General features: G+C 45.8%; 2 protein-coding genes across 2 annotated transcripts; both read right to left on the bottom strand.

Moving 5' to 3' along the window:
* Positions 1–10671: 10671 nt before the first annotated feature.
* On the bottom strand, positions 10672–90108 carry PHF6 (PHD finger protein 6). Its single transcript, XM_082264638.1, has 10 exons — positions 89977–90108; positions 85035–85201; positions 75716–75817; positions 66539–66672; positions 56466–56509; positions 55254–55423; positions 50274–50417; positions 48606–48710; positions 32872–33005; positions 10672–10801 (listed from the first exon to the last, which is right to left on the bottom strand). The coding sequence occupies exons 2-10, from the start codon at positions 85170–85172 to the stop codon at positions 10675–10677; spliced, it is 1098 nt and encodes a 365-aa protein (XP_082120764.1). The 5' UTR covers positions 85173–85201; positions 89977–90108; the 3' UTR covers positions 10672–10674.
* An 18992-nt stretch (positions 90109–109100) lies between these two features.
* On the bottom strand, positions 109101–109971 carry CCDC160 (coiled-coil domain containing 160; the record flags this gene model as incomplete). The annotated part of the gene is made up of 1 exon (XM_082264161.1): positions 109101–109971. The coding sequence occupies exon 1, from the start codon at positions 109968–109970 to the stop codon at positions 109101–109103; it is 870 nt and encodes a 289-aa protein (XP_082120287.1). The 5' UTR covers position 109971.
* Positions 109972–121896: the final 11925 nt, after the last annotated feature.

The following is a 121896-nucleotide window of genomic DNA, read 5'->3' as shown; positions in this document are numbered from 1 at the left end:
AAGAGGATTGGGAGAATGTCATATGGTCAGATGAAACCAAAGTAGAGCTTTTTGGTAAAAACTCAACTCGTCGTGTTTGGAGGAGAAAGAATGCCGAGTTACATCCAAAGAACACCATACCTAATGTGAAGCATGGGGTGGAAACCCCATGCTTTGGGGCTGTTTTTCTGCAAAGGGACCAGGAGGACTTATCCGTGCAAAGGAAAGAATGAATGGGGCCATGTATTGCGACCTTTTGAGTGAAAACCTCCTTCCATCAGCAAGGGCATTGAAGATGAAATGTGGCTAGGTCTTTCAGCAATACAATGATTCCAAACACCGCCCAGGCAACGAAGGAGTGGCTTCGTAAGAAGCATTTCAAGGTCCTGGAGTGGCCTAGCCAGTCTCTAGATCTTAACCCCCATAGAAACCTTTGGAGGGAGTTTAAAGTCCATGTTGTCCAGCAACAGCCCAAAACATCACTGTTCTAGAGGAGATCTGCATGGAGGAATGGGCCAAAATACCAGCAACAGTGTGTGAAAACCTTGTGAAGAAAAACAGGAAACATTTGACCTCCATCATTGCCAACAAAGGGTATATAACAAAGTATTGAGATTAACTTTTGTTATTGACCAAATACTTATTTTCCACCATAATTTGCAAATAAATTCTTTAAAAATCAGACAATATGATTTTCTGGATTTTTTTCCCTCATTCTGTATCTCATAGTTGAAGTATACCTATGATGAAAATTACAGGCCTCTCTCATTTTTAAGTGGGAGAACTTGCACAATTGGTGGCTGACTAAATACTTATTTGCCCAACTGTAATAGAGGGGCTGCCAGTGATTTACATCTTTGTGGTAACAACCACTTTAACATTTTCTTATGATGTGGGTTTAGTGACACTTTAAGGACGCCCATTTAAATTTTATAGATTTGTTTCAACTTTGTCATGGCAACACTGGTCACTGGAACAGAAAATAAGATCGAGTCGCCAAAAAAAAAAAAAAAAGACAGAGACCACAACAAAAAGTTCTACCCAGAACTCAAGAAAAAAAAAAAAAAAAAAGTTTTGCCTGGAGTTGAACACTATTGAACACTATGTTACAATATGTAAACCGTTTCATAGTAATAACCCTTCTAGATTTTGATTACCATCTACCCATATCCATATACAAAACACATGTACCTTTAAGGCTCCATTCACACTACCGCGACTTGTCAGGCGACTTGTCAGCTTGACAAGTCGCGTTCCCTTGCGGTGCATTGACTGCTACAGGACCAGTTCTAATAGGAGCAACACAAGTCGCTCCGACTTAGAAAAAGGATCCTGTACTACTTCGGGGCGACCTCGGAGTGACTTGCATAGACATTCATTATATGAAGTAGGTGCAAGTTGCACCGAAGTCGCGGTGCACGGGACTTTTACAGGTCGCCCCCGAAGTCTTGCCGCGTTAGTGTGAACCGGCACTAAAGGTTATGCTAAAACAGGTTATGTCTTAAGACTTAAAGGTGCTACTTAATATTGTTAGAACAATCTTCTTACCTTAAAAGATACACGGTACATGCACTAGTAAAACACCTCAAAACAAAATAAACAGTGAAGGTTTTTGGAGGCAGAGCACCTAGCAGCAGTGTAATTGAGTACTTGCCTTAGGTAGGACTAACAATCTCCCAATATTGATTCAAATATACTCTGAGGAGTCACATTTGGAGTCTTTAGAAGTATTAGGAGTGAAGAAACACATGATCACTTAAGGGTCTCATGACTCAAACATCTAAAGGAGAAACATGCATGCCATGCATTGCTCAAGAACTTAGTTAACCTCTAAAAAGTTCAATATGATCTTCTGCATTATTAACTGGCACTGCAAATCAGTTTGAAAGTCTTTCATACTGGTTTTCATCTCTGGAAATGTGCTGTAAGCCTAGAAATGTAGTTCTAGGAGGTCAGAAGATTTAATTACCATCTGGCTCAGTAAAGGTTCCTTGGACACCAGTAAGAATTTTTCACAGGAAAAAAAAAAAAAAGAGAAAATCAACCTTTATGCCAAGGCCATGAAGTCACGGGAGAAGAGCAAAAAAAAAAAAAAAAATCTGGATTGAGATATCTGTCCACGCAAACTGGAAACCCCACATCCCCACAGATGAATGTGACTCGTGTGTTTTGAGGTTTATTAATCACTTAAAATGATCAGATTCTCATATACAGAATCTTCCAGCATGTCACAAACTCTACACATGGTTACTTTTACCAATCCTTGCTCTAATTTAATGCTGTTAAACACTACATGCCTTGACTGTTGCAAATAGAATTTTCATACTGACCATAAAATGCTTATCTTAGAGTCCACTGAGGGTAAAAGGAAGACTTAAAACCTTCAAGTTATAATGCCACTTACAGGATTAGACCCCGTCAAAAAAAAACAAAAAAACAAAAGACACACACACACACACACACTAGGTCAGCCTAGATGAATCCCCTTTACTAATAGCATGCTTCTGCTTTAAAAGCAAATCAGTACTGAAGGAATGATCATTAAAGAGTTGGGACCCCTGTCCCTCATTGAACTTGAAAAAAAATTGTTTTTGTAAGAACTTACCGTAAAATTATTTTCTCTGAGTCCTCTGACAGACAGCTCTGGAAGTTTCTTCACTAATGGGTTATGTGCGCCCTCTTCAGGAGTAGCTAGGCAGTGAAAGCTTTCACTAGGCACGACTTTTGGGGGCCGTCCTTTCCACATTACCCCAGACACCTGCTCATAGAATCAGTTTCGTAGCAAAGCAGTGAAGGAGAACACAACCAACCCCAATATAGAGGGGCAAGAGCTGTGTCTATCAGAGGACTCAGAGAAAATAATTAAAAAAAAAAAAAAAAAAAAAATGTTTTTCTCTTACGTCCTCTGACAGACACCGCTCTGGAAGTTTCTTCACTAATGGTACGTACCATAGCCGTGTAGGCATGAGGGGTGGGAAGAACGCAACCAACTATCAACGTTTCAACAAGGCTAAAAAACGTAGCCAACAGGGCAACAGAAGCTCAACCATTCCAACAGGAGCTTACCCCAAAACAAAAAAAATTCACCCCCGAAAGAGAATACTCAGTCTCTTCGTCAAACAGCAGCCTGCAAAACTTTGCAGCCACAGAAAGCATCCGAGGATGCCATCAAATCAATCTTGTAAAATTTTGTAAAGGTGTGTACAGACGACCAGATCGCCGCTTTACACACCTGAGCCACAGAAGCTTGATGGCGAAAAGCCCAAGAGGCACTTGGCGCTCTAGTATAACGCGCCCTCACAGGGAAAGGAGGAACCTGACCAATAGTCTGTCTGATCCATTTTCATATGGTTGCAGCAGACGCGGCCGAACCCTTACGAGATCCCTCAGGAAGGACAAACAGGGAATCAAACATTCAAAAGGATTCCGTGCCCGACAGGTAAACCCTGATTGCCCAAACCACATCCAGCCAATGTAGGGCAAATGCTCTAGGATGCTTGGGCTTCGCACAGAGCGAAGGCAACACAATATCCTCATTGAGGTGGAAAGCCGACATCACCTTGGGGCGAAAAGATTGGTTAGGTCTTAGAACAACCTTATCCCTATGAACAACCAGATAAGGCGAACGGCAGGACAGAGCCACCAATTCAGACACCCTGCGAGCAGAGGTGATAGCTACCAGAAAGGACAACAAAGGTAGAGAAATTTTTCTCATATTTTCAAAGGGAGGTCATTGTAGAATGGACAAAACCAAGTTCAGATCCCACGGAGGTAAAGGGGACCTCCTTGGCGGAGCTAGGTGACACACCCCCTGAATAAAGGTGCGAATCAAGGAGTTAGTCGCCAAGGGATGTTGGAAATAAATGGCTAAGGCCGACACCTGACTTTTTCATGCCTAGAGCCAAATGTTGCTCCACTCCTTTCTGCAAGAAAGCAAAGACCCTCGCCACCGAAAAGGAACGAGGATGCAACCCTTGCGACTCACACCCAGGCAATATACATCTTCCAAGTACGATGATAAATTTTTCCTGGAATTAGCCTTCCTAGCTCTCAAGGTAGGAATCACAGCATCAGAGAGACCTCAACACCTGGCCTTCAACCTCCAAGCCGTTAAAGCCAACGACTGAAGCAGGATGGAAGATCGGTCCTTGACACAGCAGCTCTCCTCTCAGAGGCAGCCACCATGGAGACAGCCTCACCACCTCGGCGTACCAAGACCGGCGAGGCCAGTCTGGCGCTACCAATATCACCTGCACTGTCTCCACCGTCAACCTGCGGAGGAACCAAGACAACAGTTGTAGCGGAGGAAAGGCATAGATCAGCCAATAATGGCTCCAAGGCACCACCAGTGCGTCCGCGGAATCGGCCAGAGGATCTCGAGCCCTGGCCACAAACCGATCTACTTTTCTGTTTTGACGAGATGCAAAACAAATAGATCCACCTCTGGGAGTTCCCCATCGAGCACACAGGAGGCGAAAGACCTCCGAATGCAGGAACCATTCCCCCGATCCAGAGTCTGACGACTCAGGTAATCCGCCTGCCAGTTCTCCACCCCTGGGATGTGAACTGCAAAAGAGCCGGAACGTGTGCCTCGGCCCAGGCCAGAATCTCGGCCACTTCCTTGGCCGCCCGAGCAATCTTGGTGCCCCCTTGGTGATTGATGCAAGCCACAGCCGTGGCATTGTTGGTTTGAACTTGAAACCGGGAGACCCTGTAACCGAGGCGTCCAATGGAGCAGGCAGAGCTTGATCGCCCTGAGCTCCAGTACATTGATCGGTAGAGATGACACCATCGTCGACCATGTTCCTTGGAGGCAAAATGTGTCCAGTATTCCACCCCAGCCCATCAGGCTGGCATCCGTGGTGATCACTATCCACAATAGCGGCAGAAAGATCCTGCCCTGGCTCAGAACAGGCGACAGAAGCCACCATAAGAGCTCTGACCCCATGAGACAGCTCAGACAAATCATGTCCAAAGACTGCGGATTCTTGTTCCACTTGGCAAGAATCTCTAGTTGCAGAGGTCTCATATGAAATTGGGCAAACAGGACCGTCTCGAAGGCTGACACCATCAGCCCCAGAGCCCTCATACAGATCTGCAGAGAGGAGAAATAGTTGCCCTTCAGGATTCTGATCTCGCCCTGCAAGGTCTGGCGCTTTTCCTCCGGGAGAAAAACCCTCGCTTCAGCGGAGTCTAAGGCTGGCCATACATGATCCAATTTTCTTACAATTTTCTGTCCAATGTTCTTGAAATTTACCTTCAAGTATGTAGTACGAAGGCCTGCCTAATTAGATACAAGTGAATGTGTTGTTTAGCTTTGACCTCACATTATGTGGTTTGTGGTAGATCTAACAGAAAATTGTACAACAAATGTTGAACATGTATGGTCAGCCTTAGATCATGCCCAGATAACTGTCACAGATTTCAGGAAGTTGATGGTCCACTCGAACTCCTGAAGCGTCTGAACTGTGAATGCCAGATCGCCTGACAGGGTGACACAAGAGCTCGCCCTTAACAGGAGATCGTCCAGATAACAGAGGACTGCAATCCCCTTCTTGCGGAGCAAAGCCCACACCGGGGCAAAAAACCTTGGTGAAGACTCTGGGAGCGGAAGCTAGACCAAAGGGTAATAATGCCACACATGGATAATGCTCCTCCGCCACTGTGAAACGGAGATACCATTGGTGGCCCTCGTAAATAGGGATGTGCAGAGACGCCACCACCAACCGGATGGATTCCATCCAAAACTTCTGTAACCACACAAAGTGGTTCAGCGATTTGAGGTCCAGAATTGGACCACCTTGCCCTCCTTCCTGGGCACCGTGAACCAGTTTGAGTAAAAACCCCGAAACCTGTCTGGCTGAAAAACCGGGACAATAACGCTCTGTGTAAGGAGATCCTGCACTGCCTACCTGAGATCGGCCAAACGATCCAGAGACAGACGGAGATTTGATGGGAAGAACCTGTCTGCTGGGCGAGACCGGAATTCAATCTTATACCCTGTACAAATTAATTAGTGAACCCATTTGTCTGGAATCATGTCTCGAAAATGACGCAGATGTCATCCCACCCCTGAACCAGGTGAAGGCGTCCCTTCGTTGCAGAGGAGGACTTGTCCGTCGAACTGGACTGACCGGCCTTGGGCTTACCCGACCAAGACTTCTTGTTTCCTCCGGAGGCTCCGAATGGTTTGCCTTTTTCCTGTGCCCCCGAGGCACAAAAAAGCCCCCGGTGAGCCTTGAAGAAAGGTCCCAGCTTACTGCGAGGCGCTTTACCTTTTGAGGATTGGGAAAGAAGAGTACTTTTGCGTTCACCCAAAAAGGGAAGGTCAGCCACGGCCTTCTTTAGAAGCCTGGTCCGCCGACCAGCTCTTCAGCCACACCATGCGGCGTAATGCGACCCCTACCGCAGACACTCTAGCAACCAGAGGGGCCTCGTCCAGGACGGCATCACACAGGTACACCATGGCCTGGGCCATCTGATCCATGAGTTCAATTGGAGTCGGAGGAACCGACTCAGCCTGCAGAGTTGCTCTTAAGCACCTTGATCCATTCCGCAACCATCTGAGAAACTAAGACGGAGGCGAACGCGGGTTTGAGCAGCGAACCTGCCACCAAGCTTAAGGTGCGGGAAAGTGCCTCTGTACGCCTGTCCACCCGGTCCTTAAACACCTGGGAATCTTCCACGGGTACCACAGTTGATTTATTCAACGGGAAACAGTGTGATCCCCCTTAGGTGACACTGTCCAACGAGTGGAAACCAAGTCCAAAAAAGGATAACAGTGCAGAAAGTGCATGGGCACCACCAGCATGTGCTTAATGCGCCGTCATTGCTCATTCACGATTTTGTGAAAATCCTCAGGACAAGGAAAAACCTGCCCGACTTCTGGGCTTTGCGCGAGCCGAAGACAACCTGCTTTCCTGACTGTGTGGGCTCATCATCCAGTTGTAAGGTTTCCCTCACTGAACGAATCAGTGCTTCTACCAGAGCGCCTTCCCGTGCTGCGGCTGAGGACTCCTCAGCCTCCCCATTATCTGACTGAGGACAGGGATCCCTCAGGGGGAGCATTGTCCGTTGGCAACCATATAAGGCTCTGAATCAGAGGACTGAGAGGGCATAGGCCCCTTTTTGAGTAGCAAATTCTTCATTACAAGGTCCACTTTGTCTGCAGCCTTAGAAACTCTGGTGTCCAGAGACCCCAGAGAAAGTGAACCGGATGGGCCGGCTGCACAAATAAATTCAGAGGGGAAATTTCCACTTTGGGACTCCATTTTAAGCAATGCCAAAATTGAGTACACTGGCCCTTTAAATGTTACGCTCGCAGTCTGCACCGCTATACCGCGCTATAGCCAGAGTCCCCCTTTAAGGTTAGCTGGCATTCTGACAGGAGCCAAGTGTGTCTAAGGAATGTTAAAAGGAGTACAAAAACCCCTTACTACTAGCCAACCTGGAGAAGTAAACTGCTCTGTCCGTCTGTCAGGAGCAAGTGAAAACTCCATACAAAAGAATAGGAAACACCCCATACAGCACGGTTGCCCACACTTAAGATGGCGCCCGAAAACGGCGCCAAACACACAGGGAAACCAAGAAAATGGCTGCTTCCCTTACCTATATGCCCACACATAAAATGGCACCCTAAAATGGCGCCAGCGGTCCGGACGACAGACAATGAGGCCTTCACGGAGACCCACTACAGGGGACCCCCCAGAACAATGTAACAGTGTCACACCCCTTCCCCCAGGAGGTAGTCGCCACTATAGCTCCCCCAGCGGGAACAGGGAGGGCAAGACCTGTCCTGACAGATGAGGGGGATATTTTAGGAAACTCAGCCCTTTTGATCCCCAGGAGTGGGCCCAAAGCTCCCCCACAGGCATCTGTCCCAGCGACACGGGGGGCTTGTTACACTCACAATACCATGGACCGTGGGGCTCTGCTCCGATACAGCTCGCCTCTCACCCTGAGTGGGGGTATTGCCAGCCAAGAGGGGTACACTGCAACACAGGGCTTTCAAGGTTGAGGCGTCCCAGCGAAAGCATCTGTTCGCAGGCTCGTCCCCATCCGTGGGGGCTCCGTCGTTGCAAAGCCTGGGCAGACCACAGCCTGCTCACGCTTGTTGGCCAGGCTGGGAGACTAAGGATCTAGATTATATACTGCGAAACCTCAGCCCGGCTGTCGCTTGTAGTTCACCAGGAGGATCCCCCTGACACTAGCTAGCAATAGGGAGTAAAGTAAAGATAAACAAACATTCTCAAAAGAAAATAAAAACTGAGACCGAAGTCCCAGCAGGGAACCTAGGTCCTACTCCTAAGCTAGGTAGCAAGAAACTGTTTCTATGCGCAGGTGTGTCTGGGGTCATGTGGATAGGACGGCCCCCAAAAGGCATGCCTAGTGAAAGCTTTCACTGCCTAGCTACTCCTGAAGAGGGCGCACATAACCCATTAGTGAAGAAACATCCAGAGCTGCATTTGCCAGAGGACGTAAGAGAAAATATTTTTACACCGAGTACAAAAATTCCACTTTCCACTGAGGGACACAAAATCTTTAACATTTATGATGTACAAAAGCAGTACATCTAAGGGGTGGGTAAATGCAGCAAACGCCAACAAGCTCAAGAGAGCAACTGAGAACTGCCTGCAGTTCAAAGGAGCTACCTTAAAGAAATATATGCCCCAAGCATCAGGTGAGGGCACAACATACACCCAGAGACCATGTGAACAGGTGGCAGATTTGCAAATCTGAGAAATGTTACCCGATGCCCAAAAGCCAAAAAGCACTCACAAATCTGGTAGAGTGCATTTTGACAGGAAAGGGCGAAACCTGAGTTAATGAGCTTGGATGATGGTCTGTTTAAGCCACCTAAAAATGGAACAACGAGAAGCTGATGCAAGCCTATGGAATCCATCTGGGATTACAAAAATAATCTGTCTGTCTTTCTGAAAGAAGCAGTGAGAGAGCGAGAGAGAGACTCACAGCCCCCTCAGGATTAGGACAATGGGATATTTCCTAATTTCTCTTTGATGAACTGGAGACAGACACAAGAATGATGTTCTGGTTGCGGTGAAAGAAACTACATTGAGCCCCACATGAGGCCCCTTACTGACCCATCTAAAATGGTAGGCTTACACACAGGGTGCAACTTTATAAAGGCAGGCAGTGAGGGAATGCAGACTGCTCTGGACCTAAAAAGAGTTTAGCCAGTTTACTAGAACACAGTCTGGAAAGAGCCCAATGAGGAACCCAGTGCTGGAGAGCTGCAATCAAAAGAGACCAGCTCTAGTAGGGTGTAGGAAAAATGTCTAGATAGGAAAGGAAAAAAAATGTTTTTGAAAAATAAATGGTGCTAGCAATAAATCAGTCATTTACATTTACATAAGATGTCTATTCTTTTAGGACACAAGCAAAGAAACTGAGGCACACGGTAGTATGAGGGAGTCTCCTGTGCTTGCGTGTCCAGTCCTCCATAAGCTGCAGTATAACCTGAAGGTGAAATACTTCCTGAGTCCCTTAATGGACAAGAAAAATGTAGCTATACAGCTTGCTTTTTTTTTTTTTTACAAAAAGGTCAACCCAAGCAGTGGTATGACTCATTTCCAACCTTACTGTAACGAAAATAAAAAGGTCATAGTCAAAATTAATTAAATTCACCACTGCAGTTACAGATATATTGATGAATAAGGATTTGACTGTGCAGTGTAAGTCATATGTAGCAACTCCTTTATAGCTTAACTTGTATACCATTCAGTGAGAGATCAGAGGACCATTTCACTGGAGCAGGATCATACCACCCAAGCCCTTATAAGTTCTGAATGTGTAAATGCTGCAAGTCAACTGCAGCACTCTCTCTACACCCTTATGATCGCTTAGATCAGTGGTCCTCAAACCCTGGCCTACAGGGCCCACTAACAGGCCAGATTTTCAAGATAACTGAAATACATCCCAGGTGATATCATTTGCTGCTCAGTAATTGCAGTACTCTAGTCTGCATCTCCCCAAGGTAATACCTAAAATCTGGCCTGTTAGTGGGCCCTGTAGGCCAGGGTTGAGGACCACTGGCTTAGATGACACCATCACACACAAACAAAAACTCAACATTTCAGGATTTATTCTTCCCAGAACAAGAAAAGAGTGAAAAGCCCTAGGCTCTGTCACAATATATGATCTTAGAGTTGTGTAGTCATAAACATGTACAATATTGCTGTACCAGACAATAAGGGGAACCAAATTCAATGACTGTCTCAAACAAATACCTACATTTTACAATTATTTCAACAATGTGAAATCATGTAGGGGAAAAAACAAAAAAAAAAAAAAAAAAAAACACAGGTAAACGAGTTTATGAGACTGGCAATACCTGTTGTGGGTCAGAAAAAGGAACCCTGCCACTAAGTGGAAAGTAAACAGGTCAACCAAATTTTTTTTTTTCTGGGTTCAAGAATATTAAAAGAATTGTCTATTTAAAAGCAACTATTAAAAATATGAAAATTAGCATGGAGAAATAAAATATGGAAAAGAAAAGCCCCAAAACAAGTTTGTGTGGATTGATGAATTCAGATCATCTTAAAACCAATTGCAGCTTTTTTCCATGTAGAAAAATGCTTGGTGAAAAAAAAATATCTTTCCCATTTTTCCCCACAGTCCTTTCTACAACTGTAGATAAAAGCGTCCATGGATGGTATGTTCCCAGGAACCCCCCCTTCAGTTTCCATTGACTTGCTGTGGAGTGTTGTCATGTCCACCTGTCGTGTTCCCTTTACTCCTGCTCTCACGTTCTTCATCTTCCTCATCTCTTTCATCATTGCCACTGTGATTCTTACAATATAGCCTGTTAAAGAAAAAAAGAAAACATTTAAAACAATTACGGCTTTTAAAAGAATAAATGGATGTGCCCAAAATATTTTTCCCCTAAAATTGTTAATGTTTATAACATTCGTTTTTTTTCTTTTTACACTGTTCAATGGTCAATTTTTATAATAGCTCAGATGATTTTGAAGTGGCACTTAGGCCCCCTACTCCCTTTGTACATGCCCATCACTATGACCATTTTAGGAGGGCTGCATGAGAGTCAGATATGATAAGCAAGGTGTTCTAAAAAACTGATGAAAGGAAAAAAAGGCGCTGCAGGGAAAACTAAATGGACACAAATTGGCTCAACTCACTAAGCTATAAAAACACGCAATTTGCGTAGAAATTATTAATTTTCTGACACGGGACTAATTTGTAGCTCCCACTAACTCCAATTGTTGATCATAATGGTAACTACAGCAAAATTAGGTTTAAAGCTTTCTGAATCAAGTCTGGGAGTCAGGGCCGGTACAAGGGGTGGGCGGGAGGGACAGCTGCCCTGGGTGGAGTGTGGAAGGGGGCGCCAAAACAATCAAGCATCACCTTTTTTCTAAGCTTCTGTGTTCCTAAAGCATGTCCAAAAGCAGAGTCAATAATGCGCCCATACCTTCTGCAGGCTTCCCGCCCCTTGCTGGAAAGGAGAGAAACCCTCTCCCGGGCACAGGTTTCCTATGGCTGGCTGGATCGGAGCAGTGAGAGCTCCAGTATAGGTGGGCAGTGCAAGCAGACAGCACTACACTGCAGCCTCGATCACTGCTTTCTGCCCAGCAGACATCGGAGACTGAAGATAAGAGACAGATAGACTGCATTTTCTCCTCCTGCGAATCCGGACCTGTCCTGTTTTACACTGTGCAATGCTGTGCTGTAAGCCTGTATTGACCCTTGCAGTGCAGATTTACTAAAGAGAAAGTAAAATGTTTTAAATAGGTTAGGAATATACTGGGACTTTTCAGGCTCCACATACTGTAGATGTATTCCACATAAACACTATATCTTAATAAAAATCATGCCTTTTAATAAGATATAGTGTGTATGTGGAATACATCTACAGTATGTAGAGCCTGAAAAGTCCCAGTATATTCCTAACCTATTCAAAGATTTGACCATAAACAAGTGATATGTTGCAGCCCAACTCCAGCAAAGTGAAACAGTCCACCCTTGCAGTGCTGGGAGAAATAGCCTCATGTATACTTTCTCCAGCCAGCTGCAGCGCTCTCATCTTCCACCCAAAATCTCAGCATATACCATACAGGAACATTAAAGTGGTTGTAAACCCTCTCTTTTAACTGTACCTATAGGTAAGCCTTTAATAAGTCTTACCTATAGGTGCTATAAATATTTCCTAAGCTTGCACCATTTAGGAGATATTTACTCGTAATTCAGCCGATCACGTTATCGGCGCATGCGCTTTGAAGGAACAGCCACCCATGCTGTTCCTTCAGAGCCCTGTGCCGTGATGTTATCGCACCTCCGGCCAATCAGATGGCCAGAGGACACGAACCAGGACGGCCGAAACATGGTCTGCCATCCTGTCGCTGAGCGGGCGGCACTACGGGGGCTTCGTTTTAAGGTATTTCATAATGAGCTAGTATGCGATGCACACTAGCTCTTTAGGCCTTTGTCTTACAGGGTTTTTTTTTTTTTTTCCCCCATTTTTGTGAGACGAGTTCACTTCCTCTTTAACCCTGTATGGTATGATGAGGCTGGAGTGTGACCACAGCCAGTCACAGTTTACCCCGGAGCTCCCGAAGACCAATCACAGCACTGGAGAGAGCCTACTGCAGCAAGGAGTAAGGCCCCTTTCACACAGGCGGACCGTTCAGACTCGCCTGTCTGTTTTTATGGCGGATCTGAAAGGTCACCCCATGTTTTTATGGCGGATCTGAACGGTCACCCCATGTACTGTATGTCTATGGGGCATCAGATGTCAGCGAAGACATGTCCGCTGACATCCGATCCGTTAAATCTGGACGGATGGAAGCCCTATTTTCCATCCGTCCAGCGGATCGGATGAGAACGGACAGACGCTCCATTCCCATGTGATTCCCCCATAGAGATGTATGGGGACATGACAGCTGTGTGTCTGCACACAGCGCAGAGAACAGCTGTCATCCTCCTGCTCAGCGGGGGATTGGCGGATCGATCCCCCGCTGACATAAACGGAGTCTGTTTGACGGACTATATGTGTGAAAGAGCCCTTAGGTAAAGCTGGGTACACATGGATCAAAATTAGTTCGGTTCAGCAGGGACTAGCTGAATTTTGATCTTTGTGTGGCCTTGCCTGTTAGACAGAAGCCGCCTGTTAGATCAGCTTCTAGAATGGGAGCCTGCTGGAAAACCTTATTCGATCAGCAGCTTGCAGCCAATCAGCTGCAATGCTGATCAGTGTATTCTGACAGGGAAGAGTCCCCACTGTCAGAATATGTCTCGTGGAGGGGATTTCTGCATCCACCTCTCGTGTGGATGGATGAATCTAAGTATTTTTTTTCAATACAGCCAACTGGCTGAACCAAAAAAAAACCTATGCATGTGTGCCAGTTTAAGTGCCAGATCACACTATTGCGATGCCAGACATTGCTTGTGATTTGCACCGCATTGTCGTGCAGATCACATGCGATGTCTGTGCAATGTGATTTCAGCCATACAAACTTTAGCTGAAATTGCATCGCATTTGCACAAAAATGGTGCAGGGCCCTTTTTTTGGGTCGCACTGGAATCGGATTGCATGAGTGTTCACACCTATGCGATCCAATTCCTGCACCATTTCACAGTTGGCACTACGATCTGCGAACCAATCTGGAGGGGTCATTAACTTTACATTGACACCCCCCAGAGATTTGCAAATATCAGTGCAAAGCGAGAACTGGTACTGAATAGCAGGGTTTCCCGCATCACACCAGTGTGAACAAGGATAAAGTGGTTTTACCCTAATCCTCTGCTTCTAGAATAAAAAAGTCCCATGCACACAATGAGAATATCAAACCATTTTTTTTTTTACATGCTAGTGTTCGGAATATACTGGGACTTTTCAAGCCCCATTGCAAGGGCTGATGTGTTTTTTTCCTGAAGTTGGGATTTAAACCTTTAGAGTGTTAGTATGTATGTATGCATGCATGCATATATGAAATGCCTCATAGGGGTAAATTATTCAGTCCTGACCTTTGCACTCTATACATAGGTGTAATTATCAAGTGTGGTTATCAGGCATGGGTAAGATGACTGGTCATGCACAACCCGGGGGGGGGGGGGGGGGGGGCGCAGTTTGGCATGTTCGCCCTGGGCGCTGGATGACCTTGTCCCAGCACTGCTGGGAGTAATCGGGAGACAAATCTCACATCTTCTAAAGGTTGTAGCTCCAGCTTCGATAAAGGCTCGTACACATGAGAAAAATTCGGGCAAGATTTTATGATAGAGTGCGCACAACTTTCTACGGCCAATTCCAACCGGCGAAAAGGGACAAACTCCAAAATAATTTTTCATACGGGAGGAGAACAAATTATTTTCACTTAAGGTGTACTGTTTTCATATGCGAAAATCAGAAAATTAATGACTGCACATGATCAGAAACCAACCCCCCCCCCCCCCCGCCCCAAAAAAAAAAAAAAAAAAAAAAGCCATGTTGTACGAGAGTTTTCGTACGAATTTTCTTTCATTGTTTCCGATCTGCTGAGAAAAAGCGGATGATCATTCCCCCGATTTTCTTATAAGGTGTATCCCACTTAAGTGTGTAACTGCTTTGTCTAAGCAACATTAAAAAGGAGAAGTTCACTTTTTGGAAAAAAATAAATGCACATTTTTTGCAGGCAAAAACTTAATTTTTGTAAAATCTTACCGTAAAATTCCTTTCTCTGAGTCCGACAGTCGCCACCCACTCATACAGTCTTCACCAATGGGGTATTGCTTCCTCACCGCAGGAGTATCTAGGCATAAGACTTGTTAAGAACAAATCATCTACATAGTCAAACCCATGGGGGCTGTCCCACTGGTCCAATACCCCCCTGCAATAGCCATCCCAACTCAGTTTGGCCGCAAGCAGTTAAGTGTAGAAAAACCCCAAAAGAGGGCCGGGGGCGGCGACTGTCGGAGGACTCAGAGAAAGGAATTTTACGGTAGAGATTTTACAAAAATTCAGTTTTCTCTTACGTCCGCCGACAATCGCCACCCACTCATACAGTCTTCACCAATGGGGATGTCCCAAAGCAGTGTAGACATGAGGGGTGGGCAACGCAACCGTCAGAAAGGCAACGCAGTACCCACATCAGAGAAAGGAACCTTACCATAACAGCAAGGGAACCTTCTGGGCAACAAAAAGCTCAACAGGAGCAACAACCCAGGAAAGCAAAAAAAAAAACAAGGGGTAAACAACCCCAACAGCCAGGGACCCGCACAAAACCAGGGTCCCCTACGGTACTGACTCACAGAGAACTTTGTGGCCAAAGGAGGCATCAGCTGACGACCAAGTCGCAGCCTTGCACACCTGGGCCACCGAGGCCTGATGCCAGAAGGCCCAGGACGTACTCACCGATCTGGTAGAGTGCGCCTTGACAGGGAAGGGCGGTACCCGTCCCTTCAACGAATAGGCCTGAACAATTGTATGTCTGATCCATTTTGCAATGGTAGCCGCAGACGCAGCCATACCCTTCCGAGGTCCCTCAGGAAGGACAAAGAGAATCTGATTTCTGAAAGGATTCGGTCGACGACAGGTAAACCCTGATCACCCTAACATCCAAGGAATGCAGCGCAACCTCCTTAGGATGCTTAGGATTCGCACAGAGCGAAGGTAAAACAATGTCCTCATTGAGGTGAAAATCCGAAACCACCTCCGGAAGAAAGAATGGATTAGGTCGCAAGACCACCTTATACCTATGAACCACCAGGTAAGGGGAGCGACTAGACAACGCCACCAACTCCGACACTCTGCGAGCAGAAGTGATCGCCACCAGAAAGGCAACCTTTTTAGACAGCAGAGGTAACGAAATTTCCCTGATGTTTTCAAACGGGGAACGTTGTAATACGGACAGAACCAAGTTCAAGTCCCATGGAGACAAGGGCTCTCTCCTAGGAGGGGCCAAGTGACGCACACCTTGAATAAAGGTGCGAATCAAAAAATGAGATGCCATAGGGCGCTGGAAAAGAACAGCCAGAGCAGATACCTGGCCCTTAATCGTGGCAAACGCAAGGCATTGGTCCACGCCAGACTGGAAGAAAGCCAAGACTATCGCCACCGAGTATGAACGAGGAGAGAAACCCCTGGACTCACACCAGGCAAAATGAGCTTTCCATGTACGGTAATAAATCTTACCAGACAAGGCTTATCTAGCCTTGATTAAAGTAGGAATGACCTCTGAGGAGAGACCCCTGTCTCTCAGGACCTGGCTTCAACAGCCATGCTGTTAAAGCCAGCTACTGTAAAGCAGGATGGAAGATCGGTCCTTGAGACAGTAGATCTTCTCGCATTGGCAGCCGCCACAGAGGCTCGACGGCCAGGTGAACGATGTCCACGTACCAGGACCGGCGTGGCCAGTCCGGCGCCACCAGAATCACCACTGTTGGTTCCGAGACCAACCTGCAAAGGAACCTGGACAACAACTGAATCGAAGGAAAGGCATACATCAGACGATACTGATGCCAAGGCACCACTAGCGCATCCGCGCCGTCTGCCAGAGGATTGCGCGTTCTTGCCACTAACCTTTCCACCTTGTGGTTTAGCCGAGACGCGAACAGATCCACATCCGGGGACCCCCACTTGGCACACAGCATTTGAAATACCTCCGGATGCAGGGGCCATTCCCCCTGGTCCAGGGTCTGGCGGCTCAGATAATCGGCCTGCCAGTTCTCTACACCCGGAATATGAACTGCCGATATCGCCGGGACATGAGTCTCAGCCCAAGACAGAATACTGGTTACTTCCTGGGCCGCCCGGGCACTCCTGGTGCCCCCTTGGTGGTTGATGTAAGCCACCACAGTGGCATTGTCCGTCTGCACCCGTACAGGACGGCCTTGAAGACGATCCGACCAGTGGAGCAGGCACAGCCTGATCGCTCTCAATTCCAAAATGTTTATCCGAAGGGAGGATTCCTCCACCGACCAAGTGCCCTGGGCAGACAGATTGCCCAGAACGCCACCCCAGCCCGACAGGCTGGCATCCGTGGTCATCACTGTCCACAGAATTGGTCGGAAGGATTTTCTGTCCGACACAGCCGGGGACTGATGCCACCACAAGAGATCCATTCTGGTCTGGCGACTCAGAGACACTCTCAGGTCCAAGGACTGAGGTAGTCTGTCCCACCTGGTTAGGATCTCCGCTTGGAGAGATCGCGTGTGAAACTGTGCAAATGGTATCGCCTCGAAGGCCGACACCATCAATCCCAGGGACCGCATACAGGTCCTGATTGACGAGGATTCGTTGTCCCTGAGGGACCTGACCTCGTCCTGTAGGGTCCGGAGCTTGTCCTCCGGTAAGAACACCTTTGCTCGAGCAGAGTCCAGAACCATCCCCAAATATGGGAAACGAACCGAAGGAGACAAGGTCGACTTCTGAGCGTTGATGGTCCAACCGAACTCCTGGAGTGTCTGGACCGTAGTGGACAGATAGCGCAGCAGGGTCTGACTGGCACTCGACCTTTAGCAGGAGATCGTCCAGATATTCCAAGACCGTAATGCCCTGTGCCCGCAACAGGCCCAGAACAGGAGCCAACACTTTTGTAAAGACCCTTGGAGCTGAAGTGAGACCGAAAGGTAACGCCACAAACTGGTAATGATCCTCCGCGATAGCGAATCGGAGGTACCTCTGATGACCCTCGAAAATGGGGATGTACAGATACGCATCCTTCAGGTCCTTAGAGGCCAGGAATTCTCCCGGATTCAGGGAGGCTACCACCGAGCGAAGAGATTCCATGCGGAATTTTTGAACGCGTACGAAGCGGTTCAGAGCTTTTAATTTCAGAATCGGACGCACTTTGCCCTCCTTTCTGGGCAGTGAACAGATTTGAATAAAACCCCCGAAACCTGTCCCGATGAGGCACCGGGACGATAACCCTCTGGGTGAGGAGATCCTGTACCGCTTGATGCAGGTCTTGTAACCGCCCTGGGGTCAAATGAAGATTTGAGGGAAAGAATCTGTCTGCCGGCCGTGAAAGAAATTCGATCTTGTACCCTGACCGAATGATTTCCTGAACCCACTTGTCCGTGATTCAGAGCAGCTAAGGTTGGAGGAAACCATGCAAACGTCTCCCCACCCCTGAAACGGATGAGGGCGCCCCTTCAGGCAGAGGCGGACTGAGCCGCCGCCCCAGCTTGGCCGGATTTTTGTTTGTCTTGAAGGCACGAAAGGACCCCCGATTAGGTTTAAAGGAGGGGCCCCGCTTGCCTCGGAAAAACTTGCCCTTAGGATTCTGGGGCAGCAGAGTGCTCTTGCCCCCAGTGACTCCTTTAACCAATTCATCCAGGGAGTCTCCAAAAAGGCGAGACCCCGCATAGGAAATATCAGCCACCGTCTTCCTGGATTTCTGGTCAGCCAACCAGCTTTTCAACCAGATCAGACGACGGTTAATCACCGTGACACTGGACAGGCGCGCAGCTAAAGGGGCCTCATTTAAGGCCGCATCGCACAAATACATGAACCCTTGATAAATCTGGTCCACCATCTCCACGGTAGTGGGGGGGGGGGGGCGGCAGAATCAGCCACGAGTGGGCGTCTGAGCACCTTGGTCCAATCCGCCACAGCCTGAGCCACCATAACAGAGGCAGAAATAGGTTTTAGCATGGAACCTGCCACCATGTGGGAATGTCGGGCAAGAGATTCCAGCCTCCTATCAGTGGGATCCCTAAATACCAGAGAGTCTTCAGCAGGAACCAGAGTAGCCTTGTTCAATCTGGCTACAGTGTGATCCACTTGAGGAGCCACACACCAGCATGCAACCGTAGTAGACGCAAAAGGGTAAAGAAGTTGAAACTTTAGGCACCACGAAGGTGTGTTTCAAATTGCGCCATAGCTCATTCACCGTGTGATGAAACTCTGCGGGGCAAGGAAAAACCTGCGCCATCTTGCGGGTCCTGTGTGTACCAAAAGAGGACAAAATGCCCGGAGGATTGGGCTCATCCTCTAAATGTAGTGTTTCTTTGATGGCAAGAATCAGCGCATCCATAGCTGCGCGTTCCTCTGGCGTCCCAGGGGGGGAATCATCCACCCCTGCAACCTCCGTCTCCCCCTATGACTCTTGCGGGTCCTGAGAAGAGCGAGACCCTGAAAGGGGCACGCTACCTAGAGCAACCATGTCACATTCAGAATCAGAAGAAAAAGAAATCCTAGGCCTTTTTCTAGCAGCACGTTCAGTCATCAGCACATCCATTTTGAACACCAAAGTCGCCACTACAGCAGCCAAATTAGTTAGGGTAGAGGATTCAGAGGAACCTGAATTCCCCCACCAAAGCTGGAGGGAATTTGCTGTCCTGGGATTCCATTGCAAAGAAAATAAGTTTTTTTTTTTTTTTAATATGGTACTGGCCCTTTAAGAGCGCCGCAGACCCCCGCAGCACACCGCTACAATGACTGTAACCACAGACCCCCCCCCCCCCGCAGGGACAAACTGAAGCCAGGAAGATTGCACAAGGTAGGAAAATAAAATTCTCGGTCGCTCCTGAGAGAAAGAAGGAAGTGATGTCACCGCCGGAGGCTGAACTGAGGCTGTAGGCCAAGGAAAAATGGATGCCTATTGAAAGTAATGGGAGGCTTCGGTAAAATGGCCGCCGACATGTGCTCGGAACGATCATTTGCCACACACAAGATGGCGCCGCAAGGCGCCAAAATACACTACATATCATGCTGTATAAGCGCCCATAGTGAAGCCAGACATGCTGCCCACACCTAAAATGGCAGACCGGCGGTTTTTAACCTTGCATCGGTCGCCGCACGTGTCTGTACCTCCAAGCACCCTAAAGTGACAGTAGGAGAGGGACCCCCAAAACCCCACACAGCGCTGGCTGTGGGAATAAACCCCCGCAGGGACCAGGACCAGGGAGCCCAAAACGCACAGACATACGGGACACCACAGATACACAGGACTGCCGGCCCCAGACAGAGGCCCCACACAGAGTTTACTTACCTGTACCCGATGGCGTGGGGTGCCTCATACCAAACGGGAAACCGCCCACCCTCAGATGGCAGGGGAGTGCCGTCCGCAAAAAAAAAAAAAAAAGACGCAGGACACTAGTAGTGCACGGACGAACCGTTGCTGTGTCCAGTGAGGTAGCCACCTCACAGGCTGCATCCCTGAGGACAGGGATGGGTCGTTGCGAGGCCAGGGCGAACATATAGCCTGCTAAACGCTCGATGGCAGGCTGGGATTCAATCTGACCCTCTGTCCTGGAGAATCAGGAAGATCAGTCCGATTGCCAGCTCCGCAAACGCCGTCGTCATCCGAAGATCCGACTAACTATCGCTGACAAAATAAACAGCTAGCAATGCAAAGAAAAAAAAATGAAATTTTCAGAAAATAAACCATAAAAGAAAAGAAGAAGGCTGAGACTGTAGCCCCAGCACAGGGAAACCCATCTACTCCTAAGCTAGGCAGAAGACAGACTGAGTTGGGATGGCTATTGCAGGGGGGGTATTGGACCAGTGGGACAGCCCCCATGGGTTTGACTATGTAGATGATTTGTTCTTAACAAGTCTTATGCCTAGATACTCTTGCGGAGAGGAAGCAATACCCCATTGGTGAAGACTGTATGAGTGGGCGGCGACTGTCGGAGGACGTAAGAGAAAAAGGCTTTTTGTGAGCCTGTAAAAAACAGGAGTTTTTAACCATGGCCCTCCAGTTGTTCAGCAACTACAATTTCCAACATGCCTAGTCATGTCTGTGAATGTCAGAGTTTTACAATGCCTCATGGGATGTGTATTTCTGCAACAGCTGGAGGGCCGTAGTTTGAAGATCCCTGCTGTAAAGCATTGCACCAGCGATTAGCAGGTCTCCAGCAGATCTGCCAGTGTATTTGCTTGCCCGTGAATCTTGTACAGGTAAGCAGATACACTAACAGGAAGCATGAATCAACTACTACAGCGCTGTGGTAGTTCATTGAAAGCTCAAAGCCGACAGCCGCAAAGGCCGATTAACCTTGTAGTTTTCCAAGCACAGAGCTCTATCAATTTGTAAAGCGTCTGGGTGGGCAGAGCCCCGCCCAGCCACATTTTTTTTTTTTTTAAATGGTGACAGCTAGCTGGGAGGAAGAAGAACCCAGCTAGTGGTCACAGCAGGGATCAGAGAGGTGTGGGGGCCAGTCCGTTCGTAACATGTTACACCCTGAATATGGTCTAAAGTGGTTTTTCAGTCACTTAAAAAAAAAATCACCAGCTACAATTACTGCAACTGCTGACCTAATAAGACACTTACAGTGGGTACGGAAAGTATTCAGACCCCCTTAAATTTTTCACTCTTATCACATGGTCCTAAGTATTCAGACCCTTTGCTGTGACACTCATTTAACTCAGGTGCTTTCCATTTCTTCTGATCATCCTTGAGATGGTTCTACACCTTCATTTGAGTCCAGCTGTGTTTGATTATACTGATTTGACTTGATTAGGAAAGCCACACACCTGTCTATACAAGACCTTCCAGATCACAATGCATGTCAGAGCAAATGAGAATCATGAGGTCAAAAGGAACTGCCTGAAGAGCTCAGAGACAGAATTGTGGCAAGGCACAGATCTGGCCAAGGTTACAAAAAGATTTCTGCTGCACTTAAGGTTCCTAAGAGCACAGTGGCCTCCATAATCCTCAAATGGAAGACGTTTGGGACGACCAGAACCCTTCCTAGAGCTGGCCGTCCAGCCAAACTGAGCTATCGGGGGAGAAGAACCTTGGTGAGAGAGGTAAAGAAGAACCCAAAGATCACTGTGGCTGAGCTCCAGAGATGCAGTCAGGAGATGGGAGAAAGCTGTAGAAAGTCAACCATCACTGCAGCCCTCCACCAGTCGGGGCTTTATGGCAGAGTGGCCCGACGGAAGCCTCTCCTCAGTGTAAGACACATGAAAGCCCGCATGGAGTTTGCTAAAAAACACCTGAAGGACTCCAAGATGGTGAGAAATAAGATTCTCTGGTCTGATGAGACCAAAATAGAACTTTTTGGCCTTAATTCTAAGCGGTATGTGTGGAGAAAACCAGGCACTGCTCATCACCTGTCCAATACAGTCCCAACAGTGAAGCATGGTGGTGGCAGCATCATGCTGTGGGGGTGTTTTTCAGCTGCAGGGACAGGACAACTGGTTGCAATCGAGGGAAAGATGAATGCGGCCAAGTACAGGGATATCCTGGACAAAAACCTTCTCCAGAGTGCTCTGGACCTCAGACTGGGCCGAAGGTTTACCTTCCAACAAGACAATGACCCTAAGCACACAGCTAAAATAACGAAGGAGTGGCTTCACAACAACTCCGTGACTGTTCTTGAATGGCCCAGCCAGAGCCCTGACTTAAACCCAATTGAGCATCTCTGGAGAGACCTAAAAATGGCAGTCCACCAACGTTTACCATCCAACCTGACAGAACTGGAGAGGATCTGCAAGGAGGAATGGCAGAGGATCCCCAAATCCAGGTGTGAAAGACTTGTTGCATCTTTCCCAAAAAGACTCCTGGCTGTATTAGATTAAAAGGGGGCTTCTACTAAATACTGAGCAAAGGGTCTGAATACTTAGGACCATGTGATATTTCAGTTTTTCTTTTTTAATAAATCTGCAACAATGTCAACAATTCTGTGTTTTTCTGTCAGTATGGGGTGCTATGTGTACATTCATGAGGAAGAAGAATGAACTTAAATGATTTTAGCAAATGGCTGCAATATAACAAAGAGTGTAAAATTTAAGGGGGTCTGAATACTTTCCGTACCCACTGTACCTCTCCAAAGATCCAGCGTTGCGTACTCACCCGGGCTGTTTTTTTATCACTGGTCATCGGGTCTCTGGCACCGCCATGCTGAGTGTGGGAAGCCTTGTTGCCCACTCCCAATGCACGAGCCGCACTCCGCTGTGTGAATGATACCACAACGTTCTGGGACCTGCAAATTTGTCCCAGAAGGTTGCGGGGAGGGGGTAAACTTTTGGTGGAATTGTCTAGGCTGGCCATTTCAGTGAAAGTATGGAGTGGATCTTTTATTAGGGTTGCAACGATCACGGTTTTCACTGACGAGTACAAGTACTGATACTTTCGGTCAAGTACTCGCCAACACAGAGTACCGATACCTTTACAGTGCGATTTAAGCCCATACAATATGAATGGGCTCAAATCGCACTGCAAAGAATCGCATGCGATTTGAACAGGAATGCAGTGTGATTCCTGATTGAATTGCATGTGGTTTCCTGCACCACTCCTGTGTAAACTCAGGCTGAAGTCACAATGGCTGATGATTGATGAGGCATAAACACAATACAATAATTTTTGTTCAAATATAAACAATGTGTCCAGTAAAGATACCAAACATGTCATGATTTTAAAAAAATTGTACACGCCTCTGGAATGGCAACTACGGTACCCAAGATCAGCATCATTATCTTGATCATCATCTTTGTGTTATTTCAAGGTTTTTAACTTTTTAATTTTAGACCCGATTCCACCTCGGACCTCCAAGGCAGCACTGAAACTGCCACGAAGATAGGGGAACAGATTTTCCTTCATCCCTTCTGCGGGCAGCTGACCTGACTGCTTACAAACAGCAGCGGTCAGTTGAGGAAGGGGTGGAGCTGTCCTTCCAAAACCCTGCAAAATTGGGTTGCTGTCAAGCCTCTTGATCACTCATCAGTTTTAGACCAAGCTGGTTTAAACAAACTATTACCGTCACTAATCCATATACCCACTGTGAGCAGCAGCATGACTATGATTCCCATTCTTTTCCCAGAACAAAATTGAGTTAAGTGCTGCTCAGCCATTCACAGGAAACTCATTTTCGAAGTATGCTGATATGCTGATTGGCTGGGGTGGAGATCATAACCTCATTTACATATCCCTCCACCTCAACTAAACAGAGTCCCTGTCGTGCTGTATACCATATGTAGCAGATACTGCATACATCGCTCACAACAGGAGCAGGGCCATTTTTTATGCCGAGCAAAAGGGGCAGCTGCCCTGGATTCCATCCTTGTGGGGCCCAAATCGGCAGCTGTCCTGGGTCCCATCCTTGCGGGACCAAAACGAAGCTGCCCTTTGAACCCATGCTGCCTGAAAATAGGGGGCCCCCATGATGGCACTGAGAGCGACGCCTACACACAGGAGGCAGGCTTGGCAGTGCGGTATCGTACCGGTTATTCCCTAGCCAGGAGCTCCAGTGATGCCCAATGCAGCTTGTATGCTCGAGACTTGGAGGTGGCGGTGTGGGAACTGGAGTGGGAGCTGCAGCTGAGCCGACAGTGCTGAGAGTCTGCCTGCGAAAGTGGCTGTGAGAATGGTGAGCCCAGATGGCCAGCAATGTTGGCACCACTGGGCTTGGGATGTACGGAGTGATGCTTCCTCTTCCACACCTCCTTTTGCCTGTATTACCCGATTGGTACATAGGATAGTCCTTGTCAAAATTCTGGAGGTGTACACAGCCAAAACGCTCACATGCACTGTATTGGCATTAGAAAAGGGGGTACTATATGGATGGGATAATTGTGCTGGGGGATAACAATGTATGGGGGGAAAACAGTGCCGAGGAGGAATCTAGGGTGAATAGAGAATAGAAAGCTTGGGTGGCTATAGTGCTAGAGGTATCAGGAATGTAGCGAGGTCTTGGTGCAGGGAGGATCAGGGCTGTAGAAAGGTCACAGTGCAAGGGATATCAAGATGTAGAGGGGTCCCACAGTGTAGGTAATGTCAGGGATATAGAGAGTTCACAGTGTAGGGAGCATCTGGGATGTAGAGAGGTCACAATACAAGGGATATCTTCTAGAGTACACAGGAGGGGATATCTAGGGTACAGAGAGATCAGAGTGCTGGAGGGACATCTGGGGGGTGCAGCAGGGACATCTGGGGGGTGCAGCGGGGGTAACAGGAAACTGGTGCTAGGGGGAAATCTGGTGTGTGCATTAGTGAAGATGAAAGTTTGGAGTTAGGCTTTAAGCTGTTGCTATAACCGTTGCCCCAGGCTGTTTCTGGGTGCTTCCTTTCTCTTGCAGCATTCTGTGGAGCCACCTTTACTTTTAGGGACTGCAGCTTTGGCGCTCTACACGGCGTGCATCAAAAAAAAAAAAAAAAAAAAACACACCCAAAGCCCTTAAGCCTAAGATAGCAAGGTACTCCCTTAGGCCCCTTGCACACATGCAAACCATACATTTAATCAGTTTCAGTCACGTCAAAATGGATGAAGTACTCATCAGTTTATCAATTTTTTTTTTACATCCACTACCAATGCAAAAACAGATGACAAACTGACCATTTTCCAATTTACATCCGTTTTTCGTCCAATCTGTTTTTTTTAACTGAAGAAAAATGGAGCTTTGATCAATTTAAAAAAATGAATGACTACGAATTCAGATGTAAACTAATGTAAATAGATCGATCCTCTTTTCATAGAAATGCATTGATGTCAGTTTTTCATCCGTCAACGGATGGATGAAAAAAAACGGACAAACGGGCATGTGTGAAAGGGGCCTTACTCCCATCAACTCCTCTCCTTAACAAAAACAATTCTCGCTGCTGGGCTTGACCAAAGAAGAGCAGCGTTACACAACACCTCCTTTGATACTGTTAAGTGAGGGCTGGAATACAAGCTTTAGTTATACCTTAGTCTTGGCCAGGGAAAGCAGTGCTTGTACTGAACGTAGGTAATCCTATGTGCCCAGGGCACATCTTTTCTATGGTCAGGCTCTATTTAGACGCGAGGAAGAAATATGATGACGCAGTCCAAAGCCCCACAAAAAGTTAAAAACTACATATTTTGAAACGCCACTTTGTCTACATCATAGTTCTGTAATTCCAATTACAAAATTTGATCAGGAGGGTGGTGGGATACAGGCTTTTGAATATAACTGTAGCTCCATTTTTAACACTATGAAATATCACTAAGGAGCGTTAACAATTGTCTGTACATGCCAGAGTACTGCACATGTCCCATGGAAGTCAGTTTAGGCTTAATTCACTACTCTTGTTATTTGCCAATTTTCAGCCATGTGACTGCTATTTTACACTATAGTAGCTGAAAATGTTTTAGTGCAAACGTGTTTTTAGTTTAATAAATTGAGCCTTTGTAGGCAAAACACTTTAGAGACCCTCAGACTAAATTTGCCAATAAGTGCTCTTAAAGAGAATGTCACTTAGGCTCCATGTACACAGGACGCTGGAAATGGCCGTTTAGGAGCAGTTGGGCGTTTTTTTCAGAAGCCCCTGAACGCAGTTCCAGGTTATCTTATCTGTCCATGTACACATGGTCGTTTACAGTCATTTGCAGGCAGTTGCGTTCAGGGATGTTTTTTAGAACGCAATTATTTGCGTTCGAACATGTGTTTCCCGGCGTTTCAAACGCAAAAACGCGACCGAACGCGATGACCCGCGTTTAGCGTTCGCGGTTTTCCATTTTAAAGGGGAATAACGGAATTTTTGTAAAATCTTACCTGTAAAATTCCTTTCTCTGAGTCCTCCGACAGTCGCCGCCTCTTCATATTCGTCACATATGGGGTATTAGACTTTGCTCCGAAGGAGTAGCTAGGCAACAGAATATGTTAACATTAAAGCTTTTAACATATCCCACCCTCAAGGGGTGGTCCCCTCAGTCAATACCCTCCTACTTCCTGCAACCATATCTCAGTTTTAGTGGAATAGCAGTAGAGTATACAACCAAACCCCAAAAGAGGGGCGGGGGCGGCGACTGTCGGAGGACTCAGAGAAAGGAATTTTACAGGTAAGATTTTACAAAAATTCCGTTTTCTCTTACGTCCTCCGACAGTCGCCGCCTCTTCATATTCGTCACATATGGGGACGTCCCAAAGCAGTGCAAACATGAGGGGTGGGAAACGCATCCGCGCCAAAAGGCAACGCAGTCTCCGCATCAAAGAAAGGAACCTTACCAAAGGAAGGAAACCAGCTGGGCTACAGGAAAAATAATTGATCAACAGGAGCAACAACCCAGGAAAAGACAAATAACCAGGGGATAAAAAACTTATCCCAACAGCCAGAGGTCCCCAACAAGGGACCCTAGGGAATCGCCGCACTAAGAACCTTGCGGCCAAAGGAAGCATCCGCCGATGCCTGAACATCTACTTTGTAGAATTTTGTGAAAGTGTGCACGGTCGACCAAGTCGCCGCCTTACACACCTGGGCTACAGAAGCCCCATGCCGACAGGCCCAAGACGTACTCAGAGATCTAGTAGAGTGCGAATTCACAGGCACAGGGGGAACCTTCCCCTGCAAAGCATAGGCCTGTTCAATGGTCTGCCTGATCCATTTTGCGATGGTAGAGGCCGACGCCGCCATGCCCTTCCGAGGACCCTCTGGAAGAACAAACAAGGAATCCGTCTTTCGAAAAGACTCAGTCGATTTAAGGTAAACCCTTATCGCCCGAACAACATCCAGAGAATGTAATCTCACCTCCTTTGGATGTTTAGGCTTCGCGCACAGCGAAGGCAAGACAATATCCTCATTAAGATGGAATTCCGAAACTCGCTTCGGAAGAAAAGAAGGATTAGGTCGCAAGACCACCTTATCCAAATGAACAACCAGATACGGAGACTTGCAGGACAAAGCTGCCAGCTCCGACACTCTGCGAGCCGAAGTGATCGCCACCAAAAAGGCGACCTTTTTGGACAACATAGACAACGAGCTCTCCCTGATCTGTTCAAAAGGAGCACGTTGCAACACAGACAGAACGAGATTCAAGTCCCAAGGGGGCAGAGGATCCCTCCTAGGAGGAACCAGATGCCGCACACCCTGAACAAAAGTGCCAACCAAGGAGTTGGAAGCCACGGGACGTTGAAACAGAACGGCCAGCGCAGACACCTGACCCTTTATCGTAGCCAGCGCCAAACGCTGATCGACACCCGTTTGAAGGAAGGACAGCACTCGGGAAACAGAGTACGTGCGGGGTGAAAACCCCCTGGACTCACACCAGGCAAAATAGGCCTTCCAAGTACGGTAATAAACCTTCCCCGAGGAAGACTTCCTCGCGTTGATCAAAGTATGAACGACCTCTGGGGAGAGACCCTTCTCCTTCAGGACCTCGGTCTCAACAGCCAGGCCGTCAAAGCCAGAGACTGTAAAGCAGGATGGTATATCGGTCCTTGAGACAGGAGATCGTCTCGAAGAGGCAGACGCCACGGGGCGTCGACCGCCAGATTCACGAGGTCTGCGTACCAGGACCAGCGAGGCCAGTCCGGTGCCACAAGAATCACCTTGCTGCGTTCCGAGTGTAACCTGCGAAGGAACCTGGACAGCAACTGAATCGGTGGAAACGCGTACATCAGCCTGTACTGATGCCACGGGGCCACTAACGCGTCCGACGCGTCTGCCCGAGGGTCGCGCGTCCGTGCCACGAACCTGCTCACCTTGTTTGAGACGAGACGCGAACAGGTCCACATCTGGAAAACCCCACTTCGCGCACAACATCTGGAAGACAGTCGGGTGGAGAGACCATTCCCCCTGATCCAGGGCCTGGCGACTCAGATAGTCCGCCTGCCAGTTCTCCACCACCGGAATGTGAACCGCCGTTATCGCCGGGACATGAGTCTCGGCCCAAGATAGAATGTCGGCCACTTCCCGAGCCGCTCGGGCACTCCTGGTGCCCCCTTGGTGGTTGATGTAGGCCACCGCTGTGGCATTGTCCGTCTGCACCCGAACCGGGCAGCCCTGCAGCCGGTCCGTCCAGCGACGAAGACAGAGACTTATCGCACGCAATTCCAGAATGTTGATCGGAAGGGAAGACTCCCCCTCCGACCAAGTTCCCTGGGCGGACAGAACGCCCAGAACACCACCCCAGCCCGACAGGCTGGCATCCGTGGTGATCACCGTCCATGAGATAGGACGAAACGACTTGCCCCCGGACACCATCGGGGACTGGAGCCACCACAGAAGGTCTCTTCTGGTGCGATGACTCAACGAGATTTGAAGATCCAGAGATTGAGGTCGCCCGTCCCACCTGGACAGGATCTCCGCTTGGAGACCCCGCGTGTGAAACTGGGCGAAGGGAATCGCCTCGAAGGCCGAGACCATCAATCCCAGACATCTCATGCACGTCCGCAGAGACGAGTGCGGAACGTCCCTGAGGGACTTGACTTCCTCCTGAAGAGTTCTGAGTTTGTCTTCCGGCAGGAAGACCTTCGCCTGCACCGAGTCCAGGATCATTCCCAGGTAGGGAAGACGAACCGACGGACTCAGTGTCTACTTTGGAAAATTTATTGTCCAACCAAACTCCTGCAGAGTTTGCATCGTGACAGACAGGTCCTTCTCCAGACCCCGGCTGGTCGCAGACCGAACCAGAATGTCGTCCAGATACCCCAGGACAGAAATGCCCTGGGCCCTCAACAATGCCAGAACCGGTGCAAGCACCTTGGTGAATACCCGCGGAGCCGAGGCGAGACCAAAAGGCAACGCCACGAACTGGTAGTGATCCTCCGCAATGGCAAATCGAAGGAACCTCTGGTGACCCTCGAAAATGGGGATGTGAAGGTACGCATCCTTCAAATCGATGGAGGCCATGAATTCCCCCGGAACCAGGGCAGCCACCACCGACCGCAGGGATTCCATGCGGAACGTGCGAACCCGCACAGAGCGGTTCAGAGCCTTCAAGTCCAGAATTGGACGAACCTTGCCCTCCTTTCTGGGCACGGTGAACAGATTGGAATAAAACCCCCGAAATCTGTCCCGATGAGGCACCGGAACTACCACTCCCTGAGCCCTCAGGTCCCGCACCGCCAGGTGCAGGTCCCGTAAACGCTCTGGAGACAGTTGAAGATTTGAGGGAAAAAATCTGCTCTCCGGCCGAGAGAGAAACTCGATCTTGTACCCAGATCGAACGATCTCCTGAACCCATATGTCCCGCACGCGGGTCAACCAGGGCTGAAGAAAACCGAGCATGCGTCCCCCCACCCCAAAACTGGGTGAGGGCGCCCCTTCAGGCCGCACTGTTATGGGCTGCGGATCCGGATTGACCGGACTTCTGTTTTCCAGACCAGGGCTTCTTCTGAGAGCCTTGACCTTTGAACGGTTTGCCCTTGTAGTGCGACCGAAAGGCACGAAAGGACCCCTGAGGGGGCCAAAAATTAGCATGCTTCTTCCCAGAAGCCCCCTTAGCCTTGGGGAAATGGGGCAAGAGAGTGCTCTTACCACCGGTGATCCCCTTAATCAACACATCCAAGGACTCCCCAAAAAGGCGAGACCCATCATAAGGCAGATTGGCTAAGGTCTTACGTGAAGACTGGTCCACCGACCAACATTTCAACCAAACCAGGCGGCGAGACAACACCGCCACGCTGTGCACACGTGCAGCCAACGGGACTAGGTCCAAGTCCGCATCACACAGATACATGACACCCTGGTGGATTTGATCCACCATATCCAGGGTCGCCGGCGAGGCCGAATCGGCCACTAGGACGCGCCTAAGCATCTGCGTCCAACTTGCGACCGCCTGGGCCGCCATGAGAGAGGCAAACAGAGCCTTAAGCATAGAACCCGTAACAGAATAAGTATGACGGGCAAGAGACTCCAATCTCCTATCCGTGGCATCACGGAACACAGGGGAATCCTCTGCAGGAATCGCAGTGGATTTGTTTAAAACCGCAATTGCGTGATCCACTGGGGGTGGCACACACCACCTTTCATCAGTGGAAGGCGAGAAAGGATAACGCAGCTTGAACCTACTTGGTACAGCAAAAGGTTTGCGTAGATTGCGCCATTGTTCCTTAACAGCGCGCTGAAAATCATCATTGCAGGGAAAAACCTGCGGCGTCCTGCGTTTTCTCTGCGTCCCATAAGCCGCCAAGGCAGCGGGGGGACACACTTCATCCTGCAAACGCAGCGTTTGTTTTATGGAAGCAATCAATTCATCCATGATTGCAAGCTCTTCAGGCGAGCCAGGGGTAGAATTATCAACCCCTTCAACTTCAGCCTCCACCTCGGACCCCACTAAATCCAGGGAGGAGCGGGACCCCGATAAGGAGGCCCCCGCCATAACAACCCCATCACCTTCACCCTCAGAATCAGAGGAAAGAGCAACTCTGGGTCTTTTAGTAGATTGAGCAGCCACCAGCATCTGCACCTGAGCAGCAAGGCCAGCCACAATAGTGGCTAAATCCCCCCCTGGGGGGGAAACAGCGGTCCCCTGGCTTTCCACCAAGGCGGTAGGAAATTTGCCCTCCTGAGAATCCATTGCCCCTATAACAAATGCCGGATAATAAAGGGTTAACTGCCCCTTTAACACGCGTGGCGAGCGCAGCCCACCGCAAGCACAATGAGACCCCCACAGGGACAATAAAACTGACACAGGCAATGGACAGGAAGGATATAACCTGAGGAGACCCTCGCCGCTGCTGCTGCCTCGATCGGTGTTCCTGGAGAAGAGGAAGTGATGCTGCCAGGGCGCTCTATGAAAGCCTATGGGAGGCTACAAGAAAATGGCCGCCATGCATGTAGAACATGCGGCCGGAGCGAGTGTAAGCAAAATGGTGTCGTTTGGCGCCGAAACTGCCGCTCCACAGTACAGTAATGCACACATGTCTGTATATAAAAAAACATGTCAGATCGCCGCAGCGATCGCTGTATAATGCCCAAACATGCCACAAAACATGCCCCACAGCACACAGCTTCTCACACTGACAAGGCTGACACACACAATGTCACACAGCTCCCCCCCCCCCCCTTGCAGCCCACAGCATGCAGCCGAGAGATAGGGAGACAAACAGTGTGAATAGAGGCAGGTTACACAGTCCCAGACTGACACCCCCCCAGACAGACAGGTCCCCACATAAATACACTTACCTCACAGTGGCGTGGGGGACCCGCACAGGCAAACAAGCCGCTGCACATGAGGCAGGGAGAGTCGGAATACAAGACGCACAGAATGGGGGTTAAGAAACCGCACAGCGTCCAGTGAGGTAGCCACCTCACCAATCATCCCTGCACCGAACAGGGATGGGTCGTTCACTGTGCCAGGAGCGTTACCTGGCTGAACGCTCGATGGCAGGCTGGGAAGCCACTGACCCACGACCTGCGACCAGGGGGATCAGCCCGAGACCCAGCCCGCATGATCCTCTTCATCCGAAGAACTAACTAATGCTGACAAAAAGAACAGCTAAGTAAAGGTAGAGAGAAAACTCAAACAAAAAAAATCAAAAAAGAAGAAAGAGTCTGGGGCACAAAGCCTCAGCACAGAGAGAGCCAGCCACTCCTGACAAGCTAGACATTAAAACTGAGATATGGTTGCAGGAAGTAGGAGGGTATTGACTGAGGGGACCACCCCTTGAGGGTGGGATATGTTAAAAGCTTTAATGTTAACATATTCTGTTGCCTAGCTACTCCTTCGGAGCAAAGTCTAATACCCCATATGTGACGAATATGAAGAGGCGGCGACTGTCGGAGGACGTAAGAGAAAACTTTTTTTGACCTCTAGGAACGGTTCTAAAACGCAAACGCCCACAAAACGCGGGTACAAACGCGACCGAACGGACGTTTCAAACGTCTTAAAAATTCCAGCATTCAAAGGGACATTTAACAACGTCCCGTGTACATGGAGCCTTAGCCTTTATTGAGCTCTGTTGTAAGCTCACCGTCCTATCAAAGTGATTTCAACTCTGCTGTGCTTGCCTGCCACACAGTGTCAGAAACCTCAATGATTCTGGGTATTGAGGATCAAGTGACCCTCTGTTTCTCCTAGTGAGTAGTGTTAGGACCTAAGAATATAAATCACTATGCCAGAACACGGTCATTTGGGAGAGAAAGAGGTGGTCATTAACTCTTGTTAGCTGAGAATAGAGCTGCAGGTAAAGTATAAGTGGGTGCATGAGGTGAGACAAGAGAACCTGTTAAGTGCCAAAATCACAGATTCTCCAACTGATGTGATGTGATAATTCTAATATTGGTATTATAGGATCATCATATATCTTACTTGTAAATGCCTCGTGACATGTTTTCAATGTATTTAGCCTTGTCTTCTACTCCACAGTGATAATGATACGTCTTCACACAGGCCTTGATTTCACATCCAATGGTAGCACCTAGTAGGCCACATAATGTACACTTCTGAATGGGAAAAGAAGGCAAAAAATGCTCATTACAAAAAACAGTCTCCACCGATTTAAATAACTGGCAAAAAAAACAAAAAAAAAAAACAAACAAAAACCTGAGAGATCGCTGTAAATGATGTTAGTGCAGCGATTTCTCCCGCTGTGCCTTTGTGTTCTGACAGGGAGACCTCCCTCCCCACCAGAACACAACAATAAGCACTAACAGCCACTGGCTGTGAGCGCTGATCCGATGCTGGGTTTCCAGCATGTCCCTTTAACCACTTCTGGACCAGAAGGTTTTACCCCCTTGACGAGGCCATTTATTGCGAGACAGCACTATGTTATTTTAACTGAAAATTGCGCAGTCGTGCAGCTCTGTACCCAAATAAAATGTATGTCTTTTCCCCACAAATACACCTTTCTTTTGATGGTATTTGATCACCTCTGTGGTTATTTTTTGTGTTATAAAACAAAAAAAAAAAACAAACACACACAACCAACAACATTTTTTAATTTAGGCCAATATGTATCCCAATAGATGTATATCGATTGGTTTGTGCAAAAGTTCTAGCGTCTACAAACGATGAAATGTTTGTATAGCCCATTTATTTTCAATGTTTATATAGCCCATTTCTTTTCTTTTTTTCTACTAGTTATGGCGGCGATCTGAGATTTTTATCAGGACTGCGACCTTGCATCGGACGTCAGACACTTGGAGACCAGTAATATCACAGTGATCAGTGCAATTAAAAAAAAAGAAAAAAAAAAGAAAAAAAAAAATGCACTGTCACTGCACTAATGGCACTGGCAGGGAAGGGGTTATCAGGGGCGATTAAAGGGTTAAGTGTGTCCCTAGGGGGTGCTTGCCAAACCGTGTGGGGGTTGCTGACTGGAGGAAGACAAACATCCGTGTACCTGCTTAGCAGGAACACAAGATCTTGGTGTTCCTCCATGTCAGAACGGCGATCTGCCGTGTTTACATAAGCAGATTACGGTTCTGCCTCTCCCAGGAGAGATCGCAGGTCTCAATGTCGGTCAGGCCCTTTGATTGACATCCCCGTTAGCCAATCACAGAGCGAACGCACCATCTAGTGGCTATTGACCAAAGCTGGTACTTGGACTGTGTGTCAAAAGGACAGATGTACACTTACTCGGAATGTTGGCCAGTTCCTGCTGAACCAGCCGATAGTTGGGTCGTGTGTAACCAGCTTAAGTTGGGACTACATTTCAGTGAATACACTATCCATAAAAAAAAAAAAAAAAAAAAAAAAGGATTTTTGACTTCCTGTAAAACCGGTTTCTCTGATGATCATTGACGGACACAGCTCTTCATCTTCATAACAGTAGGGTTATGCTGCTCCCTATAGGAGTAGGACACTAGGCAGAGAAAGGCTTGAGCAGGCCTATAGGCCAGTCCCTGGGGGTATACTCTCACTTCCTGCTATAGGTATTCAGTTTTGTAACAATTCGTGTCAGAAGAAGAAAAAAAAAAAAAAAAAAAAAAAAACCCCAACTCCAAAGAGGGGCGAGTGCTGTGTCTGTCAATGAACATCAGAGAAATTGATTTTACGTTAAGTCAAAAATCCCATTTTCTCTTTCGTTCATTGACAGACACAGCTCTTCATCTTCATGAACATAGGGGCATCCCAAAGCAGTGTCAAACATGAGGGGTGGGAACAGCAGAAAGACAAAACTTCCCAAAGGCTAAACATAACCAACCAGGTAACACTGAGCTCAACTGAGAACTGGAGCTCACCTGAAAAAAAAAAATAAAAATAAAAAAAAAAAAAAAAAAAAAAACACACCCCCAAAGAGGACAAATCTCTCAACAGCAGCCTGCAAAACTGCAGCCAAAAGAAGCATCCGCAGATGCCAACAAATCCACTTTATAAAAAAACGTTTTGAATGTGTGCACAGATGACCAGTGGCCGCTTTTCAAACTTGCGCTACTGACGCCTTTTGACAGAAGGCCCCAGGAGGCACTAAGCGCCTAAATAGAATGCGCCCTGACAGGGAAAGGAGGAACCAGATCCTTAATAGAATAAGCCTGAACCACAGTCTGCCTGATCCATCTGGAAATGGTCACAGCAGAATCAGCCAGCCCGTTGCAAGGTCCATCCGGGATTTTTGAAACTACTCTGTAGCTGCCAGGTACACCCTGATTGACCGAACCACATCCAGGGAATGCAAAAGCATTTTCCTTAGGATGTTTAGGCTTAGGACACAGAGAAGGCAAGACAAGGTCTTAACTTTAGACGAAAATCAGAGACGACCTTTGAAAGGAACGATTAGACATGGTCGAAGAACCACCTTATCGCTTAACAACTGAATAAAGTAAACGGAATGACAGCGCTGCCAGCTCAGACACCCTGCGTGCCGAAATCATAGCCACCAAAAAGGCCACCTTCTGGGACAAGGTAAGCAGGGGAATCTCCTAAATATTTTCAAAAAGGGAGGTTTCTGAAGAACTGACAACACCAAATTGAGGTCCCACGGCAACAATGGAGACTGCACCAGGGGGAGCCAAGTGTCTCAAACCTCTTAACCTTCCTGTTGAGGCGAGAGGCCAACAGGTCCACCTCGGGAATCCCCCACCGGAGACACAACTGACTGATTTTCCTTGAAGTGCCGGAGAGCGAAGCCACCAAACCAGGAATCCCCCTTGTTCTCCGGCTCAACATGATCAGATTGTCCAGAGACTGAGGAGCCTTGTTCCACTTCATCAGAATCTCCTTTTTCAGAGATCTTGTGTGAAACTGCAAACTGAACCGATGCAAAAAAGGTAGACACCATCAGGCCCAGCACCCGCATGCAAGTCCAAAGAGATGACTGTCTGCTGGGCAGCAGAAGCCAAATTGCCTCCTACAACCTGAAGTTTTGCCAGAGGGAGAAACACTGGCCGAGGCTGAGTCCAGAGTCCGTCCCAAATATTTCAGACCCATGGGCGGAACCAGAGCAGACTTCTAAAGATTCAGAATCCAACCAAACTCCCACAGCATATGCAGAGTGATCTCCAAGTTGGTCAACAGGGCAGTCAAAGACTCTGCCTGCAAAAGCAGATCGTCCAGGTACCCTAGTATTGTGATCCACCGCTGACAAATTAACGCTCGAACCGGGATCAACACTTTTGTGAAGACCTAGGGAGCGGAGGCGAGACCAAAGGGTAACGCCACAAATTGATAATGCTCCTCGCCCACGGTAAAGTGGAGGAAGCGCAGAAGGGCAATACAAATGTAATGTAAAGGTAAGCGTCCTTGATGTCAATGGATGCAAGAAAGTCCCCTCGTTGTAGGGATGCTACCTCCGTGCGAATGGACTCCATTTGAAACTTCTATATGCGCACAAAGCAGTTCAGCACCTCAAGGTCCAGAATTGGATGCACCTTGCCCTCCTTCCTGGGAACCGTAAGCAGGTTTGAATGGAAACCTTGAAAGAGTTCCAACATCGGAATCAGGAAAATCACTCCTTGAGATAAGTCTTGCACTGCCCCATAGAGAGCCTCTAGGTGATCTGGGGATAAGTGCAGATTGGAAGGAAAGAACCTTGCCGGCGATTATGATCGAAACGACTTTGTGCAACCCATTTGTCCTGAATGAGAAAGGTCCACGGAAAACAGCAAAGACATCCCCCTCCACCGCTGGGTGGGGGGGCCCCTTTATGCAGAGGAGTTTTTGTCCACAGGCCTGGCAGACCCTGCTCTCGGGTTCGCCCGACCAAGACTTCTTGGAACTCCCATAAGAGACCTTGAAGGGTTTTGATCCCTTGTCTCGAGAGCCGATTTAGTCATAGCTTGTGACACCAGAGTGATGGCAAACACCGGCCTAAGAGCAGACCCAGCCACAGTGAACATATGGCGGGTCAAGGCCTCCGACCTACTATCAGTCGTATCAGAGAAGACAGGAGACTATTCTACCGGTATAACCGTGGCTTTAGTCAACTACAGGAGGTACCGTCCCATTTTTTGAGGGACTCCTCATAAGGGTATCGCATTGCCAACCGCTTAGGGATTGCAAAGGTGTGTTTTAGGGACCCCCACTGTTTTTAACCAATATAAGCAAAGAAGGTGGAAAAGGGGAAAACCCTTGCCGCTTTGGAGGACTTGTGGGTGCCAAAGGTGACCCGTGCCTCCGACGTTGCATCAGTCGCATCTTCCAAATATAAGGTTTCCCGCACCGATACAATCAGTGCATCCACTAGCGCCTTTTATTGTGTAGCTAGAGGAACAGAGGAATCATCCTTACTGAGCACAGGGAGTGCGTGGATGCAGACCCTGAAGGGTAACTGGCATTTCTGGCGTCCGATTCAGACCCTGGATCTGAAGAGAGGAAGCAGGTGAAGGCGGGGGAACGCTTTTTGGTATCCTGTTTGCCCAGGACGAAATCCACTTTGGACACCAAGGACTCCAGGAAAACTGTCAGTGCAGCCAGTTGTGGGGCCCCGCATCCTGAGAGTGGGATCAGATGGTAAAATTTGTTTTAGGGACTCCACTATTGAGAGGGAAAACTGCACCACAAGTGTAAAAGCACTGTAAGGGACACCCCAAGCACAGCACTACTGTTGTATAGCAGCAAGAGGGAGAGGGAGACCCAGGCACTCCTCACCAGACAGTTCACAGGAAGATTCTGCACATCGAGCGGCGATCAGTAAAATATATATGTCTGGGTATTCGCACTGAAGCCTGAGGACTCCCCACTGCTAAATCACCGCCCAATTAAGCTCAAAAAAAAAAAAAAAAAAATTGCCACCGCTATTTTCAAAACTATACAAATATGGCCGCCGATTAGCAGCTTACCAGGCTACAAGAAAATGGCAGCACCACATGGCACTCAAGGCTGGAAAACAGGTCCCAACAGGGAAGGGGGCCCTAAACTGCACCCCCATCAGGCCCATCCCTCTCAAGGGTTCCATTTTGGGCACCGGAGGCGCTTTCCGCCCCAACCCCATGCACCTCAAAAAATGGATTTTTGTAAAATCTTACCGTAAAATCCTTTTCTCTTAGCTCATCGACAGACGTAGTCCTCGGTGATACACCACCTTCGGGTTATGTTACCTCCGCAGGAGCAGGACTAGACAGGAAATTAAAAAGCTCTGGCCACACCCTAGGGGCAGTCCCAGAGGGTATATCCTCTCTCTCTCTGCCTCAGCAAATCAGTTATGTGAAAAAGCAGTGCTTAGAGAATTTAACCCAACCCAACTCCAACACAGAGGGGCGGGGCCTACGTCTGTCGATGAGCTAAGAGAAAAGGATTTTACGGTAAGATTTTACAAAAATCCATTTTTCTCTAGCGCTCATCGACAGACGTAGTCCTCGGTGATACACCACCTTCGGGACGTCCCAGAGCAGTATCACAACTGAGGGGTGGGAAAATGGAAATCAAATCCCAATCTAGAAGGCCCAACCGGTGCCAACTAGAAGTTTACAATGCTCATCCTTAATGATGAGACTCAACAAAAAAATTTTCAAACAGAAAAAAACCCTCGAGGTAGACCACCGGTCTCCTCAAATTGCGGCCTGCAAAACCTTGCGGCCAAATGAGGCATCCGCCGATGCCGTCACATCAATTTTATAGAATTTAGTAAAGGTATGTACCGACGACCAAGTGGCCGCCTTACATACCTGGACCACTGACGCCTGATGGCGAAAGGCCCAGGAAGTACTGAGCGCTCGAGTGGAGTGCGCCCTAACAGGGAACGGAGGACTCTGACCCTTAATAGAATAAGCCTGTACCACCGTTTGTCTAATCCATTTGGCAATGGTCGCGGCAGATGCAGGCAAACCCTTTCTGGGGCCATCCGTGATCACAAAAAGTGAATCCGTCTTACGGAATGATTCCGTAGCTTCAGGTATACCCTGATTGCCCGAACCACATCCAAGGAATGCAACGCATGTTCCCGATGATGCTTGGGCTGAGGACACAAGGAAGGTAGTACAATATCTTCATTCAGATGAAAATCTGAAACCACCTTGGGAAGAAAAGATGGCTTAGGATGAAGTACTACCTTATCCCTATGAATCACTAGGTATGGGGACTGGCATGATAATGCAGCCAGTTCTGACACCCTGCGAGCAGAAGTAATAGCCACCAAGAAGACCACCTTCTGGGATAAAGTAAGCAAGGGAATCTCCCTGATGTTTTCAAAGGGAGGTTTCTGTAGAACCGACAAAACCAAATTAAGATCCCAGGGCGGTAAGGGCGCGCGGACTGGAGGAGCCAGGTGCCGCACCCCCTGGATGAAATTCCGCACCAAGGATTTGGTAGCTAAAGGTTTCTGAAAGAAGATTGATAATGCTGAAACTTGACCCTTGATGGTGCTCAAGGCTAGCTTCTGCTCAACCCCTTGTTGCAAAAAGGCCAATATTCGAGACACCGAATAGGTACGTGGAGGAAATCCTAAAGATTCGCACCACGCAATATAAGTCTTCCATGTGTGATAATAGAATTTGCTGGAAGTCGCTTTCCTTGCTTTGATAAGGGTAGGAATGACTGAAGTAGACAAACCTCTGTCCTTCAGTACTTGGGTCTCAATGGCCAGGCCATTAAAACCAGCGACTGTAAAGCACGAAGGTAAATAGGTCCTTGAGACTACAGACACTCCCTGAGACGAAGTTCCCACGGAACGTCTGCGACTAACCTGTCCAAGTCGGCCAGGCCGGCTTGAAGAGGCCAGCCTAGAATTTCTAGGACCACTGGCGCTGATTGGATCTGAACCAGGCGTCCCTAGAGCTATCTGGCCCCGACCATCCGAGAAAGTCTGGTCGTTTTCTGTTCCCACACATTTATCAGATACCTGATAGTTATCAGGCAAGGTGATCTTTTCTGGTTGAACCTCAGGGACCGAAGTCACCCGACTAGAGGCTACTTGGCCTATCTGGTCAATCAGATCCGATTCCTGTGAGGTATCGGGACTAATCTTAGGAAAAGGTAAAGGAAAAGATCTATACAGGGAACGGTAACTACCGCTTCCTGTACTTAAATGTTGGAAGGGAAGAATCGCACCGGTAGTAGTGGTTGATGCTCGATCTAATGTCCTGAATACCGGTGAAAACGTCCCCCCACCCTGAAATTGGGTGGGGGCGCACCTTCAGGCTGTGTACTCCTTTACTTCGGGTTTGGCTGGGTTGGTCCTCTGCTTGTCCGACCAGCCCTTCTTGAACCCTCCTGGAGGAGTCTTGCCTTTCCCGGAAGTACCAGCCGGGCGTCCTTTATGGGCGGTAAAGAAAGGTCCTCGCTTGTTGCGAGGTTCCTTAGCTTTTGCAGCCTGTGGCAAAAAAGTACTCTTGCCCCCGGTGGCATCCTTAATGATTTCATCTAGGTTGGCTCCAAATAGACGATTCCCCTGGAAAGGGAGATTGGTCAAAGTCTTTTTGGAACCTAGGTCAGCTGACCAGCATTTTAACCACAGCACACGTCTGAGGATCACTGCTAACTTAGATGCATGCCCTAACAAGGGAGTAGTGTCCAAGGCTGCGTCACAGATAAACCGTAGCCCTTGTATGATCTGTTCCATCAAATCAGATGTCTCCTGGGGAATATCTTTTCCCCTAAGATCTTGGCGTACCATCTTCGCCCATTCTGTAAGTGTCTGGGAAACTAGACCAATAACAATTACTGGTCTAAATGCTGACCCTATCAGAGAAAAGATAGTGCGGGACTCCGCTTCTATCTTTCGATCCACCGGATCCTTAAAGGACGAAGTGTCCTCCACTGGAATAACCGTGGCTTTATTCAGCCTGGAAATAGGCGGATCCACGACTGGTGGTACCGTCCATTTCTTAATGATGGATTCCTCAAACGGATAGCGTCTAGCAATACGCTTGGAAATAGTAAAGGTACGTTTAGAATGTTCCCATTCTCCTTTAATCTGATTTCCAAAACATTTAGGTACAGGAAAAGCCTTCGCCGTCTTGATGGGCTTATTAGTCCCAAAAGGCCTCTCTGTTTCAGTTGCCTCTGCCGGTAAAGCCTCAAGTTTTAAGGTTTCTTGCACTGCCACAACTAGTGCGTCCACCAATGCTTCTTCCTGAATTATAGCAGGAGAAGAAGCGTCCTCCTCACTGTCTGAGGGGGCTTTACCTGGGATAGCAGCCCTTGCAGAGGAACCTGCAACTGCAGTGACCATCTCTGAATCAGAGTCAGAGGTGTCAGATAGTATAGGGGTAGGCGGGGGTCGCTTCCTTGACCCCCGTCCCTGACAGGCCGCCTCCACCCGAGCCACCATAGACTCCAAAATTGCTGTAAATGACTCTATACTCTGTACACCGGCGGGTCCCGAGGCCCCCTCGAGGGAAACAGGTGGGGGAATCTGTGTGGCAGGGTCCATAATAACTCCAGTTACTTCCTGGATGATATAATTCAAAGTAAAGAAAAAACTTTTTTTTTTTTTTTGACCCTCAGCGCCACAAAAAACCCCTTAGTGTTACCTGCTAGGGATCCCTATCGATCGAGAGAGAGAGAGATAGACCCCCAGGCTCACCACTTGATGTTCAGAGTAGAACTGCAACAGCTTACAGCGCTGTCTTAGACAAACAGGAAGTCTTTTGGCTGGCTGCCCAGGAAGAAAGGAGGCGGCTCCGCCCCTCTGTACGCCTTCCGGCGCCTCCCCCAAGCTCCACGAGGTGTAGAATCACCTAAAACATGGCCGCCCCCATGCTGGAGACACGAGGCTACGCCAAAATGGCGGCTCGTGCGATCCAGCAAAAAAAATGGCGGCGGCCTGTGCTGACTAGCGGTGTGCTGCAGGCACACAACACTCTCTCTGCATGGGGATATGGCGTGTTTGGCGGTACCGGCCCTGGCGGACCGCATGGCCATTCGGGAGGCCTGCTATTAGCTGGAGATCTGACTTGGAAGGCAGTCTACATGTCCATGGCTTCTGACTGGTAGGTAGCTTATACTTAACCCATAAGATTCCCAGAATGCCACAGATTACATCTTTAAAAACATGTATACAATAGATTGTTAGCTCCCAAACCAAGCCTCCTGGCTTTTTGCACACATAAAATCACACTCAAAGTAGGAGGATTTGTGACATGTTATAGGATAGAAAGAACTCTTTCTTACCATACAGAGAGGGGCCCGCGTTCACCACAAAACCCGTCAGGGAAAAAGGGGAACATACTACTCACCATACCGGAACCAGGCGGGCACCAACTCCTGACAGTACCCCTCTCCACCGGGGCGGGAGGGCTGTCGACCGATACGGACGCCGTGACTCATGGTCTTTGGCGTTTCAGCGAGACGTTTAACTCGCGGGTTCAGTCCTTTTAACGGGACTTTGTCGCGGCCGACCCAGCGCGGAGCTATGGCCTGCACGCGCTCGTAGGCTGAACTGGGGTGACCACCGGATCTCAACATCCAGCCCGTCGCCCAGTTCAGCTTTCTTGCTTGAAGATCTCACAGGAACACTGGAGAAAAAAAGCTGTCCAAAAATCCTTTTAGAAAAAAATTCTTGCCAGGACCTAAGATCCCAGCAAGGTATCTAGGTCCTTACTCCTAACTAGACAGAAAATAACTGATTTGCTGAGGCAGAGAGAGAGAGGATATACCCTCTGGGACTGCCCCTAGGGTGTGGCCAGAGCTTTTTAATTTCCTGTCTAGTCCTGCTCCTGCGGAGGTAACATAACCCGAAGGTGGTGTATCACCGAGGACTACGTCTGTCGATGAGCGCTAGAGAAAAAAAGGTATGTCCGCCCGTGTGGATGAGCAGATGGATGCCACAGGCCACCGAGCGTGGGGGGGGGGGGGGGGGGGGGGGGAGAAAGACGCGATTGGGAAGGAGGGGAATCCAGGGGTCCGGCCATCCTAGGGAGGAGCCCATGCTTGCCCGAAAACCCGCCAGGGGTAGAGGGAGGGACAGCTACTTAACACAACAAGAACAGGGTGGGCACCGCTCCATCGTAATGTGGGTGCTGTCGGCCAGGAGGAAACGCTGTGACTCGGGTCTAAGCTAGTTTGTATGCGCCCTCGCAAGACATTTACTTGGCAGACCAGGCCCCGTCCAGTGGGGCTAGGTCACAGCCGACTTTGCGCGGAGCTGCGGTCTGCATGCGCTTGCTGGCTGGACTGGGGGGACCCCAAGGATCTAGATTATCCAGTGTGTCACCCAGTCCAGCAGTTGATAGCTTCTCACAGGAACAAAATAATAAAAAAGGGAAAAATGAATTCAATTTAAAAAGAAAAAATAGCTAGGATCAGAGATCCCAACAAGGAACTAGGTCCTTACTCCCGACTAGGAAGAAAAAACGAAATACCTATAGCAGGAAGTGGCAGTATACCCCCAGGGACTGCTCCATAGGCGTGCTCAAGCTTTTCTCCGCCTAGTGTCCTACTCCTATAGGGGGCAGTATAACCCTACGGTCACAAAGATGAAGAGCTGTGTCCGTCAATGAATGAAAGGGAAGGACCACTTGTAACTTAAAGGCTGCATTGCAGATTTTGAACGAGGTTTAGCAGCACCAGCAAATTCATCTACAACATCACATAATGTAATGCACGGTAAAAACCACTACCACATATTAGACATGCATTAACACTGGATGGCAATTTGTATGTTTTGCATTGTTCAAAAATGAAAATTTACAATGATACAACTAAAAATGGGTAAGTGCTGCTGACCATGACTAGTAGAAGAAGAAAAAAAACAGCCAGCAAGTACTAAAGATGCAAGTTTCTTGAATTTATGAAAACTATGTAGCCTGGAGAAAAAGTGCGCAACAGGAAAATTCAAGATAGGAAAAAAATGTCAATTGCTAGATTGACTGAAAATGTTAAACTTTTATTTAGCTGTATTTGGTCCTGAGCTAAAGTCAGAGGTAAGAGTCAGTCGGTTGCAGCCTAAGAATATATAGATAACAAGTTCACATCCTACCCAATTACCGCTATGTGCAATCAGGAGATATTCAGCACAACTGTTAAGGCAAACACTAGGATAAGAAAACAGCCACGTTTCTTGTCAGCAGAGTCCAATGACATTTAAAAATTACAGGTACATGGCTGAAAATAAAGATTTATTGTTGCGTTAAGCTTAGTGAACTAAGCCTTTCATATGATAAAATCGGACGATATTCCTGTTTAAAACATTTTCTAAATAAAGAATGCATAAAAAAAAAAAAAAAAAGTTTTGTGAAGTCTAATGGTGTGTCAGACATAGGGTACATGAGCCTTTTTAGGCCCCATTCACACTGGGGCGACGCTACTTGCCGGGGCGACCTCATAGGTCACGGCGCGCTGCTCGCACCGCGACCTCGGAGCGGACGGCACGGACTTCATAACACTGAAGTCTATGCAGGTCGCTCCAAAGAAGCTCCGGACCCTTTTTCTAAGTCGGAGCGACTTGTGTCGCTCCTATTAGAACGGGTCCGCAGCTTCTCTATGGAAGGCGACCTATATACATTTTTTACGGTCAATATTAGAGCAAGAAGTCCTGTAGGACTCTTGGGATGTCAGAACTTGCACAGTTCTAAGTCTAATCTCAGTATTTCAAGTACATGTTTAGGTAAACTCTCACTTCTCCACTCACAGGGTCTAAAGCTATTCTTAGACAATTGTACGAAAAACTGGATTTTTTACTTACTGTAAAACCCTTTCCCTGAAGTTCATTGACAGATGCAACTTCATATCTTCTTGACCATTGGGTTATACTGCCCCCTACAGGAGTAGGACACTAGGCACGAAAAAGCTTTACGCCTATGGGGCTGTCCCTGCAGGCATAACCCCACACACTCTGCTATAGACCTCAGTTTTGTAGCAAGCAGTGTTTATACGAATTTACAGTAAGTAAAAAATCCAGTTTTCTCTATCATTCATTGACAGAAGCAGCTTTATATCTTCTTGACCATTGGGACGTCCCAAAGCAGTATTTGCATGAGGTGTGGGGGGAAAAAAAAAAAAAAAAAAAAAAACGCAAAAAAGAACATAATCTCCCAAGGCTAAACGTAGTCAACCAGGTAACAGGAGCTCAACCAGGAACAACTGGAGCTCACCCAGAAAACATACACCCTTAAAGACAAAAAGGTTTCCCTTTTAAACAGCAGCCTGCAAAACCATGCAGCCAAAAGAGGAATTTGAAAATGCCAACACCTCAACTTTGTAGAATTTTGTGAACGTGTGCACTGACGACCAAGTTGCTGCCTTGCAGCACTGACGCTTGATGGCGAAAAGCCCAGGAAGCACGCCTTCACAGGGAAAGGAGGAATCTGACCCTTCAGCAAATAAGGCTGAACTACCGTCTGTCTGATCCATCTAGATATGGTCGCAGCAGATGCAGCCAATCCTTTACGAGATCCTTCGGTAAGGACAAATCAAGCATCTGGTTTTCTTAACAACTCAGTAGCCGCCAGGTAGACTAATTGCTTGCACGGCATCCAAAGAATGCAATGCAATTTCCTTGGAATGCAATGCAATTTCCTTGGATTCACTTTGGAGGACAAAAGCGAAGGCAGCACAATGTCTTCATTCAAATGAAAATCAGAAACCACCTTCGAAAGAAAAAGACTGATTAGGTCAGAGTACCACCAGATAGGGTGAACGGCAGCAGAATAATGCCGCCAACTCCGATACTCTGTGGGCAGAAGTGATAGCCATTAAAAAGGCAACCTTCTGAGACAAGGTACGCAGAGGAATCTCCCCAAGGATCTCAAATGGAGGTTTTTTGGAAGAACAGATAGTACCAAAATTCAGATCCCACGGAGGTAGCAGGGATCGCCTCAGGGGAGCCATGTGGCGAAACCCCTGAATAAAGTGCCAATCAGGGCATGCATAGCTAAAGGGCGTTGGAAAAACACAGCAAAGGCCAACACTTGGCCTATGATAGTGCCCAAGGCCAACCTGCCAAAGCCGGCAGAATATTAGCATGCATAAAGAAAGGAATGTATTCCAGAGATAAAACTATAATCCTACCACTTTATAAAACTCTGGTCCGACCGTATCTGGAGTATTCTGTCCAGTTCTGGTCGCCAGTCCTCAGGAGGGATGTGTTGGAGCTGGAGAGAGTCCAGAGAAGGGCAACTAAACAAATTAGGGGATTGGAGGACCATAATTATGAAGAGCATCTACAAATCGCTTAATTTATTCTACCTGGAGAAGAGTCGCCTGAGAGGGGACATGATAGCAATTTATAAATACCTCAAAGGTGATCTCCGCATAGAAAAAAAGCTATTCAGTCGCAAGGATTGCATGGGGACTCGAGGACATACAATGAGATGAGATTAGAGGAGAAGCGTTTTAACCTCAGTCAAAGCAGAAGGTTCTTTACTGTTAGGGCTACAAGATTGTGGAATTCTCTACCACAAGAGGTAGTTTCCGCAGGAAGTATGGCTACTTTCAGAAGACTCTTGGACATACATCTCAAGGATCAGAACATTAAAGGGGTATGAGAGATGATTAAGGCCACACGCACCTACACAGGTTGAACTGGATAGACTATTGTCTTTATTCAAGCTCAACTACTACGTAACCGTTGTTCAACACCTTTTTAAAAAAAAAAAAAAAAAGCCAAAAAACCCTAGCCACTGTGAACAAGCGAAGGTGCACCTTCAAAGATTCACACCAGGAGGAAATGTACGATTTTCCCATATGATAAATCTTCCTGGAAGCAGACTTCCTGGCCTTCAGCAGTGTAGGAATCACTGAAACAGAAAGACCTCCATCCTTCAATACCTGGCTTTCAAAAGCCACGCCGTTAAAGCCAGCGACTAAAGCAGGGTGGAAGATTCAGTCCTTGGGATAGCAGATTTTCCCTGAGAGGGAGTCGCCAGGGAGAATCCGCGACCAACCTTATAAAATCTGCATACCAAGACCGGCGAGACCAGTCTGGGGGCCATCAGAATCCCTTCCACTTCTACCCTGCGAAGAAGTCGCAGTAGAAGTAGGAGCGGAGGGAATGCATAAATCAGCCGATACGGACTGCAAGGAGCCACCAGGCGTCTGTGGAGTCGACGTCGGGTGTCCCCCACCGGACACAAAGGAGGAGATGAAACCCCTCCGAATGTAGGGACCACTCCCCCTGATCCAACACCTGACAACTCGGGTAATCCACCTGCCAGTTCTCCACACCTGGGATGTGCACAGCAGAAAGGGCTGGAACAAACTTTTCTGCCCAATCCAGGATGTCTGCCACCTCCCGAGCCACCAGGACACTTTTCGTGCCCCCTTGGTGGTTGACGTAAGCCACTGCCGTGGCATTGTCCGATTGTATCCGGACTGGGCAATCCTGCAGACAGGGCCGTCTTTAATATTGATTGGACACTGGGCAAACATTTTCATGGGCCCAATCTGGTTAGCACCTTCCAATACAATGGAAGGAAAGACTTGCCCTGGCATAGTGCTAACGAGCGAAGCCACCATAGAAGAGCAGCCTTCGTGTTGTGACTCAACCGAAGTAGGCTGTCCAAAGACTTTGGATCTTTGTTCCATTTGACAAGAATCTCCCTTTGTAAGGGTCTCATGTGGAGCTGAGCAAATGGACCCGCCTCGAAGGTTGACACCGTCAGACCCAAGGCCCGCATGCAAGTCAGCAGAGAGGACCAACTGTTTTCCAACAGCAAACAGATCGCCCCCCGCAACTTGTGCAGCTTGTCTGAAGGAGGAAAAGACCCTCGCCAAAGTGGAATCCAGAGTCAGACCCAGATAATCCAGTCTTAATGCAGCCATCCGCTGACATCCGATTTTCCTCCTTTCAGTTCTGTTCCGTTTTTTTGTAACGGAACGGAACAGAACCCTATTTTTGTTCCGTTCAAAAAACGGAAAGGAAGGAAAATCGGATGTCAGCGGTGTAATCCGCTGACATCCGCAATGTCCATAGACTTACATTATGTCCGCATATCATCCACAAACGGATGGGATGATATGCGGAGACATGGAGCGGATGACAGAAATGTCATCCGCTCCGTGAAAAAAAAAAAAGTCCCGCAGCGGAGCTTTCACACGGAGCAGCCGTGTGAAAGAGCCCTTAAGCTGCAGGTTACGTTATCTCATATGCCATAGTAACTTTCTGATTAAAAAACAGTTTAAAGAGGTTCTTTTCTTCACTATAGATAGAAAAATAACCACTTGTCCTTCATTTTTGTCAACAGTACAGGAAGTAAATGCCACTCCCACTCAACTGGGCAAAATTAAAAAATGTATCACTTCGTTTGGTTATATATACTGGAACGTAAAGGAAGGGGGAAATATACATTTTAAATGGACAAGCTATAATACATTTCAGAAAAAGCTTTTAAATTCTACCATTCCAACCTTGATCGTGATTGTACTTTAAAGTTACAATTTTGTAGAGGAGTTTTTATATATTTTTTCTTAAGCAGAAGTCTGTTTTATAAAAAGTGCTAACAGGCAGGCTTTTTTTTTTAATGACCAGAGAGAGACTGTGCAAGTCTCTTCTGTCAGAGGTTTCTACATTTCTGTGTGTACACTGAGCCGTTTATGCACAGCTTAGTGTACAGTCTCAGCACAGATGATGATGTAACTAGCGTGCACATGTGTGGGTATTACATAATCTAGGCCCAGCCAATCAAGTGGCTGAAGATTCTGAACTCAAAAAAGGAAATAAAAATTGCCAGTGACAGGAGTGCTGTACATACAATAAAGCTTCCAAATATAAATACACAAATAATTACCATACGTTTGCCTCGCTTCATTTCTTGTATCACAGTTTTGATATCAAAGTCACCAACTTCAGCCCTTGACGTTGTGGTTAGCTGGACTGTACCAGAAGAGAAAAGCTGCAGAAATAAAAATGTTGCATCATTTTGTACGCTAGAAACGAACTGGGCGGTATTTTTTTTCATCCCTACTGGGCACAACATGTTAAGGCCCAACTAAAAGGTAAGGCTGGGTTCACATATGTGAATTGGATGCGGGTTTCCCCACATCCAATTTGCATGACAGACAAGTGACTGGCTTTCAAAGGTCCGGGGCGGCCAAAGTCCACATTTAAACAGTCCACTGCATCTATGGGTCCGATTTCGGTAAAAATTCAGGCAAAAAAAATAAAAAAAATCAGACCCAATTTGCACCTGAACCAGTGAACAGGGACGCACCGGGCCCCATATGAGTGAACCAGGCCTAAGTCTGCCCAGGAATGTATACAAGGGTTGTTTAACCACTTGAAGACCTGGCACCTTTTGTATACATGTGAAAACCTTTTTTTTGCTAGAAAAATTACCCCAAACATTATATATTTTTTGAAAGCAGAGGCCCTAGAGAATAAAAAAAAGAGACTCCAAACATGTCACGCTTTAAAATTGAGTACGTCCGCAAAGCGGCGACAAATATTGTAAATTTTACTATCCATGGGCGACGGTTTAAAAGCCTTTACAGGTTACCACTTTATATCTACAGGGGAGAATTAATGCCCAAAGAAGCTAGCAGATGACTATAGTCTGGCCCTGCTCGACATGTTTAGTCATCTGCTAGCTGCTTTATGTGAAATGATTTATTGTACACGATATTGTCATTGTAATTGCAATTGGAACACATACATTTTATATATATATAATTTTTTTTTTTTTTTTTTTTTTTTTTTATATACTATACATGTATTAAGAAATATTTTATATAAAATTATATTCTAGTTCTTATGGTACCCACATAATCCCCCTGGCCCCCTGTCTTTCTGTTTGGTTTCTGCTTTTTCTTCTCCCCCTTCTTTTCCTACTTTATGGACATTTAGGGAATTTGTTCCCCTCTTCCTTTCATCAATTTAACTGGGATGAAGGTACCCCTTTCTTGAATCTCGCATATATAAAAAAAACACAATCGCTTTGTCAATATTTACTGTGTTTAACACTTTGCTCATTCTAACATCAATGTCTTCTATACTGGTGCCATTTTGCATGGACAATCTAGTTATATAGATGGAAGAGGTTTAGGGGAGCTTTCATACTTCAACTTGATCTGATAACAGGTAGGCTTATTGAAATAGAGGTGAGGCAACAATTCAAGTATAGGACCAATGATATGGAGCTTGCACTAGGGTCAACTCCTGGAGCTGCAGGGGAGGATAGAAAACGTGCGTATAAGTTTGTTGGAAGGTTGGCTAAATTATCTGTAGGCCCCCTAGAAGTATGGTCAAATGGCCTACAAGACAGACAAAGCAAATGAATAATTTACAAAGCTGAACAGTTTAAAATCTACCGGGGTCCACCACATGCATAGGCTATTTTCTGGAAACTGAATTTTAAAAAGACCATCACTTCACTGTAAAGGACTTGTTAAAATAAATTTTTACAACCAGATTTTATTCACAGGTCTTGGTTCAGATACTGACATTTAAACAAACATACCATACATTTGTAGTGAGCGGCAGCCTTTTTTGCATTAAACACATGCAGTTTGCCCCGCGTCTCATTCTCCTCATCTCCTGCATGACAGAAGCCGCACTTTGGTCTAGTGTCACTTGGACTGCTTCTGTGGGGTGATCTGTCTCTCTGAAAAGCAAGAACCAACAATGCAAAACTACTGACAAATTTAAATTAACAAATATTTAAATAAATGCTACTGCTGGCTGATGTAGGTAGAACACTGAGTATTTAGACGGTTGGAGGGGTTTGTTCAACTCTGTGGTGTCTGTCCGTATACAATATTGTGCAGAGTTCAAGTACAATGACAAAAAATTAAGTATGGCGTTTGCGAAAATCCAATGTGTTAACATTTTGAATATTTCATTCTGTGAAATCCCTTTCTCTGAGTTTATTTATGGACCCCTGATCAGCAATAGTGGATTCAATACTGAATTTAGTTAGTAGCCAGCAGTTTTAAGACGACTGGGTGGGTGCTGTGTCTTTCAATGAAAGTCATAGAAAAGTATTTTATGGCGAGAAAAAAAAAATTATCTTGATCGTTTATTGAAGGACACAGCTTCACTTCTTTGCGAATGGGATGCCCCAAAGTAGTGCCAGAAAGAAAGAAGGGGTGGACCCACAACAGAACAAGGAACCGACCTCCGGTGGAACGCAAACCGTCCCCTGCAAGACCTTCCGGCCAAAGCTAGCATTTTCCAAGGAAGCCATGTCAATGTACAATAACTTGGTAAACGTGAACCAATGACCAAGTAGCCACCTTGCAAACCTCAACCACAGAAGTAAACGGATGAAAAGCCCAGGATGCCTCAAGCACCCTTGTAGAATGTGCAATCATTGGAAAGGGGGGGGGGGAGCTAAGAGCTTGGACACTGGATAAGCAGAAGTGTGTCATTGAGGCGGCAACCTTTTCCAAAAAGATCAAGAGAAGAATATCCTGCAGCTTAATAGGTAAGCTACAATGGGTGGACTGAAAAGTGTGTTGGGAGCATGGCCTGGCAGGGGTCCAGGCTAAGACTGACACTTGTCTACACACAGCAGGTCTGTTCTGATGTGGAGCTCCCGTATCTTCAGCTCCTGCCATTGTCTGGAATGTGAGCGGGCTCCTTCCCAGCCAGCCCTAATGGCAGCAGAGGCAGGACTACACTTCCTAGCAGCCTGAGCGGCTCACAAACATACCATTGTCTGGCTGCACCCAGATTGGGAAACACTCTGGAAGAGTTTTCCAATTTAAAAGGTTTCAGAATATTGATGGGAAGGCTGAACTCCCTCTTGAGACCAGAGACACTGAAGTGATAAGTGCTCCATTATGCACTAAAGAAGAGGGGGGGGAAGAGCGGGAGAAAAAGACCCTGGGCACGGACGTGTCCATCAAGAGCCGAAGGTATTCCAGGTGTAGAAAGGGAATCCTGAACTGATTTACACAGATTAAAGAACCATCCAAGATACTCCAGGGTTCTGATTGCAGTTGGCCCAAGGCTTGCAGCGCAAACCATTAGGCTTGCAGGAGCAAATCCTCCAGGTAACTGACGAATGACACCCCTGAAAGTGCAGAAGGGCCAATACAGGGGCAAGACTTTCGTGAAGACCTGTAGAGCAGAAGGCAGAGCGAAAGGGAGAGCTACAAGCTGGAAATGCTACTCCCCCCCCCCCCCCCTGGAAAAATTTGGACATGAAGATAACCTCATCCTTGAGGTTGATGAGGTTGTCCCTGGAGTAAGGGGGCTACAACTGAGCGTATTAACTCCATGCAAAACGTATGCACCTAATGGAAGGAATTCAGGTCCAGAATTGTTCCTTCTTCAGGACAACAAAAGACGTTGGACTAGAACACCTTGACCCATTTGGAGGATGGAACTGGTTGTAGGACTCCCTGATCCAGGAGTCCCTGGACCACTGAACACAGATCCCCTAGATGCTGGGAAGAGAGATGACAGGAAAGAAGTGGTCTGGTGGCAAGGACTGATATCTTGCAGCTGGAAGAAATAAACGTATAAGACGCATCTGTCCAGGATGCGAGCAAACAAGCTATGTATGTATGTATGTATGTGTATATATATATATATATATATATATATATATATATATATATATATATATATATATATATATATATATATATATATATATATATATATATATATATATATATTTACATACATACACACACACCACACAAAGATGTCCCAGCCACCTTGAGTTGTTGAGGTGACCGCACCCTTTCATGTGAAAGTTGGCTCCTCAGAAGGCTTGGGGTTTTTAAGACTGCCAAGAACATTTGATGGCAGGGGAGGCAGAAGATTTGTTGGCCTTGGAGGAGCCATGGCCACAAAAAACAATTGTGAGCTGAAATAGGGCGCTGTGCTATGGAGGGGGCAGCTCAGGCTCTCAGCAGATCGATGAGAGGCTGAGCCAGGTGCCAGTTCGGACTTTTGGGTGGATCAAGACCATATGGCCTTAAGAGCCTAAAACTGCTCTGTGAAATCGGCTGTTGGCTGAAAATGGCTCACAGGAGAGCAGAACAGATTGCACGTCTGTGATCCATAGGAGAGGTATAGCCAAAAAATCTTTGGCCATACTTTTCCTTTACGCCAGAGGAAGCGCAGTAGGACCACCACAGAGTACACCCCAACTTCTTGTCTGTAGGGTCCCAAAAAGGAAGGGGGGCTTTATCAGAAGGAAAAACATGGTAGCTTTGTTCAGGCGGAAAATAAAGGCCCACAACAGGGAGCCCTGACTACATCTAAGTGATGGAGATCCAGTTCTCTTGGATGAGAAGGATGAAGTTGCAGAAGATAAAGAGAGGTCTTAATTAAAATGAAAAGCCACTACCTCCACCTACAATAGAAAGGACAGCCAAAGCCACAGTACCACCTTATTCTTGTGTAGCACCAAAATGGCTGCTTAAAAAAGCTAGGATGCGAGCAATCAAAAACATGCAAGGATGCAACCCCAGAGAATCATAGTATGTGCAGTAGGCCCTCCAGGTGTGATAATAGATGAAACTATAAGTGAACCTCTGGGCTCACCGCATCAAAATGACAGCCAGATAAGACACTCATCTTCCAGCACCTGGCTATCAACAGCATTGCCACTAAAGCCAGCAACTGTAAAGCAGGGTGGATGACTGAACCTTGGGAAAGAAGATCTGATCAGAGCAGAAGGCACCATAGTGCATCGGCAACCAACCGAACATCATCCACAAACCAGACCCTGCATGGACTGTTTAGAGCCTCAACTCTGGAAGCTTTCAATTGAGACTATATGTGAAGATCAAGGTCTTGAGTGCCAAAATCCAAAAACTTAGACTTCAGGCAAGGTAGGGACATCAAGTTCTACCCAACTGAGAATCTGACACCTCCAGGGCCATAGCTGAGCTCCTGGTACAGCCCTTGTGAATAATCAAAGCAATTGTGGTGGACTGCCTGACTGGACCCTGGAAAATAAAAACTCTTAAACATGGTCTCTCTTCATGATTGGATGACTGACTCTTAGAGCTCCAGAAGTTGTTGGGGAGTCTTTCTGTACCCTTGTCCGCAGGCCTGGCGGAAACGGACTTCTGTTTCCCAGACCAGGGACGCTTGGAACCACCCAAGGGTGCCTTTCAGGGCTTTGCCTCATCGGCTGCCCTCGAGGAACGAAAATACTTTGGGAGCCGAAAAGGATGAACCTGCCTATGGCGAGGGTCCCTACCCTTGGAAGCCTGCAGGAGAAAGGTACTCTCACCCCCCCCCCCCAATAAGACCCTTAATAATGTCGTCCAGGGTAGCCCCAGACAGACAGTCCCCCCTGAAAGGGGAGTTCCATCACGGCCTTCTTTGAAGCCTGATTCGCAGACCAGCACTTCAGCCAGAGCATACGCCTCATGATCACCTATGAAAAAGACACAGGCAACCCAACAGGGAAGCAGTGTCCAGCGTGGCATCGCAAGCAAATTGCAGCCCCTGCACAATCTGGTCCAACAGTTCCCCAAAGGCAGGAGGGACAGGCTTGCCCTCCACATCACAGCGTTGCAGCTTCAGGGGACAGTTGAGATCCGGAGGCCTCCATGAGGGGGTCAGGTGGCGACACATGGTCATGGTCTGAGGGGTCCATGTTGCACTAATAGAACCCGCCGGCAAACTTGAGAAAATGAGAGAAAAAGAAAAAGTTTAGTTTTTGCCAGAAAAACTTCACCACAGCGCTACAGCATCCCCAGAGGTCAGGCACACGCTAAGGAACCCCCCACAGAGAGAGCAATATGCCCCCAGCAACTCAGGGTCCCTAGATAACAGCACTTTGTATTAGGAAGGTCTGCAAGTGTCAGCTCAGTAAAAGGGAAGTGAGCCAGGAAACTGCCCGAGGTAAAGGGCCCCCCCACCATACCAGGTACACAGGCGGGCGCCATCTATCTGTCGGCCAAATAGGAACGCTGCGAAATAAGCCTAGACTCCGTCGTGTGTGTCCTGGCGAGACGTTTAACTCGCAGGGCCAGTCCCTGTCCAGTGGGACTATGCCGTGGCCAAACCCAGTGCGGAGCTAAGGCCTGCATGCGCTCGCTGGCCAGACTGGGGTGACGACTGGATATAGGTATCCAGCCCGGCATAGTTGCTTGAAGATCTCACAGGAAAAAAAATCCCAGAGAAGAAGCTAGCTTAAAAAACAAATTCTACATAAAAAAATCATTTTTATGCCAGGACCAAAGATCCCAGCAAGGAACTAGGTTCCTACTCTTGACTAGGCAGATTAAAAAAGGACATCCTATGCAGGAAGAGAGAGGGTATACCCCCAGGGACTGCCCATAGGCGTAGCCATAAATTCTTTCTGCCTAGTGTCCTACTCCTGTAGGGGGCGGTATTGACCTACTGATATGCATCAGAGGACTGCGTCCATCAATGAATTATAGAGAAAAGTGTTTGATAGAGAATAGTGTTTAACAAGGCATTTAAACCAACCCAGAAAACACCCTTAAAAGTAACTATTTACACTGGAGCTGCTTTCTGTCTCTTCTGTACAGTGTGAAGATGGGAGTTTGCTCTCCTCTGACTGCCCTCTGGAATTTGTGGTTCTGGACTTTCCGCGGGATCCTCTCCCTCTACCACGAAGGCGAGGGGATGGACTCAAATCTCTGTGACCAAGCCCTTCTTCTAACTCATCTAAAGAAAAAAAAAAAACAACATTGAACAGGTAAATTTATCAAATACATTCATTAATGCTTTTGCTTTATAATGTTTAAAAGTTTGTAAATGCAGGGGGGAAATAGCATACTCCCCTAGATGGCTGCAGCACTGATCCTAACAGCTACCGTCCCCCACTTATACATGGAGAACTGAGGGATCAAACACCTCCTCCACAAATCTCCCCCCTCCGCTCTGAGCAGAGCGCAGTGACTGTCAGGCACCAGCTCTCTGTTCTGCCCCTCCCGTGCTGAGTGAAGGGTTTTAGAACTGGTGGCTCAGGCTCTTAGGGGCATGCTGAGAGGCTGAGACAGCTGCCAATCCAGGCATCTTGGTGAATCAAGACTGTAAAACTGGATCTTTCCCAAGCTTGGAATGGCTAAGTGACGTCACTGGACAGTGGGCTTTAGCCCGCTGTATGCTGAAAATGGGTCAAAAGGAGTGCAGAACTAACTGCAGTCCTACAAACCATAGACGTATAGCCAAAAATGCATTGGCTATACTTTTAAAGTGGAACTTGAACCAAAAGGGGGCATTTTACTTTTCCACCTCCTACCCTCTCCTGTATCACTTTTGGATACATTCATTTTTTTGACAGGTACCCGCTGCCACTTCAGCTCGTATCGCCCAGCCAATCTGAGCAGAAGGTTGCCCCGCCTTAGCCCGCAGCCTTCTGTGACATGTCATAGGTCCCAGAAGGCTGCAGGGCTCTTCACAAAGAGTAGCGCGGCTCCCCGCAAGCAGAGTGGGAAGCCGGCTGTGAAGCAGCAAAGAGTCACAGCTGGCTTCCCTTCGAAAACACGCTAATGAGGGGGACCAAAAGACCAGTCAAGAGCCAGCCCAGGTGAGGACAGCGCTGGATCCTTGGACAGGCAAGTTTCCTTTTATTAAAAGGTCAGCTACAGTCAGCCTGAAGATCCTCTTAAAAGGGATAACAAGGTACCTGCTATGATGACATACAGTACATGAGAGAGCTCTAAAAAAACCTCAAGCCAAAGTTTTTTTAAATGTGAATATATACCTTCTGAGTTATGCAGCTGTTCCTTGTGTTTTCTGCAATAAATCCTACAATTAGAAAGAACTATAGATTAAAATACAGCAAAAAAGTATTTTAAAATATTTACATCATTCAGCTTTCCTCAGGATTACAGACACTTAAAGCAGTATTAAACCCAAAACAAAAATAAAATTGCATCCTACCCATCAGATGTGGTTGCATTCGTTTTTTTTTTTTTTAGGTTCCATGTACACTGGACTTTCTTTCTCAGTTCGACGAACACAGCACTCCATAAATAATAACTAGTGGATTATATTGCCTCCTCCAGGAGTAGGACTAGGCAGAACAAACACCTGGCTATGCCCATGGGCTATCCGCAGCTGGTATATAACCTCCCCCCTCTGCTCTAAGTAATCAGTTTAGTACCAAACAGTATTACAAGTATCAAAACACTATAGAGGGGTGGGAGCTGTGTCCAAACTCCCGAGAAATGGATTTTACGGCAAGTATAAAAATCCCATTTTCTTTCGTTCATAGATGGACACTGAGCTCCATTAATCATAACTAGTGGAACGTCCAAAAGCAGAGCCAAAAAAGGAAAATGAGGGATGGGGAAAATAACCAAAAGGATAAAAATAAGAGCCCTTAACCAGGACACAGAAGCCTTAAAATCGGGTCACAGGAGCCCAGTCTGAAAAGTAAAATGTTTAAAGAATAAAACACCCCTCAAGGAGGGTACAGCCCCTTTTAAACAGCAGCCTGCAAAGCTTTGCAGCCAGAAGAAGCATCCGCAGATGTCAAAGTACTGTATCTACCTTATAGAATTTTGTGAAGGTACGCAAGGGTGACCCGAGTGGCCGCCTTACAAACTTGAGATATTGAAGCCTGATGACGGAAGGCCCATGAAGCACTCAGCGCCCGAGTAGAATACGCTGTGACAGGGAAAGGTGGAACCCGACCTTTAATGGAATAGGCCTGAGCCACAGTCTGATCCATCTGGAGATTGTAGCCGAAGAATTGGCCAGACCTTTTCTTGGTCCGTATGTATACTAACAAAAAAAAAAAAAAAAAAAAAAGCAAGTGACCTTCGAAAGGACTTAGTAGCTGCCACCCGAATCGCACAAACCACATCAATAGTATGCAAGGCATATTCCTTGGGATGAAAACGGCTTGGGACACAAGGAAGACAACACAATGTCCTCATTCAAACGGAAGGCAGATAACTTTGGGCAGAAATGGACAGGGACAAAGAACCACTTTATCCCTATGGAGCATCAAATGGGGACTGCAACAGGATGCTGCCAACTGCTATACCCTGTAGGCCGAGGAAAATCGCCTACCAAGAACTTAGGCAAGGGAATCTCCCGAATATTTAGATGAAGGTTTCTGGAGAACCGAAAGCACTATATTTAAATCTCATGGTAGCAAAAAAGACCATACAGGTGGAGTCACATGTCAAACCCCCCTGGATGAAGATACGAACTAAAGAGGGCATGGGTGGTGGTGGGGGGGGGGGGGGTCACTAAAAGAAGATTGCCAAGGCAGATTCACACCAAGAAAATGTACGCTTTCCACGTACAATGGTATATCTTGCTGGAAGACTACTTCCTCGCCTTCACCATAGTAGGGATCACTGATCCAGACGAACCTCTATCCCCAAGTTAAAACCAGCCACTGTAAAGCAGGATGGTAAATCAGCCTTTGGGGCAACTTGTCTTCTCTGAGAGGAAGCCCCCATGGGACCTTTACAGCCACCAGGATGATTGAAAGATCCTCGCTGTTAAATATTCGCAGGAACTGCGGAAGAAGCCTGAGCCGAGGATGATGCTGGCCTTATGTTCCTTGGATGCCTGCGGCATCTGTCAGAGGACTCTAATCATGCCACGAACTACAGTAGCCTCCTGTTGGGCCTAACCTGCTAAAAAGGAGCTGCATGTAGGACTGTGCAAACCAAACTGTCTTGAAGGTGGATACCACCAGACTCAGAACTGTGTGCAAAATCGGGAGAGAGAACTGTCTTCTGTGACAGCAGCCGGTAAATCACGGCCTGTGGTTCCTGAAATGTGTGTAGAGGAAGGACAACCCTGGTCAGAATTAAAATCAGACCTAGGCAATTCAATTCCCTGGATAGGGGGAACCTTAGGTAGTTCGGACATCACCTGAACCTTCGCAGGAATTAAATCCGCACAAGGAGATTCAGGACCTAAAAACCCTGGGAAGGACAAAAAAAAACGTTGCCCCCCTTTCTGGGTAGCCCCAAAAACAAAACCTTTTGCGGATCTCTTTGACACTCAAAGTAGTCCACGGGGCCAGAAACCAGCAAAGATGTCCACCCACCCCAATAATGGGTGAGGGCAGACCTTCATGCTGAAGGGGTCTTGTCTGCAGGTCTGGTCTGGAGAAGCTAGCTCCAGGCTTACTAGATCAAGGTTGCTTGGAACCTCCCAGGAAAGATGTGAAAGATCCATTTCCCTTAGTCTCCATCCCAGAAGCACAAAATCATTTTCTATGTGCTGAGGAGGAGGGCCCCCGTCCGCGACGAGGCTCCTTCCCTTTCATGGATTTTGGAAGGAAGGTACTCTTTCCCCCCCATGAAACCCTTGATACCATTCAGGGTAGCCCTAAACAGGCAATCACATTGAAAGGGCAGATCAATGAGAGCTTTCTTAGAGGCATGGTCTGCAGACCCATTCTTAAGCCACAGCAAGCACCTTATCACCACCGCTGAAACAAAGTTGTGACAGCACAGGAGCTGTATCCAAAGCTGCATCACACAAACTGGAGCCCATGGACCAACTGGTCTGCTAAATCAACATAAGCAGTGGGGACCTGCTCACCCCCAGGCATTGGCGCAAAAGCTTGGCCCATTCAGTTCGGGTTAGACACCAGGCCTGAGGCAAAGACTGGCCGCAATGCCGAACCAGCCATAGTAAGCGTGCCGCTGCCTCCGCTTTGTCAGCCGGGTTCTTAACCACTTAAGCCCCGGAGGATTTGGCTGCTAAACGACCAGGGGGTATTTTGCGATTCGGCACTGCGTGACTTTAACGGACAATTGCGCGGTCGTGCGACGCTGTACCTAAACGAATTTGGCGTCCTTTTTTTCCCACAAACAGAGCTTTCTTTTGGCGGTATTTGATCACCTGTGCAATTTTTTGATCACGCGCTATAAACAAAAAAAAGAGCGTCAATTTTGCAAAAATAGCAATATTTTTCCCCTTTTTTTATATGAAATTCCCCCCCCCAAAAAAATGTAAAAATCTAAATTTTTTAACATTTTCGGCCAATTTGTTTTATGCTACCTATGTTTGGGGAAAAACAAAAAAAAAAAAGAAAAAAAAAAACGCAAAAAGCGTATTTTGATTGGTTTGCGCAAAAGTTATTGCGTTTACTAACTAAGGGAAAGATTGTCATTTTTGTTGTAACGCGTAATGGCGGCGATCTGCGATTTTTTTTGCGGTACTGCGACATTGCGGCGGACAGATCGGACCCTTGACTGACATTTTTTACACTTTTGGGGTTACCAGTGACATTTCTACAGTAATCAGTGCTATATATATATATGCACTGTTACTGTAAAAATACACTGGTAGTGAAGGGGTTAACTTTGAGAGGGAGGGGCTGTGTGTGTCCCTAGGGGCGTGATTCTAACTGTGATTGGCTGTGGCTTCAGCTGTATGCAGAGTGATCAACGGATCTACATAGTAGATCCATATGATCAGCTCTCATACAGAGGGGAGAATGACAGGCAGCTTGTTTACACAAGCTGCCTGACTTTCTCCCTCTCCCCCGCCGATCGCAGAGTGGCCGGCGGACATCGGGTCCGCCAGTCACACGCGCGCGGGGGGGGGGGGGGGGGGGGGGGGGTCCGTGACCACGCGGGAGCGCGCCTCCGGCGGCGCGCGCTCCCTAGACCCTCACAAGCTAGTGACGTAGCCCTACGTCACTTTGCCTGTGAGGGGCTGACCGCCGACGTAGATAGTCGTGCGGCGGTCGGCAAGTGGTTAAAGGACAGGGATTCCTCTACTGGGATCATGGTTTGCTTTATTCAACCTGGAAACAGGAGGGTCCACCACCGGTTGACTAGCTCACTTTACAATCGACTCCTCAAGAGGGTAACGTACAGCAAAACGTTTGGGGACCACAAAGGGTAGTTTTGGTTGTTGCCATTCCTTACAGGAAAACCAGTAAAATAAGGCACATTGGAGTGCGATGCGACGTATGCGTACCTAAACGACACAGCCACATCTGTGGCTACATCAGCTGCATCCTCCATATTTAGCCTCACGCTCTGCAGTAACAAATAAGTGCGTCTACCAGCGACTTTTCATTCACTGCTGCAACCATGGAGGAATCATCCTCACCATCGGATGGATTTGGGGGCATGATATTAAGCCCCCCTGGACGGGCCGCGTCCATGGCGGCATCAGGCTCAGATGAGACCGACTGAGCAGGGGAAGTAGAGGGATGCTTCCTCCTAGGCCACTTCCATCCGGAACACGGACTGCAGGACCGCCGTCAGTGCAACTATGGGAGGCTGGGGTTTCCGAGGGACCTGCCACCTTCATGAGGAGGTCACTGGAGGAGATATGACCCTGAGGTTCCATAAGGAAGACCTTGCAGTACAAAAACTATCTTTTTGGCACCACTAAAGGATTCCCACAGGGCACCTATCAGCAGAGAGACACAGACAGGGACCCACCAAAGATTGACCCTACCGACCAGTGGAGCGCCGAGAATTCAAACCCAGGACCATCATGGACGCTATACCTGTTCACATGTCCCAGGCACAGGAAGAGGAAACTAAGGCGGAAGAGAGGAGGAGGAGGAGGAGGAGGAGCTTTGGTATCTCGAGGCCTCAGGACTCCAGCATCCCTGTGACATCCGCTACACAAACATGGCTTCCAACCAGAGACCAGCTAGACCAAGGGAAAAATGACCCCCCATCAGCTACACTGAAGCATGCTGCCAGGATCCTTCCTGCAGCCTCTGCAATGCTGCAGCCTCTGCAAGCGGACAGTTCGGTTTGACTAGGCCATTCTAACACATTTACATGTTTCCCCTTAAACCAATCAAGTGTTGTTTTAGCAGTGTGTTTGGGTCATTGGCCTGCTGGAAGGTGAACCTCCATCCTAGCATCAAATAATGCACAGAGTGGTACAGGTTTTGCTCAAGAATATCCTTGTATTTAGCACCATCCATCTTTCCCTCAACTCTGACTAGTTTTCCAGTCTCGGCTGCTAAAAAACATCCGCACAGCATGATGCGGCCACCATGTTTTACTGTGGGGATAGTGTTCTTTGGGTGATGTGTTGGGTTTGCGCCAGACACAGCGTTTTCTTTGATGGCCGAACAGTTCAATTTTAGTCTCATCAGACCAGAGCACCTTCCTCCATACATTTTGGAAGTCTCCCACGTGCCTTGTCGCAAACTCAAAAAACGTGCCATTTTGGTTTTTGCTGAAAGTAATGGCTTTATGGCAACTCTGCTGTAAAGCCCAACTCAATGGAGCGTACGGCTTATTATCCCAAGTACTGATACTCCAGTTTCTGCTGTGGAACTCTGCAGCTCCTCCAGGGTTACTTTAGGTCTCTGTGCTGCCTCTGAATAATGCCCTCCTTGCCTGGTCCGTGAGTTTTGGTGGGTTGCCGTCTCTTGGTAGGTTCACGGTTGTGCCATGTTCTTTCCATTTGGTTATGATAGATTTGATTGTGCTTTTGGGGGATCAAAGATTTGTTTTTCATTTTTTTTTTTAAATAACCTAACCCTGACTTGTAATTTTCAACAACATTGTCCCTTACTTGTTTGGAGAGTTCCTTGGTCTTCATGGCAGTGTTTGGTTAGTGGTGCCTCTTGCTTAGGTGTTGCAGCCTCTGGGGCCTTTCAAAAAAGGTGTGTATATGTAATGACAGATCACGTGACCCTTCGATTGCACACAGGTGGACATCATTTCACTAATTATGTGACTTATGAAGGTACAGTGCCTTGCGAAAGTATTTGGCCCCCTTGAACTTTGCGACCTTTAGCCACATTTCAGGATCCAAACAAAGATATAAAACTGTAATTTCTTGTGAAGAATCAACAAGTGGGACACAATCATGAAGTGGAACGAAATTTATTGGATATTTCAAACTTAAATAAAAAACTGAAAAATTGGGCGTGCAAAATTATTCAGCCCCTTTACTTTCAGTGCAGCAAACTCTCTCCCAGAAGTTCAGTGAGGATCTCTGAATGATCCAATGTTGACCTAAATGACTAATGATGATAAATAGAATCCACCTGTGTGTAATCAAGTCTCCGTATAAATGAACCTGCACAGTGATAGTCTCAGAGGTCCGTTTAAAGCACAGAGAGCATCATGAAGAACAAGGAACACACCAGGCAGGTCCGAGATACTGTTGTGGAGAAGTTTAAAGCTGGATTTGGATACAAAAAGATTTCCCAAGCTTTAAACATCCCAGGAGCACTGTGCAAGCGATATTGAAATGGGAGTATCAGACCACTGCAAATCTACGAAGACCTGGCTGTCCCTCTAAACCTTCAGCTCATACAAGGAGAAGACTGATCAGAGATGCAGCCAAGAGGCCCATGATCACTCTGGATGAACTGCAGAGATCTACAGCTGAGGTGGGAGACTCTGTCCATAGGACAACAATCAGTCGTATACTGCACAAATCTGGCCTTTATGGAAGAGTGGCAAGAAGAAAGCCATTTCTTAAAGATATCCATAAAAAGTGTTGTTTAAAGTTTGCCACAAGCCACCTGGGAGACACAAACATGTGGAAGAAGGTGCTCTGGTCAGATGAAACCAAAATCAAACTTTTTGGCAACAATGCAAAACGTTATGTTTGGCGTAAAAGCAACACAGCTCATCACCCTGAACACACCATCCCCACTGTCAAACATGGTGGCGGCAGCATCATGGTTTGGGCCTGCTTTTCTTCAGCAGGGACAGGGAAGATGGATAAAATTGATGGAGCCAAATAAAAGGACCATTCTGGAAGAAAACCTGATGGAGTCTGCAAAAGACCCGAGACTGGGACAGAGATTTGTCTTCCAACAAGACAATGATCCAAAACAAAGCAAAATCTACAATGGAATGGTTCATAAACAAACATATCCAGGTGTTAGAATGGCCAAGTCAAAGTCCAGACCTGAATCCAATTGAGAATCTGTGGAAAGAACTGAAAACTGCTGTTCACAAACGCTCTCCATCCAACCTCACTGAGCTCGAGCTGTTTTGCAAGGAGGAATGGGCAAAAATTTCAGTCTCTCGAAGTGCAAAACTGATAGAGACATACCCCAAGCAACTTACAGCTGTAATCGCAGCAAAAGGTGGCTCTAAAAGTATTAACTTAAGGGGGCTGAATCATTTTGCACGCCCAATTTTTCAGTTTTTTATTGTTTAAAAAGTTTGAAACATCCAATAAATTTGTTCCACTAAATGATTGTGTCCTACTTGTTGTTGATTCTTCACAAAAAAATTAGTTTTATATTGAAGCCTGAAATGTGGCAAAAGGTTGAAAAGTTCAAGGGGGCCGAATTCGCAATGCACTGTATCTTGGCCCTTTTTCAAATATTGGTGCCACGTTGGCTTTTCTCCAATCAGCTGGTCCTTAAGGACCCTCAGTTGTAAGCCATCTGATCCTGGTGACTACCTTTGTTAAGTTTTTCAAGTCTAGTTCTGAGTCAGTCTTCTGTTAACCATGAGGGTGCTTCCTGTGACGTGTTATTAACAATATTACAGTCTAGGTCACTGTATCCCCCCCCCCCCCCCCCCCAATTCGTTTGTGAAGACTAAAGAGAAGAATTTAGAACCTTTGCCTTCCCTCTGTCCTTTATAGTCAGATTCCCTTCATCATCCTTTATAGGGCCAATATGTTCTGGCCTCACTTTCCTACTATTTATATACCACTTAAAGAACTTCTTGGTTGTTTTTTTTTTTTTAACTCTTCCACTGTGCCTTTTGTGTTCTATCTTACCTACCTTGATTGCGCACTTACATTTCTTATTGCATTCTTTGTAATCTTGGAATGCTGCCAATGACCCCTCAGCCTTGTATTTTTTGGAGGACTTTCATTTTTACGTTGAGTTTAGCCATCCATGTTGTCACATGAAAAGATATAATAAAATATTTACAAAAATGTGAGGGGGTGTACTCACTTTTGTGAATATATATTACAAAAGTTAGTACACCTCTCACATTTTTGTAAATATATATCTTTTCATGTGACAACACTGAAGAAATGACACTTTGTTACAATGTAAAGTAGTGAGTGTACAGCTTGTTCAACAGTGTATATTTGCTGTCCCCTCAAAATAACTCAACACAGCAATTAATGTCTAAATCGGTGGCAAGAAAAAAGGGCACCCCTAGTAAAAATGTCCAAATTGGGCCCAATAGCCATTTTCCCTCCCCGGTATCATGTGACTCGTTAGTGTTACAAGGTCTCAGGTGGGAATGGGGAGCACGTGTGTTAAATTTGGCGTTATTGCTCACTCTCTCATACTGGACATTGGAAGTTCAACATGGCACCTCATGGCAAAGAACTCTGAGGATCTGAAAAAAGAAGTTCTACATAAAGATGGCCTAGGCTATAAGAAGATTGCCAGGACCCTGAAACAGAGCAGCAGCCCGGTGGCCAAGATCATACAGCGGTTTAATAGGACAGGTTCCACTTAGTACAGGCCTCGCCATGGTCAACCAAAGAAGTTGAGTGCACATGCTCGTGTCCTATTCAGAGGTTGTCTTTAAGAATTAAACGTATGAGTGCTGCCAGCATTGCTGCAGAGGTTGAAGGGGGGGGGGGGTCAGCCTATCAGTGCTCGGACCATACGCCGCACACTGCATCAAATTGGTCTGCATGGCTGTCGTCCCAGAAGGAAGCCTCCTACACAGATGATTCACAAGAAAGCCCACAGCAGTTTGCTGAAGACAAGCCGACTAAGGACATGGATTACTGGAACCATGTCCTGTGGTCTGATGAGACCAAAATAAGCCTATTTGGTTCAGATGGCGTCGAGCGTGTGTGGTGGCAACCAGGTGAAGCGTACAAAGACAAGCGTGTCAAGCATGGTGGTGGGAGTGTTATGGTCTCAGGCTGCATGAGTGCTGCCGGCACTGGGGAGCTACAGTTCATTGAGGGAACCATGAATACCAACATGTACTGTGACATATGAGCATGATCCCCTCCCATCTTGGACTGGGCCGCAAGGCAGTATTCTAACATAATGACCCCAAACACACCTCCAAGAAGATCACTGCGTTGCTACAGAAGCAGAGAGTAAAGGTGATGGACTGGCCAAGCATGTCTCCAGACCTAAACCCTATTGAGCATCTGTGGGGAATCCTCAAAAATGGAAGGTGGAGGAGCGCAAGGTCTCCAACATCCACCAGCTCCGTGATGTCATCATGGAGTGGAAGAGGACTCCAGTGGCAACCTGTGAAGCTCTGGTGAACTCCATGCCCAAGAGGGTTAAAACAGTGCTGGAAAATATTAGTGGCCACACAAAATATTGACACTTTGGGCCCAATTTGGACATTTTCACTTAGGGGTGTACTCCCTTTGGTTTCCAGCAGTTTAGACATTATTGGCTGTGTGTTGAGTTATTTTGAGGGGACAGCAAATATACAGAGTTGTACAAGCCGTACACTCACTACTTTTCATTGTAGCAAAGTGTCACAAAAGATAATAAAATATTTACAAACATGTGAGGGGTGTACTAACTTTTGTGAGATACTGTATACAGTATATAAAAAACGTTTCTGCCCAGAAGTCTACAGGATTAAAAAGCAGATACTGTTTGACAGTGGAAAGAAAAAAAATCACAACCAGGTTTGGGTGAAGTGCATGACCCACCAGACAAAACAAAGTTCTAGAATGGGGCTTCCAACAGCTTATCAGTTGGATCCTTGAAGAACAGAAAAGGGGATTGTTAATAAACATTGGGTCAACTTATGACAAATGCCAGTGGACATAAGAATCATGCAATCCCCCTTTAAAAAAGTGTGTTGTCAAAAAATATTGATCGAATCTTGTGGTTTATACTTTTTTTTTTTTTTTTTTACTTCAGACAATCAAAGCTCACATTATACCTACAGGTATATTCCTTGTGATGGTTTTTCTTGCATTTGGGATTTATCATGCAAAGCGCAGTGATAATGGTAAGTCCTGCGGCATGTCTTTACTTCACAACCAATAGTTGCTCCAGGACAATGACACAGCGTACACATCTAGAAAAGAGAAGAAAGGGTTACCACCAAAATTGAAAAAAAAAAAAAAAAAACCCACACCAAACACTAAAATGTTTTTATTTCAGTCCGGGTGGGGAGACAGTTTAGAATATAGATCGTTGACAAAGTTTATAACATAGGAACAATAGTAAAACACTGGGTATAGAAAAGAACTCACAGGTCAGTCATAACTTTATGACCACCCACCTAATACTGAGTAGGTCCTCTTGGCTGCCAAAACAGCCCTGACCCATCAAGGCATGGAAGCCACTAGACCTCAAGGTATGCGGTTGTATCTGGAACCAAGTCGTCAGTATCAAATCCTTTAAGTTTGGCAAGTTGCGAGGTGGGCCCTCCCATGGATCACACATTTTTTTCCCCCAGCACATCCCACAGATGCACGATCAGGATTGAGATCTGAAGTCAATACCTCAAACTCTGTGACAGGGCACATTATCCTCCTGAAATAGGACACTGCAATCAGGAAACACTGCTTCCATGAAGGGGTGCACTTGGTCAGCAACAATGTTTAGGTAGGTTTCAAGTAACCTCTACATGAATGTCAGAACACTGCCTCTAATGGCTTGCCTTCTTTCCATACTGCATTCTAGGGATGCACAAGCACCCAGCTATCCATACGATTCAAAAGAAAAACATAATTCACCAGACCAGGCCACCTTCTACCATTGCTCAGTGTTCATTCGGATACTCACATGCCCATTGTAGGAGAATTTGGCTGTTGACCCAGCTTAGCATTGGGACCCTCTGTGGCTACGCAGACCCAAACAAATCATGATGCCCCCTTTTTTTGTACTTTAACACAGCAACTTCAGGGACAGGTTTTACTTGCTATTTATAGGTAAGGATAATCTGTGAAAGTCCTCTTTCAGGGTTTTGTATTCACTGTGTTGGGGGTTTAGGTGGGGGAAGAGAGCAGGTTTGATGTGTGTGCGTGTTACCACCTTTGTTACTTGGGTCCTGTATGAAAACAGTTGGTTTTTGAGCTCAAAACGAGGCACTGTGCCCTGTGAATTCTATGCAAAACACAGAAATAAACACCATTTCTAAATACTTTCGATTAGATTTAAAGTGTATGTAAAACCTTTACATTTTTGGATAGTGTAAAAAATGGTTATGATCCCCGTCTTTTTGGCCATTTGCGCACTGTCAGGGAGACCTTCCAGTCCCAGAAACACAGAATAGAGCAAGGGGATATTCCTTAAAAAAAGGGTCAACAAATGTGCCCTCATTGGATGTTTTTTTCCCCTTGCCCTCTGTTCCGATAACATGAATTTAAATTTCTCATCACTATCTGTACTGGAGTCTATGGTGACCATGACAGAGTGCAGGTGAATCTCCCACACAAACCCCAATAAAAATAATGACAGACAAGACAGAGGGGGGTCTAGTACTTCCCCAATTATTTGGTTACCATCAGGCAGCACCAAATGGCCCAGGTGCCAACGGTATATGCTCAAATGGAAAAGTCTGATTGGATAGCTATTGAAAGAAGGGCAGTTAACCACTTGCCGACTGCCTAACTCCGATCTACGTCGGCAGTCAGCCCCTCACAGGCAAAGTGACGTAGGGCTACGTCACTAGCTTGTGAGGGTCTAGGGAGCAAGCGCGCGCCCCCGGAGGCGCGCTCCCGCGTGGTCACGGACCCCCCGCGCGTGTGACCGGCGGACCCGATGTCCGCCGGTCACTCGGCGATCGGCGGGGGAGAGGGAGAATGTCAGGCAGCTTGTGTAAACAAGCCACCTGTCATTCTCCTTGCTGTTAGGATACTGATCACTCGGATCTAGTATGTAGATCCGTTGATCAGTGTCCATACAGCTCAAGCCCCAGCCAATCACAGTAGAAAGCACGCCCCTAGGGATACACACAGCCCCTCCCTCCCAAATAAAGTTAACCCCTTCACTACCAGTGTATTTTTACAGTAACAGTGCATATATATAGCACTGATTACTGTAGAAATGTCACTGGTAACCCCAAAAGTGTCAAAAATGTCAGTCAAGGGTCCGATCTGTCCGCCCCAATGTCGCAGTACCGCAAAAAAAAAAAAAAAAAAAAAAAAAAAAAAAAAAAAAAAATCGCAGATCGCCGCCATTACACGTTAAAAAAACAAAAATGACAGAAATCTTTCCCTTTGTTAGTAAACGCGATAACTTTTGCGCAAACCAATCAAAATACGCTTTTTGCGATTTTTTTTACCAAACATAGGTAGCATAAAACAAATTGGCCAAAAAAGTAAAAAAATTTTGATTTTTAAATTTTTTTTTTGGGGAATTTCATATAAAAAAAATGTGAAAAATATTGCTATTTTTGCAAAATTGACGCTCTTTTTGTTTATAGCGCATGATAAAAAAAAAAAAAAAAAAAAAAAAAAATCGCAGAGGTGATCAAATACCACCAAAAGAAAGCTCTGTTTGTGCGAAAAAAAGGACGCCAAATTCGTTTAGGTACAGCGTCGCACGACCGCGCAATTGTCCGTTAAAGTCACGCAGTGCCGAATCGCAAAATACCCCCTGGTCGGAATGGGGGTAAAATCTTCCGGGGCTTAAGTGGTTAATGGAGTCTCATTGGCTTTTATTAAATGGCAGTCAGCAAAGTGTAAGTTACCTGTACTGGCCCCCTCCCTATCCAATTCTTTAGTCGTCTGGGATTGAGTGCGAAATAAGAGGTTAGTTTCACCCTGCCATCCCCAAAACCATCTGTTTAATATTCCAGCCTTTCTCCCTGGTCGGGAACCTAAGGCCTTTAGTTGGTGGTTGAATAAAGGCCTTTACAGAATCTGACTTTTCCTGACCCCTCGTGGCCCATTTACACTGTCGGTCAAAACCGGAAGATACCTTAATCTGAACTTTTTCGCTTTTACTAAATTACTAATTTTCTACACCCTTTAGGCCAGTCTGTGCTTGAGGACCCGAAGGTCACCCCTTAGGAGTCCTGGTGTTCCCAGGAAGGAGGTGGAAGGGGAAGTAAATTTAAAACTCCAGGTGACACGACCCTTCACCAACAGTAACACACTGCTCTCACCACATCCACAGACCCCTGTGTTAGCAGTGGGTTATAAATGCTTTTCCCCTGTACTGGAAATCACAGTGTATACAGCAGCGGTAACTGCAAAGTCCTGTCCATTGGATAAGGGTACACGGGACCTCCTACGTAGCCACTTGTGCACTCGTGCATGTAAAAACATAAACATCTAAGCGCTCTCTGCTTTTTCAACGTAAACACATTTGTATAAAACTAACACAAAATTCCTCTTGATACACAGCATGTAGAAGATATCACAATGCTGATATCCTGGCCGAGCAGGATAGCAGCGGGCGACTCCTCCTCCTGTATGCGTTACGTCCTACGGGACTTAATCAGCAGCGCCCCACCATTTATAGGCTGCTCGACTCCTTGGATAAATTCCCTTATAGGCGGGCGTGGGGTTTAGATTTGGCCTCTGAGGGCGATGTGGAACGTTGGCATTCATCCTTCCATCGAGCATACAACTGTATAATGAAGGTTTCCCTAGTGGAGGCTAACGTCAAGGTTATGACTCGATGGTATGGTTCCTCTGTCTCTCAAGACATTACCCATCTTCCTCACCCCTGTGCTCCTGAGGTTGCCATTAGCTTGGCACCATGTTTCATATCTGGTGAGTACCCAAGGTAGCAGGGTTTCTGGAACAAGGTTTTTGCCCCAATATGAAAAATTTCGGATACCCCGATCCTCCAGCAGCCCCGCACTGCTCTACTGAACGAGCTGGTGGAGAACCTACCTCGTACTAAGCAACGACAGATCTTTTTTATGCTTCTAGCAGCTAAGCCTACTATAGCTCAATCTTGGAAAAAGCCCTCTGTGTGCATGTCATATCAAGGAAAAATTTCCTGGATTAGGTTTAACAAAAAAAAAAAAAAAAAAAAATTGCCAGTGTGAAAAATGGCACCACTAAGCGCTTGAAAGTAACCTGGAGCTCCTGGGCTGATTATGTGCATGTGAGCCTGTAGGGGACCTGGCCTTTTCAGGCTAGTCTGAGTACTTCCATTTCATGGTCCTCTCTCCGGTCTCGCTCTTATTCCATTTTCCTTTCCCTCTTTTTTTTTTCTTTTAGGTCTTCTTTGCGGGTCCCAATACCTGGGTTACCTACCATGTTTCCCCGAAAAAAAGACTTATTTTCGGGAAGGGCTGCAACATAAGCCCTACCCCAAAAAATATCCCTAGTTTAGTATATGGAAAATCCTAGAATCCACTTTACTATTGTTTTATATAATGTCCAGTGTGTGCTTTTGTAATCTAATCGTGTGAAATACCTTCGGTACTCGGCACTTAGCCGATTCCCCCCTCTGCTCTTCTCCTCTCATAGCTGTCAGAGGGGGATCTCAGCCCTTACCCTCAGCAGTGTAAAGAGCAGGTCACAGAAGCGCCTAGCATTAGATAAGAATTGTGGGAAATACCTTGCTTACATCACCGCTCTGCGCTTCCGTGACCCCCAGCTGTCAGCGGAGGGAGAAGAAGAGGAGAACAGAGCGGCGGATCAGCAGAGTGTGGAGCAGCACTGTAACAAAGGGTACTGTATTTCACACAATTCTAATCCAATACTCGGCGCTTCTGTGAACACTGCAAAGGGGAGGGGCTGAGATTCCCCTCCCGACAGCTATGAGAGGAGGAATCCAGCAGAGCGGGAGATCAGCTAAGCGCCAAACCAAAGGTATTTTGCACTATTACAGAAACACACATTGGACAGTATATAAAAAAACACAAATAAAAGTGGATTCTAGGATTTTACATACACTAAACTAGGTACACACACAGGGGATTCTTGACAGGCAGGGAGAGAAGAGAAGACAGCACACTACAGCTAAGACATACCCCCAAAATAAGCCCTACTGTGTCTTTTGGTGCCAAAATTAATATAAGACCAGGGATTATTTTCAGGGAAACATGGTATGTTAGGTTTTGCTTCAGACAGAGTTTAAAATATTCCCGCCTAGTAAATTTACAACAGTGTGACACATAACTCAGTTTGTTGCTCCCCTCACAAGGTAGGTAACTTTATCCCATGGTTCTTCTTTTGGCTCATTGGCCAGTATTGTGTTGAGCCTAATTAAGTGTTGTTCTATTGTTCTAATACTTGGTATGTATTTTCTGTCTCCGTAAGTTGCGCCTGAACTCTGGGTGTTGTAACGATTGCTATGCACCTAGGTCTCTCAGTGTATTACTGAATAAAGTTGATTGAAAGTAAAAAAACCCATGACAGAAGTCCAAACATCACCACATTTTATCCAAATCAAACCTAATAAAAAAAGGGTTGGCTTTACATACACGAATATGAACTAATGCATTAATTCTGAAACCACTTAAGCTATTGTATGCAAATTACCCTTTAAAACTGGGATACAATGTGTAACTCCCCTTCAATATGAGAGAGAAAAAAAAAAAAAAAAAAACACACACCACATACAATATACACAATTGTGACACAAAAACACACTACACAATATATACAATTGTGGCACAAAACAGGGATTTAAATGTTTAATTACCTATCCTTTTCAATATGTAGCGCCTGTGCGTTCCACGCTGGTAAGCGGAAATTACAAAATTACAATTGGCCGGCTGAGGGACGTCATCAGTAGGCGCCGAAAGCTCATGGTTCCGGCCTCAAAGCGGCGCAGAAAGCAGGAAATTGGGCTGCTGGTGCCAGAGTGTGAACCAGCAAGGCTGTAATAAAATGCTTGGGAAGCAGCATGGACACCCCTGTTCTCCGACAAGCAGGATAATCTGCTGCTGCAGGCACCAGCTCCTCTCAGGTAAGCTGGGGATTGGGTCCCTTTGGCTTGTAACTGGGAGAGTTTATTTTACTGTCCTATGAGCTATAGGGATAGTCTCAGCAGTCAGTGGCATGCTTTGGTTGTTTAAGCTGCACAGTGGTGTTTTTGGAATAGGGCCTGGTCTCAAATGCTGTTTAGATCTCCTGTCTTAACATAGGTTAAAGCCCAGAATAAGACCGATTTGGCAGCCCCCAAGAGGAAATGTTCAGTTTGTGCGGCTAAGCATTGCGTGGGGAACAGCCCTTATGCTGTAGTTGTGTGATAGTCTGGTAAAAGACCAATCAGTTACCATGTCACAAAATTATGTAAAAGAATGAAATTGCTTAAAACCTTTAAAATCATTTAAAGAGGTTTGATACAGAAAATGCAGGGTCCCTCGGTACCAGTATATCTGTCCCCACCCGGGAGGACCCAGAGGAGGATCCCAAGCCGATTTGGCTTCAGAGGAGGACTCCTCCAGAGGCTCAAAATACAAATTGACTCTTGATGTAGACGATCTACTTAAAAAAGGTACAGCTGTCGAAGCATGACCTAAAGTATGAGACCCCATGGACAAGAAGGGCAATGGGCCTGGGTCTCTACCTCCATCAGCCTAAAACCAGCCTTAGCATCAACTTGCATTGCAAGAAAATTGGAGTGTTGGCTTTCCCAGCTTCAGTCAAGCCTGTTGGCCCGGGACCTCAAGAGACAGATTTTTAAAATCATTCCCTCAGCTTTTCAAACTGGTAGGTTATTCAGGGGATGCCTCAGCAGAGTCAGTCAAGTTGGCAGCAATATCCGCTGCATTGGACGAACCCTGTGGCAAAAAAAAAAAAAAAAAAAAAAAAAAAAAAATATATGGACAGGGACTCTGGGTTTAAACTACGCCTTTGCAGTTTACCTTTTTCAGGGGGGATCATCCTTTTGGATCAGGCCTAGAGGAAGTGCTAGAAAAAGCATTGGACTGGGCACAAGGGCAGAGGGATACTATTCAACCCGCCAAACCTCAATCACTCCTGTCTCCCGGTGGAAGGTTGGGGAACTTTCTCCCACAATGGGCAGCCATTTCCTCCAGCGGGTACATTTTGGATCTAATTCAGAATGGTGACAGGCTGGAGTTTGAATCAGTTCCCTCCACAAGACTGTTAGTGACAAGCCTACCCAGAGATCTGGAAAAGGCTGATGCAGTTTGTCCCCTAAAAAGGAGGAGATCTGTTGGACCAAAAAGTCCTCAGCCAAGTTTACCGGGAAGAGCAAGGGCAGGGATTTTATTCCCCTCTGTGGTGAAAAGGCCATCAGGCAAGTTTCACCTGATCCGCAATGTCCGGCCCCTGAATCACTCTCTTAACCTCCCTGGCGGTATGATTATGTCAGGAATTATATACCAAAAGCGGTACAATTTTTTTCATGGAAATTTGGCGTTATGTATTATAGGCCTACAATTCTTAGTGACTGACTTGCTGACTTAAACCTGACCAAAACAAGAGTCTAGTAGACATCCCAGATGTGATAAATTTGAAACACAAACGCATGAATTATAATCGAATCAATAATATAATTAGATCAGATGGATCAGATGAGCTATTGCTAAATGTTATAGCTGGCAGGGGGCCCCGCCTCCATTTATTAACGCACACTCAGCCTTGTTGAGAGCTGGTGCTTTGCCAAAGCAAATATGCAAAGCTGCTACATGGTCCAGCTACTCTATCTTTGCGAAGCATTATCGCCTGGATCTGCTTACAAGCAAAGATCATGCATTTGGACGCAAGGTCCTCCAGGCGGTGGTCCCGCCCTAAGTGGTAAGTTCTTGTGGAAGACGACTGGAGAAAACCTGAGTTAGACCGGTAACTCACTTTCTAGGAAGTCTTCCAGGACAGCCAGGTTTTCCCACCCTATGTGTTTTTTCTGGGGTTCCATAATCATGCTGTGATGAGTGTGTTTTTTCTTCCAGTGCCTTCCTATGGCCCTTGGTGATACCGGAGGTGTGGGCCTGGATAACCGCCTTTTATTTTGATTGGGGTACATTTTTTCTGTCCGGAGGGAGGATCCCTAGGTCTCAGAGGCTGTCCTGGAAGTCTTCCTAGAAAATGAGCTACCGGTAAGTCTAACTCAAGTTTTCTTCACCGATGTGCAGTGACTAAGAAGGTGGCACTGATGATCAGTGCCCCAATTATCAGTGTAAATGTCCCTTGTCACAGGATAGCCTGTTATCAGCATTCCTCATCTCACGCTGTGACAGTGCCGAGGAAAGGAAATGCTAAAACAAAAAAAAAAAAAAAAAAAAAAAAAAAATCGGCATGTGTATACATTAGACACAGCAGATCATATGGTGGAGGGCCTGCTGTGATTGGCCCTTTATCTCGATCTGATCAGCTGTGTCCCAAAGGGAAGGGTTCTGAGAGATTTTCAGACTCCCTTCCCAGGACTGGACAACCGCACGGTAGCCATCTTTCGACTATAGCTCAGCCGGCAAGTGAGAGGTGGGTGGCTGACAAAAGCACTGGCGCCAGGACACAATTTCTAGTCACCATGGCGACCTGGCGTCTGGGATTTGTCGAGCCCTGAAATAAGGAAACTAAGCCTCAGCATTCAATGAGTAAATATGGCTACCCCATGTACATATGCATTTAAAAACCAGTGTATTTAGACACACTGATAAAATTTATATTCCGATTCTTTTTAGATTAAATATTTCATGTACAAAGATAAAGTAGCGCTACAACCTCATTGAATAAAAACAAACATGAACTAAAAAGGTCTAAAACAGCAATAATAAAAAAAGTGAAGCATGAATAAAAAAAAATAAAAAAAAAATAAAATTAATCAAAGTTCACCATAGACTGAAAAGAAAATCTCCACCAAACAGATAAGAAACCCCCAAATGTAAAATGCGTAACGATATATAAAAATAGATGATGATGTGCAGTGATCGCCGGCCAAAAAGAGTTTATTGCAGTTGCTTACTGGACAATATTGACCACTGTATTACAGGTGGTCAAATAGCACATAGGGGATTAAAGTCTAGGCTTTTTCCTTCATTTTAGGAATATAAAAAAAAAAAAAAAAAAACAACGCACTATGGATAACGCGCAAATGTTACCTTTTACAAATAACAATTTCAAAACAAAATGATTTGCTGGCTGTATTTCACTTATAATTTAGATTGCATTTTGGAGGTACTGTACAATAGGTACAAATGCTCCCACAGACAATATCCCATAATATCTGACACTTACCAATTTTTTGCCCCTCCTTAATTCCTTCTGGATATCATCTATGGAGAAACCACCAAGGTTTTCACTTTCAGACTGAGAAGATACCAGTGCTGACGAAAACAGCTAAGAAAAAATAAAATAAATTAGTATGATTATGAATGAGACATCTCTATCTTAATGCATGTAACAAAGAAGCAATAAAACAAGGATTGAATGTCTGAAAATAATTGCTGTTGTAATATGCAATTAAAAAAAAAAAAAAAAAAAGAATTTAACATTCTAACAAATTTCAGGCTGGAGAGTTGGTCAAAACATACACTTCATGAATACCACGTTCCATAAAAAAAAAAAAAAAAAAAAAAAAAAACTATTCCTTTTTTTTTTTTTTTTTTTTTTTTTTTTTACACAAAGTTGTCATTGAAATGATATATTGCTCACACATGCCATGGGTATACGTGGAATTTCATCCCAAAAATAGAAAGAATTTGACTGCTTCTCCCGAGTATGGGGCTACCCTATGTGTGAGACTTTGGCAGTCCAGCCGCACACAGTACTCCAAAAACCAAATACCCGACTTCAGGGTTTCTAAGGGTGTAAATTGTTGATTTCACTCCTTACTACCCATCACAGTTTCGGTGGCCACAAAATGCCAAGATAACATAATATCCCCCTAAATTACCCCTTTTCGAAGGTAGACACCCTAAGCAATTTGCTGAGAGGTATGTTGAGTATTTTGCCAATCTTTTTGTCAAAGTTTTGCAAAATAAAAAAAAAAAAAAAAAAAAACAGCAATAAACATTTCCCAAAAGGGCTAAAACGTACCTAACCAGGAACAACTGGAGCATACCTACCAATAAAAATACACCCTCAAGAGGCAAGAGTCTCTGCAACAGCAGCCTGCAAAACTTTGTGGCCAAAAGCAGCATCCGCAGATGCGAGTACATCCACCGTTTAAAACTTTGTGAATGTGTGCACAGACGACCAGGTGGCCGCCTGCAAACCTGGACCAATGACGCCTGATGACGGAAGGCCCAGGAGGCACTAAGTGCCCTCCTAGAAAACGAAAGGAGTGAAGGGAGAGGAGGAACCTGACCCTTGATGGAATAGGCCTGCACCACCGTCTGCCTGATCCATCTGGAAATGGTCGGAGCAGATGCAGCTTGCCCACTACGAGAGCCATCCGTAAAGACAAACAAGTAATCTGATTTTGGAATCAACGTAGTTGCCGCCGCCAGCTACACCCGATTGCCCAAACCACATCCAGGGAATGCAGGTCAATTTCTATAGGATGTTTCGTCTTCGGGCAAAAAGAAAGGCAACGCAATGTTTTCATTTGAGTGGAAACTCGAGACGTCCTTAGGAAGGAAAGACTGGCAGAGACGTAGCACCACTTTGTCCCTGTGAACTACAGGACAACGCAGCCAACTCGGACACCCTGCGTGCAGAAGTCAAACACCAAAAAAAAAAAAAAAAAAAAAAAAAAAAACACCTTCTGTGATAAAGTAAGCAGAGGAAGTATTGGGGTCCCACAGAGAACCCCCCCCCCCCCCCCCCCAAGTCATGAACGCCCTCCAAACTCAAATCTTCCTAGAAGTAGTTTCCTAGCTTTGAACAGTGTAGAAATTACCAAGTCCGACATGCCTCTGTCCCTCAGTACCCGGCTTTCAATAGCCAGGCCGTTAAAGCCAGCAACCATAAAGCAGGATGGAAGAGCGGTCCTTGAGACAAAAGATCTTCTCTGAGAGTGAGTCTCCAAGGGGCATGGGTTACCAGTCTTACTAGGCCTGCGTACCAACAACGGTGAGGCCAGTCTGGGGCAACCAGAATGACTGGAATCCCTTCTGCCTCTATTCTGTGCAGAAGTTGCGATGGAGGAAAGGCATACAAATAAGACGATACCGACCCCAAGGTGCCACCAGAGCGTCCGAAGTGTCGGCCAAAGGACCTTGCCACAAACCTCTGACAGTCCCTCACCACCTGAACAGACTATCATCTGTGGAAATCACTCTCCAATACAGGGGAAGAAATTACCCCCCCCCCCCCCCAGGCGAAGGAGGCCAAAAAATCCTCTTGATAAAGGAATGCCACTACCGTGTGAACTGACTCCATCCAAAATTTATGAACCCGCACAAAGTGGTTCAGAGCCTTGGAGGTCAAAGATCAGGCTGACCTTGCCTTCCTTCCTGGGAACAGTAAACAGATTTGAATAAAAGCCTTGAAAACGTTCCGACTCTGGAACCGGCACAATGACTCCTTGTGCTAACAGGTCCTGCATTGCCCCATGAAGACCTTGCAGCCGATCCTGGGACAGGCGTTGTTGGAAGAAAATAAGCTTGCCTGACCGAAACTCAATCCCGTAACCGGACCAAATTAACTCCTGGACCCATTTGTCCTGAAAGAAACTAAGAGGTCCCCCCACCCCAGATATGGGTGAGGGCGTCCCTTTAGGCTGAGGAAGGCTTGTCTGCGGAACAAAAAAGGACCCGCTTTTGACTTACCATTCTAGGGTCTCTTGGAGCCACCCGCGAAAGTACAGGTGGGTCTTGAACCCCCTTTCCTGCGATCAAGTGGGACTAAAGGGCCGCTTGTGAGGCAAGAGAAAAAAAAAAAAAAAAGGCACCACCCTATCAACCTGTGGAAGTAAAGTACTCTTACCTCCCGTAAGGTCCTTAATAACCTCCTCCACAGAAGCACAGAGCAAATGGTCACCTACAAAAGGTAGCTCAGTCAGCACCTTTTTAGAAGCCTGGTCAGTCGACCAGTACTTCAACCAAATCATGCGGCGAAGGATCACCGCTGTCACAGATACTCTGCCAGCTAAAGGGGCCGCATTCAAATATGCAGCACAAATATACTGTAGCCCCTGGATCAACTGATCCACCAGCTCTGTAGGATGTGGATCCCCTTCCAGATTCTGGAGTAAAATTTTTGCCCATTCAGTTGTCTGGGATTACCAATGGGATAGCAAACAACGGCCTCAATTGAACCCGCTTCCTGAAAAAAGGTATCAAACCAGAGCCTCAGCTCACTTGTCCACAGGGTCCTTAATAGATGGAAAATCCACTGGTAAAAGTGTGACCTTATATAACCTGGAAACCCGAGAGTCAAGACGGTGGAACCGCCAGGTTCTTCAAGAGAGACTCCCCAAAAGGATATCTCCTAGCGAAATGCTTCGGTATTCCAACCATGTGTTTTCCCCACTGACTAGCGAACAATCCCATCAAAATAGGCAGGAAAGAGGAACACCTTAGTCACCTTGAAAGATCTGCAGGTGCCAAATTGCACCGGCAATGCCGATTCAGCAGCAGCTGAGTCCTCTGACTTTAAAGTTTCCCGCACTCACACAATCAATGCCTCCACCAGCGCCTTTTCATGCGCGGCTGCAGCGGAAGAGAATTCATCCTCACAGTTAGAGCACTTAGGGTGGGTGGATGCAGACCCAGTGGGTTGACTCGCGTCCGCAGGGGCCATCTCCACCTCAGACTCTGAAGAGGTGGGGATGCAGGTGCTAGGCAGCCTTTGCAGGGCCATATCAACCTTTGACACAAGTGACTGCAGAGCTGGCAACATGGCTGCCAGGGCAGACCGAGACCCAGAGGGTCCCGCTGCTTCAGAGATTGGACAGAGGGCGCACCAGCCTAGCGCATTATCTTCAAAACAATTGTAAACATACATACACATTATAATCACAAGACAATAGTGAAAACATGGGCAAGCGTAACCAGAGGCTCTGATGAAGGGGGAACACCCCGAAACGCGTACGCGTTTTTTCGGAGGTCCACATCCTTCCACGGCCTGCGGCAGCAGAGGATGCCCAGTGGAGACCCTCGGTGGTCCCATATTGCTTACACTTGCCCATGTTTTCACTATTGTCTTGTGAGTATAATGTGTACGTATGTTTACAATAAATGGTTTTAAAGATAATGCGCTAGGCTGGTGCGCCCTCTGTCTATTCCTTTTGCAGAACCTGTTTGGGTTACCACGACCAGGTGAGAGTGGCAGCACAGCTGGAACTTCAATCAGACCTAAATCACATTTTTTTGGGATACTAGCCACAAGGCTACCCTCTAAAGCGCAGGAGTCAATCGGTCTTTGTACGCTTCAGAGAGTGGGTCAGGTGGCGATACACATTCCAGGGCTCCATGGTTACAAAAATATATATTTTTTTTGTTTTGCAAGAAAACCCTGCCTGCATACTGCTACCTCTGAGGTACCAGAAGGGTCCACACACCAGCAGCGCAGTCTATAGCAGAGGGGGGACTGTATACCTATAGGGACTCCCCATCATGCATCCAGAGCACCAAACTGCCTCCACGCTGCGATCAGAAAGGAAGAGGAAGCCCAAACACGGTCACTAGAGGCCCCTGCTGCCCGTCACCCCACTTCAAGAAAATAGCCGCCGCGTAGACTACAATGGGAAACCCCAAAAACGTGGCCGCCCATGGACTGAACGAAAAAAAAAAAAAAAAGCAATAACAGATTCCTCCATTCACATCGATCGGTGTGGATGAAGAAATCTCTGGCAAAGAAAAGGGTTAAAAATTTATGGCGAAGCATAGGAGACATCCGCCTGTGTCCATTCCATACGCTTTGCCGTATTTGTTTTTAAGCTGCGGTAGTGAAATCACCTCCTACAGCGCTGCAATGATTGATTTTATGTATATAGGTTGAGGACAAATGTTGTTGCTGTCGGGATAAACAAATCAATGCTGCAGCTGATGGGGGGGGGGGCTTTGAGTACCAAGGGGAGTAAAATTGTCTGTTTCCACCTGAATTCCAGGTTGGCCAGGGAAAGAGGGGGGGGGGGGGTTAATACGGGCGCTACAGAAATGGTGGTCCCCCAATCAGGATTTGCAAGCACATCAGGAAGTACGATATGGGCCTGTCTTCGAATTGTTAGTGGCTGGGGGACACTGCTTGTGCTAGCCACCACACCAGCTTGAACTGCACTCGCCACGTCACTAAGTGTTACCGCAGTTCTGGTTTGTCTACGACCAGGATGTACTAGGCCACTAGTGCTTGCTACTTCACCAGAAGGTTGAGCGTTACTAGTGCCAACACCCTGCTGCATACAAGAACCATGCGATTGTTGCATCTGAGCAACAGAAGAACGGGGTCGGGATGCCTGATCTTAACAGGGACCACTACTCAGTCATCAGAGCTATTGTCCAGGTGCTATTGTCCACTGCTCTCTACAGGTTCGAAGACTAAGCCCAATTCTGACAGCGAGGCTTCCCATTGCTCATCTGTAATGCTTAGCATCGTCTACGCCTCTTCACTAGTGTACCTGTTTGGCCAATAAATGTATAGGTACCTAGTGTGAGCCACAGGTAAAAAAGCACCTGGTTGCCAAGGATTGTTTTACCAAAACATATAACTGCTAGCACTAGCAGAGATCAGACCTGACTCTGCTAACACTGCGGTTTTGTATCATCTAGGACAGACCCTAACTATCACTGCCACCACCAGTGACACTAATACAGTGATCAATAAATTATCTGTACACTGTATATAGTGACACTAACAGGGAGTGAAAGGGTTAACTAGGGGGTGACAAATGGGCCTATGTGTACTAATGTCAGTGTAGTACTTGTGTTCTCACGATAGATGCTCTCTCCTCTCACGCTGGAACCAAAAAAGGGGTCCCGGGGAGGGGACGGCATAATTTCCTGTGCCTGTGTTTACATTACACCGGCACAGGACGTTCTGTGATTCGTCAGAACCGATCAGCAGGTCACAAATCATTGGCCTGGACCCGACGAGTGATCAGTTCTGGAGCAAATCCGATCACCGCAGGGCGTGTTACCCCCCCCCCCCGCGACCTAGGTACAGGTACGTCGATTCGCGCAACCAAGCCACCTTGCCGCAGTAAGACTGTGGCGGGTGTTTGGCAACTAGTTAATTATCTTCCAATAAAACTTTAAGCTTTGAATATAGTGGGGGAAAGGCTTAGAACCCATTAGGGTGTTAATGCTGTGTCCGCTTTGGGGCACTCTCTCTTCGGTCACTGTCCATTTGTCGCAGCAGGACAGAGAGCTGCACAAATAATCGTTAAAAATAAATAAAAAGATGTGATCTCGATTCAACCCCCCTCACAATCTAAATCTGACATTTTCACGATTCAGTGCAGAGCCGTTCCCTGCTCACAGCTGAAAAAAAAAAAAAAAAAAAAAAAGGCAGCCAAAAAATTTATCACAACACTTCTCGGTGTGGAGAGATCAAATTAAACAATGTATCATTTGGTTCTTTTAGATCAAAGGTATGAACTTTGGTCTGTAAATAAGTGCAGTTCAACTACTTAAAGCGTAGTTCTGGCCATGGAAAAAAGAAATTCAATAAAAATACCCCCGGGACAGTCAGGGCTAGTACATTCCACAATGGATAGCCTCTGTACTGTCCTGGGTCGCACTTACCTGCAAGAAGAAATACTCACCTTTAAAATTTCTTCTCCAGCGTTGCCATCTCGGATGTGGGCAGTTGAAGCAAGCGATCCTCTTCCGTGTCCTCTTCTCCCAGAATGCGCCTGCACCGGCCCCGCTCGTCACTTCCGGTGCGGCGCCGCATTCCCTGCTAAACAGCTTCTGGGCATGCCCAGAAGCTGTGGAGGAATGCAGCGCCGCACCGGAAGTGACGAGTGGGGCCGGTGTAGTGATTCCTGGGAGCGATGAAGTTCAGCTCCCAGGAATCATTGCAAACCGGAAGTGACGGCGTGGACCAACGAGGGAGGAAGTGGAAGAAAGGCGAGTATATTTTTCTACAATAACAAGTAAAAAAAAAATCGTAACTATCCATTTCTTTTTCAGGTGACAAAAAGCAAGCGGATGGCCACAAAATCGATTACGTCGATTTTGTGGCTGAAACTCCGCTTTAAAGACCAAGTCTTTTTCTGACACTTGCTGCTTACAAGTTAAAAATCAGTACTTTTTTTTTTTTTTTTTTTTTTTTTAGCAGAGACCCTGGAGAATAAAATGGCAGTCATTGCAATATTTTAAGGTCACACTGTATTTGCGCAGCAGGCTCTCAAAAGCTTTTTTTTTTGGGGAAAAATACACTTTATTTTTTTTAATTTAACAGTAAAATCCCAATTTTTTTGTATAATGTGAAAGATATTACGGCAAGAATCTTAAGTGGATCGTGATCTTTATTCTAAGCAGAAAAAACTAATTGTAATTCTCATTTTATCCAGAATCGTGCAGCTCTAACAGATAGCGAGGAAAGCCTTCAACATAGTATTTGATACTATAATGCGCTCAGAAGCTGGGAGACAATCTGCAAGTTAAGGCAGTTGCAAGGAAAGCAAATGTCAAGATTTCAGAGGAACATTTCCTGACTCAAGCCGAAGAAAAACGAAGATGTTTCAACACGCTTGCACATTTAAATCACTTCAGATTAAACATTCACATCCTTGTAAAAGCTCAGTTGACACTCTGTTGCACAAAGTTTCATTCAGATAGCAGCAAAGACCTGTTTCTCTGTGCAGGTCATGTTTATGAGCCCCCGGAATGCCAGGGAAGGCACAAAATCTGCAATCAGAGATGTCCCTGTACAGTTTTAAACACTGGCGAGCGTGTGTTAAAAATAATACAGTCACTGTCTCTCTCCAGCCGACCTTAAATTTTTTTGTATATAGTTTTCTATAATGTCTGTTAATGAAGCATAGTGGCTTGTACATCGGCTCCTTTAAAATTGTGTCAGCCATTTTAGTTTTTGCAATCATTCTCAATAATGGGAGTCGAGTTAATTTGTAGGTGGACCCCTTGTTATTTTAGCCACTATATACTTCAAAGTTTGTTTTATTGTAGTTATGATTAAAGTCATGTAGGCTGAAACGCGTTAACTCACTGTATTTGCCTATTGTACACTGTGGATTCCAGAATCAAGCAAGATTTTAGAGAAACAACGGTTGTGTAGATAATCTTCATGGATCAAATTTGGCCATACATGCTACTATGACTCAGCCAACTGACCAAGCTATAAATCTGAATCATCAAGATCATAGAGAGCAATAAAAAGAAAAGAGAAGGCGCCTGGCCCTTTAAATAAAAGATTGTTGAACCTGCTGCCCTTTTAATTGTAATAAAACAATAAATAGGTATATATCATAGGTAAAAAGGCGCTGGTAATCTTAATATATCACGTGTTATAAAAATTAATAGGTGATTTAAAGTGTAATATATGTGATTAAAAATTGCTACAAATATATATATGATCTACTATTGGTGCAATTAGCAAAGAAAAGTGCATACCAGTGCAATTTCAATTCAGAAGTGTTTGTGCTTCTCAAAGTAAATTAATCCACAAAGGTGTGGATCAGTGAACCAATAAATAGATATATAAAGAATTCCATACAAAAATCACATAAGAATATATAAAAATATAAATATATAAATGTGCTCCAAGTAGTGTTTAAAAGTCCAGGCAATAGCATGCAATCAAAATTGTGCTTGGTGGATTCTTATTAATCCCTTCACAGTGCTCCAGGTGCTGGGATGTGACAACCGTCAATTAAGAAGTGCTTGTGCTTCTCAAAGTAAATTAATCCACAAAGGTGTGGATCAGTGAACCAATAAATAAATATATAAAGAATTCCATACAAAAATCACATAAGGATATATAAAAAAATCACATAAGAATATATAAAAAAGTATAAATATATAAATGTGCTCCAAGTAGTGTTTAAAAGTCCAAGCAATAGCATGCAATCAAAATTGTGCTTGGTGAATTCTTATTAATAAGAATTCACCAAGCACAATTTTGATTGCATGCTATTGCTTGGACTTTTAAACACTACTTGGAGCACATTTATATATTTATACTTTTTTATATATTCTTATGTGATTTTTGTATGGAATTCTTTATATATCTATTTATTGGTTCACTGATCCACACCTTTGTGGATTAATTTACTTTGAGAAGCACAAACACTTCTGAATTGAAATTGCACTGGTATGCACTTTTCTTTGCTAATTGCACCAATAGTAGATCATATATATATTTGTAGCAATTTTTAATCACATATATTACACTTTAAATCACCTATTAATTTTTATAACACGTGATATATTAAGATTACCAGCGCCTTTTTACCTAAGATCATAGAGAGCATGATGATCCTTTAAGTTTTATACAGTGGCACAGCTGAAGTTTTCATATGACTGATTCTCGCCATTTGCATCTGATCACTGCACAACCGGGACAACTATGGTTAATATATATATATATATATATATATATATATATATATATATACACACACACACACACACACACACACACATACACACACACATACAAGTCTTTATATACCCCATAAGTGACACCTTTACGAATAGATACTAACCAAGCATCTGTGATGAGCTGCCACCTTCTGATTGTTGGAAACCAGTAACTGTCCACACTCCTTCTCCCTGTTGGATCTGCAGAAACCACATTTTCGCTGCCGTAAGGATCCTTTCTTCTGTGCAGCAGAGCCTGACATGATTTGCTGCTTGCAAACTTTGCCTTGGACTGTAGGGGGGGGGGGGGGGGGAGAAAAATATTACAATTAGCCTTTATTCAGTAGCAATCAACTAACCTAAAAGCTATTTTTGTTCCTCCAATAGGAAATCAAGGATATGCATATAGAAAATATCATCACGGTAAGGATCACAGCATCACAGTAAGGATCTCCTATTTAAACTAAGTCATTATGTGCGATGCCATACCGGATTTTCTTTGGATCACGCATTTTTGGTCCCATAGACTTATTTGAGCTTCAGGTGTTGGAACTGCAGGCACCTGAATGCTCAAAGGAGAAGTCTATGGGAATGCAAAGTCCACTGGAAGCAGGTCAAATTCTGCTCATTAGAAGTTCAACTACATCTTTCAAAGAATTCTAAACACATAAGAACTGCCAAAGTAATACCTTCAGCACATGTCCAAAGACCATGGACACAGGTCCTTATGGTAGTTATGCCATAAGCTGGCATACTTTACCCAAGAAATAAAAAATATAATAATCTTTTGGGCTTGAGCCAAGTCACCAACTACAGAGGAAAACCAATATTGAAAACAGTTAGGTTACTTGATACTGTTTCACTCTCAGATTTCAAAGACAGTATGAAATCAGGCAGTTGATAGGAATCCCCAGGACCCAAACAGAAGGGCCACAACCTATTAAGAATGACAGTATTTCTCCATCGGGGGGGGGGGGGGGGGGTCACAGGTTTTTGCTTTCAGGGCCTGTGTCTGCATCTAGATGTGTACATCCAGGCTGTTGGGCACAAGGAGATGACCCGAAAAGTGGATGTGGGTACCTGTCAAAAGCAGGTACCCGCTCCCACCCAAAAAGTGCCAAATGTGCGGGGAGGCAGATAAGCAGAGCTTCCTCTTTTGGGTGGAGCTCCGCTTTAAGCTGTCCACTGATAAAAAAATTTAGCCTGTTCAGTAGGGACCAGCTGTATTTCTTTCAGTGTTTAGCAGTTTCCCCTCAAAAGAAGTAAATGGTTTGATTAAGTTCTATTGAAAGACATGTCGGAAAATTGTATTAATCAAGAGCTGCAGTTGCTAAATACAGTGTCCCAGTGGGGAGACCTTGTGTGGATTTGGTGTTGGAGGAATCCATTTCTTAACGTTGCTAAGAAAACAAAACAAACAAAAAGAAAAAAAAGACCAGTGTATAAAGTCACTGTCATTTAGTCCCCTCTGTAGGGTTTGTTGGTGGTCAATGGTGTGTGCCCCCTTAAAGCGATACTACAGTTTATCTTCTTAGAAGAAAAAGAAAAAAAAGTTTATACTTACCTCCTCCTTGCAACGATATTGCAGAAAATTGATCCCTTACCTCTTCTTTAGCAGTCCCCCCCCCCCCAGCACTGTCCACATGTTCCGTCACCCCGTCCCAGCCTATCAAAACGGTCCAAGACTGGCACCTTGAAGAAGCCAGAGAGAAGAAACTGATGATGGGGAGGGACTTTGCAGGCTTTAGACTGTTTAAACTAAAGTATGCCTTTAGTTCCATTTAAGATTGGCCATACACAGAGCGACTTGACTGGAACCCAATGAAACGGCTGAAAAAGCAAGGCTACCAGGCAGAAAATTGGCAGCAGCTGCATCTAATTAAATGAAGGCACCATCCTCCGGGTTTGGAAGGTGGCTAGAATGCGGTTTCTCCAACCTAACACTTGGTCCCCATATCAGCCCTTGTGGGGTAACCCATCCCTCCCTCATTTGCGGATGCTTCCCGACCCGCAGGTGTGGGCCGATTGCGGCGTCCGCAGACTGAGGGACATCATGCCAGTTGGCACACTGCGCACGATCCCGGACTTGCGTGGCTCTTTTGCCCTCCCCCGCTGGATAGGTTTCCACTACCTCCAACTGCGCCATGCGATTCGTGCCCAGTTTCCGACCACCCCTGTCCTTCAGACTGACCGTCTGGAGGAGGTCCTCGCGCAGGCCGAGCTCCCCAAGCCACTGTTTGCCTATACGCCACCCTGCTTGTTGCGGACTCTCCTGCCCTGGAGCGTTTATGGCATCGATGGTCTTCGGATCTGCTTAATCTGGATAGAGAGGACTGCCTGGGTCGGATTCGGTTATTGCCTCTAGAGATAAGCTTATTTACACAAAATTTCTGCACAGAGTTTATTTCACTCCATTGAGACTGCACAGAATGTACCCTGCGCGATCGGCTGACTGTCCTAAATGTCTGGTGGCTGAGGGCTCCTACCTACATATGTTCTGGACTTGCCCGCCGGTGGCGGAGTTTTGGGGCGCGGTGTTTGACCTACTGAACACTCATCTCAACCTCACTGTCACGTGTACCCCGGAGCTGGCACTCCTGGATATCCCGGATCAAGTTAGACGCTCTAAGTATTCGAGACTGCTGATTTCTTTGTTACTGTATTATGCTAGGAAGGAGATCATACTGCGTTGGGGTTCCCCCTCCCCCCCCCCACGCTGGCGGCGTGGATGGCCCTGGTGAATGGGGCTCTTCCCATGTATAAACTCACCTACATTAATAGAAATTGTCCCCACAAGTACGAAAAGATTTGGCAGCCCTGGGTGGATGATGTGCCTTAATTTCCCTTCCTTTGGATATGCTTTTGTTTACTGGTCTGCTGGCTTTCTCCTGGTTTCTTTTGGTTTATATATTTGTCATAGTATTTTTGCACTGTGTTCCCACCGTACTTACATGTGCATTGTTAATCGCTATTGTATCTCTTTTTGTGTTTTCCTCGACTGCTTCTCATGGTGGCCATTGGCTACATGTTTGTTGCATACTATATTTCCTCGGTTTTACTTCAATAAAGCGCAACCTTGTTTGTAAAAAAAAATAAAAATATGAAGGCACCATTTTGGAATTTTGACAGCTGGTGGAGCAGGCTGTCACTAAACAATAGCCGAAGCAATAGATTCCTCCATCCATGCTATGCAACCTCCACTGAAGAATCTGTTAGTGTTTCTAGATTGGAATCTATGGGCATCTTCAGCCCAGACATCAGGAAGAGAAGTTTGACAGGACCAGTCTATAGGCTCACGTAGGCAGACACTGTTTTTAAATCCCGCCTTTAGCATTCAAATGCAGTGCTATTTAAAAGTAAGGGCTCATTTACATTTGCTTAAAAAAGTGGCATTTAATACACTTTTTTTTTTAAAGCGTTCTGAATGCTAATCAAAGCACCTGTCACTAAATAAAATGGGTTTACAGTCGAGTTCAAACTGCCAAGTTTGCTTAACAAAATTATACCCCATGTCGCTTTAAAGCATCTCCAAACCCTGCACTGAAGTCTATGACAACACTCGCTAACAGCACCTGCAGCTTCTGAGGGTCTTTTATTCAGAATCAGCAGCAGAGGCTCATTGACCACAGGGGTGGTCAATGAGTTGGAGATCTGCTGAAAAGGAGTATTAAAAGAGGAGTACAGCCAAACCTCGTGACTGAGTGATCAGTGGTGTTTGATCGCTCGGTTCTCAGTCTTAGAGCCAGCAGGGGACAGATGAAGCATTCGACTTATGATGCATACACCTAGGAAAGTACGATTCTACACAAAAATAAAAAATTCCCATACTTCTCTTAAAGAGCTAGGGAGCCGCCCAACAGGGGGAGCCAACACGCCAAAGATCTGGGTTCTACTGGGCCTCCTTTAAAACAAATAAAAAAAATTAGCAAAACTTAAAGTCTCAAAAAGCATCACAGAATGCGTTTTAAAGTTAAGGCAAGCGTGACTGAACAAACCCTAACCATGTCACCAGCTTAGTCAGCACCGTAGACGCCTCCCATGGACCCACCGCATCCAGATCACATTCCACATTATCGCAGCAAACAATCTGTAATGCTGTGATAGACAAGTATGTGACTAACACAGGATTCCAAGCTGGGATGGTTCTCTAACAACACACCTGACAGTGTCCCCAGTGCCTGACAAATGTCAGGCTGCCTGCACACAGCCCAGATGGCGCTCCGAGGAAAATTTATGGTGGCGTATCGAAAACCTAAAAAGTGTTACTAAACCCAGGACTCTGCATTCACTAGATCTGGTCTCCCACAGTGCATGGAAATGCAATCATTTAGTAAATATAAACTGCTAAATACCTTTCCTCTCCAGCAGTATATAGCAGTCTCGTGACTTCTATCAGTGTCTGGTTAAAGCTTGTAGGAGTTTTCATTCTACTCCGACTGTACTATGAGGCTGCAGGAACCCTGACCCTCCGTATGGACAATGCGGACTGGCCCTGTGCTGATCACATGCACCCTCCCAAGAGAAAAAAAAAACTCTAGCAAAATAGACCAATGTGCAGAGTGACCCCAAGGCTCTATTCTATTAAGAGATGTAATGGGGGACAATGAAAGAAGGGGAGGATCAGAGAAGATAATATCAAACAGGCTTTTTACACAATGCACAGATGAAACGCTCAGGTTCCTCGGTGAGTATAACAAGCATGCATTACTGCATATACACTGACTTTACTGCTGTGTGTTTAGTAACACTTTAATCCAAATCTCAGAAGTGTGTGTCTCTACAAGTATTGTGGAATAATTCTCATAAAAACATGTCTAGCACCGATCAGAGGTATGTCCTGTCACAGCCTGAACTCCCCCCTAAACAGCTCAGCCCTCCCCCACACTGTACTCGTAGTGTCCCCGGTCCCCTCATTCATCATCCCCCCCAATCCATTCACTACAATGGGCTCCGGCGGGAGGTTCAGGCTGCTCGGCCTCCCGCGCCTGAACAGGAGGTGGAGTCAGGGGCCCCTCACACTGCGCCTCGCTGAACATGCTGGGGGCCCCTGTCCCTGGCAGCACTCACCCGCAGCCCCCTCTATTCCCTCCCGGCGCCGCCGCAGCCGCTGTCACTCTTCTTCCACAAACAGCCGTAATCTCTAATGTTTGTTTCCTTTCATTCCACCACGTACGACGTCGTGACGTCACGCCAGCGGCGGGAAGCGCCGTCATCCGCCCCCTGAACGACGCCACGTGTTAACCCCTGGAGGCCCGCGGGCGGCCTAGAGAATGTGATGGCAATGGCTGCTGACTGTGTTCTGAGAGGGGTGAGGAGAGGAATACAGGGATATCCGCGTCTTCTGGGATAGTGAGCTAGTGCTGTCTAATGCCTAAGGATATACAGCTAAAGATGTGTGATGCCCATTCACATCAAGAGATTAAAGAGGAGCAACAGTCTGGAAAAAAAAATAAACTAAAAGTCAGCAGCTGGCTTTTAATAAAAGAACACTTACCAGTCCAGGGATCTTCTGATGTAGGCACCCCAAGCCAATTCGCCAACTGGCATTGGGTGCAGGCGCTGGCATTGTAAGTAAGGGAAACTGGCTGTGAAGTCTTCAGTCTTCACAGCCGGTTTCTTACTGCGCATGTACGAGTAACTGAGTTCTTTCTGAAGGAACCCGCCATCTTCTGAGACCTATGTGTGTCCCAGAAATTAGCGGGGACCGGAAATGCACATAAATCGGCAATCTACCCGGAAGTGGGAGCGGGTACCTGTCAAAAAAAAGTGCCAAATGTGGCAGTGTAGAGGGGGAGGGTGTGAACATGCAGAGCTTACTCTTTTGGCTGGAGCTCAGCTTTAAAAAGGAAGTAAACCACTGCATTTTTACTTTGCATGCAAAGTAAATGCATAATGTGCTAGTATGCATCACATACTAGCACATTATGTGAAACTTGCCTGCAAGTGAAGCCCTCATTGTCACCGCTGGAGGCCGCATCCATCTTCACCTGTCTTCCTTCTGGGCCCGCGGACGCCAGCTGTGTGACTGGCCAGAGCCTCCATTGGTCACGGCACAGAGCTCTGAAGAAACAGCACAGATGGCGGTTCCTTCAGAGCGCATGAGCCGATTATGTAATCGGCTGCAAATACAGTAAATATCTCTTAACCACTCTGCAACCGCTCACAGTAATACTACTGCGGCAGAGTGGTTCGTTATCGTCCAGCCACGTAGTATTAACGTGACTGGACACTCCCCCTTCTGGGCGGCGCTTGCGCGCCGCCGGAGGCTCGCTCCCGCTGTTTTCATTCACAGCGGGAGTCGGGCCAGGGGAGGAGCAGCGGCGATCGCCGCTGCTCTTACCCGATCGCCGGGGATCGAGTCTGGAGATCCGCCCGCTGTGTGTAAACACAGCGGGCGGATCTCCATAGTGACAGGGAGTGACAGATCGGACTGTTCAGCATAGCTGGACATCCGATCTGTCCATGAATCACATAGTCACCTCCCCGCCTACACGTCAGTAAGCACCAGGCATACATTAACCCCTCCCTCTCCAATAAAATTAACCCCTTCCCTGCCAGTGTCATTTTTACAGTAACAGTGCATATATATAGCACTGATTACTGCAGTAATGTCACTGGTACCCCCAAAAGTGTCAAAAATGTCAGTCAGGGGTCCGGTCTGTCCCCTGCAATGTCGCAGTCCCGCAAAAAAAATCGCAGATCGCCGCCATTACGCGTTAAAAAAAAAACACCAAAAATGACAGAAATCTTTCCCTTTGTTAGTAAACGCAATAACTTTTGCGCAAACCAATCAAAATACGCTTATTGCGATTTTTTTTACCAAACATATGTAGCATAAAACAAATTGGCCAAAAACTTTTAAAAAAATTGGTTTTTACATCTTTTTTGGGGGGAATTTCATATAAAAAAATGTGAAAAATATTGTTATTTTTTCAAAATAAACGCTCTTTTTTTGTTTATAGCGCAAAAAGTAAAAATCGCACAGGTGATCAAATACCACCAAAAGAAAGCTCTGTTTGTGGGAAAAAAAGGACGTAAATTTCGTTTGGGTACGGCGTCGCACGACCGCGCAATTGTCAGTTGAAGTCGCACAGCGCCGAATCGCAAAAAGTGGCCTGGACGGAAGACAGCAAAATCCTCCGGTTGTAAAGTGGTTAAACTGTGCAAGTTTAAGAGATATTTACAGTACCTATAGGTAAGCCTTATTATAGCCTTACCTATTGGTGCAAACATTAGAGGGAAGTTTACTTCCTCTTTAATGTGCACCTGCTGGTGTGCATTGTTTGGGGTGATGTGATGCTTTGTTATACATGCATGTAGGGGAGATTTCCCTTTATTTCCAGTCCCATAGCCAAAACAGGAAGTGGGAGGAATTCCCTCCCAGGTGATTAAATTCCAGGGTGTCACAAGAACTAATGTCCACATCAGAATATTTTCCCTCTATTACAGTTCTGGTGTCAACCCACAATTTGGGATTTTCTTTTACTTTCAGTGATAATGGTAAATAGGACAAATAGAGAGGGTCAGACTGGCCTCTGTGAGAAATTGAGGGAGAAAATTATACAATTTTCTCACTCAATTTCCTTTAGATTTACCTTCAACTATGTAGTGAAAGGGCCTGCCTGATTGCATATGAATTGAAAGTGTTTAGGTTTGACCTCATATTATATGGTTTTGGTAAATCTAAAGGAAAACTATAGAAGGAAATTGTATAATGTATGGCCAGCCTAAGTCATCTAACGGGGCACAGACAGCAATATAAACTGTTCTAATCCCACTCCCAAAAAAAAAAAAGTTTTGCCTTTAGTTACACTTTATTGCACACAAAATGATGGGTTTAAAGTGTAACTCCACTTTTGTGGTGAAAAAAAACAATCCCCTCTGGGTGATCACATACACAGACGATGCATATGTGTAGCAGCAAGACAGCTGAGCTTTAAAGCAGAACTAAACCCATCTATTTAACCACTTTACCACCGGAGGATTTTGCTGTCTTACGTCCAGGCCTCTTTTTGCGATTCGGCGCTGTCTGACTTTAACTGACAATTGCGCGGGACTGCGACATTGCGGCGGACAGATCGGACCCTTGACTGACATTTTTGGGGTTACCAGTGACATTACTGCAGTAATCAGTGCTATATATATGCACTGTTACTGTAAAAATGACATTGACAGGGAAGGGGTTAATTTTATTGGAGAGGGAGGGGTTAATGTATGCCTGGTGCTTACTGACGTGTGGGGGGGGGGAGGTGACTGAGTGACACAAGGACAGATCGGATGTTCAGCTATGCTGAACACTGCGATCTGTCACTCCCTGTCACTGAGGAGATCCGCCCGCTCTGTTTACACAGGCGGGCGGATCTCTAAACTAGATTCCCCGACGATCGGGGAAGAGCAGCGGCGATCGCCGCTGCTCCTCCCCTGGCCCGACTCCCGCTGTGAATGAAAACAGCGGGAGCGCGCCTCCGGCGGCGTGCGAGCGCCACCTACAGGGGGAGGAGTCCAGCGACGTAGTACTACGTCGCTGGACGATAACGAACCACTTTGCCGCAGTACGGTCAATGTGACCAGTCGGCAAGTGGTTAAAGTGTAACTTTAGTTTAAAAAAAAAAAAAAAATGAAGTCCTGCTAGATCTTTTCAGGATGGCCACTTTTGCAGGTATAGCTATGTAAAACATTAAAAATAAATGCCATACCATTTAAAATTCAGTAATATACGGTCTCACCCTGCTCTGCTCATGCTCAGTTGCTCTCTATTTTTAGGCACTGCTGAATCTGCTGAATTTGTAGAGGCCAATCTGCTAACAGCTTTAGGGCCAGTTCACACCACATGCATCAAAAACACATGGAAATTAGGTCATATGGTTTCCAATGGCATAGTTCACAGCAGTGTGGTGAGTTCCAGGGGGTTCCAGTTCCAGAAGAAAAAGTAGAACATGCTGCATTTTTCCTGCACTTGACTGTACTGTGTCCTGAATCAAACTGTCAAACAATGACATGTGCAATTCTATGGCCATTTCAGATCAAACATGGGTGGGTTAAGATGGCAGCTTCCTTGGCTGAATAGGACAGGAGGGTTTGGTTCTACTTTTACACCTGCATGTTGCCCATAGGTTGCAGCACAGTGGCTAAGTGGTTAGCACTTCCTCTAACCTGTCTGGAGTTTGCATGTTACAGATAAGATCTTGCACAGTGGGTTTCCTCCCACACACCAAAGACATGCTGGAATGTTAATTGGCTCCTGTCTAAATTGGCTCTAGTATGTGAGTTATGCCCCATACACACGTGCAGATTATCTGCAGACTTTTGTCTGCAGACTTACCTTTTCTATGTAGTGCAAGGGCCTGCCGGATTGCATACAAATTGAAAGTGTTTAGGTTTGACCTCATATTATATGGTTTTGGTAAGTCTGCAGACAAAAGTCTGCAGATAATCTGCACGTGTGTATGGGGCATTAGGGATCTTAGATTGTAAGCTCTTTGAGGGCAGGGACTAATGTGAATGTACAATATATACAGTAGGGCTCAAAATTTAAAGTCCTGAGCTACTAGCCAGGCCTTAAGGGTTACTCGCCACCAGTTGCCCCACCCAACTCCTACCCTGCCCCGCCCATAATCCCGCCCCTAAACACGCCCTCATAAATTATCTCATAAAATTACACTGTTAAATGTTTTTGCATTAATGCAGAAGTTACAAAAATAAATATTAATAACGTTTCCAGTGCCCATCAGTGCAGCCTCATCAGTGCCCATCAAGGGTCTGGAGGGTGGGGGCTGAAGAGGACTGGGGAGGGGCTGGAGGGGGGGCTGAAGAGCACTGGGGAGGGCTGGAGGGGGGGCTGAAGAGCACGGGGGGGGGGCTGAAGAGCACTGAGGGGCTGGAGGGGTGGCTGAAGAGCACTGGGGAGGGCTGGAGGGGGGGGCTGAAGAGCACTGGAGGGGGGGGTGAAGAGCACTGGGGGGGCTGGAGGGGGGGGGGTGAATAGCACTGGGAGGGCTGAAGAGGGGGGGCTTAAGAGCACTAAGGGGCTGGAGAGGGGGGGCTGTACAGCACTAGGGGGGCCAGCAAAAAAAAAGAAGTTGGATAGGAGGGGGATGGGGCGGCTGCATATAGAGGAATTGATCTTTGCATATTCCTCCTGCAAGCGCTGAATGCCTGCAGAGAGGAGAATCAGGCATCCAGGCCAGCGGCTTCAGGAGGAGTATGGAAAGATCAATTCCTCTATATGCAGCCACCCCACCGCTCCTTCTATGCAGTCACACAGGGAGGCTGCTCAATCCTCGGGCACTCACCTTCTTCCAGCCCCCGGGAGCAGCGCAGCACAGACGGAGGGAGCAAGCTGCCTTAACCGGAAGAGATGATCGGCGTGAGTACCGGTGTAGCATGAAGATAACACCCATTGGTATGCCACTGCTGGCCAGATAGTGTCAGAGCGCGGATCATCCAACTGTAACAGCTTGTAATTGCTGGGCGCTCGGTGACACACACAGTCCCGCCTCCTAGCCCGCCTTCTTTGATAGACGTCACACGTTCTGGTTGACCAGGTGTTCTGTCCATCAAAGAAGCCGGGCCGGCAATTACAATTAAAGCTGTTACAGTTAGATAATCTGCGCTCTGACATTATTCAGTCCGTCAGGTGGCCGGCTTTCATCTCCTCTCACTCCCGGAGCTCGCCCTACATAATTTTTCACTCGCAAAATGCGAGCAGGCGAGTGGAAAATATGAGGGCTGATATACAGTATATGTAAAGTGCTGCATAAATTGACGGCACTATATAAGTACCTGTAATAAATAAATATTAATCCATGGACAGCAGTTTCTGTGCTGAGAGCACACTGCCAAGGACAACTCCCTGTCTCTAGTAATGATTGACTACATGAGGGATTAGCTCCTGATCATGTGACCACTATGAGAGCCAATCAAAGGGGTCATGTGATCAGGAGGATCTTCCTGCCACTGAGCATAATAGCTAACATAATGGGACATTAGGGAAGGGGTTAATAAAGTTTGTTGCAGGCTCCTCTTTTTCCTTGGTAGAAATACCTGTTCACATTGGTCACTATGTCTTTTGATTACTGATTCTGAATGGGAAGTACTGGTGCAATATAAAACCACCTGGGGCACTCTGTGATCTGACGAGACAAGCTGCAGCGTCTGCATCCCTTTAGAAGTACTTGTAGAGTACCTCACCAAAACTAACAATTTTTTGGCTAGGGGTGCCTAAAGTTTACTTTGTATCTTAGTGCAGACGTCCGAGAAAAATCAGCCCGCGCCCCCCTGTCAGAACACAATAGAATGGCAGGGTAGATAACAGTACTAACGTCGGATTGTTAGTACAGTGGCTCCCCCTGCTGGGTTGAACAAAGAAAAACTACTAGTGTGTACGAGGCTTTAGGTCACTAATATTTGCCTTTGTACATCTCACAGTACTATAAACAAAATGTAGACTATACCACACCTGGAGCTGATTAATGTCAATATTTTCCCAAACTAATATAATTTTTCTAAATTCTTTTTATTTTTTGGTAGGCGACAGAACAATCAAAGATAGTTGACACTATGTAGAGCACAACATGAAACAGATATAGCTATAAGGCATTTCAGATTTTATTTATTTTTTAATCCAAGGTGCGCTGAAAACGAAAAACTGTTAGGTGTACAAAAAACATACATGTGAACACATATAAAGTGCACTTAGGGTTGGGACCTTTTCCCTGAACCCCCAAGGCGCAATGCTCCTACCAGGAATAAGGTTACGAACTAGGTTCACCTAGCCAGAAGGCCTGGCAGACCTCTCCTCGTGGCCAGACTAAGACGACCACCGAGTACTAGGTCAAGGGGCTCCCTCGAAGAGAGACCCCCCCCAGGTTCAGGGGAGGAAGGAACCTGATGGCCTCACCCTAGACTTCAGGGCAAGCCCAAGGACTCACATCCTCCATCTAGTGAATAAAAACCACACACAAAAGCGAAAGGTAAAAAACGCAAGAAGAAAAATAAATAAATATAAAGTGGCCATGCAATGTACACTGGCTAGGCCCTGAGGCCTAGTAACAAACATTGCCCTGGACTTAGCCAGAAGGCCTAGCTCACAGAGCAACAACGCAGAAAAAGTTTTCAGTGCCTTTTCACACCGTGGGGTCAAACACCCAAGTGTTACTAAGAGCACCCCTAGGGCGATCACTCCCAGGGGGCACAGACACCCCGGACTCTCTGCCTTTCCTGCCCATAGCCAGACAAGGTAGATCCATTTAAACCAGGAGGAACTAGGCCCATTCAGTTTTCCCAGGGGAATTATTCCCGTGCTCCAACTGCCTGTGGGCGCCCCGGTTTCTGTTCCAGCCAGTAGTAGCCTTCAGAACCCCCATCATACCAGCAGGGATACTATATAGCCAGCTATTCCTGCCCCTATTAAGGCTAGAATGAGGGCATAGCACCCCTACTGAACACTATAAGAGCAGATACTACACTTGATCCTAGCCAAAAGGCTCAGAAGTGATGTCAGATATGTAGGGTATATGTTTTTTTTCCTATTTTGAATAGAGTAGGGAAGGGTTAAAATGCTTGTCCTTTTTTTTTGGCATGTAGTGTTTGTTCTATTAAGTAGATACTATAGAAGCTATTGAGTGTTTTTTTTTCCTGCCCCTAGAAGCAAATAGTGTTATCCTCTGTGTCCATGCACACATTGTAAGCTAGAAGCAATTTTCAAGCCTCAACTTCCTTCTAGAAGCAGAACAAAAAGCTTTTTGGGGAGAGATTTGCCAGCAGAAAAAAACCGACAGCTCCTAGAAGCTCCTTAATGCTGTTAACTGCTACTAAGCACTGTTTTTTTTTTTTTTTTGCCAGCCACCCGCTGGCGTCCTTAACAACGAATGACACATCAGCAGGGTTCCCGTTGTTTTAAGGGAAACCCATTGCCAGAATTTAAACAATATGGCGTAGGGTCCCCCCAAAATCCATACCAGACACTTATCTGAGCATGCAGCCTGGCAGACCAGGAAAGGGGGCGGCGAAGGGACAAGCAAGTGCCCCCCCAAAACCATGCCCTCAGTATTAGTGGGTCCTTTGGGTGACTTATCCGAGTCTCCCCCAAAGCACCTTGTCCCCATGTTAATGAGTACAAGGGCCTCTTTCCCACAACCCTGGCATGATGGTTGTGGGGGTGCAGGGGGTGACTTATCGGAATTTGGAAGCCCCCTTTAGCCTTCATCGGGTGCTGACCTTTTTTTTTTCTCAGGTAAGCATTCATCGTGATTGTCAATGGATCTACACCGGGGGACATTGTTTTTTAGTTTTTTCCTAATAAAGAACTCGACAAAAACTGTGTTTTTTTTTACTTTTTGGTTGATGAGTAGGGATACACACTCACTGGCCACTTTATTAGGTACACCTTGTTGGTACCAGGTTGGCCCCCTTTTGCCCTCAGAACTGCCCTAATTCTTCATGGCATAGATTTATCAAGATGTTGGTAACATTCCTCAGAGATTTTGGTCCATATTGACATGGGAGCATTATGCAGTTGCTACAAATTTCTCGGCTGCACATCCATAATGCAAACCTCCCGTTCCACCACATCCCATATTGGATTGAGATCTGGTGACTGTGAAGGCCCTTAGAGTAGTGAAGTAATTGTCATGATTTGAGCTTTGTGACATGGTGCATTATCCAACTGGAATTAGCCATCAGAAGATGGGTACACTGTAGTCATAAAGGGATGGACATGGTCAGCCAGAATACTCAGGTAGGCCTTGGTGTTTAAACAATGCTCAATTGGTACTAAGGGGCTCAAAGTGTGCCAATAAAATATCCCCCACATCAATAAACCACTGCCACCAGCCTGAACCGTTGATACAAGGCAGGATGGATCGATGCATTTTATGTTGTTTATGCCAAATTCTGACCCTACCATCTGAATGTCGCAGATGACATTGAGACTCATCAGACCAGGCAATGTTTTTCTAATCTTCTATTGTCCAATTTTGGTGAGCCTGTGCAAATTGTAGCCTCCGTTTCCTGTTCTTTGCTGGCAGGAGTGGCACCTGGTGTAGTCTTCTGCTGCTTCAAGGTTCAATGTGTTGTGCATTCAGACATGGTATTCTGCATACCTTGGTTGTAACGAGTGGTTATTTGAGTTTCTGTTGCCTTTCTGTCATCTCAAACCAGTCTGACCATTCTCCTCTGACATCAACAAGGCATTTTTGTCCACACAACTGCCACTCACTCTCTTTTTCAGACCATTCTCTGTAAATCCTAGAGATGGTTGTGCGTGAAAATCCCAGTAGATCAGCAGTTTCTTAAATACTCAGACCAGCCCGCCTGGCACCAACAACCATGCCCTGTTCAAAGTCACTTATATGCCCTTTCTTTCCTATTCTGCTGCTTGGTTTGAACTTCAGCAAGTCGTCTTCACCAGGTCAAGATGCCTAAATGCTTTGAGTTGCTGTCATGTAATTGGCTGATTAGCAATTTGTGTTACAAAGCAATTGACCAGGTGTACCTAATAAAGTGGCCAGGGAGTGTATGTACCCCATACTAAGTCACCCTCCGCACCCCCACAACCACCGGGCCAGGGTTGTGGGGAAGAGGCCCTCCTTAAGGGGGAGCACCCCTCATCATGTTGAGGGCAAGTGACTTGGAATAGTTCAAAGGGGGGGGGGGCTGCTAGCCTGTCCCACCCCTTTCCTGATCTGCCAGTCTGCATGCTTGGAAAAGGGTCTGGTATGGATTTTGGGGAGGACCCCACTCTATTTTTTTGAATTTTTGCATGGGATTCCCCTTAAAATCCATACCAGACCCAAAGGTCCCGGTATGTATTGTTTTTTTCCTAATTTTTTATTGCCGGCATTTATTTAGTTTACAATTAGCTGGCAGCGGGGAATCCCACTGACAGCTAATAAGTCATCCGTTGTTAAGGACGTGGCTCCTTGACAAAAACTCTACCACTCCTTAATGTTTTAAAATAATGCTCCTAATTTATACTTAAGGAACTAGTGTTCATGTAGCCCTCAAGAGTGAATCTTTTTAATAGGGGATACAACTATTAAAACATGAAAGTGTTTCTAATCCCTCACCACTCCATCCAAATCTAAAAAAAACATTTTCACGTTAGTTATACTTTATATCCAGAACTAGAAGCCTTTTTACTTACTGATGACCCACATTATAATAACTCATTTTGCTCAAAGTGTTTTTAATAGCACCCACTTTCACCAGCATACTAAAAGCACCAATCAGCTTAGAGCTCTCCTAACTGATGCAACTTCAGCTCTCCACCCCCTCCTTTTCAGAGATGAGAGATCCTGTGTAATTTCTGTACTTTGAATGGATGTAGGGCAGTGGTGTCCAAACTTTTTTCAAAGGGGGGCCAGATTTGATGAAGTGAACATGCGTGAGGGCCGACCATTTTGCCTGACATTTGAACCATTAAAATTAAATACACACACACACACACACACACACACAAAATAATAAGCATCAGTACTTTATGAATAAAATCACACTTACTGAAACAGGCAGTAGGATTGTAGAAGTGACACCTCCTCGGTCAGCTCCATACTTACATACACACATACACAAACATACATACACACACATATATCACACTTACAGAAACAGGCAGTAGGTTTGTAGAAGTGACATTTCCTCGGTCAACTCCACAGGATCCTTGGTCGGCTTCTACAGGTTGCTGTGTGCGGCGAAGGAGAGAAGGCATTCTGCACTCCCGCGCAGTCGTGGGCGGCGCTGGGCAGATAGAGCCGAGCCGGGGGGCGGAGCGTGACTCGGGAGCAGCTGAGCTGCCGAGGGAGGCCAGAGGCCCCGCCCCCGAGCCATCGCATCGGCATCGGGGCGGGGATGTGAGGAGGCATTGACAAAAGTCAGCAGTGTCTCAGGGGGCCGTACAAAACTAAAGGACGGGCCGCAACTGGCCCGCGGGCCGGACTTTGGACATGACTGATGTAGGGGAAAGTAGATAAAGAGGTGCAACTTATGTAGGAGCATTTGTTTCATCCCTGTGTAGCACCTGAAGCTAGTCACTTCACTGGTTATATATGAGAGTTTACAACCACTTTAAGAGATCCTGCAACAAAAGATTGGGAAACTATTGTCTTTAGTCAGCATCAGATAAAGCTAATTCACTACATTCCTAATTTGTATCTAAAGCACTGCAACAGTAATTTGGAAAGTAACTGGCGTTGATTAGCACCAGGCATAGCCTAGTGTACATTCACTATACAGGACAGGTGGTAAAGTGAAATTTCTTGAATGTGACACAGCAGGGAAAAAAAAAGCCTACTACATTCATATGGACATTTGTATCTGACAGCAGCTAAACGCCAGTAATCTGCACTTGAAAAAGTTGAAATATTTCCTGCAGATATTTGCAGTTTGTAAATGAGTTTAACTACAGATAACTGCGTCTGCATATTCAGGTTTTTTTTTTGCTCAGAACACAATTTTTGGGGAGATGTTATACCCCAAGCACCCCTTCTTCCACTTTGTTGGTAGTTTTCTAAACAAGGAGATAGAGCTCAAATGAACTGCAGAGCAAAGCTGGTGCTTACCATTGTGTGCCTGCTTGAGAGGAGGAGAAGATTGAGGGCCGGTTTATACACACCGCTCTACTTTTAAAAATAGACCGCACCAAACTGCATGGCACTACGATACCTTATGATTTGACGCCTGCAAACGCACAGCATTGGGATCTGCTTTCGGAGTACTGTTAACAAATTATTGGCATCCAAATGCAGATCACAAGGGCAGTGGGAAATGTGCACAGATCGCGCCTTTCTCATTCTGCGTTCTGGTGTGTACCGGCCCTAAGGTAGATAGAGGTAAATTAAGCCAAGATGGGTACATCCCTTAACACCCCAGTATCTAACTAGGGGGTATTTTGTCCTGATGTGTGAGGAAATCACAACCTATCCTGATACATTTTGCAATTTTATCAGTATGTCAGTGTCCACCTTTGACTGCTTACTAACTATTGTTAGACCATGTCTGCAAAGAATGAGAATCAACATGAGAAGAAATACCAACATTTCAGGAATAAAAGGGGAAGTATGACATTTTCTACTCCTAAACACACTGCAGCTAAACGCATTGCAGGTTTAGCTGCAGACATCTGCAGTCAGTCGACCCGTGATGCAGCACTTTGCTTCTTTTCCTAAATATAGCTAAACTGCCTGCAACAAAACGTTGTTAATCGTTGTGTATGAATAATTGAATTTTTGTAAGAACTTACCGTAAAATTCTCTTCTCTGAAGTTCATCGACAGACGCTGCTCCATATCTTTATTAACATTGGGCAATTTTCTCTATCGACAGACACAGCTCCATATATATCTTCATTACTATTGGGATGTCCCAAAGCAGTATAGACATGAGGGGTGAAGAACGTAATTTCCCAAAGGCTAAACTCAGCCAACCAGGTTAAAAGGGGCTCAACCAGGAAAAAACTGGAGCTCACCCAGAAAATACATACACCCTCAAAGAGAACAAAAAAGATTCTCTTTAAATAGCAGCCTGCAAAACCTTGCGGCCAAAAGAGGCATCTGAATATGCCAACACATCTACTTTGTAGAACTTTGTAAACGTATGCACGGATGACCAAGTTACCGCCTTGCAAACTTGCATCACAGACGCTTGATGGCGAAAAGCCCAAGAAGCACTCAACGCCCTGGTAGAATGCATCTTCACAGGGAAAGGAGGAACCTGACCCTTCAGCGAAAAAGTCTAAACCCCTGTCTGCCTGATCCATCTGGATATGTTTGCAGCAGACACAGCCAATCCTTTACGAGGTCCCTCGGAAAGGGCAAAAGGAACATCTGATTTTCTAAAAGACTCAGTGGCCTCCAGGTAAACCCTGATCGCCCAACCCACATCCAAAGAATGCAAAGCAATTTCCTTAGAATGCTTAGGCTTGGGACAGAGTGAAGGCAACACAATGTCTTCATTCAAATGAAAATCAGAAACCACCTAAAGGCTCGTACACACTTGATGAAAATCGGACGAAATATCCTCAGATTTTTCTCTCTCTTGCTCAGCGTTCATTACCGTTTTTAGTTGACAGTGCATAATGTTCACAAAATTTCTCGTACGATTTTCTTTTTTTTTGGGGATGTTTGTTTGTAGTGTGATGTAAGTACGTATACAGCTGCAAGAAAAAGTATGTGAACTCTTTGGAATGATATGGATTTCTGCACAAATTTGTCATAAAATGTGATCTGATCATCATCTAAGTCACAACAATAGACAATCACAGTCTGCTTAAACTAATAACACACAAAGAATGAAATGTTGCCATATTTTTTATTGAACACACCATGTAAACATTCACAGTGCAGGTGGAAAAAGTATGTGAACCCTTAGACTAATGACATCTCCAAGAGCTAATTGGAGTGAGATGTCAGCCAACTGGAGCCCAATCAATGAGATGAGATTGGAGGTGTTGGTTACAGCTGCCCTGCCCTATAAAAAACACACACCAGTTCTGGGTTTGCTTTTCACAAGAAGCATTGCCTGATGTGAATGATGCCTCGCACAAAAAAGCTCTCAGAAGACCTACGATTAAGAATTGTTGACTTGCATAAAGCTGGAAAGGGTTATAAAAGTATCTTCAAAAGCCTTGCTGTTCATCAGTCCACGGTAAGACAAATTGTCTATAAATGGAGAAAGTTCAGCACTCCTGCTACTCTCCCTAGGAGTGGTCGTCCTGTAAAAATGACTGCAAGAGCACAGCGCAGACTGCTCAATGAGGTGAAGAGTGTCAGCTAAAGACTTACAAAAGTCACTGGCAAATGCTAACATCCCTGTTAGCGAATCTTCAATACGTTAAACACTAAACAAGAATGGATTTCATGGCAGGATACGCCGAGGAAGCCACTGCTGTCCAAACAAAACATTGCTGCACGTTTACAGTTTGCACAAGAGCACCTGGATGTTCCACAGCAGTACTGGCAAAATATTCTGTGGACAGATGAAACCAAAGTTGAGTTGTTTGGAAGAAACACACAACACTGTGTGGCGAAAAAAAGGCACAGCACACCAACATCAAAACCTCATCCGAACTGTGAAGTATGGTGGTGGGGGCATCATGGTTTGGGGCTGCTCTGCTGCATCAGGGCCTGGACGGATTGCTATCATTGAAGGAAAAATTAATTCCCAAGTTTATCAAGACATTTTGCAGGAGAACTTAAGGCCATCTGTCTACCAGCTGAAGCTCAACAGAAGATGGGTGTTGCAACAGGACAATGACCCAAAGCATAGAAGTAAATCAACAAGATAATTACTTAAACAGAAGATAATACGCCTTCTGAAGTGGCCCAGTCAGAGTCCTGACCTCAACCCGATTGAGATGCTGTGGCATGACCTCCAGAAAGCGATTTACACCAGACATCCCAAGAATAATACTGAAACATTTCTATAAAGAGGAATGTTCAAGAATTACTCCTGACCTTTGTGCACGTCTAAACTGCAACTACAGGAAACGTTTGGTTGAAGTTATTGCTGCCAAAGGAGGTTCAACCAGTTATTAAATCCAAGGGTTCACATACTTTTTCCACCTGCACTGTGAATGTTTACATGGTGTGTTCAATAAAAACATGGCAACATTTCATTCTTTGTGTGTTATTAGTTTAAGCAGACTGTGATTATCTATTATTGTGACTTAGATGATGATCAGATCACATTTTATGACCAATTTGTGCAGAAATCTATATCATTCCAAAGGGTTCACATACTTTTTCTTGCAGCTGTACCTGTGACCCTGAGGCAACTTGACAAGACGTCAGCAACTTCCGATCATGCGTGGTCTTTTGTATCTGATTTTTCGCGGACGTACTCCGTACACATTGAACGAAAATTGGGCGTGCTGGGGACGGACGATGACATTTTTGGTGCTTGTCCTTCCGTTTTTTTTTTTTCGTTGAAAATTTCGGCATCAGCTGCTGAAAGTTGTGTACACACTAGTCGAAAATTTTCTACTAGTGTGTACCCCACTTTAGGAAGAAAAGACTGATTAGGTCGAAGTGCCACTTTATCTCTGTGAACCACCAGATAAGATGAGCGGCAAGACAACGCCGCCAATTCAGAGACTCTGCGAGCATGCGAGCAGAAGTAATAGCCACCAAAAAGGCAACCTTCTGAGACAATGTAAGCAGAGAAATCTCCCGAATGTACTTCAAAGGAGGCTTTTGAAGAACAGATAATACCAAATTGAGATCCCACGGAGGTAGCGGGAACCATCTCGAAGGAGCCAAATGGCGCACTCCCTGAATAAAAGTACGAATCAAGAATCAAAGCATGCGTGGCTAACGGGCGTTGGAAATATATAGCCAAAGCCGACACTTGGCCTTTGATAGTGTCCAAAGCCAACCACTGTTCAACCCCTTTCTGTAAAAAGGCCAAAACCCTAGCAATGGAAAACAAGCGAGGTTGCACCTTCAGCGATTCGCACCATGAAATGTACGATTTCCACGTACGATAATATATCTTCCTGGAAGTCGACTTCCTAGCCTTCATCAGCGTAGGAATCACAGAGTCAGAAAGACCTCTATCTCTCAGCACCTGGCTTTCAACAGCTATGCCGTTAAAACCAGAGACTGTAAAGCAGGATGGAAGATCGGGCCTTGAGACAGTAGATCTTCCCTGAGAGGAAGTCTCCAAGGAGCATCGCCAACCAACCTTACCAGGTCTGCGTACCAAGACCGGCGAGGCCAGTCTGGGGCCACCAGAATGACTGGAATCCTTTCCATCTCTACCCTGCGTAGAAGCCTTGGCAGAAGTGTTAACGGAGGGAAAGCATAAATCAGCAGATACTGACCCCAAGGAGCCACCAGTGCGTCTGTGGCGTCGGCCAGAGGATCTCGAGACCTGGCTACATGCTTGTAGTTCTCCAGGAACTAACTAGTGACAATAAAAAATCCCAAAATAATAAAAATTCCCTATTTACAGCTAAGATCAAAGTCCCAGCAGGGAGCTAGGTCCTATTCCTAAAACCAGGCAGAAACAAACTGCAATCTGAGTGTGTGTGGTTATGCATGTAGGAACAGTCCCATGGGCGTGTTAAAGTTTTTACCTGCCTAGTGCCTATTCCTGATTGGAGGAGCATAACCCAATGGTAATGAAGATATGGAGCTGCGTCTGTCAATGAACGATAGAGAACACATAATTGCTTTGCATTGTGAATTCATTGTGGATTCTAAATGCAACTAAACTGAAATTTAGACATCTGTGTGAATGTAGCCTAGGCTCCATTCACATTAGCGCATCTCTAAAGTCTCACGATTTCCATTCAAGCCAGTACAGTTCACTCTCCTTTGTCAATTCTTGCAGTCTTGTATATCTGAGACTGAGATGAAGGAATAGACAAAACAAAAAAAGCCCAAGGTGTCCTGGATAGCGCAAAATATTATTTAAATAAAAAATAAAAAAAAATAATGATGTTGTATTCACAATGCTGTTCCTCACTTTAGTTACCTCTTTATTTTTTACAGTTTACCAAGTCTGGTTTGCACGCTCTCTCTCAACAAAAATCTATCATCGCTTTGGTACCATAATTATAGGCTTATGGCTGAAATGAAAAAAACTGCTTTGGTCCTTACAATATATATGCATAATCTTAAGTGGTAAAAAGGACTGTGGAAGCTGTGCCCAAAAGAAGGAAGGCAGAGGACAAAAAAACACTCCCCCATATTTCCTGTGGTCTCTCTGCAGTTGATTACTGACTACCATGCCTTGTTATGCACTGTGTCTCTTGGCATAGATGACTATCTAGGTAAAGTCAAGGCTTTGCTTTCTCACATCAGAGCTACCCTCGGACAGATGATCTTATGACTGGCTGGGGAATATTCAAGAAGTAACAAGAGAAGTGGAGGAAGCACACATCCATTGAATAGATGAAGCGGAAACACTTGCACTGCAGGCCCGTAGGTACAGCTTCCTCTACAGCAACAATGCAGTGCAGTAGTGGCATCACCAAATCTCATGAGACCATCACAATATAGGTGTACTGCTATTATCAAACCACAAAACAGTAGGACCTAGGCGCAATGCAATGCAACTTTCAGTACTTCAAGACAAGGGGTGGATATTGCAGGTAACTGTTTAGGAACAATTAACCATTTTTTTTTTAGATGTAACCTATAAAACAGCTAAACACTTTTTAAGTTCACAACTGGGAGCCAATCAGGTATTTTGCACGAGAATATACTAATGGGAGAAGAGAGCAGAGAGATGATCTCTGAATCTGTTGCTACTCTTTCATTGTTCCATACAGCAGGCAAAGGGGTGTGGCTGAGGACACCAATGTATTTGTTACACAGCCTATAACTGTAATAAAGAAAGTAATGTTATCAAGCTTGTTTGCAGTCCAACAAGACTATGTGAATCTCAGAGCTGGATGGACAGAACTAAAACTACTTTTGCAGTAAGACAGCTTACTTGTTTGCATTTCATCTGTGTGTTTAGCGGTTTGTCTGGAGCTCAGCTTTAAACAAATGAGAAAACATATCCAAATATCCTGATGAACTATCCAATTCATTTTCATAAAAAAATTGTTATTGTGCCAGTTTACATGTCAGAATTCTCTATTTTTTTCACCTGTACTGGGCACCTGTGCCTATTATTTATCTTTACTGCCGTTCTGTAGAAATCCTGGTACTTCCAAGTAGAAAGAATGATGTGACATGTTACCCGCCTTCCCACAATGCAGCACTCTGAGTAGCCAATCACCAGACCTCAGCATAGTCACAGGGGGATCAATGGGCATGCCTCTGTGTGCTTGTTTACACTTGCATTAATGGACGTGGATCACTTTTTAGAGAGTGTTTGACAGGTGATAAGGATGCTTTACACCGCCTCCTAACTGCCTGTTTTAACCTTAACCTCTTGCCGCCTACCCACCGTATTATTACTGCGGCAGGGCAGCTCGGCTGCGCAAAATCATGTAGTACTACGTGATTTCGTGCACAAGGTCTCAGGGGCACGCGCGCCCCGCCGGAGTCGTGCTCCCGCTGTGTTTAGACATGGAAGGAGCGGCGGCGATTGCCGCTGGCCTCCCGCCATCAACAGATAAACTGACAGCAGACCCGTCTGCTTATGTAAACAAGCAGGCAAGTCTTTTGTCAGACAGGCAGGGGGAGATCTCTCTGTGCCTGTCACAGAACCATTCCCCCACACAGTTAGTAAGCATACTTAGGTACACATTAACCCCTTTGATCACCCCCAGTGTTAACCCCTTCCATGCCAGTGTAATTTATACAATAACAGTGCATAATATTTAGTACTGTATTAATGTCATTGGTCCCAAAAAAGTGTCAAAAATGTCAGTTAGGGGCCCGATCTGTCCGCCGCAATGTCGCAGTCCCGCTAAAAAACGCTGATCGCCGCCATTACTAATAAAAACAAAAAAATAAATAAAAATTAAAAAAATCTATCCCTTAGTTTGTAAACGCTATAACTTTTGCGCAAACCAATTAAAATACGCTTTTTGGGATTTTTTACCAAAAATATGTAGCAGAATACAAATTGGCCTAAACTGATAAAAAAATTAGATTTTTTACATTTTTTTTATTGTGAATGTTTTATAGCAGAAAGTAAAAAATATGGCGTTTTTTTTCAAAATTGTCGCTCTTTTTTTGTTTATAACGCAAAATCTAAAAACCGCAGAGGTGATCAAATACCACCAAAAAAAGCTCTATTTCTGGGAAAAAAAGGATATCAATTGTATTTGGGTACAGCGTCGCATGACTGCGCAATTTTTCGTTAAAGTAACGCAATGCCGAATCGCAAAAAATGGCCTGGTCATTAAGGGGGTGAAACCTAATGGAGCTGAAGTGGTTAAAAGCATGCATCACTGTGCCTCAACCGCTTACACTGCATGCAGTTTTGATGCAGCTCCAATCACTGGAATGAGTCGCATTGGAATACGACAGTGGGGATCATTTTAGCTGCGCTATCTGTATACCTCTATTACAGCTGCCTTTTCAGCTTAGGGGATGTAAAGACATGACTTTACTTCACGTTTTTACTGCCCCTCAGCCACAAGTGTAAACTAAGCCTTTGTATGCAACTGTTGACAATACTAGGGAAGTATAAGAAGGGGGTGGTAGTGGAGATATAGTGGTAAAAGTAAGTATAGGTGCCAGAAGGGACCTAGTACAAGCTGGGGATTGATTATGGAATTTCCGGAAAGGTTCACTTTAAGGCAAAATTAAGCGTTTGCTTTTCTCTTTCTGCTTTAACAGATTCTATTTCCTCACGCAACTTATTTACTTTCCTATTAAACTGCAGTTTCATGTTCTCCACGGCAAATATATTTTCCAGTCCCTGCTGCTGTCTTAAGGTCTTTAACTCATACTCCACATCATTATTTTGCAGCTGCAGGTCTTGCATCTCCTTTCTGGATTTCTGTAAACTGTTTGTAAGCTTCTGCAGCATTCCAGCTTTATCTTGCAAATCTTTTCTCAGAAACTGAATTTCTGCATCTTTTTTCAAGCCATCTTTCTGCATCTGCTTTAGCAAAACGCTTTTACATTCAGTGTACCGTTTTGATGCAGCCAGCTCAGCTCTAACAGCCTCTAACTCCTGTTCAGTCTTCTTTTGTTTGGCTTTTAGCTGTGACAGCTCAAGCTTGCAAGCTTCAAGCTCATGTTTTAGCCAAGTTCCTTCACTATGCTTTTTACTCATTTCATGTCTTAAAAGGCTTATTTCATGTTCACTCCAGATACATCTGTTGTTGTCACCACCTGCAATGGTAGCAGAACTGCCTTTTAATTTTTGACAGGATGCACAGGTGGTATTTTGGGCTGTTGCAGGTGTTTTTTGGGCAGAAGACTCGTAATCACGAATGATCCGTTTAGATAAATTATCTTTTCGTTTCTGTTTTTCATCTTCTTGAAGTTTACCAAGTGCAGTCTCGTAGATACCTTTTACTGTCTTGGCTCTCTCCTTGGCTAACTTTTCTGACAGCAGAAGATCTGGTTCTAAAGTCTCATAGAAAAAATCTTGGGCAGTGAAACGTGGTGCAAATAACTCTTCAACCCAGTGTTTCTTCTTGTCTTCCATAAGCCTGAGAAACAAAACCAAACGGTTAATGTAAATTGATAATTTATTCCTAAATATGCCTTTTGTATTCCAGATTTTTAGAATGAGAAAATGTTCATCAATCTTTCACACATCCCCACAAAAAAAAACATTACTTTTTATCACAGCCCACTCTCTTCCAGTCTGACTGGATCAGATATTGATCAGAAACCTAATCTTGAAATATCTCTAGGCAACAGGTGAAAACAATATTGTCGGAAAATTCAATTTCCCTCACTCTTAGGCAGGCCATAGATTATAAGATATTCTTTTCTGAAACCACAAGTTGCAGGAAAGAACATCACTCAATTCCCGCATCATCGCAGTCAGTGTTAATTGGAGAATGCCTCCTGTGGAGCAATTGTTGGGTGAACACACAGTGATTATTACTAGTGGCTAAAGCCGCTGGCAATATTGGCATTGGCATGAAGAATCCGACTGCCTGTACCCAAGTTGTTCAATTAACCAACTTGGGTACAATCAGCCTGCCTATAGATGGATCAAATCTCAGTCGGTACTTGCTTAACCAGCTGAGATTCAAGCCATCTATAGCTGGCTTTAACCATTTGCCGACTGCGCTATAGCCAAATGACGGTTACAGTACAGCTGGCTAGTTTTAGGATGCCTTCATATGACAGCGTCCCATGATCGCTCCAGCCTCACTCTGTAATTACAGTGTTCGGAGGACACTGCTGATCACAGATTGAGGTAAAAAGCCAATCAGTAGCTCTTTACCACGTGATCAGCTGTGTTCAAACACAGCTGATCACAGATGTAAACAGAAGTCGGCACTCCTTTCCTCATGCTGACAGCATGCGGAGAGGGGAAGAGAGCCGGCTTCTCTAAAAGGGATATGTACACTGATAATCAGGACACTAATAGTCAGTACAGTCCCAACAGTGCCCACCAGTGCTGCCCCATCAGTGCCTCCTCATCCGTACTAGTGATAGAACGATATCATATTTTTAATGCCGATACCGATACTGATATTTTGGTCATCGGATATTGGTATCGGCCGATATTTTCGGACATGTAAAAAAAAAATCTTTTTTTTCTAAAGGTACTCCTTGTGGAGGGATCTAGGGGTCTAAAAGACCCCAAACCCCTCCTGGGCACTGAAAAGCATTCAAAACGCCAAGTTTGGCTGTTTTGAATGCTGTCAGTTTTTTTAATTCGGCGCCGAGTACCCGGAAGTGATGTCATGACATCACTTCCGGGTTTTTTACATGGAGACCAGCGCATGCGCACTTGCGGCAGGGATACCGGCTTTCACTGGGACACATGTTAATGCCACACCAGGTCTTCTCTTCGGCGGTGGAGGTAGGATGCCCGATTCTCTCGGTGGGACCCGGGACCAGAGGGGAGCCGTGGAAGGCAGCAGGATGGGGGGGGGGGACGTCCCCTCCTGCTCCTTGTAATGACAGGCGAGCGGCTTCTCAGCTGCATCGGTTGTCATTACAAGTCAGCCGACCGTTGGCTATGGACACCGGTACCGGATTGATGCCTCTAGCTGCAGGCATCACCCCAGGACATGCACTTTCCCTAAATATCGGCAATATCGGTAACCTCAGGGGCCGATTCCGATAAATCGGGGAAAGTGCATATCGGCCCCCGATATATTGGTGTTGCCGATAATGGGTCGATCTCTAATCCGTAGCCACGAGTGCCACCTCATCAGTGCAGCCTATCAGTGCCACCTCATCAGTGCCCATCAGTAAAGGAGAAAAATAACATATTTATTCACCACTGGGTTTTTTATTTTTTGCGATATAAGCGAAAAAAGAATGAACATTGTGAAAAAAAAATATATGTATTATATACTTTGTTTTAAAAGAAATCCAATAAAGTCAAATTTAGTCATACATTTAGGCCAGAATGTATTCTTCTACATGTCTTTGGTAAAAAAAAAAAAAAAATGCTGATAAGTGTATGATAATAAGTTTGTGTGAAAGTTATAGAGTCTACAAGCTAGGCTACTTATCATTGAAAATTGATCATTCCTGATGTACTGACTAGCTATCACATTTCTTGAAGACCTAAAATGTCAGGACAGTACAAATACCCCCCCAAATGACCCCTCTTTGTAAAGATGAAAGTCCAAAGTATTTAGTAAAAGGCATAGTATTTAGTAAGAAGCATAAATAGAGGTTATTGAAGTTGCAATGTTTTGCCCACAATAGTTTGGGTAATGAAGAATTTTTTTTTCTTTCCACAAAATTGTTATATTAAGTTATTTCTTACACATGGCATAGGTAAACTTGCAGTTTCACCCCAAAATATATTCTGCTACTCCTCCTGAGTATGGCAATACCACATGTGTGAGACTTTTTCACAGCCTGGCCACATACAGAGGCCCAACATCCAAGTAGCACCGTCAGGCATTCTAAGGGCATAAATTACACATTTCACTTCCTGTGTACCTATCACATTTTGAAGGCCCTGGAGCACCAGGACAATAGAATAACCCACAAAATGACCCTATTTTGGAAAGAAAACACCCCAATGTATATCCTACGAGGCACAATGAGCCTTTTGAACGTGTAATTTTTGAGCAGATGTGCACAGATGATTCTTGGGACAGATGTGTGGCAGATGCTCACTGGGACAGATGTGGCAGATCATGGACAGATGTGGCAGATGTTCACTTGGACAGATTTGGCAGATCACAGACAGATGTGGCAGATCACAGGCAGATCATTACAGACAGATGTGGCAGACAATCATGGACAGATGAGCCAGATGATCACGGACAGATTTGGCAGATGATGTGCACCATATGATCAGGGACAGATGTGGCAGATGATCACAGACAGATGTGGCAGATGATCATGGACAGATGTGGCAGATGATTACAGACAGATGTGGCAGATGATCACAGACAGATGTGGCAGATAATTACAGACAGATGATCACAGATGTGGCAGATGATCAAGGACAGATGTGGCAGATGATCACAGAAAGATGTGGCAGATGATCACAGGCAGATGTGGCTGATGATGTTCCCCAGGTGATCACGGACAGATGTGCCAGATGATCACAGACCGATGTGCCAGATGATCATGGACAGATGTGCCAGATGATTACAGACAGATGTGGCAGATGATCACGGACAGATGTGGCAGATGATCACGGACAGATGTGGCAGATGATCTCGGACAGATGTGGCAGAAAATTATAGACAGATGTGGCAGACGATTACAGACAGATGTGGCAGATTATGTGTGCCAGATGATCACAGACAGATGTGGCAGTTGATCACGGACAGACATGGCAAATGATATGTGCCAGATGATCACTGACAGATGTGCCAGATGCTCATGGACAGATGTGGCAGATGATGTGCACCAGATGATCATGAACAGATGTGCCAGATGATCACGGGCAGATGTGGCAGATTACGGACAGATGTGGCAGATGATCATGGACAGATGTGGCAGATGATGTGCGCCAGATTACAGACAAATGTGCCAGATGATCATGGACAGATGTGGCAGATCAAGGACCGATGTGGCAGATTACAGACATATGTGGTAGATAATCACTGACAGATATGGTAGATAATGTGCGCCAGATGATCACGGACAGATGTGGTAGATGATCATGGACAGATGTGGCAGTTTACAGACAGATGTTGCAGATTATGTGCACCAGATGATCACAGACAGATGTGGCAGGTGATTACAGACAGATGTGGCAGATGATCACTGACAGATGCGGCAGATGATGTGTGCCAAATGATCAGGGACAGATGTGCCAGACGATTACAGACAGATGTGGCGGATGATCACGGACAGATGTGCCAGATGATCATGGACAGATGTGCCAGATGATCACGGACAGATGTGCCAGATGATCACGGACAGATGTGGCGGATGATCACGGACAGATGTGGCAGATAATTACAGATGATCACAGATGTGGCAGGTGATCAAGGACAGATGTGGCAGATGATCACAGAAAGATGTGGCAGATGATCACGGGCAGATGTGGCCGATGATGTGAGCCAGGTGATCACGGACAGATGTGGCAGATGATCACAGACAGATGTGGCAGATGATCACGGACAGATGTGGCAGATGATCACGGACAGATGTGGCAGAAGAGTACAGACAGATGTGGTAGACGATTACAGACAGACGTGGCAGATGATCATGGACAAATGTGGCAGATGATCACGGACAGATGTGACAGATGATTACGGACAGATGTGGCAGATGATGTGTGCCAGATGATCACAGACAGATGTGGCACATGATCATGGACAGACGTGGCAGATAATATGTGCCAGATGATCACTGACAGATGTGCCAGATGCTCATGGACAGATGTGGCAGATGATGTGCACCAGATGACCATGAACAGATGTGCCAGATGATCACGGACAGATGTGGCAGATGATCACGGACAGATGTGGCAGATGATCATGGACAGATGTGGCAGATCACAGACCGATGTGGCAGATTACAGACATATGTGGCAGATGATCACTGACAGATATGGTAAATAGTGTGCGTCAGATGATCACGGACAGGTGTGGCAGATAATGTGTGCCAGATAGTCACGGACAGATGTGGCAGATGATCATGGACAGATGTGGCAGATCACAGACAGATGTGGCAGATTATGTGCACCAGATGATCACAGACAGATGTGGCAGGTGATTACAGACAGATGTGGCAGATGATCACTGACAGATGCAGCAGATGATGTGTGCCAAATGATCAGGGACAGATGTGGCAGATGATCATGGACAGATGATCAGGGACAGATGTGCCAGATGATCACAGACAGATGTGCCAGATGATCATGGACAGATGTGCCAGATGATCATGGACAGATGTGCCAGATGATAATAGATAGATGTGCCAGATGATTATAGACAGATGTGGCAGATGATGTAAGCCAGATGATCATGTACAGATGATCAAAGAAAGATGTGGCAGATGATCACAGACAGATGTGGCAGATAATGTGGGCCAGATGATCACGAACAGATGTGCCGGATCACGGACTGATGTGGCAAATGATTACGGACGGATGTGGCAGATGATCATGGACAGATGTGCCAGATGATCACAGACAGATGTGCCAGATTATCACAGACAGATGTGCCAGATGATAATAGATAGATGTGCCAGATGATTATAGACAGATGTGGCAGATGATGTAAGCCAGATGATCATGTACAGATGATCAAAGAAAGATGTGGCAGATGATCACAGACAGATGTGGCAGATAATGTGGGCCAGATGATCACGAACAGATGTGCCGGATCACGGACTGATGTGGCAAATGATTACGGACGGATGTGGCAGATGATCATGGACAGATGTGGCAGATGATCACTGGAACAGATGTGTGAAAGGGGTTTCTTCACTGTATTGGGGACACTGTGATGGGGACACTAGCTGGGTGTTCAGTGTGTAAAAAGCAGTAAAAGTGCTGTAAACTCACTGATCCCTGGCTGGCAGCACCGATCCGCTCTCCTCCTCATTGACAGGCTCTGTGTGAGGAGAAGCAGAGCCGATCACTGTTACAACGGCTGGGTTTACATTACATGACGGCTGTGATTGGACACGGACTGGACATTGGATCATGTGATCAGAAGGGCCAATCACAGAGCCCTCCTGCCAAGTGGTGTTGCGCTGTGTCTGGGGGACACAGGCATATCAGGATCACACAGCTGTGCAGGCATGCAATCTCGCTCCTTCTGAAGTACGTTCAGGAATGCCCACTCAGAAGGAGGAAGCTCCCACCCGGCCGTATATGTGCAGTGGCCAGGTGGGAGGAGGTTAAAAATCACACATTACCAGTCCCTGCGCAGATCCTGGAGATTGATTCTCAAGCTGGGGAATCTTGTAATATGGCCTGTGGTGAAACACATGAATGAAGCGTGGCAGCTCTCCTAACCCTCCATGGGATATGAGGCAAAGCAGCTGTACAAAAAATAATAAGCTTCACACATGTAGTCGATGCGCTAACTTTGGTATTTCTGGATTTAGAGCTATCCTGGGATGCTGATGGAAACATCACCTCTAGGACGCATTTTAAGGAGACTGCAGGCAACTCATACCTACATCGTACAAGTTGCCATTTACCTAAGTGGAAGGAGAATATACCCCACAGCCAATTTTGTAGGTTGCGTAGGAATTGTACAGAAGTCTCAGAGTACCTGGTGCAGGCTGATATATTAAAGAGAAGATTCCTAGAAAAAGGGTACCCTGAGGAGCACATTGATGAGGCCATTGATAGGTATACTATGGGTGGCGAGAGTAGAAGGATTGAAGGTAAAAGTGAGGAACCCTCTAATACCCTCTTTATTACCAAGTTTACCAATCAACATTGGGCTGTCAAAAGGGCCATTAAAAAACATTGGCCCATCCTTATGCAAGACTCCGCCCTATGTAGAGTACTTCCTACTAAACCTAAGATCGTTTTTAAACGGGCTAGAAGTGTCCGGAATATTGTGGCACCTAGTCAAATTAAAAACAAGAAACAACGGTCAGTAAATAACATCCCGTTATTCCTAAATATGGTGGGCTCCTATAGATGTAAACTCAAAAGGTGCATGGCCTGTAATTTCATGCACCATGGGAAAAAGCACTTTGTTGGAAAAGATGGGCGGACATTTAATATTCAACAGTTTGTCTGCTGCAGCACACAATTTGTTGTATATAGTCTGCGGTGCCCATGTGGATTATTCTACGTGGGCAGAACGGTGAGGACTATGAGAACCAGATTTGGTGAACATCGCCGGTTCATCGAACAAAAGAAAGACAAACATAGTGTTCCCCGCCATTTTTGCCAAGTACATGGGGGCAGCACTGAGGGGTTAGAGTTATTTGGTATTGAAGCCATCCCTATGACATTATCAGAAGGTGAAAGATTTTCACGTCTATGTATGCGCGAAACGTATTGGATATTTACGCTTAACTCTATGTCCCCCGATGGCTTGAATGAGGAATTGGAGGTTGGCACTTTGATTTAAAACTTTGTTTTTATGTATGTACCAGTCTATATATTTTACATGTTGTCAGCATATATTTACATCTTCCTCATCTCTTATGGTCTTCTATGTCAGTGTACATATATGTTGGCATGTGTGTTCCTTTATACGCACCCAGTATCAGTATACGGGAATATTTTGAGATGCATATGCGCACATATATGGTGTTTATCTTGTTTTGTTAGTCTAGTCTCCACAGTGTCATGTAGGTTTATATATGTATATTATATATATATATATATATATATATATATATATATATATATATATATTAATAAAGAGAATTGCTGCGCTAACTGAAATTCAAAGCTTCAAACATACAAACTTCAGAAGTTGGTAATAAAATCCAAATAGAAAAGCTGCTACACAGAATCTGGAATAAAAAACAGATCTAAAAGCAATATAAGACACGCTCGCCCATAGTGAGGAGACGTGGCGGCCATCATTTTGGTGGAATGCCGTGGCGGAACATGCTTGGAAACAATTTTGACTGCTTTACATGCTCGTTATGATTGGATCCTTGTAAGTGTTTTTAATCTATTATTTTGATCTGGTTAATAAATGGTCTGCGCTATGATACTGCTTTGTGCTTCATTCCCTACATACCTGTGACTACTGACCTGAGACTTCCAGAGAAGGACGCATATTATCCAGGATACATATCGAGTCCTACTGAGTCTATTTTTGGCATTTGGGATCTCTGTCATGGGGATCATCGTTATGTGGTAAGGGTCAGTGTGAACTGGGTGTCTGGTGGTGGTATCACGGATTCGCTACATTTTTCATCTGATCATATTGGGACTTTACATGGACTTTTTAATCTTTCTGAGAACTTTTTACTGATGATTAGCGCTACATTGTTCTTATATATATATATATATATATATATATATATATATATTTTTTTTTTTTTTTTTTTTTTTTTAAGTTTTTTAAAGTTTTTATTGTATTATGAACTTATTCACTTTTATAAATTTTAATTAGATATGTACAATTCATGGATATATATGAATGTTTGGATATTATTGCCCCTGATTACAGGCTCTCTATTGTCATGTCCCTTTAAGAAATAGTGAGGGGAGGAGCCGCTATATTGTTATATAAATGAGGGCAAAGGATCTCTGGGGTGTTGAGATCTGAAGAAGGAGGCTACGCCTCCGAAACGTTGTCCTTAGCAAACCCATGCAAGTCATGCTCTGGGTCCCGATCATGGAGTCTCCCTCTGCTTAACCGCATTGTCAGTTTCTCTGAGCGGCTATAGCATCCGGCTCTTGGAGGGTGTGCGGCGGCGGCTGGACCGTGCGCAGGCTCACCACATCGAGTCTCCTTGAGTAATCCGAGGCGGTTGGCTTAGCCGTACGATACTCACTGACTAGTGCAGGATGAACAGCTGAGCCGCCGAGGCTAGGAGGAGAGAGCCCTGTAAACATCATCGGGGGATATTTATTTCCATGCATGTCTTCCTATCTGTTTGTGAGTACCTGTTTTTATGGCTTCTATTAACTTCAAATAAATGGTGTTACACTAGGGCGGTGTGCGCTCAGTTAAAAATCACAACACATTACAAATCAGAGATTATGGACAGATGTGGCAAATGATTACAGACAGATGTGCCAGATGATCACAGACAGATGTGGCAGATGATGTGCACCAGATGATCATGGACAGATGTGCCAGATGATCACGGACAGACGTGGCAGATGATCACTGGGACAGATGTCTGACAGATGTTTTTTAACTGAGTTGGGGACACTAGCTGGGTGATCAGTGTGTAAAAAGCAGTAAAAGTGCTGTAAATTCACTGATCCCTGGCTGGCAGCACAGATCTGCTCTCCTTCTCCTCACTGACAGGCTCTGTGTGAGAAGCAGAGTGGATTGCTGTTCAGGAACGTCCACTCAGAAGGAGGAAGCTCCCACCCGGCCGTATATGTAGAATGGCTGGGTGGGAGGAGGTTAAAAATCACAAGAAAAACACATCAATAAAATCTCCAGACAACAGGTAAAAGCAATATTGTCGGTAAGTTCAATCAATTTACCCTACTCTTAGGCAGGCCATAGATTGTACCATTTGCTTTCCTGCAACCACAGGTTAAGCTCGATTCCCCCATCAACACAGTCAGTATTGATGGGGGAATCCCTCTCATGGAGCCATCGCTGCCGGAAGAACACAATTAATATTGCTAGTGGCTATGGCCACTGGCAATAATAACATACTAGAAATCCGAAATACTGATTGTACCCAAGTAAATCGATAGATCGACTTTAGTACAATCACCCTGCCCATAGATGGATCGAATCTCGGCCGGTTCAGCATGGAAAATTAGATTAATTTAGAAAAAAATGTGTGAATCCTGGGAGAGAGAATAGACCAATCTTATCTCATCGAAAGACCTTATCACATGTGTAGTGGAGAGGCTTTCTTCCTGAGCATTGTAAAATATACAGTTTCACCTAAGGTAATCTTTGCATATTCACCTTTTTCCTTTCAATATTTAAAGTGTCATTAAAGTCTATTTTTTTTTTCATAAAACAGACACAAATAATTTTACTAACTGTATATGAATTAGCTTTTTTTTTCCAGTACATTTTCTCACCTGAATCTACTTTTCAAGTTGTCCCACAGCCGTGTTGGGCTATTCTATGTCTGCCCACTGTGTCCCAGGACCTTTGGAGTCCCATATGAGGGTAAAGTGACTTTTTAAATAATGTTTTTTTTTTTTTTTTGCTGCCAGCCCTAAGCTGTCTTCTATTATGCTGTATGGAGATGGAAAAAATTTTATTTTTGACTTACCGTAAAATCCATTTCTCTGATGTTCATTGACGTACACACCTCCTGATCCTTCTTAACCATAGAGTTATATTGCCCCTACAGGAGTAGGACACTTGGCAGGAAAAAGCTTGACTTCGTCTATGGGCATATCCAGGGGGTATACACCTACTCTTAGCTATAGGCACTCAGGATTGTTACAAGCAGTGTCAGAAGAAAGCCCACTCCACAGAGGGGTGGGGGCTGTGTCTGTCAATCAACATCAGAGAAATTGATTTTATGCAAATTCAAAAATCCCATTTTCCCTTTTGTTTATTGACGGACACAGCTCCTGATTCTTCTTAACCTCTGGGATGTCCCAAACCAGTGTGAAACATGAGGGATGGGAAAAGCAGAAATAAATTCCCAAGGCTAATCATACCCAACCAGGTAACATGGAGCTCACCCATAAACACTTGGAGCTCACCTGAAAAAAACAATATGCCCTCTAAGAGGACCAGGTCCTCTAAACAGCAGCCAGCAAAACCTTGTGGCCAAAAGAAGCATTCGCAGATGCCAACACATTTAATTTATAACAATTTTGTAAAAGTGTGCACCAACGACCAGATGGCCCCCTTTCAAATCTGCGTAACTGACGCCTGATGACAGAAAGCCCAGGAGACACTAAGCACCCTAGTAGAGTGCTCCTTGACAGAGAAAGGAGGAACTTGACCCCTGATGCAATAGGCCTGAACCATCGTCTGTCTTATCCATCTGGAAATGGTCACAGAAGAAGCGGATAACCATTTGTAAGGTACGTCCGTGAGCCGAAATAGAGAGACTGACTTCCTAAAAAACTCGGTAGCTGCCAGGTACACCCTAATTGCCCGGACCACATCCAAGTCATGCAAGGTAACTTCCTTCTGATGTTTAGCCTGGGACACAGAGAAGGCAACACAATGTCTTCATTCAAATGACAGTCAGAGACCACCTTAGGAAGGAATAACGGACAGGGGAGAAGCACCACCTTATCCTTGTGAATCACTAATAAGGTGAACAACAGGATAACGCCGCCAGTTCTGACACCCTGCGCACAGAGGTGATAGCCACCAAAAAAGGCCACCTTCCGAGCAGCACAAGCAGGGAAGCCTCCCGACTATTTTCAAAGGGAGACTCCTGTAGAGTTGAAAGCACCACATTAAGATCCTAGGGCGGCAACAGGGCCAGCACTGAAGGAACCACATTTCGGACACCCTGAAGAAAGGTACGCACCAGGGAGTGTGAGGCTAAAGGTCGTTGGAAAAAGACCACCAAAGCCAATACCTGGCCCGTGATGGTACTCAAGGCCAATTTCTGTTCAACCCTCCGTTAAAGGAAGGTTAGGATCCGATCCACCGAGAAGAAGCAAGGATGAACCCCAAGAGACTCACACCACGCAATGTTTGTCTTCCATGTATGATGGTAGATCTTCCTAGAAGTAGATTTCCTAGCTTTCAACAGCGTAGGAATTACCGACTCAGACAAACCTCCATCCTTCAGCACCTGGCGTTTGAGAGCCAAGCCATCAAAGCCAGCATCTGTAAAGCAGGATAGAAGATTGGTCCTTGGGACAGCAGATCCTCCAGCAGTCCACTCCACAAACCGATAATGCTCTTACAGAGAAAGCGTTGGTAACCGGCATGTATTAGAATGTACAGGTAGGCGTCCTTGATGTCAATAGAAGTGAGAAGAAATCCTGCTGACGTAGGGATGCCACTACCGTGTAAATGGACTCCATGCGGAACTCCTGTACTCGCACCAGCAGTTTAGCGCCTTGAGGTCCAGAATTGGACGTACCTTGCCTTCCTTCCTGGGAACTGTAATAAAAAACTGAAAACGTTCCGAAATCGGAATCAAAACAATCACCCCTTGAACAAGTCTTGCAAAACCCCAAAGAGACCAGGAAGTGATCTGGGGAGAAGTGCAGGTTGAAAGGGAAGAACCTTTCCAGAGGATGAGACCGAACTCTATCTCGTAGCCTGACCGAATGACTTCGTAAACCCACGTGTCCTATACCAGGGAGGTCCATGGATCTGGAAACCAGCGAAGATGTCCCCCCATCCCAGATACGGGTAAGGGTGCCCCTTCATTCAGAGGCAGCCATGCTTGCAGGTCTG

This window comes from Pelophylax lessonae, assembly GCF_965119305.1.
Source record: "Pelophylax lessonae genome assembly, chromosome: 7".
In the NCBI taxonomy this organism is placed as follows: Eukaryota; Metazoa; Chordata; class Amphibia; order Anura; family Ranidae; genus Pelophylax; species Pelophylax lessonae.
This window is presented reverse-complemented; position numbering and strand designations above follow the sequence as displayed.

What these genes read in the sequence shown, in the direction of transcription:
- PHF6 (XM_082264638.1), bottom strand. Translation starts at nt 85,172, where the DNA reads ATGTCAGGCTCTGCTGCACAGAAGAAAGGATCCTTACGGCAGCGAAAA. An exon ending in CAGCTCATCACAGATGCTTG is followed by an intron (nt 75,818 to 85,034) that starts GTTAGTATCTAT and finishes ATTTTTTCTTAG; the next exon opens with CTGTTTTCGTCAGCACTGGT. An exon ending in ATGTCACGAGGCATTTACAA is followed by an intron (nt 10,802 to 32,871) that starts GTAAGATATATG and finishes TTTCTTTAACAG; the next exon opens with GCTATATTGTAAGAATCACA.